Source organism: Schistocerca serialis, chromosome 1 (genome assembly GCF_023864345.2).
Source record: "Schistocerca serialis cubense isolate TAMUIC-IGC-003099 chromosome 1, iqSchSeri2.2, whole genome shotgun sequence".
NCBI classification, from domain to species: domain Eukaryota; kingdom Metazoa; phylum Arthropoda; class Insecta; order Orthoptera; family Acrididae; genus Schistocerca; species Schistocerca serialis.
Window position 1 is genome coordinate 688,660,501 of NC_064638.1, and position 144,179 is coordinate 688,804,679.

Sequence of the window (144,179 nt, forward strand, 5' to 3'; positions counted from 1 at the left end):
CCTCACGGTATGAATCATCGCCAATTCAAAGGATTCCTGAAAGGCATGGAAGCAGAGAATGGGGATATACCTTACCACAGTGCAGTTCTTTGACTGAGTTGGGGAAAATTTCTTGATGTTTTCTTTGCCATTCGTGAGTAAGTATCCCTTTTTCTCGAAATGAAAGAGTAAGAAATGCCTTGTCTGAAAGATATAAAATGGATATCAGACCTGGCGTTCCTAGCTGACATAACTATGCATCTGAATAATTTAAATCTGTCATTGTAGGGTAAAGGGCAGCTAATCGTTGACATGCACGACCAGATCAAAGCGCTCATGGGAAAGTTACGTTATTTTGAGAGGCAGATGAGTAATGGACATTTAACGTTCTTCAGTAGTCTTGCTTCTTTAAAACTACGTGAAGGAATTACTTTTGGCGATTACCAAGCAAAGTTAAAGCAGCTCATCACGTCGTTTGAAACACGATTCCGAGACCTCACTAGTGTGGAAATGGAACTTAAGGTGTTCAGCATTCCTTTTTCAGTTTCCTCCGATGACTTGTCATCGTCAGTTCAATTGGAGATTATTGATTTGAAAAATTCAACTTTGTTGAAATTGAGGTACTACAACACGTTACATTTGTCACGAGGGTATCGTTCATTACAGCAAAAAACTTTTCCCAAGCTACACAACAATGCGGCTCAGATCATGTGCATGTTTGTATCTACGTATTGTTGTGAGCAGCTTTTCTCAGCAATGAAAAGAGTAAAAAGTAAGGAACGATCGTTTCTTCAGGATGCAACAATGAAGGCCATCCTCCGCATCAACGCTGCGAACACTTTGACGACTGATATTTCCGATCTTGTAATGAAAAGAAAATTTCAAACTACAGAGGCCCAATAAATTTAGTATGCAATTTCTTGTAAAACAGCTGTTTCTTATTTATTTCCTGAACATCGTATTTACTTACATAGCATGTAACCACGTCTTAGCAGCTAAGAGTATGAGGTTCTCGATCCTGTAAGACGCAGCTGGCACATCAAAACGCTTGCCTTGCCGCCTCCCTCATCCAGCCGTGCCACGTGCTAGCGTGCTGGCCCACTAGAATGGTAACAGCAAGCGACACGGCTCCCTGGCGCTGAGAGTGCTCCGCGGCTCACAACGGAGCCGACGAGCTGGAACACCCTGATCTAGTTCCATTTAATTTTGTTTTTGTGTTGAAAACCAACTAAGAAAGATAGTAAAATCTTTCAGACTATCTTCATGGATCTGCTCGAAAGTTCTCTCATCTCCGTTAGAGCCCATGTTCAGAACGACGTACACGCTAGCAACACCGGACAATTAAAGCACATAAACAAATAACAATGCAGATTCAAGATGCATACAACAGTCGGTAGGACAACTCGTGAAACTCATGATAGCGCGTGCCTTAGTCACTATGGGGTAGGGCTCTCCTCACCTAGCGTGAGATGAATGCTACCTTCTTTCAAACGGCAACTTCGACCATAAATATCTATGGTCGAATAACGGCAACAACTTTTACAGCAGTGTGTGTCGCGACCTTCGACCAAAGATATCTATGGTCGAAGGTCGCGACTATGGCTTGACTAGCAACTTTGGGCAAAGATTGAGTTTGAATATGAGTAGTGTGTTATGTTATTGTTTTTAATGTTGGGGAATGGGGATAAATATGAAAAGTACTGAAGTATTGTTATGACAGCTAGAGTTACGACTAGTTAACTGTCATACTGTATCTGTTGTATAGTAAAATGTTAAACTGTCGCAGTATTTTAAAACTCGCGCAACAGACTGGTAATTCATTTGAAAATTTGAAATGTTTTGTGTGAGATTTGTGAACTTTGTAACTTTTCTGTGAAACACCACATCTCATTTCAGGGGCACTAGTCCAGCAGAAATTGATATCGTCTGTAACACAGTCGGCATGTGATTTGCCAAATATAAGGCCCTGCAACGTTTTACAGCAGCAAATTAGGCCGGCGACGTTCTTCAATAAATGTAATTATTGGCATGCCCTATTATCTTTTCAGTCACTTTCGTATTAGAACGTAGACAATTAATGACCCTGAATGAATATACTACATTTTGAATTCTTGTTTATGTCTTTTAGTGCCTGCTGAAGAACTGTGGAAAGGTGTAACCAGCGTTAGCAATGCGGGCAAGAAAAGAGGTCGGGGTAAGGGAGTGGGAAAGAAGATAGCGAAGAACTTAAATAAAGGTCAAATTATAGGTGTTGGTGAGTCAGAGGCCAATTTCTATCTTTGTTAGATTATCAATATCTTGCATTAATGTATCTAATGCATCGGTTGTACGGCTGTTAATAATGCATACGTAGTTAACAAATGACAGCAGTTTTATAACATTACATTTAACACATGTGTTTTCCTTTTCATCGCGCGTTCATTGTGACCGTTATGATATACCTGTTGGAGAATGATAGTGCATGCTTTGTACTGTAACAATGCCATTGGATGAACGTAGCAATGTAAAAATAGTAGTCGTTATTGCTTCTTACAGGTTCTGGAATTTGTGTTCGTAACTTCACTTGTGAAACTAAATGAAGGCATATGAATTTTTCAGTATTATTTGGTAATAATGTGTGAATTTAAATTTGTATCGGCTGTTTATCACAGAGCTGACATACTGACAAAACTTCTCACATAACCTAATGCAGATTCTGTTGGCCTATAAACCTCTTTATGTTAGCAGAAACGTACAAATATTTGTCTTTGTCTTTATTTTAGTTTTTCATGTTGCTGAAAATAGTGGTAATCTTTCACCTGTTTATATGGTCTTTTTTTTAGTCAGAAAGTTCAATATTGTGTTGTTGACATTAAATATTTTTATTATACAGGAAAGGCAAACATAGTATGGCCAGGCTTGACTGGTCCAGTTGTTCGAGGGCGAGAGTTAGTGCAACAGCAGCAGCTTCCTGAAGACACAGAACGTGAAGCGCGCCTCATTAAAATGCGCAATGAGATGGGTGTCTTTCGAAGACTGCGCCTAGCTCCTACTGAGCGGGGCTGGTCTGGTGCAAAGATGCCTGGACGCAGCATTGGTCCTCCAGATGACATAGGTGAAGGTATGTGCTCACGAAAAAGCATGCCAGGGCACTCAAAGTGAAGTGATCCAATAAAAACTAAGTTGTTTGCTTGACCATTTTTAAGTATTTCAGTTCTTTTATATGTGATTACCTTGTAGTTGAGAAGTTAAAACAGTTCTTAAAAGATTACCTCGCTCACGTTCAATGAATGGCATCCATTTTTATTTGTAAGTGCATGATGGTTTTCCATTTGAAGACATTAGTGTCAATTTGGGTGATTGGTTTTAGGAAAGTCTCCTCTAGAACATTGTTTATTTCCCAAAATACCCTTAATTCAACAATAACCAGTCAAAGTGATCTCCAAAGTTTGATATTGAAAACTTAGAAAATCCACCTTTTAGACCCAAAAATAACAACGGAGTGATTTATCAGAGTGTATTTTTTTCTCTAGTTAGATATCGTAATGTACTAACCATATATAGAGCAAGAACACTGCCAAATGTTTCTTTAATATTTCATAAATTTTCGAAATTTGCAAGTCTTTACAAAAAATAAATTTTGGGGCTAGTTATCTCTGGTGGAACTGTCTATAAAAAAATTGATTTTTGCACATTTTGTACACTTATATGATAGCAAAGTACTGTAAAAATTTAAACATTGGTATTTGACTCTGAACAAAGATAGGAAATTTTGGAAATGATGAAATAAGTCACATTACGCTGAAATTGATCTGATGACTGTTGCATAATTCATGTGTGATATTGGCTTGATGTAATCAGTTATTGTTGAAGTTGAGGTACTGAATAATATACAAGAACCCAAAAAAATTGCTGAACTCAACATTTATATTGTTGTTGTTGTGGTCTTCAATCCTGAGACTGGTTTGATGCAGCTCTCCATGCTACTCTATCCTGTGCAAGCTGCTTCATCTCCCAGTACTTACTGAAACCTACATCCTTCTGAATCTGCTTATTGTATTCATCTCTTGGTCTCCCTCTATGATTTTTAACCTCCAATACTAAATTAGTGATCCCTTGATGCCTCAGAACATGTCCTACCAACCGATCCCTTCTTCTAGTTAAGTTGTTCCACAAACGCCTCTTCCCCCAATTCTATCCAATACCTCCTCATTAGTTATGCGATCTATCGATCTAATCTTCAGCATTCTTCTGTTGCACCACATTTCGAAAGCTTCACATCTCTTCTTGTCCAAACTATTTATCGTCCATGTTTCACTTCCATACATGGCTACACTCCATACAAATCTACTTCGACCATCGTCAGTTATTTTGCTCCCCAAATAGCAAAACTCCTTTACTGCTTCAAGTGTCTCATTTCCTAATCTAATTCCCTCAGCATCACCCAACTTAATTCGACTACATTTCATTATCCTCGTTTTGCTTTTGTTGATGTTCATCTTATGTCCTCCTTTCAAGACACTGTCCATTCCGTTAAGCTGCTCTTCCAGGTCCTTTGCTGTCTCTGACAGAATTAAACTGTCATTGGCGAACCTCAAAGTTTTTATTTCTTCTCCAGGATTTTAATTCCTACTCCAAATTTTTCTTTAGTTTCCTTTACTGCTTGCTCAATATACAGACTGAATAACATAGGGGAGAGGCTACAACCCTGTCTCACTCCCTTTCCAACCACTGCTTCCCTTTCATGTCTCTCGACTCTTATAAATGCCATCTGGTTTCTGTACAAATTGTAAATAGCCTTTCTCTCCCTGTATTTTCACCTGCCACCTTTAGAATTTGAAAGAGAGTATTCCAGTCAACATTGTCAAAAGCTTTCTCCAAGTCTACAAATGCTAGAAACGTAGGTTTGCCTTTTCTTAATCTGGCTTCTAAGATAAGTCGTAGGGTCAGTATTACCTCACATGTTCCAACATTTCTATGGAATCCAAACTGATCTATCCCAGGGTCGGCTTCTATCAGTTTTTCCATTCGTCTGTAAAGAATTCGCGTTAGTATTTTGCAGCTGTGACTTATCAAACTGATAGTTCGGTAATTTTCACATCTGTCTACACCTGCTTTCTTTGGGATTAGAATTATTTTTCATGAAGTCTGAGGGTATTTTGCCTGTCCCATACACCTTGTTCACCAGATGGTAGAGTTTTGTCAGGACTGGCTCTCCCAAGGCTGTCAGTAGTTCCAATGGAATGTTGGCAACTCCCGGGGCCTTGTTTCGACGTAGGACTTTCAGTATCCTGTCAAACTCTTCACGCAGTATCATATCTCACATTTCATCTTCATCTACATCCTCTTCCATTTGCGTAATATTGTCCTCCAGAGCATCGCTCTTGTATAGACCCTCTATATACTCCTTCCACCTTTCTGCTTTCCCTTCTTTGCTTAGAACTGGGTTTCCATCTGAGCTCTTGTTATTCATACAAGTGGTTGTCTTTTCTCCAAAGGTTTCTTTAATTTTTCTGTAGGCAGTATCTATCTTACACCTAGTGATATGTGCCTCTACATCCTTACATTTGTCCTCTAGCCATCCCTGCTTAGCTATTTTGCACTTCCTGTCGATCTCATTTTTAACCGTTTGTATTCCTCTTTGCCTGCTTCATTTATTGCATTTTTATATTTTCTCATTTCATCAATTAAATTCCGTATCTCTTCTGTTACCCAAGGATTTCTACTAGCCCTTGTCTTTTTACCTACTTGATCTTCTGCTACCTTCACTATTTCATCTCTCAAAGCTACCCATTCTTCTTCTAGACTATTTCTTTCCCCCATTCCTGTCAATTGTTCCCTTATGCTCTCCCTGAAACTCTGTACAACCTCTGGTTCTGTCAGTTTTTCCAGGTCCCATCTCCTTAAATTCCCACCTTTTTGCATGTTCCTTCAGTTTTAATCTACAGTTCATAACCAATAGATTGTGGTCAGAGTCCACATCTGCCACTGGAAATGTCTTACAATTCAAAACCTGGTTCCTAAATCTCTGTCTTACTATTATATAATCTATCTGAGAAATTCCAGTATCGCCAGGCTTCTTCCATGTATTCAACCTTCTTTCGTGATTCTTGAACCAAGTGTTAACTATGACTAAGTTATGCTCTATGCAACATTCTACCAGGCGGTTTCCTCTTTCATTTCTTACCCCCAATCCATATTCACCTATTTCCTTCTCTTCCTTTTCCTACTATCGAGTTCGTCACCCATGATTATTAAATTTTCATCTCCCTTCGCTATCTGAATAATTTTTTTTATTTCATCATACATTTCTTCAATTTCTTCGTCATCTGCAGAGCTAGTTGGCATATACACTTGTGCTACTGTAGTAGGCATGGGCTTCGGGTCTATCTGGGCCACAATAAGGCATTCATTATGCTGTTTGTAGTAGCTTACCCGTACTCCTATTTTTTTTATTCATTATTAAACCTACTCCTGCATTATCCCTATTTGATTTTGTATTTATAACCCGGTATTCACCTGACCAAAAGTCTTGTTCCTCCTGCCACCGAACTTCGCTGATTCCCACTAAATCTAACTTTAACCTATCCATTTCCCTTTTTAAATTTTCTAACCTACCTGCCCAATTAAGGGATCTGACATCCCATGCTCCGATCCGTAGAACGCCAGTTTTCTTTCTCCTGATAATGACGTCCTCTTCAGTAGTCCCCGCCAGTAGATCTGAATGGGGGACTATTTTACTCCAGAATATTTTACCCAGGAAGGCACCATAATCATTTAACCATACAGTAAAGCTGCATGCCCTTTGGAAAAATTACAGCTGTAGTTTCCCTTGGCTTTCAGCCGTTTGCAGTACCAGCACAGCAAGGCCGTTGTGGTTAGTGTTACAAGGCCAGATCAGTCAATCATTCAGACTGTTGCCCCTGCAACTACTGAAAAGGCTGCTTCCCTCTTCAGGAACCACACGTTTGTCTGGCCTCTCAATAGATACCCCTACGTTGTGGTTTCACCTACTGTACGGCTATCTGTATCGCTGAGGCATGCAAGCCTCCCCACCAACGACAAGGTCTATGGTTCATGGGAGGACATTTATATTATCTTGACAAATTTCAAATAAATATTTTCAGTTAACATAATTTCAAGATGCGGTGCATCCTATCCTATCCTAGTAGTGATTGTTAAGAAAACTTATTTCTTCAGACAGATTTAATGATGTAAAATAAGACCCCCTGTTGCTGTGGTAAATTCAAGCACTGAAAGCTTCCTTAAAACATTTTTCATTGGTATCCAAACTATGTCAGTAGTAGATTTCTTGAATGATGTTCTTGGGTGAGCAGGATGGTAAATATGCATGAAAACATCATTGTTTTCCAAATAACCTGTGCAAGCCACCAATGTCTTATCATACGTACATGCCACTATGTCATTCAATGTTAAAGACAGAGGTTTACTGACACAATGACCCTCATAAATTTCAGTATCTGGTGTTAGAAAACATCGAATTAAGTTTTCTCCAGTTCAGAATTTGCAGAATTGCTTTGTTTCTTTTATTGCTACACAGTTTTCAAATCCGGTTTGAAGTGTTGTTTCAATATGAAGAACTTCCTCTTCTTTCTTGAGAAGAAAATAGGCGTTGCCTTTAATATTATTCTTGCAGAAGGCATACATGTCCTCTATTGTAAGAATTTCCTCTGTGGTCTTCCTTTGTAGGCTTTTTTTTTTAACGGAAACGTCAGATTTCACTCGTCTTCTATGACCAATGACATCACCAATATGGCGGAAACGGCCACTCACAACTACTCCCATATGGTGACTATGACGTCATTGCGTAAACATGACAGCAAACACAGAAATAGATCGAAAAACCATTAAACACATATTCCTTCAAAAATATAATGAAACTAACAGGATAAGCAGGGGAAATTGGGGGTTTTTGGGTGGGGACAAACTAAAAATAAACACATACCACTAAACCAAATGACAAAAACGTTAAAATAAAATGACCACAACGTTCAAAAAATCAACTGAAAACAATATCTACTGGAATCAAACACTTCCCTTGACCTCTATAGGTTAACAGAAAGTACCGATACCAAATCATGAAACCCTAAACTACAAGCACATCCACAATCATCACTACCTCAGAAAAACACAAAAAAACCAACAAAATTGGAATCTAACACTTCCCTTGAACTATGTAGGTCAACAGCAACTACCAATACCTCACTATAAATCTCAAAACTTTCACCACCACCTCACTTAATACTACCGTAAAAAAAACCACCTAGAAAATTGGAATTGAACACTTCCCTTGACCTATTATCCTTATGACGTCTCCACATATAGCCGTTCCTGGCCTGAGACGCCGGAACTTTAGTAAGCCTCATTTCTTTACAACACTCTGAAAACTTCATAACTTCACCCAAAAATCCGAGTAGTTGAAGAAATTTTACTAGAGACAACGCCCCCATCATCGCCAACAACCGAAAACTGTTGGCCTTGTCATCATATCCATACCTACCAAAGACATAAACAAAGCATTTTATGAAGATTCACACGCGACGGTTGTGACCCAATGTTTGAACGTAACGTTGTTGGGCATTTCCTCTTCAGATTTGTTAAACAATTCAAGAGCGATTTTCTTACCATGGCATTTATCATAAAAACTCATCATGTAACAATGGAAACAATCAATTTTTGACAAAATGATTTAATTGGATTGATAAAAAACTTACTTTCCAAGCAGCAGAAGAACACACACACAAGAGGGTTGTTATTAGGCAAGCTTTCGGAGCCAGTGGTTTCTTCTTCAGGCAGAAGAGTAGGAGGGAAAGAAAGAGGGGTGAAGGAAAAGGACTAGAGAGGTCTAGGAAAAGGGGTAGATTTTGGAAAGTCACCCATAACTGTGGATTGGGAGAGACTTACCGTACGGGATGAGAAGGAAAGATTGGTTGTTGGACTGTATCAGACGAGATTTGGAAACCTGAGAGCGTAAAGGTGGAAGACAGGGTAATTTGCAAGACCCACAGTTCTGGGTGACTCTCCCGAAATGTACACCTTTTCCTAGACGTCTCCAGTCCTTTTTGTTCACTCCTCTTCCTTTCCCTTCAGCCCTTCTGCCCGAAGAAGGAGCCACTGGCTCCAAAAGCTTGCCTAATTACAATCCTCTTTTGTGTGTGTGATCTGCCGCAACTCGATGAATACGAGGGCAGTTCAATAAGTAATGCAACACTTTTTTTTTCTCGGCCAATTTTGGTTGAAAAAACCGGAAATTTCTTGTGGAATATTTTCAAACATTCCCGTTTCGTCTCGTATAGTTTCATTGACTTCTGACAGGTGGCAGCGCTGTATAGAGCTGTTAAAATGGCGTCTGTAACGGATGTGCGTTGCAAACAACGGGCAGTGATTGAGTTTCTTTTGGCGGAAAACCAGGGCATCTCAGATATTCATAGGCGCTTGCAGAATGTCTACGGTGATCTGGCGGTGGACAAAAGCACGGTGAGTCGTTGGGCAAAGCGTGTGTCATCATCGCCGCAAGGTCAAGCAAGACTGTCTGATCTCCAGCGTGCGGGCCGGCCGTGCACAGCTGTGACTCCTGCAATGGCGGAGCGTGCGAACACACTCGTTCGAGATGATCGACGGATCACCATCAAACAACTCAGTGCTCAACTTGACATCTCTGTTGGTAGTGCTGTCACAATTGTTCACCAGTTCTGTTCCCGCTGGGTCCCTCGTTGTCTAACCGAACACCATAAAGAGCAAAGGAGAACCATCTGTGCGGAATTGCTTGCTCGTCATGTGGCTGAGGGTGACAATTTCTTGTCAAAGATTGTTACAGGCGATGAAACATGGGTTCATCACTTCGAACCTGAAACAAAACGGCAATCAATGGAGTGGCGCCACACCCACTCCCCTACCAAGAAAAAGTTTAAAGCCATACCCTCAGCCGGTAAAGTCATGGTTACAGTCTTCTGGGACGCTGAAGGGGTTATTCTGTTCGATGTCCTTCCCCATGGTCAAACGATCAACTCTGAAGTGTATTGTGCTACTCTTCAGAAATTGAAGAAACGACTTCAGCGTGTTCGTAGGCACAAAAATCTGAACGAACTTCTCCTTCTTCATGACAATGCAAGAGCTCACAAAATTTCAGTGGACTGTTCTTCCTCATGCACCCTACAGCCCCGATCTCGCACCGTCAGATTTCCATATGTTCGGCCCAATGAAGGACGCAATCCGTGGGAGGCACTACGCGGATGATGAAGAAGCTATTGATGCAGTACGATGTTGGCTCCGACATCGACCAGTGGAATGGTATCGTGCAGGCATACAGGCCCTCATTTCAAGGTGGCGTAAGGCCGTAGCATTGAATGGAGATTACGTTGAAAAATAGTGTTGTGTAGCTAAAAGATTGGGGAATAACCTGGTGTATTTCAATGCTGAATAAAACAACCCCTGTTTCAGAAAAAAAATGTGTTGCATTACTTATTGAACTGCCCTCGTAGATTTTTTATCTATCCAATTAAACTCAACATGCAGTCGTATTTGTTAGCGTCACAGATAATTGAATTTAGTAACTCTTTGTAGTTAACACCATTGAGTTTTGCACCCGCAATCATCAGTTTGATATTTTGATGAAGTAAACAAACACATACGGGATGTGTTATTGAGCAGGCGAGCAAAATACACCACTTAGGGTGATGGTCACAAAATTTTGACCCTCCAATTTTGCATTCAGGATGAGCATTTTTAGAAAGCTACATAAAGTTCATTTAAATTTTACAGTGCTGGTCATTTCTGCTTTTTCAACAATTCTTTTGCTATGTTTGCTACTGGGGCACATTCTACATACTGTCTTCATTGATCTTTTCAGTTGTTTCTTCACTTACACCTATTCCTTTCTTCTTTTCTAGAACTGCTAGAATGCCTTGTTCTTTCACTAATTTTTAGGTTAGTCTCACCAAACGATCAGAAATGTTGAAATCGTCAACTATTTTTTCTCTTGACGATGAGTCATGGAGCAAACTTAAAATTTAACTTTTCCTCTTTAAATGTTACTGAATGCTTACTTTTTAATTTCTTAATTAAGCTCAGGTATTCTGTGTTGGATGACTCTGGGGGTAAGTTTTCTTCTTTTTTAGAAATACTATTGGCATTTGCATTATTAAAGAATGATTCTAAGTCTTTTCTAATTTTCTCTGAAATTTGTTGTACCTTGCTTTCAGTAATTGCTTTTCTTTTTATGCTACTCAATTTTCTTATTTTCAGAGCAGGAGATGCCTCCAAATTAGAACAAGCAAAATCCAGTTTGCTAATAGCTTCCTCATTAGGAATATCAATGTAATTAACAATATTACTTAATTCTGGTCTTGGGTTAATGATAAATATCTTTTAGTAACAATTTGGGCACAAGGAATTTCCAGGAATCTCATTACTTTCCCCTCGGGAAACTGTTTTACGTGCACTTAGGAGAACAAATGTTCAAGTTTTATTTAAGAACTGGCTTTTCATGAACTTTGAGTGGTTCAGAGCAATTCCCCTCCACAAATGTGATTGTACTTCTGAATGTATTTTTCCTCACGATACTCGCAAACTAATGATAACGAAGAACACGTTCATAACTTAAACAAAGCTTGTCTATCTTCATCAAAGTCATTAACATTTTTTAAGTTTTTTGAAACTGAACCATAAACTGTTCATGACACCCTTCACATACTATATATATCCAATAGAGCACTATTCATCCATTTTATTGCATTCCAGTTAGTCTTTCAAATTTATTTACTATTAAATTTTAAAATTATTTTAAGTAATCAAAAATTACACTCACAACAAAAGCACAAAATATTCTACACTCTCAATGAAGTATGAGCTTCCACTGTAACAGAGGTTCCTGAACAGACTGACACTACAACAATCGCACATCCAGCAAATGTAGTGTGTGTACACAGTTCATTTACCGGCTTGTCACTGACTACTGTTTATTATTACACTTTTATCATTTTGGACCTGTAATAATTTAGAATAAACCTAGATGTAAAAGGACAATTTTTAACATAGAACTAAAGCAAAGGCTGCTATTGTTTAGTATTTTACTGTTAAAACAAATAATACTAGGATGATAGTGTTAACCAAATATAAGTTGCAATGTCAATTATTTCATCATTTCCAAAAATTCGTATCTTTGTTCATATCAGATATCAGTGGTGAAATTTTAACAGTACTTTGCTATCATATAAGTGTGCAAAATGTGCAAAAATCAAATTTTTTGTAGTCAGTCCCACCAAAGATAAATAGCCCCAAACTTTATTTTTTGTAAAGTTTTTCAAATTTCAAAAATTTATAAAAAATTAAGGAAACATTTGTCATGGTCTTGCTATATATTAGGCTAGTAGTTTACAATATCTAACTAGAGAGAAAAAATATATATACTCTGATAAATTGCTCCGTGGTTGTTTTTTTTTTGGATCTAAAAACTGGATTTTCTAAGTTTTCAATACCAAATTTTATAGTCCTGTCTTCCTCAGTTGCGTGTAATATTACGGTATATTAATAATTTTTACTTATGGACCGTCTGACAGCAACTGAATAAAACACAATTTTAGTGCCATACGCGTTTCGCCTCTATTTTCTGCAAGGCATTATCAGTGGCCTGGAATATGTACGTATGTTAGCTATTTTATTTACATTTTTGTCATTGTGCCTATAGGTTATAAACAGTTCTGGTGGTTGGTATTTCCTATTAAGTAGTAATGTTTTGAACTGTACTTACAGGTTGCGTGGACAATTTCCTACATATACAAGACCAAATATGCGACAGGAGCGTAATTTCCTACATATACAACACCAAAAATGCAACAGGAGCGTAATATGTAGGAAATTGTCCACGCAACCTGTAAGTACAGTTCAAAACATTACTACTTAATAGGAAATACCAACCACCAGAACTGTTTATAACCTATAGGCACAATGACAAAATTGTAAATAAAATAGCTAACATATGTACATATTCCAGGCCACTGATGATGCCTTGCAGAAAATAGAGGCGAAACGCGTATGGCACTAAAATTGTGTTTTATTCAGTTGCTGTCAGACGGTCCATAAGTAAAAGTTATTAATATACCGTAAAATTTCAATACCAAACTTTGGAGATCATTTTGACTGATTGTATTTGAATTTAGGGTATTTTGAGTAATAAACAATCATGTCAATTGCAATGTTGTGACTTAATCCAGTGCAGAGATATTCAAATTAACGCTGATGTGTCCAAACTGAAAATCCATCATACGCTCACAATTAAAAATGGCTGCCATTCAAAACCAACGGTACAAGATTAAACTTCTTAAAAACTGTTCTGAACTTCTGAATTATAGGGCAATCACACACAAAAAGTCAAAATATTTAAAAAGGGCCAAGCAACCCTCACTGGATCACTTCATATGGATTGACCTTGCTTCATAAATTATCTTTCTAATAAGATGTCACTTTAAACTGATCTTTGCCCTTAGTATAAATATGTTGTGACATCTTTTAGTTGTGTTCTTCATGTATTCTCATTGAACCTTCCAGATTCTCAAGTTTGCATATGAAATAATGTCCTTTTTGCCCATTTTTAAACTGCATCCCTAACTGTCTTCTTTGAATGTGTCGTGCCCAGATCATGGTTCCAACCGAGCTAGCCAAGCATTACTCACGACCTGTTCATCCCCTATCTTCTAAACTTCATAGAAGTTCTCCTCTGGAACTTGCGGGACCAGCGTCCTTGGGAGAAAAGATATTGGGGGGACATGGCTTAGCCATAGCCTGGGGGATTTTCCAGAATGAATCTTTCACTCTGCAGTAAAGTGCTGATATGCCCTACAAGTGATGGAGGAGAACTTCTGCGATGTTTGGAAGGTAGAAAATGAGATACTGGCGGAAGTAGATGTAAGGACTGGTTGTGAGTCATGTTTGGGCGGCTCAGTTGACAGATCACTTGCCTGTGAAAGGCTTCGATTCCATGTTCAAGTCTCAGTTCTGCACACAGCTTTAATTTGCCAGGAACTTTAAAAGTTGCACCATCTAACAACCTTACTATCACCTTTCAACTAACCTAGAGTGTGGTCTACTCTATAGATAAGCTGCCAATAACCTCCTTCCTAGTCGCCATGACCTACTATATCCTCACCCATAATTACTTTTCTTTTCAGGGCATTACCTTCAAACACCATCCTATTCCAACCCATTCATGGATCATCTTGAGGAATTCTTCCTAAGATTCCAGAATCCCAAACTTCTCACCTAGTTCAGATTCATTGATAACATCTTTTTTATCTAGATTGATGGTCAGGAGATCCAGTCCACATTCCTCCAGAATCTCAACACCTTCACTCTTATTCACTTCACCTGGTCCTACTTCATCCAACAAGCCACCTTCCTTGATGTTAATCTCCACGTCAAAGATGAATACATCAGCACCTGTGTCCATATCAAACCTACCAACCAGCAGCAATACCTCCACTTAAACAGCTGCCACCCATACTATACTATGAGGTCCCTTCCATAGAGCCTAGCCATCCATGGCCGTCATATCTGTAGTGACTATCCTTCCCACTCCTCCTACAGTGGTCCTCCTGCGGGCCCAAGGTGGGGATTAGGCCTGAGATATTCCTGCCTGTTGTAATAGGTGACTAAAAGGAGTCTCACACCGTTTGGCCTTTATGTGATGGCCACTGTAGGGCTTGACCTCCATTTTTCAAAATTTTCCTGAAGAGCAAGCCAATTGGGGAAGGACGCCTTACATGGTGCATGATGTCCATCATGCATTGAGATCTTTAGCCCAATTTCTCGTCATGGCATTGCAGCCCCACTCATCTTCCATCTCTTGAGCGAGGACACCTTCCTGGATGCGATTTCCTCCCCCCACTAAGCAGTATCGTTTTCTGTGCCGACAGTGACCATGGAATTCTTTGCACCTTATATCCAGCACGGTAGCCAGTCTGTTGTGCTGGGGCCACCATGTAGCCTGTTGGTTGTAGCTCCCTGACTACACAGAGATTGCTCCGCTGATGCCTGCGCCGTTAACTCCCTACATATGCCAAGGAGTAGATGCCTGTCACCGTGGGGGATGGGGACTTCTGCCCTACATATGCCAAGGAGTAGATGCCTGTCACCCTGGGGGATGGGGACTTCTGGCAATGGCCATCCTGCCAGGTGGCCTTTGCTGCGGCTGGGTGGTGGGTGGTGGGGTGGTGCCTGTGAGGGGGGTCCCTGGTCGGGGTGGGTGACATCAGGGTGGATGACGCACGATGAAGCATACCACATCATCACTTGGCAATCTCTAAGCATTCCCATTCCAAGTCTCAGTCTGGCCACACCGTGGGAGGAATGCCAGCCTAAGGACGGCAGCAAACCTTATTCGCCGCAGTACCTCGTATGTACGAGAGCTGATGGGGACTCCTTTGTTTCAATGAAGCCTCAGTTTTTTGTAGAGCATTTAGAGGACAAGAGAGGTGGAGGGCTTGTCAAGGTCACTCTTGATAAAAATGGCATCCCCTTCCCAGTTATGGGCGTTACTCGCTTGTGACAAGCTGGGAGATGTTTCTGTTACCATCAAGTCTCATAAGAGCTTCAATATGATCCAGGGTATTATATTCCACAGGCACCTTCTTTTGCAGTCAGGATAAGCAGGGACTGTGTGCCAACGTAGAGCAACAAGGTGTGTCCATCGGAGTCTGAGGGATAATCAGATTGCCACTGCTGCCTTCATCTTGGCCTCCGAGGGTGACACGTTACCCGAGAAGGTCAAGCTGATAGTCTACCGCTGTGATGTCAAGCCATATATCCCTCCCCCAATGTGGTGCTTTAAGTGCTGGAAATTTGGGCATATGTCTTCCCACTGTAGTTCCAGCATTGCATGTCGAGATTGTGTCTGTCCATCCCATCCCAATACTCCACGTGCTCCGCCTCCCATCTGTGTCAACTGCGGAGAGCATCATTCCCCTTGCTCACCAGACTGCAGAATTTTACAGTGAGAAAGGAAAATCATGGAATACAAGACCCTGGACCAACTGACCTACACCGAGGCCAAGAGGAAATTTGAACGTCTGCATCCTGTGGATATGACCTCCTCTTATGCCGTCGCTACGAGAACAGTTGTAGCCCCATCAGTTCTGCGATTTCTAGTCGGCTCTGAGCTGGAAGACTACACCTGCCCCCTCGATGGGGGGGGCACTTCCCTTCCTGTTGCTCCTGCACCACCTGCCTTGCTAGCACTGTCGCCTAACCATCGGGGACACCAGTCCCAACTTCTCAGCTGGAGAAGGGTACAACGTCTTCTTCGGCTCCTCTCGCTGGGAAGGGGTCCCTTGGGTCTCTCCCTTCCCAGATTTCTGCTAGTGGGAAAGATGACACCGTCAATGGCTGAAGAGCCCAAGAGCAGCTGGTCTAAGGGCTTCATGATCATCCTCAGTCCTGGAGACTGAATCAGTGAAGCCCTCCGAGCCAGAGAAACCCAAGGATCAGCGAGGGAAATCCAGAAAGAAGACTCCCAAGACTAAGGGAATTGCGGTGGCACCACCACTGCCTATAAGCTCTATGTCTGAGGATGAGCTGAAGATTCTGGTGTCTGCTGAGGCCCTAGATTTTGCCAGACCCTCAGATACAATGGATGTAGCCTGTTCAGGAAATAAATCGGTGGCAGCAGGTGACCCTGAGGCGTAGACTGCCTCATTGAGTGTTTCGTGCCTTCCCAGTCTCACACTCACGTCATCCTCCAGTAGAATTGCAGCGTTTTTTTCCACCACCTGGCTGAGCTGTGGCAACTGTTAAGCTTTACACTTGCTTTCTGCATTGCCCTCCAGGGCATTGCGGATCTCTGCCCTTCGCTGCTACAGGGGCTATTACAAGAACCGTAGCAAATATAATAGTGTCAGGTGGAGTTTGCGTTTGTGTCCTGAACTTGGTATGTAGTGAACCTGTGCCCCTTCAAACTCATCTTGAATCTGTGGCTGTCAGGATACGGATGATGAAGGAAATAACTGTCTGCAATGTATATCTCCATCCAGATGGTGTGGTACCCCTGAAAGTATTGGCTGCACTGATTCATTGACTCCCTAAACCTTTCCTACTTCTGGGAGATTTTAACACCCATAACCCCTTGTTGTTTACCACCATGCTTACTGGTCGTCGCAGAGATGTCGAAAATTTACTGTCCCAACTTGACCTTTGCCTCTTAAATACTGGGACCACCTCACATTTCAGTGTGGCTCATGGTAGTTACTTGGCCATTGATTTATCGATTTCAGGACTCCTCCCATCTATCCACTGGAGAGCACATGACGACCTATGTGATAGTGACCACTTCCCCATCTACCTGTCACTCCCCTGGCATCATGCCCATGGACGCCTACCCAGATAGGCTTTAAACAATGCACCGTTGAATCTCCCCCACATAGTGCCATTGATGTTGTGATTGAGCAGATCACTACAACGATAATTGCTGCATCAGAAATTGTGATCCCTCTTTCTATAGGGTGCCCCCTGTGAGAGAGAGTCCCTTGGTGGTTGCTGGAAGTCGCTGAGGCAATTAAAGAACGTCGGCGAGATCTACAGTGACATAAGCGACACCCTTCCCTATAGTACCTAATAGCATATAAGCGGCTCCGTGCCCGTGTTCGCCTGCTTATAAAATGACGGAAGCATGAGTGTTGGGAGAGGTACGTGTCGACCATTGGGTGCCGTGCGTCATCTTCCCAAGTCTGGATGATCACACATCTTTTTAGGTACCGGACCCCAACAGGTGTCCCTGGTGCTAACATCAATAGAGTGCTCTCAACCGATGCAAACGCGATTGCTGAGCACTATTCTCAAGCCTCTGTGTTGGAGAACTACCCCCCAGCCTTTGGCACCCTCAAACGGTGGATGGAAAGGAAAGTCCTCTCATTCCATAAAAACATGGGAGAACTGCCGGATATCAGTAATGTCCTGCCACGATATTTCGGCGCAGAGTCTTCTGGCCATCTTCAGGTGAGTGCCACTGTAGTAGATGAAAGTCCTCTCGTTCACTATACGCCACAGTGAACCCTGTAATGCCCCATTTACAGAGTGGGAGCTCCTCAGCGCCTTTACACGTTGCCCTGACACAGCTCTTGGGCCGGATCGGATCCACAGTCAGATGATTAAACATCTCTCGTCTAACTACAAGCGATATCTTCTCGTCATCTTTAACTGGATCTTGCTTGATGGCATATTTCCATCGCAATGGCAGGAGAGCACTATCATTAAGGTACTAAAACCCTGTAAAAATCCACTTAATGTCGATAGCTATCGGCCCATCAGCTTCACCAATGTTCTCTGTAAGCTGCTGGAACAGATGGTGTGTCAGCGGTGGGGTTGGGTCCTGGAGTCACACGGCTTACTGGGTCCATGTCATGATAATCTTGTGGCCATCGAGTCTGCCATCCGAACAGCCTTTTCCAGACGCCAACACCTGGTTGCCATCTCTTTCGACTTGCGCAAAACATACAACATGACTTGGCAACATCATATCCTTGCCTCATTGTAAGAGTGGGATCTCCGGGGCCCGCTCCCGATTGATTTTTATCCAAAACATCCTGTCGCCCCGTACTTTCCGTGTCCAATTTGGTATCTCCCATAGTTCGCTCCCATATTCAGGAGGATGGCGTTCCGCAGGGTTCCGTATTTAATGTGTGTCTATTTTTAGTGGCCATTAATGGCCTAGCAGCAACTGTAGGGCCATCGGTCTCCCCATCCCTGTATGTGGATGACTTCTGCCTTTTGTATTGCTCTTGAAGTACTGGAGTTGCTGAGTGGCACCTGCAGGGAGCCATTCACAAGGTGCAGTCAGGCTCTAGCCCACGGCTTCCAGTTTTCAGCTGTGGAGTCGTGTGTCATGCACTTTTGTCGGCATCGTACCGTTCATCCGGAACCTGAAATTTATCTTAATGACGATCCACTCACTGTAGTGGAGACGTATCGATTCTTAGGACTGGTTTTCGACGCCCGATTAACTTGGCTACCACACCTTTCTCATCTTAAGCAGGAGTGCTGGCAGCACCTCAATACTCTCCGCTGCCTGAGCAAAATCAACTGGGGTGCACATCGCTTTACACTGCTGCAGCTCTACAAAGCCCTTGTTCAATCCCATCTTGACTATGGGAGTCTGGTTTACAATTCGGTGGCGCCTTCAGCGTTGTTTACTCGACCCAGTGCACCACTGTGGCGTTCGCCTAGCAACGGGAGCTTTTAGAACGAGTCTGGTGACCAGTGTCCTGGTGGAGGCAGGAGTCCCTCCATTGCGGATCCAACATGCACAACTGCTCGCCAGTTATGTTGCACACATTCATAGTTCTCCTGAGCATCCAAATTACTGTCTCCTTGCATCAGTGGCCCAGGTCAGGGCTCACGATTGCGGTTCGTGTGTGATCTCTTCTCTCCGAACTGGAGTCCTTGTCTTTACCACCTGTACTTGAGGTGCATTCACGTACACACCTCCATGGTGTACACCTCGGCCGAAGCTTCGTCTGGACCTTTTGAACGGCCCTAAGGACTTCGTTAATCCCGAAGCTCTCCGCTGTCACTTCCTGTCGATTCTTGACGTGTTCCTGCGCTCTGAAGTTGTTTACACCGACGGCTCGATGGCTGATGGTAATAATGTTGGCTTTGCCTATGTCCACAGAGGCCATATTGAACAGCATTCCTTGCCTGCTGGCTGCAGTGTATTCACTGCAGAGCTTGTGGCCAAATCTCTTGCACTTCAATACATCCATTCCTGTTGTACGTGAGTCATTTTTTCTGTGTTCTGGCTCCTTGAGCAGCTTACAGGCTATCGACCAGTGCTACCCTCGCCATCCTTTGGTAGCAAACGTCCAGGAGGCCATCTCTGCCCTGGAATGGTCCAGTCATTCAGTGGTGTTTGTGTGGACCTCCAGGACACATCAGAATCTCAGGCAACGAACTTGCTGACAGGCTGGCCAAACAGGCTATCCGGAAACTGCTCCTGTAGATAGGCATCTCTGAAACTGTCCTGCGTTCTGTCTTATGCCACAAGGTTTTTTGGCTTTGGGAGACGAAGATGGGATAACAGTATGCACAATAAACTGCATGTGGACTGTGAATGTGTGGAAGTCTTCCCTGTGATAAGCTCGCAGGGAATCAGTTGTCCTTTGCCTGCTCTGCATTGGCCATACATGGCTCACACATGGTTACCTTCTCTGTTGCGAGGACTCGCCTCAGTGTCACCGTGGCTCCCAAATAAGTCTTCCACCTTTTGCTGGACTGCCCGCTTTTAACTTTACCACCATCCTACTTTTGGTGCTGGGTGACAATGCCTCAACAGCAGCTTTAGTTTCATGTTTTATTTGTGAGGGTGGGTTTTATCATTTGATCTGAGTTTTAGCGCATGTCCTTTGTCCCTCTGTGACCTCCACCGTAGAGGTGGAGGTTTTAATGTGTTGCAGAGTGGCTGGCTTCTCCTTTTTTATTCTCATGGTCAACCAGCCATGGTAATCTTGCTTTATTGTTTTTAATATCTTCTCCCTGTTTCTTGTGTTTCTCTGAGATTTTCTTGTCCTGTTTTGTCCATTGTAGTGTTTGTGGTCCTTCTGGTTCTTCCTTTCTCCTGTTATTGTGCCATATGTCTTTGTTTTCTACTTTCCCTTGGGTATTTTTCCTAGTAAAACAGTAATCTACAAGCTAAGCTGCAACCCTGTGCTGCATTGTACGTGGGCTTGACAACCAACAAGCTCTCCATCTGCATGAATGGCTGCCAGCAAGGTGTGGCCAAGAAACAGCTGGACAGCCCTGTTGCGGAGCACACCGCCCAACACAATGTTCATCATTTCAGTGACTGCTTCACAGCCTGTGCCATGTCTATTCTTCCCACCAACACCAGCTTTTCTGAATTGCGCATATGAGAACTCTCCCTGCCAAATACATCCTACATTACCATAACCCTCCTGTCCTCAGCCTTCATTAGTCATTGTCCTTAACCATCTAGCCCCTTCCCTGTTCCCTTTCCATCACTTCACAGCCCTCTATTCCACCGACACACCCAGTCTTTTTACTTCTCTCATTTTCCGCTCCCCACGCTCAGTCTGACCTCATGACTGCACCTAGAGCTGCCTCAACCTCTCTCCAGTTTGTCCCAGCACACTCACAGTAGCAGCACTGTACTGTCCTTCACCCCTACCCTGCCATCCCTCCCCCTCCCCGCCCCCAGCCTTCCCCTTACCGTCACCATGTTGCCTCTCCCTTCATGCCTTGCTGTTGATAGTCTGGCTTTAGACGCCAGAGACTTTGTGTGTGTGTGTGTGTGTGTGTGTGTGTGTGTGTGTGTGTGTGTGTGTGTGTTCGTTCGTGCGTGCGTTTGTTTTTCGTCTTTTTTCGACAAAGGCCGTGTTGACCGAGAGCTCATTTTGTGACAATCTTTTTGTTGTGCCTATCTGCGACTCATCATATCCGCTATCTGTTGAGTAACAACTATCCATTTTCATAATGTTGTTATATTCCATTGTTTGATTTTGTCTGACGGCTTTTCTTCCATAGTTAACCCAGTGCTGTTTTCGTTTGTTACTATTTTGTAAGGATTACTATACTCAGTGTCCATCCTTTTTCCTCTTATTTCCTGTGATTCTCATGCTACCTTGCAAACAGTACTGCACACTCTGCTTACAAGCTACACTGTGTCAACTGTCTTGACTGCTCACAATACACTGCTACAACACCAGCATCTTATGTCCCGAATTACTCCTATACACATTAATCCTTTACTTTCAAATTGGTCACTCTCCCATATTTTTACGTGTCATTTCCCACACCTTTCCTGTGTCACACAATCTTGTATCTCATCCTACCAACCCGTCCCACCCTCCACTCCTTCTCTCTATTCCAGTTTGCAGCTACTAATTTCACCTGATCCATTCACATCTGCCGTTCCCCTTCTTCACAATTCTCCACCCACAGACCTGAAACCCACATTAAAAATGTTTTTATCTATATTTTTTCTTTGATCTCATCGTGCCTTCATGACAATCTCGGTTAGTTTCTGCCTTTCATTTTTGATGTACTGCCTGAAATTTAATCTTTTTCCCCCTTATTTCATCGCTTTTCCCCCCTATTTGTGGGTGTATTTTTGCAAATTTTTTGGTTGTAATTGTAATTTATTTACATTTTTCCACCACCATGGTGTCTTGTTTCTTCCATCTGCATCAACACAGAAAAGTTTCCTTATCTCTAGCCAGAACCCAATCCCACATACTGTATCTGCATTGTAGCTTGGCTCATGGCATCCCCCCCCCCCCCCCCCCCCCCCCCGGCCTCGTCTAATGGCCATACCATAAAATTAATTTTCTCTGGCTGCCACCCTTCCTTCCACAATGACCTCCATTTGTTCAGATGCTGCCAATCCGTAGCCCTTACCAACATTGTCCTTCAAAACCATATCAATTTGGCCCAAACCTCCTTCCAATACCTTCTCTATATCCGTAAAATCCTCCTGCTATGCAATTCCAAATTCCTGGATTCCATAATACCATTTGAAACTCTTGCCCTTCAGCAACTAGAGGAACATGCTTAGTACCACCTCAAAAAACTCTCGAACCCACTCACTTCGTACTCCCACCTTAGGCTACCACTGTCCACCACTTCTACGACAACCTCCTAACATCCCCCACATGCCCTCATAGCTGACAAACCCTGTCTTGCACACCTAGTACATTTACCCCACCCTCCTAAACTCACTCCCACCATTACGCAGAATGCAGAAACCAAACGGACCTGAAACCAGTCATGAACCTACCCTCCAAAGGCCATAGCCCCACAGAAATATCAATCCTTTCCAAAGGCCTTACCTTTTGCCCCACTCCCAAATTATGTCATGCAGGAATGTTAAAGACCTTCTCTCCTGCTCCAGGTCTCTACAGTGGAAACACTTTTCCACCACCAACTGTACCAATCAGATTCAACCAGAGACCAATGTCGAACGCTGCCTGACTCAGTTCGCCCCTCTATCCAACTCTGATCCACCCCCACTGCTCCCAAATCACCCCATGTTAATTTTCCAAAAGTTCTTAACCTCGAACCTTATCTCACCATCATTCCCCAAGTACCTCAACATGCAACCTCACATTACACCTGCAGAAAGAACCGCAATCCACCACCTAAAAACTGATCCCGACCTTATAACCCTACCTTCAGATAAAGGCTCCACCACTGTTGTTTTGAACCGCAAGGATTACATGGCAGAAGGACTCCACCAGCTGTCTGACTCATCCATCTACAAACCCTGCCACAGTGACCCCGTTCCAGAAATCTAGCAGGATCTCCAGTCTCTCCTCAAATCCTTAGGCCCATTGCAGAACCTCTCCCCAGAGTCCATCTCTCTCCTCAAATCCTTAGGCCCATTGCAGAACCTCTCCCCAGAGTCCATCCCTCTCCTCACCCCTACCACTCCTACCTTCTACATGCTTCCTAAAGTCCATAAACCCAGCCACCCAGGATGCCCCATTGTGGTTTCACTGAGAAAAACTCTGCTCCCTTATACCTGAAACACAGTCATGAACCCTCCCTCCAAAAGCCATAGCCCCACAGAAATATCAGTCCTTTCCAAAGGCCTTACCTTTTGCCCCACTGTTAGCCATAACCTATCTTCGTACATAAAAGATACCAACTATTTCCTCCACAAACTCTCCACAGTTCCTTTTTCTTTACCACATAGTGCCCTGCTCATCACTGTTGATGCCATCCCTTTTACACTAACAACACTGATGCCCATGGTCTTACTACTATTGAACACTGTTTCCCAACCCCTGACAGGTTCCAAACCAACAACTGCCTACATAGTCACTATGACCAACTATGTCCTCGCCCAGAGCTACTTTTCCTTTAAAGGCATTACCTGCATGGCACCATCCTATGCCAACCTGTACATGGTCCATCTCGAGGAATCCTACCTAAACATCCAAAATCCCAAACCCCTTTCCCGGTTCAGATCCGTTGGTGATATCTTTGTGATCTAGATTGAGGGTGAGGACATCCTATCCACAATCCTCCAAAATGTCAACACCTTCACCTCATTTGCTTGACCTGGTGTCCGTCACTTCTGTAGTGACAAGTGGTGCCTCTCAAAATATACTGAGTGTCTCACTGAGGTCTTTACAGACTGTAATTACCCTCCCAATCTTGTACAGAAACAGATCTCCCTTGTCTTATCTTTCCAGTCACCCACCACCTCCCAAAGTCCCACTGTCTGTCCACAGAGGAGCATTCCCCTCGTGACTCTGTGTCATCCAGGACTTGAACAGCTGAATTACATTCTCGGTCAGGGTTTCGACTACCTCTTATCATGCCCTGAAATGGGAAATGTCCTACTCACTATCCTCCCCACCCATCCCAAAGTGGTATTCCGCTTTCTACTGAACCTACACAATATCCCTTTCTGTCCCTACACAATCCCTGCTCCCAACTGCTTGCCTCATTGCTCATATCCCTGTAATAGACCTAGATGCAAGACCTGTCCCATACATCCTCCCATCACCACCTACTCCAGTCCGATCACAAACCTCATCTATTGCATCAAAGGTAGAGATACCTGTGAAACCGGTCATGTGATCTACAAGCTAAGCTGCAACCACTGTGCTTCATTCTATATGGGCATGACAACTAACAAGCTGTCTGTCTGCATGAAGGGCCACTAACAAACTGTGACCAAGAAACAACAGGACGACTCTGTTGCTGAGCACGCTGCTGAACATGACATTCTTCATTTCAATGACTACTTCATAGCCTGTGCTATCTGGGTCCTTACCACCAACACCAGCTTTGTGAATTGCAAAGCTGGGAACTCTCCCTGCAGAATATCCTACATTCCTGTAACCCTCGTGGCCTCAACCTTTGTTTGTCATTGTCCTTAGCCATATAGCCCCTTTCCTGTTCCCATTCCAACACTACACAGCCCTCTATTCCACCAACATACTCAGTCTTTTTACTTTTTACTTCTCTCCTTTAACGCTACCCTGTCTCCCCCCCCCCCCCCCCCCCCCCCTCCTCCTCTCCCTTCCATCTGTCAAACCTCCCGACTCCAATTTGCAATGAACATACATATTTTTTTCACATCATCGTAAATCTGATCAACACTCAACCACAGTAATCACCCTTCTACACCATCATTAGAAAATAGTAGTTCAAATTTTGATAATGATTGCAATGTCTGTGGACAATATAAGTCTGCTTCCCTGGGGAGCAATGGTATTCGGCACATTTGCAGATGGTGACAAGGTACATGGCACAGCTCAGTCCTCACAGACATCATATCTTACCAGTTTATTACATGAAAAACAAACAGAACATATTTCTTGTAGTTACAAAAGAAACATATGTATACTTTAAAACGTAATAAATCTTGAAACTTCCTGGCATATTAAAACTGTCTGCCAGACCAAGACTCAAACTTGAGACCTTTGCCTTTCACAGTTTTAATCTGCCAGGAAGTTTCGTATCAGTGCACACTCTGCTGCAGTGTGTAAATCTCACTCTGGAAACATCCCCAAGGCTGTGGCGAAGCCATGTCTTCGCGATATCCTTTCATCCAGGGGGTGCTAATTCTGCAAGGTTCACAGAGGAGCTTCTGTGAAATTTGGAAGGTAGGAGACGAGGTACTGGCAGGAAGGTCCCAGAACTGCTCTCATTAATAAATGGACACAATGCTCATATAGTACTAGGGACAGAAAGTTGGCTGAAACCAGACGTAAACAGTAATGAAATCCTAAACTCAGATTGGAATGTATACTGCAGAGACAGTCTGGGCAGTGAAGGGGGAGGCGTGTTTATAGTGATAAGAAGTGCAATAGTATCGAAGGAAATTGACGGAGATCCGAAATGTGAAATAATTTGGGTGAAGGTCACGGTTAAAGCAGGCTCAGACATGGCAATTGGATGTCTCTATAGGCCCCCTGGCTCAGCAGCTGTTGTGGCTGAGCACCTGAAGGATAATTTGGAAAATATTTTGAGTAGATTTCCCCACCATGTTATAGTTCTGGGTGGAGATTTTAATTTGCTGGATATAGACTGGGAGACTCAAACGTTCACAACGGGTGGCAGGGACAAAGAATCCAGTGAAATTTTTTTTAAGTGCTTTATCTGAAAACTACCTTGAGCAGTTAAACAGAGAACCGACTCATGGTGATAACATATTAGACCTTCTGGTGACCAGCAGATCCGAACTATTTGAAACAGTTAATGCAGAACAGGGAATCAGCGATCATAAAGCGGTTACTGCATCGATGATTTCAGCCATAAATAGAAATATTAAAAAAGGTAGGACGATTTTTCTGTTCAGCAAAAGTGACAAAAAGCAGATTACAGAGTACCTGATGGCTCAACACAAGTTTTGTCTCAAGTACAGATAGTGTTGAGGATCAGTGGACAAAGTTAAAACCATCGTACAATATGCGTTAGATGAGTATGTGCCAAGCAAGATCGTAAGAGATGGAAAAGAGTCACCGTGGTACAACAACCGAGTTAGAAAACTGCTGCGGTAGCAAAGGAAACTTCACAGCAAACCTAAACATAGCCAAAGCCTTGCAGACAAACAAAAATTACGCGAAGCGAAATGTAGTGTGTGGAGGGCTATGCGAGAGGCGTTCAATGAATTCGAAAGTAAAGTTCTATGTATTGACTTGGCAGAAAATCCTAAGAAATTTTGGTCTTATGTCAAAGCAGTAGGTGGATCAAAACAAAATGTTCAGACACTCTGTGACCAAAATGGTACTGAAACAGAGGATGACAGACTAAAGGCCGAAATACTAAATGTCTTTTTCGAAAGCTGTTTCACAGAGGAAGACTGCACTGTAGTTCCTTCTCTAGGTTGTCACACAGGTGACAAAATGGTAGATATCGAAATAGACGACAGAGGGATAGAGAAACAATTAAAATCGCTCAAAAGAGGAAAGGGCGCTGGACCTGATGGGATACCAGTTCGATTTCACACAGAGTACGCGAAGGAACTTGCCCCCTTCTTGCAGTGGTGTACCGTAGGTCTCTAGAAGAGCGTAGCGTTCCAAAGGATTGGAAAAGGGCACAGGTCATCCCCATTTTCAAGAAGGGACGTCGAACAGATGTGCAGAACTATAGACCTATATCTCTAATGTCGATCAGTTGTAGAATTTTGGAACACGTATCATGTTAGAGTATAATGACTTTTCTGGAGACTGGAAATCTACACTGTAGGAATCAGCATGGGTTTTGAAAAAGACGGTCGTGTGAAACACATCTCGCACTATTCGTCCACGAGACTCAGAAGGCCATAGACACGGGTTCCCAGGCAGATGCCATGTTTCTTGACTTCCGCAAGGCGTTCGATACAGTTCCCCCCAGTCGTTTAATGAACAAAGTAAGAGCATATGGACTATCAGACCAATTGTGTGATTGGATTGAAGAGTTGCTAGATAACAGAACGCAGCATGTCATTGTCAATGGAGAGAAGTCTTAAGAAGTAAGAGTGATTTCAGGTGTGCCGCAGGTGAGTGTTGTAGGACCGTTGCTGTTCACAGTATATATAAATGACCTTGTAGATAACATCGGAAGTTCACTGAGGCTTTTTGTGGATGATGCTGTGGTATATCGAGCGGTTGTAACAATGGAAAATTGTACTGAAATGCAGGAGGATCTGCGGCAAATTGACGCATGGTGCATGGAATGGCAATTGAATCTCAATGTAGACAAGTGTAATGTGCTGCGAATACATAGAAAGATAGATCCCATATCATTTAGCTACAAAATAGCAGGTCAGCAACTGGAAGCAGTTAATTCCATAAATTATCTGGGAGTACGCATTAGGCGTGATTTAAAATGGAATGATCATATAAAGTCGATCGTCGGTAAAGCAGATGCCAGACTGAGATTCATTGGAAGAATCCTAAGGAAATGCAGTCCGAAAACAAAGGAAGTAGGTTACAGTACGCTTGTTCGCCCATTGCTTGAATACTGCTCAGCAGTGTGGGATCCGTACCAGATAGGGTTGATAGAAGAAATAGAGAAGATCTAACGGAGAGCAGCGCGCTTCATTACAGGATCATTTAGTAATCACGAAAGCGTTACAGAGATGATAGATAAACTGCAGTGGAAGACTCTGCAGGAGAGACGCTCAGTAGCTCGGTACGGGCTTTTGTTGAAGTTTCGAGAACATACCTTCACCGAAGAGTCAAGCAGTATATTGCTCCCTCCTACGTATATCTCACGAAGAGACCATGAGGATAAAATCAGAAAGATTAGAGCCCACACAGAAGCATACCGACAATCCTTCTTTCCACGAACAATACGAGACTGGAATAGAAGGGAGAACCGATAGGGGTACTCAAGGTACCTTCCGCGACACACCGTCAGGTGGATTGTGGAGTATGGATGTAGATGCAGGTAGATGTAGAATTGAAGCTGTGAGGGCGGGTCGTGAGTCGTGCTTGGGAGCTCAGATGGTAGAGCACTTGCCTGTGAAAGGCAAAGGTCCCGAGTTCGAGTCTCGGTTCGGCACACAGTTTTAATCTGCCAGGGAGTTTCATATCAGCGCACACTTCACTGCTGAGTGAAAATCTCATTCTGGATAATAAATGTGTAGTATATACCCTGGTTGTCTGCTATGGAAATAAGTGTTGTAGATGAGTTTGTGACAGTAAAGCTGCAAATTTTGGTTTTTGGATACAATTTGACACCTTTTGATGAAAAATATTTCTGCATTTTGTACATGCAACCAAACAGAAAAAATGAACAATATACAACCAGACTGCATCTGAATGTTTCACAATGTGTACTGCGTAAGATATTTCATATGCTGTTCTGTTCCGTGTATCATAGGCAACACAGTTTTTGTAAGGCTGCAACAGAAATGTTGTAGCAATGAAAAGGCATAAGTTTGCATAATTGCATTTGGAAGTAGCTGACTCGTGTTATTGCATCTTTTTCTTTATTCAATTAATTTCATTGCTAGTGTGAGTAAATGATGAAAATTCTATATTCCTAGATGTTAAGTTTAAATTCTCTCTCTTTCTTTTTTTCTGCATGAGCTATTTCTGTTACTTCCTTTGAAATAACAACAATGTAAGAAAAGATAGATTGCTACTACCCGTAAAGATTAATGCTAAATTGCAGACAGGCACAATTAAAATACTCATAAAGTTTTCAGCCACAGCCTTCATCAGTAAAAGAGAAACACACACCATTCATTCACACAATCAAGCACACCTCATGCACATATGACCGCCACCTCGCACAGCTCGGGCCAGAATATAACTATCACATGAGATGGAAGCAGTAATCTGGAGGGGACAGGGAAGGGATATTGCGGGAACTAGAATCAGCTTTATCTGCAGCCAGACACACTGCTCCAGAACCTGATGAGATCCATTACACCATGCTTCGTCATCTGTGCCCTGAAGTGAAAGGTCAGCTCCTCTCGTGTTTCGATCAGATTTGGTTTGATGGACAGTACCCCATGGCTTGGAAAGTGGCAATCTTAATTCCATTCTGGAAACCAGGTAAGGACTGTAGCGCCCCTAACAGTTGTTGGAGTGTCGCCCTTACTAGTTGTATGGGTAAGTCTCTTGAACACATGGTCAACTGCCGCCTTGTCTGGCTGCTTGAATCCCGAGGTTACCTGAGCCGCTCCCAGTGTGGATTCAGGCACTACCGTTACATTCTTGACAACTTAATTCTACTGGAGATGGCAATACAGGAGTCCTTCTTACACGGAAACCATTTAGTTTGTGTGTTTTTTGACCACGAAAAAGCATACGACACTACTTGGAGGTACAACATCCTTCGCCAACTTCATGAATGGGAACTACGTGGATGCCTGCCACTTTTGATCCAATCCTTTCTTGAGCAGAGACGTTTTCATTATCGCATTGGCAATGCCATGTCTGATTGCTATGTTCAGGAAAATGGTGTGCCCCAGGGCAGTGTCCTCAGTGTCACATTGTTTGCCATCACTATCAATGGAATTTCCTCTGCAGTCAGGTGCCCTGTCAAATGCTCTTTGTGTGTGGATGACTTTGCAATCTTCTACTGCTCCTCTGATCTTAAGACGACAACGAGGCAGCTACAACTGACCTTTAGGAGGCTGGAAGCCTGGGCCCAGACAACTGGTTTTCGGTTCTCATCTGAGAAGACTGTGTCAATTTTAATCGTGCTCATTGGAGTTTTAACCAACCAGAGCTTACAATGGGGGACCGTATTTTACTTTTTCAAGACATAGTGCACTTTTTGGGTTTATTATTTGCCTCAAAATTAACATGGCTCCCACACCTGAAAGATCTATGAACAAAGGGCTTCCGGTTGTTGAACATTTGAAATGCCTTGGCGGAAAAACTTGGGGAGCTGACAGGTCCTGCCTCCTGCAGTTTTATAGAGCATTTGTTCGATCACGCTTAGACTATGGCAGCATGGTCTATGGATCGGCCCGTCCTTCCTACCTCCGGATGTTAGATGCTGTCCACCATGCGGGCATTTGGATATCGACTGGAGCCTTTCGGACCAGCCCAGTTCAGTGTCTGTGCAGAGGCTGGTGAACCACCACTCTGGATTCAGTGACGTATCCTTCTGGCTCAACAGGCACTGAAAATCTCAGCGTCACCGCAGTCGTTGGCATTTAGTTCAGTGATTCACCCCACCTTCGACCGAGTGTTCAGGAATCGGCACCAAGTGACCTAGCCATTTGGTATGTGTTCTACGGCCTGCCTCAAGGATCTGGATCTCTTGGACACGAAAGTACACACTCAGGGATGGAACGCACTGCCGTCTTGGTGTCTTCAGAGACCCAAAGTGATTTTAAGCTTGACGCAGCACTCGAAAAATTGTACTCCAGATATGGTTTTGACAGCTTTGATTTCGTCTATTTTAAGTATGTACCATAGTTTTATCGTTATTTATACAGATGGATCCCAGCAGGGGAATGCTCTTGGTAGTTCTGTGGTTTTCCCTGATGGGGTTTTTAAAGTGCGTCTTCCAGAACAATTTACAAATTATGATGCGGAGTTATATGGCATTTTAATGCCACTGGAGAGGGTTTACAGACATCACCGTGCGAGTTTTCTGGTCTGTTCCGACTCCCTTAGTGCACTGCAAGCGCTTCACCAAATGTATTCCGTAGACCCGCTGATTCAGCTCATCCATGACTGCTTACAGCGGCTCCAACACCGTGGCAAGGATGTGATCTTTTGCTGCATAACTGGCCACATTGGGATACATGGTAACAACATGGCTGATAAAGCTGCCAGGGAAGCGTATTGGAATGGTGCCGTCCATCAATGTCCCATCCCATTGCACGCCATTATATCATTTTCTGACAGATGCATCATATGTCAGTGGGAGACTGAATGGTTGCAGGTGTCGGACAACAAACTGCGGTTGCTCAAACCAACCACAAAAGCTTCGCAGACTTCGTGTCAGCCTTGCCGCTGGAAGGAGGTTTTGCTTAGCCGACTGCACATTGGGCATATCCCTTTCACTCATGGCTTCCTGCTCTGTGGGGAGGATCCACCTTTCTGTGAAGTTTGTGGCGTGCCGCTTTCAGTTCAGCATATTGTGGCTACGTGTGTCCTGTATACTGATAATAGGGCAGCCCTTGGTCTTGCTGGAGATCTGCCCACCGTCCTCGCAGACGCCGATACCGGTGTTAACAGAGTGTTGAAATTTTGTGAACTATCAGGCCTCATCCCTAAACTGGTGGGGAAGGGCTGCAGACTTTAGCACGCTATAAACTGCTCTGCGTGTGGGGACAGCCTTCGTCCCCACCCATGAGATTTTGTGTTGACTCTACGTCAGGGCGCTGATGAGCATGCTGTCGAGTGCCCCCTCAACCCAACTCATCATCATCAGGGAAGGGATAGCAGTGTATGGCAGGGGCAGGGGGGGGGGGTGTTTGTCTGGGGGAGGAGACTGTCTGGCAAGGTGGGGAAGGACTAGAATGCCAACAGGTACAGTGTCAGGAGGCAGGAGGTTGTAAAGCAGGGAGATAGGCAAAACAGAATGAAAAAGGAGATAAGTGGGGAAAGATGGGCAGATACATTGGCAGAGGGCAGCAACCAGAGGGTGGGAGATAAGAATGGGTAGGATGTCATAGGTCAGGGGGGGAAACTGTTGGGTGGGGAGGGTGTAGGGACAGTATGTTGCGTTCAGCTGTATGTCTTGCCACCAGGTGGTATACTTTGTTCTTGGCCACAGTTTGGCAGTGACCGTTCATCCTTGTGGACAGCTGGTTGGTGGTCATACCAGTCCAGTTCAGGCTTAAGAGACATTGGTTTTCTACAGAGGTGGGTGGCACAATCCGTCACAGATTGGCAGGAGAGTATAATAGAAGTGCTGAAAAGTTTTAACTGGTCCATGATAGACCATGATACAGTCATTTTAGGCAAAGCTGTTACTGATGATGGGAGCTGATGCTTTGCTTGTATCATGAAACAAAATGTCAAATTCCAAATGGAACTGTGCTCACAAAAAAAAAAAGAAGAAATGTGAAGATGATGGCAGTAGCAATAATTTTCTCGCATTTTTCCAGTAGCATGGCATTCTTCACAAAGAATTTGCACCTCTTGGTTGGAAGTAAATGAGGCAATTTGCTGGCAAATTTTAAAATGCTTTTTAGTCCAAGTCCAACAAGTTTGATCATACCTCTTCACCACTTTTGATTTTTTTCCTGTTGAGAAACAATAATAGACAACAATGCACTAATTGTTCCTGGCTGAGGTGAAAATTTTAATGCAGGAATATCCACAATATTTACTAATTTTTTGCACATCTGGTCATTTTTCACTTTCAAAACATTAAAATACACCTGAAGTATGCTAGACTCAACTCAGTTGATTAGGTCCAGTATATCAACTATATTTAAATGTCTTTTGAGAAGTTACTTGTAGCTGTACCTATCTATTAGGGGCTAAGAATCTTGTAGCTAATAGATCCATTTTCTTTACTGAGGGCCTTGAGGAACAGACACTTGTTCGATGCTTTTTGTTTCTGTTATTACATGAATTTATTAAACCTTCATTGTGCTCTCTCTCTCTCTCTCTCTCTCTCTCTCTCTCCCTCTCTCTCTCTCTCTGTGTGTGTGTGTGTGTGTGTGTGTGTGTGTGTGTCAATCCATCTGATTGACTGACACAGTTGTAGGTTGCCCTCCATCTTTCTTCCATTCTTAAATCCAGAACACTGGAAAATTAATTATATCAGTTTCTATGTGGTTTGAGTCATATTCTTTTTTTATTCTGTTTTATGATTTTGTATTAGGAATAAGAGCAGAAAATACTTCAACATTATAATATTTGTGATTTGTTAAAAAAGTTAGTTACATGCTCCATGGATCATATTCATGATAAACAGGCTGTGGAATGCGTAGCAAGAATGAACTTCACATTTTTCCCTTTCTCAGGCCATGTAATGATAGAAATAGAGCAGTATGCTAAATGAATCGTTTACACAGATATATAAACAAACACAGTATTGAGTTTGTAGTGCTCTTTCATAGTTTTATTTATTGGGGACTAATTTTTGTTTGTGTTTCTTTGCAGATACTTTTGAGGGCTTTGACACAAGAGTCTTAGAGGTAAGTTTTAGTAGGATTTCCTACTTGTAAGTTTTCGTTTTGTTCTCTTCATATTTTAATTGTAAAAATTTGAAACATCACTTGTTGTATTAGGGTTGTGTCATAAGATGTAACTCTGTGTGCTTCTGCTATGGATTTGTAAATTTGACTGTAAGATTACCCCTTTTCAGAACATAAAGTTTTCTTTATGGAAAATGCAGTACCTTCAAGGACCTATTCTTTTACTTATTAAATAAGAATATGTTGAGGTGCGAATATCAACATGTTAATGTTTATTTACAACATAGCATACACCACAAAATGTCTTGTAAATTAACAATACTACATTCCAAAAATGGATTGGGACATCAAAACACAATGTGAAACATAAAAAAATATCATAAGTCACAATTGGTGGTGGTGGTGGTGGTGGTGGTGGTGGTGGTAGTAGTGGTAGTAGTGGTGAAAATATCACAAAATTGACTGATGGACATCTAAGTTTTTGATATAATCAGCTGCAGCTGGTGTCATCATCAGAAAATCATATAGTTGTCCCCCCTTATGCAGTCAGATTTTAGTGTTGTGTGATGTTATTCATTATTTGTCTTTAAACAGCTGTGTCATCCCGTGGTGAAGATATTGTTTTCTAGTTGTGACGTGAATCACGAAATTTTTGTGGCTGGCCCTGATCAGATTTAGGGTTGAACATATCTTGCAAGGTAGTTCAGAGCTAGCTGAGGTAGCTGTAATGTACTGTGAACTTCTGGTTGAGGTTCTTTGGTCCATATCTGCGTCTACTCATTTATGGGGTTGAAATCAACAATTTCCAGATTTTCTACTGATCTTAGAGGAAGCATTCTTGAGTATAGCATATTCCTTTACATATATTGATATTTATACATATTAGCAGTTGCAAGCTGAGGTTTTCTTTCAGTGACACCTGGAGAACAGTCATTGATAGAAGATCCCAGCTATAAGTTAATGCCTGCTATTGATGGTAAGTCTTATTCAAACCATCTTGCACACTGATTAAATTTCTATCTTGGTGGATATGGCACTCTAGTCCACAGTAATGAATTGAATACATCCATTTTCTGTAGCTGTTCCCTCAATATGCAGTGGATCTTCATATTGTTGGATGTGGATTATGGCTTGGAGTTCGTAGCCAGTGATGATATTGTTTGGGCAAGATTGATTATTAAGATTATACTTGGACCCTTCTATCGACACTCGAGAACCCGGACTCGCCTCCACATGCTACCAAAAACGTTTGGAAAACCTCAGTTTAATGGTATGGAAGTTCCCCACTCATACTGTCAGCATCAGCGAAGGCTAGTTATTCAACAGTCAGTTCAGATAATTAAATTTTTGCAATTGGTAGGCATCACAAGACATCCTGTGAAACAATACTAAATGCTTTCTGTGGGAACTACTTTTGCCAGATAGTTCGAAGCTGAACATCTGTCAGGTGCATTTTTTTGGATCTTACATTAATACTTTGGTGTCTCACCCAGCTTAAATTATCTGATTGGATGGAGAGTTGCTTAACCAAAAATCGTTATTGTGCTGCCCATACGAATGTCAGCTACTCGAATAACAGCTTCTTATGTGCACTTGTGACACTTTTTGGGGAAGTTTACGGTTATGAGTACTGTGATGCAAAACAAGAAAGTCACAGCCTAGCCTCTTGCAGAACCTTTGAAGTCTCTAGTTGAAGCATTTGACTCAACTGATGACAAGTGGGTCTCAGTTGGTTCTGGAGACAATGCTGCGGATGGGAGCTTCATTTAAATTCCTTGAGAAAGCAAGTTTTCTCAACTTTCTTTGCCAGATGCTTGAATGATCTAATCATGACCTTGAAGCCCAGACAACAGCCAATGTTTATTCCAGTGTGTGTCACAATGTGCAGCCGACTGTCTCCTGTTCTGGCAGTGGCTGCCAGAACAGTCTCTTCAACATTTTAATGAGCCACTCAAGTGTACATGCAGAGTGAAGATGATGATCCTTCTTATCTATGGTTGCCTGTCCCCTAAGTGATACCATTTCTCATCATATGTTCGAAATGATGATGATTAACGGACCCTTTTCCACATGTGGCCGTCTGATACTAGGCATGACAGACTTACCTAACAGTTAAGTGTGACACATTGCCTCAGTTTCAATGTCAGTTGGATACACCACCTAAACTGGTGTGTAAGCTGGGTCAGTGTGGTACCTTCAGTTGTCCCTGGTCCCTGACTCCTATTAACGGCATTCAGAATGAAGCTTTTTGTGACTGGTGCAATGTATTTTTGAACAGCAAACAACTAGAACATTTTTGAAATCATCCTTGCTGATCTCTTTTTTTTTATTTTATTTTTTTTTATATATAAAAAAAGTTTCAGAATCTGTTATCCGATAAGGATTGCAAGTTACATTTAGAACTGAATCTAGAATGTCCAAGAAGGTGCTTTGTTTTATAATGAGAGTGGAATATGGGACAAAATTTCCTGATTTCCTGAAGCTAATCTGAAGTTTGTGTCTGAAACTTTTCTTTTGTAAAGGTTACATTCAATAACACTCACATACAAACACATAAAAATAGTGGAATTTATGACAAACACAGACAACAATCTCAGTATTATGCCACAGTAGGGAATTTCTTATGATTTATGTTTACGTCACTATTGTGAGATTTTGAATCCTTCCTATGAACAAACTAGCGAATGAGTTGAAAGAGGTGAACGTATTACACTAACTACTCAAGTTCTTACTGCAGTTATGGAAAAAATGATATTCCAAATAAGATATTGTTGCTAAAGTTAATAAAATACCATACACAGTTATAGTTTACAGCCGTTAATTTACTGTGAACAAAAGTATAGCTGTAATCATGTTTGTACACAGTGTAATTAAGAACAACAATTGTCTAAGCGAGGACACTACTGAAAAAGACAATTGAATTCCACAAGTGTTGATGTAGTGTGAATTTTACATGGCACTCAAAATTATTTGGGAACACACATTTTGTCACGAGTTACACCAATTTTGTTACAATCAATGAATGGCAGTGGGAGAACAATAAGAAAATATCAGAATATCAAAGTGAATTTATCTGACAGAAAGGGTTCTACTTGTACAGAAAGGGGAATAAAAAATTGGTTGTCTTGTGTAATAAAATGCGTCAGTTGCACAAATTGTGTGTCTTTGTGACAACGTCTATGGGTCCATGCCAAAGATGAACACTGTAGCATCAATTTATCCCACTAAAAACATCAAAAACTGTGGAACACAACAAAGCACGTCTTCCACTTGCAGCGGCTAACATTGCTGACAGGACTATCAAGGCAGAACACCAAAACATGTCAATTGTAGGATCCCCATTAAGTGCCACATAGTTCATATCCAGTACTATTTCTCGTTTCTCATGGAATGTATTTTTTATTTTTTTAAAGACAGGTTTTACTATTCTGTTTGAGATTTCTTCAGTGTGTGTAGTAATTTTTTTAATTTTCTTGTTTGCTACAGAGACTGCAACTGAATTTCCTCCCTGCTCTTTAAACCCATGACCTGATTATAATTCTGTTTAGACTCCTACATTTCTGGTTAACCTTATGTTGCATTGGAGGTTATTTAATTTGTTCTCCAGCTCCTCTAACAATCTTAAGATCATAATATTCTGCACTTTACTGTCCCCAAATAGAAATGGTAGAAGTAGTTGGCTAGCCAAGGTGCATGTTATCGATTTAGTGGAACTTGATGTAACAAGCTATGGGCATAATAGTAACAGGGCATCACCCAAGGGCTGCACCTATTGCCACAGTCCCCCCAGTCCATTACTGCTGACACTTTTCATTCAGGCTGGAATGCTGATGTCTCAGGAACTTGCACTTGGTTGTAAGGTTGCCCCTACCCATGGTAGGATCCAAAGAGTTTGACAAGACCTGGGAACAATGCCAGACTGCAGCATAACTTCCCTCTGGAAAGGCAATGTGTTTACATGAGCACCCACCTACCAGCAGAGCCTTTAAGTCTCCAGTCATCAGCAGTCACTCTGTCTCTATATGATTTATAACAAATTCAGATCTAATCTGCTGGTTACTGACACTCTCGCGCCATACTGCCTGAGAGAGTGTTGGTGAGCAATCCTCCATATTGGCTTCTCGTAGTAAGCTTACATTTATCAGGAGCCATTTTTTTGCAACTTATGAATTTTTTGCATTTTATGAAATGACAATTCAGAACCATGTTTCAATAATAGCTAATGCAAATGTTGAATCACCATCATCAAGGAAATGCTCTATAAGCTCTTTTTATTTCAGATGAAAACTGTAATAAACATGAAAGGCAATTTTGGACGTTATCGAAGAATGAGTGTGATGGTTGTGACTGGTAATGGCAATGGACTGGCGGGTTTTGCTCTTGCTAAAGCTGTGGAGCCAAGGGCTGCTTTGCGCAAGGCCAAGAATAGAGCTGGTCAGCAGGTCATGCATGTTGATCTGTTTGAAGGAAGAACAGGTTGGTTACCCTTTGAGTAATTCCTTAAAATTATTTTGAGTGTTTTTGCAGATATATTCTGTTTTCAGTATGTTTTTGTTTCTCTGTAAGTTTCCTGTTTCGTTAGCTAGTGATATGTACAGAGTGTAAACACTAGCTGCTGGCAACATATAACAGCCATATAACAGGGATGTAGCTGAAGACGAGGAGGAGGAGGAGATTAGTGTTTAACGTACCGTCAACAGTGAGGTCATTAGAGATGGAGCAGAAGCTTGGATTAGGGAAGGATGGGGAAGGAAATCGGTTGTGCCATTTCAAAGGAAACACCACTGGCTGGCTGAAGTGATGTAGGGAACTCACGGAAAATCTATATAAAGACAAGCTGATGCGTGCTTGAACTGTCGTTTTCCCAAATGTGAATCCCGTGTGCTAACCAGTACACGACTTCATGTGCTAAGTGAAATCAGCACCACCAAATTTTTATAGGTCACTTGTCGTCTATCAAGCAATGAAACAGCCTTAAATTGGCCTACAAAAGGCACATAAGCTACAGCGATTTTGGTTAAATCTTACTCGGGCATTAAAAACCCCTTGTTCCTGCATTTTCAAAATGTAAGATTTAAGTTCTTGCAAATTTTACCACAAAATATAGTGAATTTTAACATCAAACAGTTAAATAGTTTTATTTGTCTTGTCTTCTTACTGCAAAACTATTGTGGTTGTAAGGGTTAAGTTTAGATTGAATTGTAAACATAATTAGTTTTTCCAGAAGGAGATTTTTACTCTGCAGCGGAGTGTGCGCTGATATGAAACTTCCTGGCAGACTAAAACTGTGTGCCGCACCGAGACTCGAACACGGGACCATTGCATTTTGCGGGCAAGTGCTCTACCAAGTTCTTCAACCCATCTTTTCTTCTCCAGCTAGTACCCGTGTACTCATACTCTCTTAGATCTTGTAAGTCCATCTCAGCTGGTTTTCTTCCCTACGGTCTGTTGCATCTGACATCTTCCTCCACCACTTACCTGGTGATATTGCATTCTTGACACATGATGTGACCACTTCAGTCTCCTATCTTTAATCACAACTGCAATGTCCAGTGATTTGTACAGCTCCTGCAGTCTGTGGTTTTACCTTTTTCTCTTGTCTCCATGCTGCGCTGGTTCAAAAATCTCTTTCAGAACAGCATTCTCAAATGTCAGCATTTTTCTACCTCCCCCCCCCCCCCCCTCCTCCTCTCTCTCTCTCTCTCTCTCTCTCTCTCTCTCTCTCTCTCTCTCTCTCCGCCACCAGAGTCCAGGTCACTGCTCTGTATAGAATCACAGGTTGTATTACGGTCCTCTAGATTGAAGAAATCTATAGAAGCCATGACTTGAGCAGCTATCAGAGTGGTAACTTTGACCTGTTTCTTGCTGGAATTCTTGCCATTCCTTTCACTGAGTACTGCCCCAAGATATTTGAATTCTTTTACCCTGTCAAGAAGTTTACCACCTCAATTAAAAAGGTTTGTCAGTATTCTCTCTGCTCACTATGAGGTATTTGGTCATATCCATATTCTTCATCAAGCCTGCTTTCATCACATCTTCCGGTAACACTCTTGTCCTCCGAACTACATCTTGCTGATGCTGTGCTATTAAGACTGCTTCATCTGTACAGTCCAGGGTGTTGATCCTTCTACACAGCTGAATTCCTGTCTCTAGGCTTTTCGTTTATCGGAGTTGTATCTAGAACCAGATTAAACAGAAGAAGGAAGAGGCAGTCTCCCTGTTGCACTCCATTCCCCAACTTGAACTTCTCTGACATCTTTCCATTCACTTTCACCATGCATCTTATCTCTTGTAGACATGCTCGTTAGTGTTTTATTTATTTATTTAAGTTTTATTGCAGTTCTGTCATATTGCTTGCCTGTTCACACTAAGTGCTTTTTGGAAGTCCAGAGAAAGACTGTAACCATCTCTGCGAAATTTACAAGTCTTCGATAACACTTGCCTTATTATATGTAGGTGATCTGTGGTTGATTTTCCCTTTCTGAACTCTGCTTGTTGAAATTCAAGTGTCTCCTCAGCTTATGGTGTTAGCCACTTCAGCAACAACATGCTCATGATCTTACAAGTTGTACACGGTAAGTTAATTCCTCTATAGTTGTCACATCTCATTAGATCTCCTTTAAGTTTTGGGCAGATGACAGGCTTTTTCCATTTTGCCAGTACCCTTTCTCTCCTCCAAATTAAACAGATTAGGAGGTACTTCCTCTCTTGTAGGGTATATCATCCCTCTTTCAGCATCTCTGCAGGTATAGCAACTACTTCTTGGGCCTGTTCTTTGAGAATTTGTACCTCTTCCATGCTTGGCAGTTCATTCTCCACTTTGGGTATTTCACACTGTTTTCTTTGTACCATTCAGGAGATTTTCAAAATAATTTTCCATTGCTCCTTAGGTTTTGTTTCATCAGTTATCATATGTCATCTTTGATCGTGTCAATCCATGTGTTATATGCTTTTTTGAAAAACATGACTGTCCTGTAGAGGTCTCTTATATTGTCTACTGTTCATTCATCTTCTGCCAGTATTGCCTTGCTGTTATATACTCTCACTTTTCTGTTCAGAAGACATTTTTAGGTTCTTCAGCTGCTTCCACCTAACCCAACCTTTTTCTTTTATCTTGTTCACTTGTCAACCACAATACTCAAGCCACTTTTCTCTTGTTGATTGCATCTTTTCATCTATCATTAAACCATCCTCAGCTCTTCTCCCTTATCTCCAAAGGTTTCAGCAGCACATTTGCAGTGTGTTTAACTCTGATCTTGAGCTTTGACCATAACTTGTATACATCTTCTCTCTCTCCTTCCAGGGCAAAAAACCTGCTTCGAATTTTAACTGCATATTTGCCATTTATGTGGTCCTCTTTCAGTAGATCTGCATTTATTTTTCAGTCTGCTTCTCTTCTCCTGCAGTTATTGCATCCTATCCTTTCACGAAATGTTGTCAATAGGAGATAGTGGTCTGATCCTATTACTGCACCTCTTTGAAATTTTAAATTCTCAATAATACTTCTGTGTCTACAATCCACTAGAATATAGTCTGTTTGATTCTGAGTGTTTTGGCCAAGTGATTTACAGATTATCTTAACATGTTTTTCTGAGAAAGGTAGATAGTCATAATCCTTAGATTTTTTGGAATTGTGGAACTGACTAGTCTCACTCAGTTGTTTGAGGAATCATGTAGACTATGGGGGCCAGTGTAGGGTCTCAGAAAAACCTCTCTTCCTATTGTGACAGTTGCATCACCAAGGACCACTTTTACGTCATTCGATAGCGCATCTTCATATACTGGTTCTATATTTTCTCACTAAATGCTGTGTGTGTGGCTAGCTATTGTGACCAAAGTTCAAATATTACTTCTGCAAAACAGTTAGTTGCTGTCAAGGACTCATAGGATGTGGGTCAGTGATTTCATACATACATCTGGTTGTGTACACTCATTAATACGAGCCTCTCTAGGGAGTGAGAGATGGACATCTATTGAAGAGTAGCATTTTAAGGCAGAGGGGAAAAGTGTCATGGCGTGCTGTAAAGGGAAAAAACTCTTTAACAGTCTGAACAGTTTTTAGAGCTTGGGAAAAGCAACAGTTTGTGCATGGGTGCTAGGATATTTTAGTAACTTCATAGTTACCAATGCGTTGCTACAACCATTGTCTCCTTGGACAATTCCAGTGGTTCTGGTCCTGTAACATTACAAAGTCATCACAATTTGATTAGCAATTCAGTGCCTCAGTGTCAGTGGTGAGTAGGTTTTATCTGCGTTTTATGTTTTATCAACTTTCCTGCTGCAGCCAAGTGCTAGGCTGCACAAGCGTAGGTGGCATAGCCAGTCAGATTTGCCAATGTACAGGGGCTCGCTGAAATCGTGGTGTATGCATGATTAGTTTTAAGCTTGCCAGTCATGTTTCCACCTATGATTAAAAGACCATAGCTGCCTGATTGAGAGTGAAGAGGTTATTTGAATGTTTGTTTCTTGAATACCTCAGCTAGGGTGTTCAGGTGGAATTCATTGTGCATGTTCGTAGTGTGAGTGTTTTGTGGAAAATTACTTATGCACAACCTTGTTCTCTATGACCTGCAGGCTGCTTAGATGTGTTGGAGCTGTCTGTGTTGATTGTAGTCCAATGAAAATCATATTCTTGGACTGACACCCTCCTATTAGTGCACTTTACATGTTAAGAATCTGGTAGAGTTACTTAATTCTTGTGTATGCTTGGTTACTGACATGTGCGGTTCCCCTATGTCAGTTTGTGGTCCAGCCAGGCACTGTGGCAGCTTGACTGTATCAGAGAATTGTATTGGTTGTGTATGTAACGTGTTTTGTCTTCAGTATTCTTGTTTATGAGTTGATACTGTGAACAGAAGAACCACCCACTTGTCAACATTTACTGTAAGATGCCATTTCTCCAGTCAAGGCTCAACAGTTGTTAGTTCAGTCTGTAGTTGTTAGGTTATGTTTCATGGCTTCCAACCCAGTGTCAGGATACCTGTCATAACCATGGTTGGCTACAATTGTTATTTGTTGCTGGAATGTTGCTTATGTCGGCTTCGCGTATGTCCATGGAGGACATATTGAACAGCATTCCTTGCCTGAAGCTGCAGTTTTTTCACTGCCGAGATGGTGGCTATATCTCGTGCTCTTGAGCACATCCATTCATGCACTGGGGAGTCGTTTCTTCTGTGTACTGACTCCTTGAGCAGCCTACAAGCTATCAATCAGTGCTACCCCCGTCATCCTTTGGTAGCGACCATCCAGGAGTCCATCTATGCCCTGGAACGGTCCAGTTGTTCAGTGGTGTTTGTCTGGACCCCATGTCACATCGGAATCCCAGGCAACGAACTTGCCAACAGGCTTTCCAAACAGGCCACGTGGAAACCGCTTATGAGATTGGCTTCTCTGCAACTGACCTGTGTTCAGTACTTCGTCACAAGGTTTTGCGGCTTTGGAAGACGGAATGGCATTACCTCAGTATGCACAACAAACTGCGTGCCATTAAGGAAACTACAAATATGTGGAAGACCTCCACATGAGTGTCTTGCAGGGACTTTGTGGTTCTCTGTCAGCTGCGGATTGGCCATGCTTGGGTGACATATGGCTACCTCCTGCGCCGTGATGACCCTCCTCAGTGTCGGTGCGGCACCGAGCTGACAGTGGCCCATATCTTGGTGAGCTGTCATTCTTTGGCTACCCTGTAACGGACTCTTCAGTTACTGGACTTGTTGCCAATAATTTTAGCTGACAATGCGTCATTGGCTAATTTAGTTTTATGTTTTGTACGTGACGGTGGATTTTGTCATTCTATATAAGTTTTCGCGCATCTCCCTTTGTGTTCTGAACTGTAATGCTTTTAGGCTGGATGTTTTAATGTGTCGCGGAGTGGCTGGCTTTTCCTTTTCATTCTTGTGGTCAGCCAGCGACAGTCATCTGCTCTCTTGTTTTTATTCCTTCTACCTGCTTCTTGCTTCTCTCTGTGGTTTTCTTTTCCTGTTTAGTCCACAGTAGTGTTGGTTGTCCTCCTGTTGTTCTTCTAGTTCTTCCATTCTCCTGTTATTGTGCTGTACGTCTCCTTTTTCTTCTTTCCCTTGTGTAATTATTTTACCAGGAGCAAGGGGTCGATGACCTCGCAGTTTGGTCCCTTCCCTCCATCCTTTAAACCAACCAACCACATGGTTGTCTACGGGCACCGTGAGCCACGAGGGCAACGCTGAGCAACTGTGAGGGCACATAATGCGGGTAGCAGAGCTGTGTGATGTGGCTGGCAAATTGGGTATGCACACTGCACCAGGGGGGCAACCGTGCCACTGTGAGAGCACTTTGCGCGCACGGCTGAGTGTGAACAAGCTAATGTATGTAGCGCAGGTGGAACACACATATGTCCAAAGTTGTTTCACACGTATGCGGCGTTCGTGAACACAGCAGTGGTACCCTGTTATCAGGAGGCCAGTCACAAGTGGCTCCCTGCCGCCGTTGGATAAGCAGCTGCCAGCAGAAAATCGTATACTCTTAGCTCATTTATTTGTTACATAGTTTAATTCTTAATTTCTTTGCGTGTTTTTGGTACTTGCATTGTTTAATTCATAAATTTCGGGCGTATTATAGTATTTGAGAGTTGTAGCATCGCGTTTTAGTACCTGAATAGTGTAAATTCGCGTAGTCGTCTGTCTTCTGTTTTTGTTTTGAATGGCCAGTGTCGGTTGATCACAGCCAGTGTGCTCCCTGCCGCCGTTGGATAAGCAGCTGCCAGCAGAAAGTCGTATATTCCTAGCTCACTTATTTGTTACATAGTTTAATTCTTAATTTCTTTGCGTGTTTTTGGTACTTGTATTGTTTAATTCATAAATTTTGGGCATATTATAGTATTTGAGAGTTGTAGCATCACGTTTTAGTACCTGAATAGTGTAAAATCGTGTAGTCTCCTTCCGCCGCCGAGCAGTGTGTCAGCAGTGCGCAAGTAGCAGCATTACTGCATTTACTAGGCAATCTTGTATTTTAATAACCGTTTAAATTTTGTGTCTATTTGTTTGTGCTCTCTGTAGATTAGTTCAGACGTTCTTTGCACAACAGTTTTTAGCATGGGTAGGGACTGCAACTGCTGTGTTCGGATGCAGGCTGAGTTGGCATCCCTTCGCTCGCAGCTTCAGGCAATGTTGGCTTCGGTCACACAGCTTGAGGCTGTTGCCAATGGGCATCACTGTGGGGGTCTGGATGGGGGTTTGTCAGGGTCGGCCAGCTCGTCCCACGCATCCCCCGATCGGACTACGACTGTGGCTGCCCGGGATACTGCCCACATTGAGGCTGATCCCTCACCTGTGGTAGAGTGGGAGGTCGTCTCGAGGTGTGGCAGGGGGCGAAAGACATTCCGGAGGGCTGAACGGAAGGGCTCTCCAGTTTGTGTGACGAACCGGTATCAGGCTCTGTCTCAGGCTGATACTGATCTTCGGCCGGACATGGCTGCTTGTCCTGTTCCAGAGGTTGCCCCTCAGTCTGCAAGATCCGGGCGGTCGCAGAGGGTGGGCTTACTGGTAGTTGGGAGCTCCAACGTCAGGTGCGTAATGGGGCCCCTTAGGAATATGGCAGCAAGAGAGGGGAAGAAAACCAATGTGCACTCCGTGTGCATACCGGGGGGAGTCATTCCAGATGTGGAAAGCGTCCTTCCGGATCCCATGAAGGGTACAGGGTGCACCCATCTGCAGGTGGTCGCTCATGTCGGCACCAATGATGTGTGTCGCTATGGATTGGAGGAAATCCTCTCTGGCTTCCGGCGGCTATCTGCAGGATGAAAGCAGAGCTCACCATCTGCAGCATCGTCGACAGGACTGACTGCGGACCTTTGGTACAGAGCCGAGGGGAGGGTCTGAATCAGAGGCCGAGATGGTTCTGCGACTGTGTGGGCTGCAGATTCCTCGACTTGCGCCATAGGGTGGTGGGGTTTCGGGTTCCGCTGGATAGGTCAGGAGTCCACTACACGCAACAAGCGGCTACACGGGTAGCAGGGGTTGTGTTGCATGGACTGGGCGGTTTTTAGGTTAGATGGCCTCGGGCAAATACAGAAAGGGCAACAGCCTCAAAGGGTGCGGGGCAAAGTCAGGACATGCGGGGACCAAGCAGCAATCGGTATTGTAATTGTAAGCTGCATTGTAAGCTGCATTGGTAAAGTACCGGAACTTCAAGCGCTGATAGAAAGCACCGAAGCTGAAATCGTTATAGGTACAGAAAGCTGGTCGAAGCCAGAGATAAATTCTACTGAAATTTTTACAAAGGCACAGACGGTGTTTAGAAAGGATAGATTGCATGCAACTGGTGGTGGCGTGTTTGTCGCTGTTAGTAGTAGTTTATCCTGTAGTGAAGTAGAAGTGGATAGTTCCTGTGAATTATTATGGGTGGAGGTTACACTCAACAACCAAGCTAGGTTAATAATTGGCTCCTTTTACCGACCTCCCGACTCAGCAGCATTAGTGGCAGAACAACTGAGAGAAAATTTGGAATACATTTCACATAAATTTTCTCAGCATGTTATAGTCTTAGGTGGAGATTTCAATTTACCAGGTATAGACTGGGACACTCAGGTGTTTAGGACGGGTGGTAGGGACAGAGCATCGAGTGACATTATACTGAGTGCACTGTCCGAAAATTACCTCGAGCAATTAAACAGAGAACCAACTCGTGGAGGTAACATCTTGGACCTACTGATAACAAACAGACCCGAACTTTTCAGCTCTGTAAGTGCAGAACAGGGAATCGGTGATCATAAGGCCGTTGCAGCATCCCTGAATATGGAAGTTTATAGGAATGTAAAAAAAAGGGAGGAAGGATTATCTGTTTAGCAAGAGTAATAGAAGGCAGATTTCAGACTACCTAACAGATCAAAACGAAAGTTTCTGTTCCGACACTGACAATGTTGAGTGTTTATGGAAAAAGTTCAAGGCAATCGTAAAATGCGTTTTAGACAGGTACGTGCCAAGTAAAACTGTGAGGGACGGGAAAAACCCACCGTGGTTCAACAACAAAGTTAGGAAACCACTGCGAAAGCAGAGAGAGTTTCACTGCAAGTTTAAATGCAGCCAAAACCTCTCAGACAAACAGAAGCTAAACGATGTCAAAGTTAGCGTAAGGAGGGCCATGCGTGAAGCGTTCAGTGAATTCGAAAGTAAAATTGTATGTACCGACTTGACAGAAAATCCTAGGAAGTTCTGGTCTTACGTTAAATCAGTAAGTGGCTCGAAACAGCATATCCAGACACTCCGGGATGATGATTGCATTGAAACAGAGGATGACACGCGTAAAGCTGAAATACTAAACACCTTTTTCCAAAGCTGTTCCACAGAGGAAGACCGCACTGCAGTTCCTTCTCTAAATCCTCGCACAAACGAAAAAATGGCTGACATCGAAATAAATGTTCAAGGAATAGAAAAGCAACTGGAATCATTCAACAGAGGAAAGTCCACTGGACCTGACGGGATACCAGTTCGTTTCTACCCAGAGTACGCGAAAGAACTTGCCCCCTTCTAACAGCCGTGTACCGCAAGTCTCTAGAGAAACGGAAGGTTCCAAATGATTGGAAAAGAGCACAGGTACTCCCAGTCTTCAAGAAGGGCCGTCGAGCAGATGCGCAAAACTATAGACCTATATCTCTGACGTCGATCTGTTGTAGAATTTTAGAACATGTTTTTTGCTCGAGTATCATGTCATTTTTGGAAACCCAGAATCTACTCTGTAGGAATCAACATGGATTCCGGAAACAGCAATCGTGTGAGACCCAACTCACTTTATTTGTTCATGAGACCCAGAAAATATTAGATACAGGCTCCCAGGTAGATGCTATTTTCCTTGACTTCCGGAAGGCGTTCGATACAGTTCCACACTGTCGCCTGATAAACAAAGTAAGAGCCTATGGAATATCAGACCAGCTGTGTGGCTGGATTGAAGAGTTTTTAGCAAACAGAACACAGCATGTTCTTATCAATGGAGAGACGTCTACAGACGTTAAAGTAACCTCTGGCATACCACAGGGGAGTCTTATGGGACCATTGCTTTTCACAATATATATGAATGACCTAGTAGATAGTGTCGGAAGTTCCATGCCGCTTTTCGCGGATGATGCTGTAGTATACAGAGAAGTTGCAGCATTAGAAAATTGTAGCGAAATGCAGGAAGATCTGCAGCGGATAGGCACTAGGTGCAGGGAGTGGCAACTGACCCTTAACATAGACAAATGTAATGTATTGCGAATACATAGAAAGAAGGATCCTTTATTGTATGATTATATGATAGCGGAACAAACACTGGTAGCAGTTACTTCTGTAAAATATCTGGGAGTATGCGTGCGGAACGATTTGAAGTGGAATGATCATATAAAATTAATTGTTGGTAAGGCGGGTACCAGGTTGAGATTCATTGAGAGAGTCCTTAGAAAATGTAGTCCATCAACAAAGGAGGTGGCTTACAAAACACTCGTTCGACCTACACTTGAGTATTGCTCATCAGTGTGGGACCCATACCAGATCGGGTTGACGGAGGAGATAGAGAAGATCCAAAGAAGAGCGGCGCGTTTCGTCACAGGGTTATTTGGTAACCATGATAGTGTTACGGAGATGTTTAGCAAACTCAAGTGGCAGACTCTGCAAGAGAGGCGCTCTGCATCGTGGTGTAGCTTGCTCGCCAGGTTTCGAGAGGGTGCGTTTCTGGATGAGGTATCGAATATATTGCTTCCCCCTACTTATACCTCCCGAGGAGATCACGAATGTAAAATGAGAGAGATTAGAGCACGCACGGAGGTTTTCAGACAGTCGTTCTTCCCGCGAACCATACGCGACTGGAACAGAAAAGGGAGGTAATGACAGTGGCACGTAAAGTGCTCTCCGCCACACACCATTGGGTGGCTTGCGGAGTATAAATGTAGATGTAGATGTAGATGTAGAACATGCGTGTGTGGGATGTAAGTGTAAAACGTGCTTGCCTGAAGTTTCTGTATCCTGTGCCGTGCAACGGTTGGCCATGTAAGGATAAAACGCAGTTTTGAACCATTGTAACACATTTTACTTTCATGGCCACAAATAGTATACCGACATAAAGGAGTATGAAATGAACGTACATCTTAAGTTATATGTACACAGAAGTGTGTAGTTCAGAGGAGGGATACTACATACGAATAGGACATAGACATTAATTTACATCATTCTGGATGTTTTTACAACGATTTTGAACTAGCGTCTCGATATTTGGTGTGAAATTACTGGTCATTAGGTGCACTGCACCAGTCAGATAAACATCAGTAAAACTACTCCTAAGCTTCGATTTTGTCTGTTTCATTATGAAGAAAATGCTTTTTCACGAGTATCTTGCTCCAAAAAAACTATACACACAAGCAGCTACGAGGATTGACTGGAAAGTAATACCTCCACCTTCGTAACTCTTCAACAGTTGGCAGCATTGGTATGCGGCAGGTACTGGCTTGTTCTGTGGTATCTTCTCTACAGCCCCTTTTGGTGGGAAGTCTTAGCATTGAATGGTTTTGTTGTTACAATGTGAAGTATGGAACCCTGCACAGTCAGTCAGTCAATGCGATTTAAGCGACGTGCAGTCCTTGAATTCTTGACATCAGAAGATGTCAACTCAAAGGAAATTCATCAGAGAAAGAAAGCAGTTTATGGTGATTGTGTTGATGTGAGTACTGTGCATCATTGGGTGAGTAAGTTTAAAGATATTGAGGTGGGAACATCTGACCCGCGCGACAAACAGTGTGTTGGACATCCTGTGACAGCAACCACAAAGTTTCACAAGCAAAATGTTGACAGATTGATTCAGGACGATTGTCATATCACTCAGAGAGTAACTGCAAGCATTATCGGCATTTCATAAAAATGTGTGGGTCACATGTGCTTGGCTATCGGAAGATCTGTGCACGATGGGTACTCCCGATGCTGACTCCTTAAATGGAAGTGCACAGACTTGAAATTTGCCAGCAACTCCTCCCGAATTACGAGAATGTAGGTGACGCCTTTCTCCATTCAGTTGTGATAGGAGACGAAACGTTGGTACGCCATTACGACCGAGAGACGAAACGTCGGTCTATGGAATATCGACACAAGGACTCGCTCCAGAAAAAGAAATTCAAGACGCAGCCCTCAGCTGGAAAAATCATGGCCACAGTGTTCTGGGACACAGATGGTGTTATCCATGTTGATTTCCTTGATCGTGGAACATCAATAAATTGAGAGCGCTATATCACAACGTGGCGAACTCTGAACGGGCGGCTAACAAGGGTCCGAAAGGAAAAGCGAAATGTTTTCCTGCTGCACAACAGTGCCAAACCACACACTTTCCATGCCACCACAGCAGAACTTCAGAGGCTGAATCTCACCATCGTACGGCATCCTCCATGCAGTCCATATTTAGCACCGTCTGCATTCCGTCTGTTTCCGATAATGAAAGATGATCTGCGGGGACATCATTATGCTTCTGATGAAGATGTTGAGAGAACTGTGAGACTGTGGTTGCGGAAACAGAGTGTCGACTTATTCCATGATGGCTTCAGAAAACATGTTCATCGTTGGTAGAAATGAATCCAATTGGCTCGTGATTATGTGGAAAAGTGAATATTGGTAATTAAAGATCACATTCTAAGGATTATTTCTGCGTTTGATTTATTAAAATATTCCCATACAAAACCTGTTAACGAAGGTGAAGGCATTACTTTTCATTCAACCCTTGTATTTTAAATAACAATGGAAACTGTCATGTGGGAAATATTTTTAGAAGCTTTCCAAGGTTTCTGCAGTGTGAAACTTCTCCTTCAACACACGATTGCATTGAAAGTCAATGAGTTCAACTGAATTTCAGAAGGCACATTTTCAACGTTAAATGCAAAAGGAGTCACAAAAAGGTTGACATCGTATTCCAGTTGAGTTAAATCCTCAAATCTACTATCAAAAATGCCTTCAAGGGACTGTAGCACCATTACAAACCCATCAAAATGTTCTTTGAGCCTCTCCTGTTCCAAATTGTTTTCACTAACAACTAATGCAATGGTCAGGAAGTGTACACTTGGCATTTTTGACAGTTGCTTTGCCCACAAAAGCAGTTTTCTCTTGAATGCCAATACAGTGTCAAACACTTCACTAATTACCTTATTTCTACCTTGCAAAGCTACATTCAAGCTATTCAGATGCTTGGTTACATCAGTTAAAAACGAAAGGTCTAAAATCCACTATGGTTCGTCCAATTCTTTCATCGATTTTCCTTTTGCATCCATGAATAAAGATATATCTTTACGTAAATTTAAAAAAAAAAAAAAAACTACTCAACCAACGTACTTCACAAAAATATGGAACATCGCTGTATTCACACTCAAGATTTGCCAGGAACGATTTGAATTGTCTGTATCCGAAACCGTGTGATCTGAGAATTTTAACTGTTTTTGTAACTATGTACATGACACCAACTACTATGGCACATTTTGCTAGCAAATTTATATGGTGAAGCATGCAATGTATTGCTGGCAGTTCCTGCTGGACACCAACGGCTTTCAACTCTTTTCGTATCAAAGCAATGACACCAGAACAATCATTGCAGAATCCCCATCTGTTGCAATTGATGAAAGTTTTGCCCAACATAGCTCGTATTTCTCTATTATATCTTCTACACATGAAAATATATCATTGGCCGTTGTTGTATAATGCATTGGCACTAAATCGAGGAGTTCCTCAATCACATCAAACTGAGCATCAACTCTTCGCAAAAAGACTGCAAGTTGAACATCATCACATATATCTGTGCTTTCATCCAATGTTCATGAAAAGAAAACCAAATCTTTGATCCTGATCTCAATTGAGCTTCAACATTGTGTGCCATTTCTTCAGTGCGCCTGCAAACCGTTCCCCATGAAACTGGAATGGTTTCAAATACAGAAAGACTTGCTGGGCACAAAATTGTTGCAGCAGCAACAAAACAGTCTTTCACAAATTCTCCAGTGCTGAAGGGCGTGCTGTTTCAGCTATTTTAAGAGCTGCATGATAGCTTACTGTCATTGCTGCTTCGTTGTGGATGATGAGGTTTTTGTCCTGTAAATACATACAGGAGAAGGTAAAAGTGACGGAAAATGCACGTAACATATTATTGATAACAGTAATAATGTGAATCAATGTCATAATTATCTACACATATATGTACATTTTTCTCCTTTTTCTGCTTCAGTTCAATAAGTTTGGCTTTTCTATCTTCATTATTCAAAACGTCTGTATCCTTCTCATGAAGCAGTTGGTAGTGTCACTTCACATTGTACTTCTTCTGTGAAGACAATGTTACATTTAAAATCAAATACTGAGGTCTGCTTTACGTTCCAACAAAAAAATACTCTTCTTCCCACTGTGGATTAACAAATATGGGTTCAAAGGACTGTAGTTTCAATGATTTTAACTCCTCCTCAGCCATTTTCCACCCAATTGTTCTGTTTCATCACAAACACCGAACACGATGTCTACACAGACAATATAAACCACGAGAAGTAAACAGACCGAGTGCCTCCGCACGATGCAGTGACGTGAATGGCTAGGCGAGTAGATGGTGGGGGTACTGCTGGCTGGCAGAGTGGGGGAGAGCTGCGGGCAGGCCTTGCGGGCATCTGTGAGCACCCGTGCTTGCGAAACAATATTTTCCCATCCCTGCAGTAGAGACTCCATGATGCTATCTTTGGATCCTTCGTTCTTCAGATGTTTTGACTGCTCTAAAAGTCAGCTTTAAAAGTTATAATTGTGAGAAATGATTGTATGATACATAGAAGCATGTCAGAGAAACTAGCATTTCTCAGCTTGTGGATGAGTTCATTGTGGCCGGGTTTTGTGGGAGAGAATTGTTTGGTGCTGGCAGCATAGCAATCCTGGAAATACTGTACACTGTAGTTGTATTAAGCTTGATAAGGGCTCTCTGTTTCTGCTTATGTTAACTGTTGTTCCCTAGCTACCTACATTTGGAACCTTGGTGGATACTTCAAACAAAAACACTCACTGCAAGTTTGGTGAGTTATTGAAAAGTGCTATCACCTGACTTAACAATATAACATGAAATCAGTTCTCTTGAATGCACCCCAGATTAAGTCAGAATAGAATATTATAACAGGACACGTGTTAATGGTTGGAACCTGCATGTAATTGTCAGAAAAGAAGAAAGGACTTTTTCAAAAGTTTCACCTATCTTTTTTCATAAAGTCTGATACAGTAAACCTCGAACACCTACAGCTGTGACTACCCCCCCCCCCCCCCCCCTCCCGCTTGTCAAACACTCTGTTTAGGACAGGGCATCATGTAGTCTTCTTTATCTTGTTGAAAGATAACCTCATGGAGATCTCAAAGATAGGGTACAGCCACTAGTCCTGACACATCAGAATTGCAACAGTTGCTGTCCAGATTATTGATAAAGAAAATCATAGATGATTGTACTCAATGGCACTCAATGTCACTCAATGTCTTTACACCAGCTGCTGGACACTTATGACATTGACGAATGCAATTCAGCAACAGTTATTCTCCACAGAGCCTCCATATATGGATACATCCACTGTGATGATGTACACAGAACTGGGACTAATATGAAAGTGTGAAGTACCATCCGCAGCTCGTGGTCGTACGGTAGCGTTCTCGCTTCCCACGCCCGGGTTCCCGGGTTCGATTCCCAGCGGGGTCAGGGATTTTCTCTGCCTCGTGATGACTGGGTGTTGTGTGCTGTCCTTAAGTTAGTTAGGTTTAAGTAGTTCTAAGTTCTAGGGGACTGATGACCATAGATGTTAAGTCCCATAGTGCTCAGAGCCATTTGAACCATTTTTTTGTGAAGTACCACTCCAGTGCCTAGTGTTGTTGTCAGGCACACCATTGTTGCCATATGTCTCTCTGCTGCCATGTCAAGGGAATTTTCAACAATGGTGACTGTGCAAATAATCTGTGGTGCTCCAGACTTTATTGCACCGTCTGTGTTGAGACTTGTCTTGCTTTAAAAAAGCCAATGATGTGGTTGTACAAGTCTGCACAGCTGAGTGAACAGTATGCCTGTCCTCCAACACCCTAGTCATGTGGGGCCTTCGAGGTACTTCATGGTATTGAATACAGGGCTATTACAAATGATTGAAGCGATTTCATAAATTCACTGTAGCTCCATTCATTGACATATGGTCACGACACACTACAGATACGTAGAAAAACTCATAAAGTTTTGTTCGGCTGAAGCCGCACTTCAGGTTTCTGCCACCAGAGCGCTCGAGAGTGCAGTGAGACAAAATGGCGACAGGAGCCGAGAAAGCGTATGTCGTGCTTGAAATGCACTCACATCAGTCAGTCATAACAGTGCAACGACACTTCGGGACGAAGTTCAACAAAGATCCACCAACTGCTAACTCCATTCGGCGATGGTATGCCCAGTTTAAAGCTTCAGGATCAGTTTAAAGCTTCAGGATGCCTCTGTAAGGGGAAATCAACAAAGATCCACCAACTGCTAACTCCATTCGGCGATGGTATGCCCAGTTTAAAGCTTCAGGATGCCTCTGTAAGGGGAAATCAACGGGTCGGCCTGCAGTGAGCGAAGAAACGGTTGAACGCGTGCGGGCAAGTTTCATGCGTAGCCCGCGGAAGTCGACGAATAAAGCAAGCAGGGAGCTAAACGTACCACAGCCGACGGTTTGGAAAATCTTTCGGAAAAGGTTAAAGCAGAAGCCTTACCATTTACAATTGCTACAAGCCCTGACACCCGATGACAAAGTCAAACGCTTTGAATTTTCGGCGCAGTTGCAATAGCTCATGGAAGAAAATGCGTTCAGTGCGAAACTTGTTTTCAGTGATGAAGCAACATTTTTTCTTAATGGTGAAGTGAACAGACACAATGTGCGAATCTGGGCGGTAGCGAATCTGGGCGGCAGAGAATCCTCACGCATTCGTGCAGCAAATTCGCAATTCACCAAAAGTTAACGTGTTTTGTGCAATCTCATGGTTTAAAGTTTACGGCCCCTTTTTATTCTGCGATAAAAATGTTACAGGACACGTGTATCTAGACATGCTGGAAAATTGGCTCATGCCACAACTGGAGACCGACAGCGCCGACTTCATCTTTCAACAGGATGGTGCTCCACCGCACTTCCATCATGATGTTCGGCATTTCTTAAACAGGAGATTGGAAAACCGATGGATCGGTCGTGGTGGAGATCATGATCAGCAATTCATGTTATGGCCTCCACGCTCTCCCGACTTAACCCCATGCGATTTCTTTCTGTGGGGTTATGTGAAAGATTCAGTGTTTAATCCTCCTCTACCAAGAAACGTGCCAGAACGGCGAGCTCGCATCAACGATGCTTTCGAACTCATTGACGGGGACATGCTGCGCTGAGTATGGGAGGAACTTGATTATCGGCTTGATGTCTGCCGAATCACTAAAGGGGCACATATCGAACATTTGTGAATGCCTAAAAAAACTTTTAGAGTTTTTGTATGTGTGTGCAAAGCATTGTGAAAATATCTCAAATAATAAAGTTATTGTAGAGCTGTGAAATCGCTTCAATCATTTGTAATAACCCTGTATTGTTCTCCTGAAGCCACCTATTGCGTGTTCACAGGACACTCATGGGATCCTGACACACACAGGCTGCGATATTGCAGAACAGTAAACTGCAGTTTTGGTAGTTCGTGATCATGCCACTGTCAAATTCTGAGAATTAGTGGTAGACATTTCTCCTTACTACATTAGGCTAACTTCATCTCCCCACAAACAAACAACTTATAAATGCATTTTCTGAATCGGAAACATGCTGCCTAGTCATTCTTTGTATACAGAATGTGGATTGCATGATTGCCATCTGGTTTGCACAGGTGGACTAAAATGCTAATCATTTGTACATCCTCCAGGGTGTATACGACTTGGGACATCTGGGAAAAACCCGGGAATTTTTTCAAGTGGGAGAAAACCGGGAATTTTTTAGAATTCCGGGAATTGTTCATTGTTTTTGTTTTCAGTTAAATTTTTGTAATGTTGACTGGTAAGAACCGATACTCTAACAAAGGATATTATTGTATCCCACTACTGCAGAATAGTACTGCAGCTATAAAACATGAATGAGAGAAAAAACAAAAATAAAACTTAAATTGAAAAAGAACTGTGCCATATACAGCAACAAAACACAGTGCTCATACAAGCGTTTGCCAACAGCAAAATGTGTCAAAGTCTTTAGGAAGATTATGCAATGCTTCGTAACAACAAATTGTCTGATGAGCACCCAAGCTGCCAGATGCATGCATTCGCAACAGGCCCCAATCTGGAGGGGGAGGGCGACAAATTCATATTCTTGAGGGGAAAAAACCTAGTTTCAGAAAGCACCTAGCATCCAGCGCACATTAGTCTCTCGATTATTCATATGACTTTGAAACGCATCCCTGTCAGTTTTTGAACACATTCTAAGTTGATTTCTGAATGAATCATAAGCTGATTTGTGAATACGTGCATAGTGTACATGATGTCTCTGTCAGGGGAATCCTCGTCACATGTAGAAACAAACTTCCCTACAGACAAAAGGAGCTATACGAACTGAGCAGAGTTAAGGCCGAATGGATGAATGCCAACCGCTGTCTGATTGTGTGGTTGATTAGGTTTGTGAATGATGAGCGTTGTTATAATTACTAGCGAAATCCATAGATTCAGACTACAGGAGTGGAAATAAATGAATAACAGGTAAGAAAGATTATGTATTACTTTCTCAGTGTATCCAAGAAAATGAAATTTTAACAGAAAATTTTTGATCAGATAGCTATACTAGTAAGGGCCAGTTGTACAGTCCCCAGCTAGCAGCCACTTTAAGTTCTATTCTGGAAGAAGCACGGAAAATGCGTTGTACGAACTTGTAACAACACTTAACCAGAGAATAATCGCAGGATAACTAAACCGGTGATTCTGGCACAGTTAGTGAAGTTAATCTGTTAAATAGCTACTGAATTGGGCGGCCGGAGTAGCCGAGCAGTTCTAGGCACTACAGTCTGGAACCGCGCAACCGCTATGGTCGCAGGTTCGAATCCTGTCTCGGGCATGGATGTGTGTGGCGCCCTTAGGTTAGTTAGGTTTAAGTAGCTGTAAGTTTTAGGGGACTGATGACCTCAGATGTTCAAGTCCCATAGTGCTCAGAGCCATTTGAACCATTTTTGAGTTACAGAATTAGTGATAACAAAACTGTTTGTTAGAATGAGGAAGGAGAAGAAATGGGGACATAACACAAATTATGGAACAATATGACGATTCCAAGTTTGTATAAAAATTTCATACTACTACTTTTCGATCTCATGCTTGAGAAACTGGAGCATATGAATGAAGTGTGAAACTATTTCCTAGTGCAAAACTTTTTGCTTGTAGCAGGCCTAATAGGCATTTGATATTGGTACTTTGGGAATTACATTCTGTCGTTACAAAAAAGTCCGTTTGTGCCAAAACAGTCTTGTTTATTTGATGTGTGTTACAATTGTTGTATTAGAAAGGCCTATTTTGCTTTATCTAGCAGACAGTAACAAAATAGACATAATCATATCTGGAAACCACACCAGTCTTGGATCCTATTTGTATTAGCAGCTTTCTCAATATTAGACAACGACATTTCGATTTTTCATATAGCAAAACGTTTGATGAACCTTGATGTAATAGATTCTTTCGCAGAAAGGAAAGCATACTATATAAATCTGTAGCAAGATTAGAGAGAAAAATTCTAGGAGCTAAGGATTGAAGAAATGCGTATTGTCTTGCTTGTCTCATGTCTTTACTGGGTTTATGTATGCTTTAATTAATTTTATGTCACACAAAGCAGCAAGTTGTTAGCTGACAGGGAATAAAGAATGCAAATTTTCTGAAGAGTTCCTTTTTTTTTAAAGGGGGGGGGGGGGGACCAGGATGTCAAACCAGCTGACTGTAAGCAGGAGAGGCACCACAGGACATTTTAATTTCCACATTCCTGAATATGGTTTGATGGCATCCATTAAAAAATGCTGTGTGAGGAGGCGAGGCACTGCACTTTGGCACACTTACGACCAAATAGCGTCTTACATTTCCGTGAACACATATGTTTCATGCATCAGACTCTTCAGAAAGATGTGCACTACAAAATGAACAAATTTTTGAAAATTCGATTTTTAAAATTTTTGAAGACCTATCTCAAATGCTCGAGGGAGTGGCGGGGTATTGCCCCGATTCGGAAATATCGTAGATCCGCAGCTGATGCGCAGAGCAGTCTGAGTTATAGTGAGGAAGTGGGTAGTCACCAAGTGACCCGTGTTTACACTTAGTGATATTGCCATTTCCTCTTCGTTTACTATTGTTGTTGTTGTGGTCTTCAGTCCTGAGACTGGTTTGATGCAGCTCTCCATGCTACTCTATCCTGTGCAAGCTTCTTCATCTCCCAGATGAAGAAGCTACTGCAACCTACATCCTTCTGAATCTGCTTAGTGTATTGATCTCTTGGTCTCCCTCTACGATTTTTACCCTCCACGCTGCCCTCCAATGCTAAATTTGTGATCCCTTGATGCCTCAAAACATGTCCTACCAACCGATCCCTTCTTCTAGTCAAGTTGTGCCACAAACTTCTCTTCTCCCCAATCCTATTCAATACCTCCCCATTAGTTACGTGATCTACCCACCTTATCTACAGCATTCTTCTGTAGCACCACATTTCGAAAGCTTCTATTCTCTTCTTGTCCAAACTGGTTATCGTCCATGTTTCACTTCCATACATGGCTACACTCCATACAAATACTTCAGAAACGACTTCCTGACACTTAAATCTATACTCGATGTTAACAAATTTCTCTTCTTCAGAAACGATTTCCTTGCCATTGCCAGTCTACATTTTATATCCTCTCTACTTCGACCATCATCAGTTATTTTACTCCCTAAATAGCAAAACTCCTTTACTACTTTAAGTTTCTCATTTCCTAATCTAATCCCCTCAGCATCACCCGATTTAATTTGACTACATTCCATTATCCTCGTTTTGCTTTTGTTGATGTTCATCTTATATCCTCCTTTCAACACAGTGTCCATTTCGTTCAACTGCTCTTCCAAGTCCTTTGCTGTCTCTGACAGAATTACAATGTCATCGGCAAACCTCAAAGTTTTTACTTCTTCTCTATGAATTTTAATACCTACTCCGAATTTTTCTTTTGTTTCCTTTACTGCTTGCTCAATATACAGATTGAATAACATCGGGGAGAGGCTACAACCCTGTCTCACTCCTTTCCCAACCACTGCTTCCCTTTCATGCCCCTCGACTCTTATAACTGCCATCTGGTTTCTGTACAAATTGTAAATAGCCTTTCGCTCCCTGCATTTTACCCCTGCCACCTTCAGAATTTGAAAGAGAGTATTCCAGCTAACGTTGTCAAAAGCTTTTTCTAAGTCTACAAATGCTAGAAACGTAGGTTTGCCTTTTCTTAATCTTTCTTCTAAGATAAGTCGTAAGGTTAGTATTGCCTCACGTGTTCCAACATTTCTATGGAATCCAAACTGATCCTCGCCGAGGTCCGCTTCTACCAGTTTTTCCATTCGTCTGTAAAGAATTCGCATTAGTATTTTGCAGCTGTGACTTATTAAACTGATAGTTCTGTAATTTTCACATCTGTCAACACCTGCTTTCTTTGGGATTGGAATTATTATATTCTTCTTGAAGTCTGTGGGTATTTCGCCTGTCTCATACATCTTGCTCACCAGATGGTAGAGTTTTGTCATGACTGGCTCTCCCAAGGCCCTCAGTAGTTCTAATGGAATGTTATCTACTCCCGGGGCCTTGTTTCGACTCAGGTCTTTCAATGCTCTGTCAAACTCTTCACGCAGTATCTTATCTCCCATTTCATCTTCATCTACATCCTCTTCCATTTCCATAATATTGTCCTCAAGTACATCGCCCTTGTATAAACCCTCTATATACTCCTTCCACCTTTCTGCCTTCCTTTCTTTGCTTAGAACTGGGTTGCCATCTGAGGTCTTGATATTCATACAAGTGGTTCTCTTCTCTCCAAAGGCCTCTTTAATTTTCCTGTAGGCAGTATCTATCTTACCCCTAGTGAGACAAGCCTCTACATCCTTACATTTGTACTCTAGCTATCCCTGCTTAGCCATTTTGCACTTCCTGTCAATCTCATTTTTGAGACGTTTGTATTCCTTTTTGCCTGCTTCATTTACTGCATTTTTATATTTTCTCCTTTCATCAATTAAATTCAATATTTCTTCTGTTTACTACTACTGCTGTACTACTCTCATGTCAAATGAAAACAAAACAGATTTCTTTGGCCGGGTGCTGTCAAGTGAATTAAAATACATTCACATAATTACAGAAGGCTAAAATGTGTTATTAGTTGCAGAACAAAGAACTTATTTTTGTCGGTTTGCTAAAGAAATTTTCTTTTATTAATCTTTTCCACTGAGGCAGACAATATATTTGAAAAAAGTGTTTTAATTCCACACACTGTTCGCTGCATTTCAAGTGCACGTTTTCAACTTCTAGCACTTATGGTATTATGCCATAATAAAGAACCAAGCATGAGATAACACAGTACTGGTACTCCAAGAAAATTTACATCCCGAAAACCACATTGAAAAGCTTAATATCAGGTTGTGGCCTACTTCGCTTGGTATCTGGACATACGAATGTGCACGTCCTTCGTATGGGTCATGAAATTCTGATGCTCTTGGAGTATCTTCTGATGTCTTGTTTCTTTTATGACATAATGTAAGATCCTTTAACGTTTTACACGTAGTAACATACCGGCTCCCTACGACATCGTAGCTATGCAAGCGCGGTGATGACTGTCATCTGGCGCTCTCTAGCAACTGCAGAAATGAACCTGTTTCTAACAGGTCATGGGAAAATATTCCGAATGTTCGTTTGAAAAGTGTTCTTCCACTACTTTATGTGCGGTCTCAAGTGTGGATCGCACCTTATCGTCAATCTCTATGGTCTTAAGCTCTATCCACTAAGAGAGATCTTCTTCGAACTTTTTGCTTTGACCTAATAGGTACTTATTTATCTTCTTAGCTGAGTTAGTTTCTATTTCACTTAAATGATCTGTAATATTACAAGCGTTTCCGTCAAAGTAAATTTCCTTTTATGCAAGTTGAACTATGTGCGAGAATGTACGATGAATTTCTTAAATCACAGAGCGTTTGACTCTCATTTAAAAATCAACTCTTTGATGACAAGCCGTTTAGTGAATTTTGATCCCAGAAGATCAGACATTTATGTCGTTATTAAAAATTTTTCTGGCACATTTATGTGATATATCTTAAATTTTAACACATGCACAAAAAACCAGTGTTTTATGTGAAAACTTAGCTTCTCTTGCAGCGTATTAATCTTATAGACCAAAATTATTTGTGAAAGCTTTGTGTATGTAACAACAGTATTTATATTAATTTAAACCATAAACTGTTTCTGTTTGTGTGTTCGCGCTACTTAACAGTGATGTTGCTATTGGCTGGCTACATCACGTGTCCTAAGCTCTTAATACCCGCCGTCATCGGCTGGCGAGATCATGCTATAATTGGCTTACAAAAGCGTATCGCAATCTTGATTTCAATGCTTCGGAAAGTAACATGCGGTGTTTGGTGGAATTCGAATTTATACTTTTGTAATACGAAAATATGCAACGTACATGTTGCTGAACAGCGAAGATTTTTCCAAAACGTGGTTTTCTCTCTGTGTTTCATTTTCTAAAGCACCGGGAAATTCTATGCTTGCGTATAAAACCATAATCATTCAAAGGACTGATAAGTTACACAGTTCTGAGATCTGAGAGAAAATATACTGTCAGTTAACAGGGAAAAAGTATGTTTTCACCCGGGAGAAAGTGTATTTTTAACTGGGAAATCCGGGAGAAATCCAGGAATTTTTTTTCCTTGTCTGCGTGTACACCCTGTCCTCCTCAATCCTTTTGTAGCACACATGCTACATCCAAAATTTCTTTTCTAGCTCAGGTAATATCTCAACTTACTGTGCATAATTGCAGCACATACTGCACACCATGAACTTGTCTTCATTTCTGCATGATCGCAGTGGGTGGCAGTGTCTGGTTAAAGGGAGCTGTTTACCAGAATGTCTTTGAGAAATAGAGGAAATTTCTATTTGTTTTTCATAATTTTGGACAAGAATGTGTTTAGCACGTGCTATAATATGCTAGTACACCGTACACTATTAAAGTGATTTCATGACAACAGTACGACAATATATTTCTTTTCACTGGTGCATTGGGACTACAATTGGCAACAACTTGTATTTTCATATTCAGTTATCATTGTTAGCATAGTGTCTGGGTGTTTAATGCTGAATTTTCTGAGTGTTGGACATATTTCAGTTATAAGATGCGATCAAAAAGTTTCTGTTCAAAGACTGCACTAGACCATTGCGTACAACTCGATGTCTATATATCTGCATTGGAGTCGCACTGGGTTGAATATACACTGCAGCAGTGCTCTCATACAAAAACTTTTTGATCATCCACCCCCCCCCCCTCCCCTATATTTTCTAACATGGGAAGTATTTACTTTGAACATGTTCTAAAATTTTGGTGAATTTCTCCAATTTTTTAAATTTAGTGTTTTACCCTTATTTTGTCCCAGCTGCAAGTGCATTTATAAATAGCTATGTTGCAGAAGGTGGCACCTTTTGTTTGCAAGGAACAAATTTTACACACTCTGATTTCCCTGTGTGAAGTTTTTATTGCCTTCTCAGAAAGGATGTGTCCAAGGCTGAAAGTATCAAATCTTAAATGTGGGTTCACTGTCTTCACCAATAAAAGATACCATTCCTTGAGTCTTGTGTTCATTACTGATTTGAGTAGTTTCTGTAATGAAATGTAATGAAATGTAATGAAATGAAATGAAATGAAATGTCGTGTGACAAGGGCCTCCCGTCGGATAGACCGTTCGCCTGGTGTAATTTGACTATGCTACTGTTTTAGCATGGTAGCAATACTCTACTTTTATCTGCACCCTAATAGAACAGCAAACAGAAAAGGTGACTCAATTTTATTTCACAGTTCTAGCAATCATTTTTCCTCCCAGGATATTTCAGTGTATCAAGTATACTGCCTTAGTGATTAAATTGATGAGCGGCTCATACTGTCAGAGGATACATGACATCTGGATGCCCAGTAAAACGTGTGGTTCAGCACAGTTGTCATATCATCCTACACCGTTGATTTTCCATTATACTCTCCTGCCCTCAGCAGAAATGCTCAAAGATTTGTTCTCCAATGATTGCCTCCAGTCTTGGATACACCTATAAAACAGAACTAGACTACTAAATGATGCAAACACAATGGGTGAGGACTTACTCTAATACAGAAACTAATTAAGGAATCTGAATTTTTTTTAAAGCAGGCAGCGTTACTCAAACAATTTACTCATGAATGGGATTTATGATTTATAAGGTACTTACTAAACATGTGTAAATGCCCAACTAGATTTGTGTGAATGCATGATAAGTACAGTACTGTCACATGCATTTTGCGGATTATATGAGAAGGAAAGGATAACATCAGCAAGATGAAGGTTTGAATTGTTTTAATTAACTTGTAGCTATAAAAAGTAGTGTAATTCCAAAGAAGAGAAAGGAAGTTGGAAACAGCTCATTGGTTAGATATGTAATGGGTGTATATCACAAATGTGATTAGCTTAATCAAATAAAATATCAAGTTGTGTGATTTTTAGGGCCCTGTCATCTTGACATGCCACCATGAAACATAAAGTAAAGTAGTTACTTGCTACTCTTACTGCTTACTGTTATTCCATATCCCAGTGCTTCAAGTACATGGTAATTTTTAAAAAATCCATTGTGCATAATTGTCATCTGTTACAGTAGAGTCTTTCATTTCTAGCATGATGTGTGTAACTTTCCATATTATTAAACAATGGAAAATCTAGGATGGAATGTAACAATATTATGAGAAGGAAAATTGCTACTCAACAAAGCAGCGGAGATGCTGAGTGGCAGATACGCACAACAAAAAGACTGTCACAAATTAGCTTTCAGCCAGCATTGCCTTCATCAAGACTGTAGTCGTGTGTGTGTGTGTGTGTGTGTGTGTGTGTGTGTGTGTGTGTTTATTTTTGAGGAATGTCATGCTGGGCGAAAGCTAATCTGTGACAGTCTTTTTATTGTAACTATCTGCGGCCCAGCATTTCCATATTATTGTTGTTGTTATAATAATAATAATAATAATAAATAGGTAGCTAGATGTGTATATTTTGTGCCATAGTATTTTGTGATTAATCTGAGTCCCCAACTTAAAAAAAAAAAAAACATAAATAACACTACACCTTTGTATGCCTTAGAATTAAATGGAATTATTTTATTTATGATTTGTTTTATCTTTCTACAGTGTTCCATGATTTTTTTAGTCAGTTTGGGAAAACAAAACTCTTTGTTAGCAAGAGACCTGAAGGGTATGGCCTTGTATGTCATCGAGGCATACGTACAATATGTCAAGTTCTGGGCATTAGAGACCTTTATGCTAAAGTTGAAGGCTCTACAAATCTTAGCCATATTGTAAAGGCATTTTTCATAGGACTAATGCAGCAGGTAAGAAAATATTTATGAATCAGTTCTTATCTAATATATGTATAAAATTTTGTCAGTGCTTGGGCAGTGTCAGATTTGAGTTGAAACTTGAGCTTTTACCGCATGATTAATATACGTACAAGATATGTGAGATGATGTCTTCACCTTGCTTACGCATTCTCGGTCACACATTCCTAGCTCAGGTCACTCCACATTTATTAAAAGATAAGCAAGCAGAGAGTAATAATGAGATACCTGTGTTTATCGTCTGCATCAGTACAGAGGTTGATTAGAAAAGCTTGGGGCTATGGCTGTAGTCATGGACATCGGCAAGAGGGGGGGGGGCTTGCCATTCCTATGGAATCTGCAGTACAGTGTTTTGTTCACATATATTGACAGAGTAACCATCATTTCTGTCGGGTACCACCTACAAAATTGAGTTTTTATGGTATGACATCATGTCTCGAAACTGGCCAACCCATCTATATAAAAACTGCTAGTTTTAGAACCTTGCCACCCCCCCCCCCCCCCCCCAACTTCCGTTAAAATATCTGCAGACTCCCATGGCCATAACTGTATGTGTGTTAATGTGAATGATAGCAGATATGTACTGTTCATTCATATTATTTTGTTTGTAGTGATCACCTGTTCATACTACATGACTCCACAATCCATCCATCCTGATCCCTTCCCAAGGAGAGTGTTTTAGACAATTGTGTCATGAGTGCGGTTATCAGTATTTCGTAGCCCATTGTTATAACTGAGCAGTGAAGAAATCGTAACAGTTTTCCAAGAAGTGTATCAGGTATCAGTGATCATTACTATCACCAAAAGTTAGCATTTGATGTCTGGATACAGAACTGATGCAGATAGTAGAACTTATTCAGATATTGTCTGTAGTTTACACGTATGTGAAGCCAATATGGCTGATTCTTAATATTGGAGTAACTGTTTCCAACTATGAAGGAAACACAAGATGATGATGATGATTTAAAACGCAATTACATGTAGAATTTTCAGCAACTGAAAACATATGCAGAAGAGGATAGGCAAAGTAGGCAGTAAAGCAACTAAATGTAAAATGAGCTTGACCTCTTCTTTGATCCCTAAAGTTCATATTTTCTTCAGCAGACCATTTTGTGCTGTTTGTGTTGTTGTTTTTAACGAATTGGGGAAGCAACAATTTTAGGAACCTGGAACAAGTGTGGAAAAATAACTGTGGCAAAAACTCCAAATTCGTGATGAGAAACTTACATTTGTTACTTGTGATGCCACATATTGACAAGCCGAAACATATGATGAAATTTAGCAGTACCTTACACAGCACTAAGAGTGAGAAAACACTTTAAAAAATTGATAGGGAACAACAGCATCCAAATCTTGTACCAAGAATTTAACAAACTTTTGTAAACCATATTGAGCAAATCGAGCCACACACACTTAAACTCAGTGAAAAGGACACAATAAAGCTAAGTTGTTTGAAGCTAGACAAGGGGCACTAAGTTTGAATGAACTGCATGGGGAACGTGGCCATATAGTTAGCTTGGCCTGTTACAAGACATTTTGAAGCCATACAGATAGCTGCTCGCTTGGTAGAACTAAGGATAATTCAGATTATTCCCAAGCTAGAGTACTGCACTTTTGAAGCTTACATGAGAGTTAGCTGTCAGAGCATGCACCAAAGTGTTTCACATGTGGATTGGAAGGACATGTTACATGGGATTACAAAAACAGAAGCATGAAACTTAAGAGTAGAAATCCTCACAGAGTTCATTATGAGAGGTATTCATAATATTTATTCAGTTATGTCAAGGCAAGATATATCATCATAAATTACAATAAAGTATGGGTGGAAATGAAACATGTAAAACTGATGATTCTTGGGTATTCATCTGTATCAGACCTTGAATATAAATCACATTTTATAGATCTTCTAAAAAGTTTCATTTCAACATCATTTGCTGTTAGTATAATTGCTGATTTTGATGATAAATTTTCTGGGTCCCTTCTAACATAGGCACAAAATATTCATTACACTTTCAAACATGCTCTTGGACAAGGTGACACAGTGTTATGACACTACATTTAGGAGGACAACAGTTCAAATCCCTGTCCAGCTATCAAGATATAGGTTGTCTATGATTTTACTAAATTGCTTAAGGCGAATGCTGCGATGACTCTTTCCCAGTGTGAGCTTGTTGTGCACCATCTGTAGTGACCTCATTGTCAAAGGAAAATCAAACCCGAATCTTCCTTCCTTCCTTCAAACTTTATCTATTAAGCTCATCCATGAAATATTTTGTGTGTGTGTGTGTGTGTGTGTGTGTGTGTGTGTGTGTGCGCGCGCGCGCGCGCGCGCGCGCGCGTGTGTGTGTTCATCCTTTAGCTATTTAGGTTTTACCACAACAGAAGCAAACAGCACAGTATCATCAGCGAAACAAGTATGATTTATATATGTCCCATTAACAGGTATCTCCTTTTATGTTTCCTGGTTTAGGGCTCTCAAGAGTTCCTCTAGACCTACTGAGAATAGATTGAGTGATACTGAATCTTGTCGTGTGACTCATCTTTCATGAATTTGCCGCTATCCTAATGCAGTCTGATAGAAGCTGTAGCATTGGTGTGCATGTTTATCACTGTAGTAACATAATAGAATCAATACTTTGTTTCTGAAGAGCACTTAGTTAAGATATTGTGAGCCACTATCTTTCTCAAGATTTGTGAATCCCAACAGAGGGATAATTCAGATTTATTACTCTTTCTATAACTTTGTTGTGACTTGCAAGTAGCTTATTTGTGCTGTATGTGCCTCTTAAGGCAGCTCGTTCCACTGCTTGATTAAAAACCAATGTTTTTTCGAAGTGATTGGTGGTAATCTTGGTGAATATCTGGTACATTAGAGAGAGGAAGCTGAGGAGTCTACAGTTTCTTTTGTGTCTCGTCTCTCTGTTTTTCTGTGAAGTAGAAGACTTGTAGCATCGTTCCAGTTTCTTAAAAATTTGATACTGTCACAGACAGGCCTTATCACTGTCATTTCCTGGCATCTGTCCTTTTTTACGCCTCTGAAGGATTTACACACCTTATTTGGCATCATTTCCATAAGTCATTATTTCCACTATTAACTACCTTCATGTTTTAATCTTTACAGTACTATGCAAAGATCAAAAGGGTTCCTCAAATGCATGTATTTTGGTTTATTTTTTTCACACACATTATTTTCAGTAGTTTCTCTAGTTAACTTTTTTGTATCTTCTAATTTCCTTTCAAAGGCATTTATAAATAGCTTCCTGTAATTCAATCATTACTTGTGTTATTGTTTGTTGGAGACTCACACCTTCACTTTAAAAGTTCTTCTTCATTGCTCCTTTCTAGGTTTTTGGGTTGTGAATCGGGGATCTCTGTCTGTCTCTCCACTGCTTGTCTCCTTTTTTAAGTACATCTATTGGGTTTTTCTCCCACTTGCTCTGTGATCTCCCTCACTGTAACTGCCAGTCTGTTTCTGGGTTTTCTTTGTGATCTATTTCATGTTAACTTTTCAGAAAATATGTTCTTTGACACTTTCTCATCTCTCATTCTTATCATATACCCATATGGGTTGCTTTTTTGTTTCAATTTGGTCCTAAAGTTGCAACATTCTCCTCCTTTTTGTTGTCTTTCATCATTCTAGCCTTTCTGCCTCTTGCATTCAGCACCTCATAAATATTTCACCTTTGCTGCTAGCATTTTTCTCTCTTCCCTTTTTTTTTTCGTAGTCCATATACCAACTGCATATTTCATAATAAGTTGATTATGGAACTTTTTTACATACCTTTTGGATGTCTCAGTTCCACAGAACACCTCTTTCACTTTGGAGAAGCACTTTGCATGTTGTATTCTTTTCCCAATCAGGAAAAAAGTGTGATATTTTGTCTGAAGAAAAGCAAGAGAAGGAATACTAAAATAGATATTGAAGGATAATGCAGGTAGGATGATGTAGGAAAGGGAGAAAATGTTTAACAGAAAAGGAAAAGGATTGGGAGGGGGGCCCCTTCAGTCGAACTGACTTAGCACATGGTCACTCTCAAATGGAGATGGGAAGTTTATGTAACAAAATGTTCCATAATGTGTCATATTGGTATGTGTAGGACATTGTAACTCTGCATACTGGTACATAATGTGTAATTTGCATTACAGAAGAGTCACCATGAACTTGCAGAAGAAAAAGGATTACATCTAGTGGAAATGAGGGAGGAAAATGCTTCCTTTCCACGTGTTGTTGCTTCACCAACTGTGTGCCGTTCTTCTAGTGATATTCCATCAGATGAAATCCGTGATTTGACACAGGTTTGTATTTCTGATACAGAATTGTTACTGCATAAACTTTGCCACATAATTAGTTCTTGATTAAGAAAAAAATCCATAAGTCTTCTATTACCTTTTCTACTAGTTTTAATACCCACCCCCATAGCCTGGGTCTCTAACACACACCTGTGTCAAGCCACTCACTTGGAGGTAGATGGTTTGAAACGTAATGGTGAAAGATACTTTTGCCATCAATATTTGATCAGTAAGGGATTGGAGGTGCTGGCAAAAGTTCTTGGACTTTGCACCATTGTTGTGGATTAAATTTGAAAATCCCTGCATTGTGTAGTACAGTGGAGGCCAGTGATGCTGTTGATAGCACTCTGTCCCTCAAAATACCCAATTGGTGCTTTATGGAGGTGAAGGTTAGGTGCCAGCACCAGATTTCATCCTGATCCTTCTCTCATAATCACCAGCTATGCATGCTCTACACTATATACAGACTTGTTACAGTAACCTACACAAGACAGTTAAAACTCTCATACTTTGTTAAAGATAAGTACCATTGTGTATGAAAGATGAAGAACTTTTCCAACTGGGAAGCTGAACCTAGTCACGTCAACCAACCACCAGTGGCAAGTGATTTTAGTTTCTAATGACTTTCATAGACACCAAGTCATACTGAGCACTGTAATTTAGGATATGGAATATAATTCCTGTTAATTTCACTAAGTAGTTGTTGTTGTCAAGCAGACCCTACTGAGTAAAGAATTTATGGAAGCCGTGACTTACGTGAAAACTCAGGTGTAGCAAAACAGTGTTCTACAACTCTTAAATCATCTTTTGTCATCGCAGCCCTGTGTGTTTGTAATTATACAGTTCTCAGTGTTTCACAATAAATGTCACTTCAGTAAACATTTTCACTACAGTTCTTCATACAGTGTGTGTATTTATTTTCATGTCAGTATAATAAAATTACTTAACATGTTGCCTACTTTCTTTCATAAACTAAACTTTAAATATTGACAAATGGGATAGGGAAGGCGATTCATTGTTGGCAAATTTTTTTTCCCTTTTTGCCCTTGCTAAGCACACATCCTACAGCACTTCAACATTTTTCATGATATTGACCAAACGATGGACGACACTTAGCATATTTCTTACATGCACTTTATCCCACGAGACATTTAAATATTGCTCATTGATGACTGATACATCCAATACACCCCGTCTGCACAGTCTTGATGAATGAGGGATCTTCTCTTATGTTATGTTCCACAGTTTCATGTCTTGCAGAGCACTTTAAGTTTCACAGGCTGTGTGTGGGCGAGTATTGTCATGTTGGAACAAGATATCACCTTTGAGTTGCAAAAATGGCAAAAGAGTGGATTTAACAACATCTTGCACATACTGAGCACTGGTTAGCATCCCCTCTAGAAACACCAAAGGTGTAAGGGAGCTGTAGCTCATCACACCCCAAACCATAAGACCTGGATTGGGGCAGTGCATCGTGGATGAATGCACTCTATGAGACAGTGTTCACCAGGTCAATGTCGTATGCACAACAGTTGCATGCAGGCAGAAACTGCTTTCATCACTGAAGACCATGGCACACCGTTCCATCTTCCAGGTGATCCTCTGACAGCACCAGTCAAGCCAAGCAAGTCGGTGCTGTGGCATGAGAGGAAGACGGGCTAGAGATGTGCATGCCCATAGTCCCAGTGCTGATAACCGGTTCACAACAGTTCTTATTGACACTCTTGGCTTACAAGCCCTCTTATCTGTGCTGCGGTAGCTGTACGGTCAGCACACATTTCACAATATTGGCTGACCGTTGTTGTGTGTACTTTGATTGGTTGTGTAGTAACATCTATACTGTAGTGAGCCCACCTGTGCCACATTAATTTTAAAGTGTTAATGTCTGTACAGTGTACTGTACATATGTAACTGTGTGTTTCTTAATGTTGTAATTCCAGCATTACAATGAGAATAAGAAAAAAAATTGTTCTTTGAATGTGAAACTTGAGGGCTTGAAAAGACTAGACAAAGGAGAAACATTTAAAAAATATTTCTGCTGAGTATGGAGTCGGTGAAGTGACAGTTGAAACAAGTGTTCTCTTTTTGTCATTTGAATGGAAGTCAGTGAAGAAATCTGAGTATGAAAAGCTTTGTTTGTTTGGCTTCCTTGACAAGGACAAAAAGTAAATCAAACAATGGAAAATCCAGGATGAAATGTAACAGTAGTTTGACAGGATAGTCACTACTCACCATACAACGGAGATACTGAATCGCAGACAGGCACAACAAAAAGACTGTCACAAAATAAGCTTTCGGCCAACAAGGTCTTTGTCAAAAGCCCACACACACACACACACACACACACACACACACACACACACACACACACACACAGTCCATAAACTGAAGCTGCTGGTAATAGGGAAGTCTCCTACGCCTAGAGCTTGAAGAAATATCACTGCTTTTGCACTGCCTGTTACATATGTCCACCAAAAATCTGCTTGGATGAACAAAAATATTTTTAAGGATTGTTTTTTTTTGAAGATTTTGTTTCAGAGACCAAAGATTACTAAAGAAAAAGTGCTTGCCTTCCAAAGCAATCTTAATGCTTGACAACACTGTTTCACACCCTGATGAGAAAGAATTATAATGTGACAGTATTTTACAATGCTTGAAAAAAAGGGAAAAAGGTATTGTCGTCGTTTGCTTCAGACACTTCTGGAAACAGAAGATGAGGGAACCATTGAAGAATTTCTAAAAAAAGAGAAAAAAACTAAAATAAAAGACATAGTTTACTGGATAGCCAAATCATGGCCCGAAATAAAGGTGGAGAAACTAAAAAAGTCTTGTAACCAGATTTTATGGAATGAAATGGATACCTCCAGTACAGATGAAGATGAACTACACCATTGGCAGAACTGATGGAAAAAACTTGCTGGATATGAAATTGTGAATGCGAGTGATGTTTCAGAATGGCTGGACAGTTTGAAGTGACTGATCTTGCAGATGTTGAAACGGTTACTGAACCTGCTGAAGACAGTGATGATAAGGAGTTGCCTGAAGAAATTGTACCTGTGGTCACACACTCAGAGGGTTTGGTAGCACTAGATGTGGCATTGCGTTATATCGAGCAGCAGGCAGAAACTACTCCAGCTGACACCATGCTTCTTAGATGATGGTGTGAGCTTCCTGCTAAAAATAATGAGGCCCTACTGTAAAACAAAGGACTATGCACAACTTCTTTAAAATATAACTTATATTTTTGCCACTTGGAAATGTGTGCCCATATATGCACAGGGTGATTATAATTAAAGTTAAACTTTCAAAATGCTGTAGAAATAACACCACTGGTCAGAATGACGTCAAATTGCAACAGAATATTATCGAAGAAGGGGGTAAACGTATGGCAGAAGAAAAAAAAAGTGTGAAAATTGATTAATAGATGGCGCTGCATATGTCAGAATACGTAAATGAAAACACCTTTCATGCGCATGACCCATTGAAGTTGGTATATAAAAACGCCGGGTACACGGCTTTTACTCCTTTCGCACCTGCGATGTCTCAATGCAGGGTCACACTGTGCTTGTAAAGCTGTATTACAGGAATGATGACTGTGGACACGTCAGTCTGCAGAAGTTCCGGACACTGAGGGGTTTGAAAAAAGGTATTGGTCCAATGACTGCCATGGGTCTGGAGAAAATGATTCAGAAATTCAAAAAGATGAGTTCTTTTGATGCGCAACCTAGTAGAGGTAGGAAACGAATTGATTCAAAGTCAGTGGAAGCGGTGGCCAGAGCACTGCAGGAGGAGATGAGTGGTGGTTTGTAAATGTGTAGTGCACAGAGAATTGCTTGAACATTGGACACACCCACGGTGCTTAAAACCCTATGAAACATCCTTCTTTGTATCCATTCAAAATTACCCATGTGCACTAGTCGCTTCCTGTTGATCTGCCAGCAAGAGAGACCTTTGCTTTAAAATTTCTTGCTTGCATGGTTGCATGGAAGCGGCCAATGATTGGCAGTGGAAGATTTTGTGGACAGACGAAGCCCACTTCCATCTGACAGGATATTTCAATACACAGAATTGTTGAATATGGGGAACAGAAAATCGACTTGCAAATCAACCAGTGCCACTTCATCCTGAAAAGGTCACTGTGTGGTGTGGGTTTATGGCATCATTTATCATAGGGCCATATTTTTTCAAAGAGACAGGTGCTTCCAGTCCTGTTACCTGTACCGTCACTGGTAAGCGCTATGAGTGGCTTTTGCACAACCATGTCATTCCAGCTGTCCAACAGCGTGGATGTGTGGCTGAAATCATTTTTAAGGAAGATGACACACCTCCGCACATGGCAAATGCAGTTAAGCAGTTGCTGAAGCGCCATTTCAGAAATGCTACAATTATCAGCCACCATTTCCGTACAGCCTGGCTCTCCTGATCTCCTGATCTTAATCCATATGACTTCTGGCTGTGGGGCTATCTGAAATATGTTGTGTTCAGTGCTCCTATTGCAAACTTAGCTGCATTAAAGGCACGCATTGTGCAACACGTTCTGAACTTGACCCAGGAAACACTTAGATCAGCTGTGGAACATGCTGTTTCTCGATTTCAGCTTGTTGCAGAGGACAGTGGATAGCGTATTGAACATGTTTTGTGCCAGTCACACAGAAATTAACAATCCGATTTGATTTTGATTGATGCTTTTTATGCAGTTTTTGACCTCAGGATAATTAAAAACTGATGTGAGTAATGCTTGTTATGTGGTTTTTGGCCTCAGGACAATTAGAAACTGATTTTTCTCATCCGATATGATATGACCTTACCATGGTGGTTGGGCTTACGTAACTAACAGTATCACACCTGTACATCCATGCACATAGAGTAGTATAATTTTTTTAATGTCAAATGTCACCATTAAAGTATGATGCTTGCAGTGCCATCTATTGCTACATTTTGTAACTATTTATTTTTCTTCTGCCATATGCTTTCCTCTTCTCCGATGTAATTCGCAGCCCCAGGTTGACAGGTAGGTTTCGCACGTACCCCCTGGTACAGGTCAGGCCCAGTCAGGGGTGATTGCCTGAGCTGCAACCTTCCCAAATCACCGATTGGCCCCTCTGTCAGGTGTTTGGGAGGTGTGAACAATCACCTAAGGCGAGTGTGACCCCTTGTGAAGGGGCCCCCAGTTGGAAGGAGCACACCATCGGAGACGCTGACAATCATGGGTGATTTTCCCGCAATGAACCAATAATCTTCACTATCAGTGTCTACAAAACGTAAATATAATGAGGCTAATGATTCAAAGACCCTTCCCACTGCACCACAGTTCCTCGTGGTCTCATGTACTGAAGATGGTCAGTCCTTTGCCACGATAAATCCATTTATTATCCAGAAAGGTGTTGATGCAATTGCCAGCCCAGTGAAATCCTGCTCTTGTTTATTGAATGGCACTTTGCTTTGGAGACTACTTCTGATTCTCAAGCACAACTGCTTGCCGCCTCGCTTCTCCACAGCCACCCTGTTCGTGTCGAGGCCCATAGAACTCTGAATTCTTCACAAGGTGTTACTTACACTAGGCTGCTCTATGGTCTAACTGAGGCCGAAATTCAATCTCTCTGATCAGGGTGTCATCACCGTCCATCGTGTAATGAAAAAGGTCGATTCGTCCTTAGTGCCAACCCACATTCTTTTTCTCACCTTTGATAGAGTGGTGCTTCCGTCAAAGATCAAAGCAGGCTCTGAAATTACCACAGTCTGGCTTTACATTCTGAACCTAATGCACTGCTACAAGTGTCATCATTTCAACCACACTAGAATGCCTTGTTGAAACCTAGCCAAATGTGTAACCTGTGGTAGGGTTGCGCACAAGAGTGATTGTCTGCCTCCTCCTCCCTGCTGTATTAACTGCAATGGCGGCCATGCCGCTACCTTCGGGATTGTCTCGTGTATCTTGATGAGTGGGCTGTCCAAGAGTTCTGGAAAAAGGAAAAAGTGCATTACCAGTCACTCGAAAGTTACTGGCTAGTGTTTCCGCATCTGGCACCTATAGTTCTGTTCTTGTTACCCCTCGTTCCACGGAGGACATGGCCACACAGACATGCAACATCCCATTCTGCTCTGAGGTTGTGAAACCACTCAGTGTCAAGGTAGCATGGCCATCTCCCCCCCCCCTCCCTCCCCCCCATCCAGCTGTGTAACAAGTTGTCAAACTCTTGCCTCAAGGGGCGAAGCCACCAGCTACATAACCAGTAGGCTGTAAAGGACAGGAGTAGTACTCCCATTAAGATTTCCTCCGTCCCTCCAGCCAAACAACCCAAGAGTCTTATTGATTGGCGACTCCATAGTGTCCTGTGCACTACGACCAGATAATGGGTATACTTGGAAGGAGAGACAGCATTGGTCGTATATTTTTGTTTATTATCGCAAAATCGATTTTCGGTCACTTAGTGACCATCTTCAGTGCTGTAATTATAACTTAAATTAGTAAGCACGGGTGTCAATAAGCTTACGGCAATCACATAGACTCACATAGAGTCTATGTGATCGCCGTAAGCTTATTGACACCAGTGCTTACTAATTTAAGTTACAATTACAGCACTGAAGATGGTCACTAAGTGACCGAAAATCGATTTTGCGATAATAAACAAAAATATATGACCAATGCTGTCTCTCCTTCCAAGTAAACCCAAGAGTCTTCCCCTACCCGGAAAGGCTCCAAGAAGTCCACTAAAGGCAAACAGTCTTCTCCTTTGCCAAATCAAAGATCCTCTTTGACAGTGCCGCTACGTGATACTTTAGCCCAGCCGGCCTTCATTTCGCCGGTGCGCACCACCAACAGTTTCTCAGCATTGGACTCCACAGACCAACCGCACAAGTATGCCGAAGCTTCTGTGGAGCCCATTGAGCAGGAGACTTCTGCTTCTGTGCCCTGTTGTAGCGACTCTTCACAGGCTGTCACTTGGCAGCCGCCGAGGTAACACCCCTACATCTCTTCCTCATAATGACTCTCCTCCAATGGAACATTCATGGTTTTCGGTCCCACAAAGAGGATTTATGACTGCTTTTAGCATCGCAGTGTCCCCTGCATTCAGGAAACAAAATTGCGCCTCATGACCATTTTGAGCGTTCACATTTCTTCCGAATTTGTTTTGACCTTCCCCCTGAGGTCGGCATTCCATCACATGGGGATGTCATGCTGCTCATACTGGATGACATTAACCCATCTCCTTGACTAACCATCTTCAAGCTGTTGCAGTCTGCCTTTTCCTTCCCCACCTGACTTTTTCCCTCTGTACCGCTTGTGTGCCTCCGTCATTCAATGTCACCAGGGCAGAGTTTCTTCAGCTTCCATTTTTGCTACTCGGTGACCTTAATGTGCATCATCCCCTTTGGGGTTCTCCCAGGACCTGTCAGAGAGGTACCCTCTTGGCTGACCACCTTAACCAATTTAACCTCTTCTGCCTTCACATAGGGGAACCTACTTTCCTTTCCGACTCCTCGCAAACCTATTCCCATTTGGACCTATCCTTCTGCACTGCCCAGCTTGCCCATTGTCTTGAGTGGTCCATTCTTTCTGATACGTACTCGAGCAATGATTTCCCATTTGCAATCAGTTTGCTGACTCCTACCCCATTCACGTGACTGCCCAAATGGCAGCTTACTAAGGCTGACTGGCAGCTTTGCTCCTCCCTGGCAACCTTCAAAAAACAATATCTCCCCAGTTGTGATGACCAGGTGGAATATCTCACAAATATTATCCTTACTGCTGCAGAACGTTCCATTCCTCGCACTTCATCTTTTCCACATCATGTCCTAGTCCCTTGGTGGACTGAGGCATCCCGTGAGGCAATTTGCAAATGTGGATGTGCTCTCCACGTTTTTAACTGTCATCCCACGATGGCAAGCTGCATTCATTATAAACAGATGTGTGCAAAGTGTCATCGCGTTCTTCGGGTTAGCAAGAGAGCTAGCTGGATTTCGTTCACTAGTTCTTCTAACAGTTCCACACTTTTCTCTCTTGTGTCCGCCAACCTCTGACGGCTCTCTGGGACTAAGATCCATTCCCCAATTTCCGGCCTGACACTATCAGATGATGTCATCGTGGACCCTATTGTTATCTCCAACACCTTGTGCCACCATTTTGTGGAGGTTTCGAGCTCTTCCCTCTATTACCCTGCCTTTCTCCATCGGAAACGAGTGGAGGAGGGCTTACGTGGCTGCCTGCCCTGTTTCCTTCAGGCATTATTAAAAAACTGAGTTTTCAAGGTGCGTGTGGGTTATGCCTAGTTGGACACATTTATCCAGGAAAACGGTGCCCCTCAGGGGTCCATCCTGAGCGTCGTCTGCTTTCCTATCATCATTAACCCTATAATGCCCTGTTTCCCGCCGGGCATCTCCAGCGCCCTTTTTGTTGACGATTTTGCCATCTATTGCAGTTCTTGATGGACCTGTCTCACTGAGCCGTGTCTTCAGCTATATCCCGATTGTCTTTACTCCTGGAGTATCGACAATGGCTTTTGCTTTTCCACCAGCAAAACCGACTACGAATTTCTGTCGACCCAGTTGGTTTCTCCCACCATCTTTACATCTTGGACCTGTTGCCCTTCCATTCGTTGAAACTTCAAAATTCCTGGGGCTCGTGCTCGATAGGAAACACTCTTGGTCCTCCCATGTGTCTTACCTAACAGCCCGCAGTATGTGGTTCCTCAATGTCCTATGTGCGCTCAATGGTACTTCCTGGAGATGCCGATCGAACCACCCTCCTCCCTTTGTATCAGTGCCTTGTCCGTTCGGAACTCGACTATGGGTTCTTTGTTTATGTGTCTGCATGTCCATCCCTCTTAAGCCTTCTCAATGCGATCCACCGCCGTGGCATCCGTTTGGCCACGGGCACCTTTTACATTAGCCCGCTTGAGAGACTGTATGCTGAAGCTGCTGAACTACCACTGACCTACCGCTGTGACTTTCTCCTCAGCAGGTATGCATGCCATTTGTCTGCCATGCGCAGCCACCAATTCTATGCCTGCTCCTTTGATGATTACTTCAATCGCCAGTGTGGGGTGTGTCCCTCTTCCCTGTTACCTCCTGGAGTCCGCTTTCAGCACTTGCTATGGTGGCTAAACTTCACACTACCTGCAGCTTTCCCAGTGAGTGTTAACCTTGGCTTTCATTCGCTTCCTAAAAACACTACTCCAGCCTTGTTCTATTGCCTACAGTTTCATGACGTTCGCATGGAACTTCTCCATAGTACCTTTCTATACACTGATGGCTCTCGGACTGACCGTGGGGTCAGGTGTGCCTTTATCATTGACACCGGTGTCTTTCGATTTTGGCCTACAGCACACCGCTCAGTATTTATAGCCAAGCTCTTCGCCCTGTATCAGGCCACAGAGTGCAATTGGCGACACAGCCTTTTCAATTGTGTCCTCTGCTCAGTCTCACTCAGTGGCCTTCAAAATCTGTGTGTGGTGTACACCACCCATCCCTTAATTCAGCGGGTCCAGGAAAACTGTTACTCGCTCACTCGTGGTGGAGCCAGTGTGATATTTCTGTGGGCACCTGTCATGTCAGTCTGCCAGGAAACGAGCCTGCTGATGCTGCTGGCAAGGCTGCAGTCGTCGTAACTCAGCCCCCTAGTTCATATATTCCCTCTGATGATCTCTGTGTTGCTGTCTGTCAGGAGGTGGTGTCCCTTTGGCATTGCCAATGGTCCTCTCTTCACAGGAATAAGCTCTGGCTTATGAAGCCTCTCCCAGCAGCTTGGACGACCTCCTCTCTGCCCTCCCACGGGCACTGCCTTTTTTAGCCATCATCATATGATAAGTGGCGCTACCCCACCACTTTGTACACATTGCACCCAGGTTTTAACTGTCCGCCACTTCCTGATGGAATGCCTATTTTTTAACCATTTACATTCCCACTTAGGTTTGCCGTCTGAGCTATCAACTGTTTTAGCAAATAATGTGTGGGCTGTCGATTGCGTTTTACTTTTTATCCACCAAAGCAGTATGGTGAAAGCCATTTAATATTTAGTTTTATACCTTTGTTTCTGTATGGTGTCCTTTTTAGCCCTTTTCCCATGTGTCTGTTTTTAGCCGTCTTCTATTATGTCAATTGGGATTGACGTATAATCATTTTTTAACTCCTCTCTGTCTTCGTATTCTTTAGATTTGACTTGGGCACATATAACCCCACTTGTTTTTCAGCCCTAAGGCAAAACAAAACCAGACCCTTCTCTGATAATATTCCTTGTAATTTCACATCATTCTGACCAGTGGTGTTATTTCTACTGTGGTTTGAAAGTTTAACTGTAATTATAATCACCCTCTACATAGAACACAGGTATGTACCGTAGTGTTTTTATTTGTTTTTTATCGTTATTGTGCTCATTAAACATTTATTTATGATTTACCCACTGAATTATTGATATTTCTGTATTATCAGAGTTTTTTTATAATTCGAGATTGAATTACTGGGGCTCTACTGAAAATATATTGTGCAGATAAGAGAGAGTTTAAAATACAAGAAAATTTATTAATCTACAATGAAAAAAGGAGTAGTAATTAGTCCATTGTCACTAATGTTGCATTAGACTTACGAAAATAAGAGTTAACACAAATCAGAGAGGTTTTTAAAATACTAAATATAATTTTCTAAGATAGAAGAAAGCAGAGATTAATAAAACAGGCAAAGGTGGCAGACTGGATGGGTCTTCTGTATAGTTTGCACTTATGGCAGATGCCAACAGAAAACATGTTGGAATTATAGTAATTCTTAATAATTACGGTATTGCATCTACTTAAAAAAATAGAGAGTAATTTACTTGAATTGTAACCTAACCATAATTTTTCATTCATATCATTACATTTGGCAAAGCATTGAATAATAAAAGATATTTTTTAAAAATTGTCCAAAATTTCAATTTCTTATATTTTTATTGTTTATTTCAGTATAATAATGTAATCTGTTTTTGTTGAAGACAGCTAAATTCTTTTCACTATAAATTTTCAACAGTTTATTTTTATAAATTTTTGTAATGAATTATTACAGTACGCTCTTGGTGGCAGAGTTGTTTTACACAAGAAAAAATGGCCTCCATTTTACACCAATCTACCCTTCTGGGATACAGTTATGAAGAAAATGGAGAAAGTTCGAAACCATGACAAGGTAGGGCATATACACAGAGTTATATAATTTGCATCTGGTCCATTGTTAAACTTTGTTTGTAATTAACATGAAAGAAAATTACATTATGAATATTGTATGCATTTGCATGAAAAAGACTGGTACCCATTACATGGATATAGGTAGCAAATTGTTGCTATTAATACTCTGACTTGAAAGAAATAAAACTTCCTGGTGGATTAAAACTGTGTGCCAGACTGAGGCTCGAACTCAGGACTGCTGCCTTCCATGTGCAAGTGCTCTACTGACTGCGCTTGCCAAGCACAACTCATGACCCGTCCTCACAGCTTCAATTCTGCCAGTAGCTTGTCTCCTATCTTCCAAGCTACGAAGATGCAGACCTTGCAGAACTAGAACTCCTGGAAGAAAAGATATTGCGGAGACATGTCTTAGCCACAGCCTTGTGTATGGTTCCACAATTACGTTTTCACTCTGGAGTGAAGTGAAAATGTCATTCTGGAAAATCCCCCAGACTGTGGCTTAGCTATGTCTCTGCAATATCCTTTCTTTCAGGAGTGCTAGTTCTGCAGGAGAGTTTCTGTGAAGTTTGGAAGATATGAGACAAGCTACTGGCAGAATTGAAGCTGGGAAGACGAGTGGTGAGTCATGCTTGGGTAGCTCAGTTGGTAGAGCACTTGCCCATGAAAGGCAAAGGTCCTGAGTCTTGATCTGGTACACAGTTTGAATCTGCCAGGAAGTTACATATCAGTGCGCACTCTGCTGCAAAGAGAAAATGTAGTTCTTGAAAGAAATAGTTTTGTCTGCAATATTAAAGTGACTAGGTCAGCTGTTAAAATTTATAGTGTTTTGTTTAATGTAGTAATTTGTCCCTAATTTTACAATATAGTGTCACTGCATTAACTGTGAAAACATAGTTTGTCTTCATGATTTTTTGTAAAGTGAGTTGATTACCAAGTTTTTATGACTCTATGACCATTATTTTTTCTACAGTAAAATAACACATTGGCACCCCACACAGTTAAATGATCCCTCGATTTGCTTATCATTCAACTTGCTTTCAGATCAAGGCTTGTGTACGTCATTATTGTTTTGTCTTTGATGTCTGTATGCTCCAGTATTGCAGTATATTTGTTGCAGTTTTAGGAGACACACGTTATTTCACAATAATTCTGCAAATCTGCTATCATGTGCAATATCGACAACTGCAGGAACTACTATTGGCTTCTGTTAGTGTTCGATACGCCCTCTCACAAGATTTTATGCACGAGTTTTGTAGATTTATAAAAACGCACCATTCTTAGTACGATTTATTATAATTATTGTTGTAATGAAATGTCACACAATGATTTTTTGTATAAGAGTGCTCTCTCTGAAGTGAGTTGTTTTTGTCAATAATTTAAAAATTAAGCATGAAACATGCTTGTATTATAAATTGCAGTATGCCGTTTCAAGATGACCATTCAATGAACATTTATCACAAAAATGTCACCAAATGTCAGTTAATAATGCATCAATGATAAAAGCCTTCAAGAGATACTGTGATAACCAAGACAGGAAATTAAAACCACAGGACATAGTGCAGGCGTAATGGATAGTGTCATGGTTTATGGGGTTGAAGGATGTAAGTTCACGTCCTGCTGCATACATGTGTTTATTTTCATCTTAGTGTTGTTAACACTTTCTGGGGTATTCTGCAACGTTTGATGTTATTTACGTTTCTATCTAATTAGAGAACAAAGGATGAAATAAATATTTGGCAATTTTAGAGTCTTTGGGTAGGCACAAAACTGAGAGTACAGTTTTAATTCCTGTGACTGAAACGAGCAGAAATTAACTTCATATTCTTTCTTCTCAGAAACATTTGGCTCCTTATTACTGAATATGTGGTGTAGTTATCCAGGAACCTAAGAGGACAGCTTAAATTGCTGCAAGTGAGAAAGAGAGCAGTGACATTCATATTCTTCCTTGTCACAAAGTCAGTAGCAGTACTGCTGTTGTTGATATTGCGCATGACATCAGAATGTTGTCACTTTTGCAGAAAGTGTTTTAAAATGAATGTGACCCCACATGGAACTTAATCTATGAGTAAACAATGTAAGAAAGTCTTAGATGTCAGTTTGTCTTTTTTCGAAATAGCACTTCAAGTTAAGTAATTGTTGCAGTTTAGAAAGAGTGACTATGACAGTTTTGAGTGAATTGTGCATATATTATCTATAATTATGCCCTACTAACAATGGAAGAAATGAAAGTTTGCTAGGAATTGTTTACTAAAGGAAATACAACCCAAGATAGATCTGGAGTTGCTCTTGATGATGAGTGTGTGTCTAGGAATAATGTATTCTAATTTTCTGTTGCAGTCTCATAATTCATGTGAACGAGGTACTGATGGGTTTATACTGATTGATATTGGTTTTTTCTGGTGCAAAAGTAACTCAGTTTTACAATGTAGTGAACGTGGTGTGGGTGGCAAAGTGTAAATTATAGAAAATGTAAGTAAGACATGTGAAAATGTAAGTAATTTGCATTTACATGGCAATAATTGTGATGGAGGAGATTCATTTTATACATAAAAAGCATGCACTGGGATCTATTAGATAAATCTAAGATTTGGTTATGTTTTGAGATAGTTAAGTGGTGAGCAGCTGGTTCTGTGCTGGCAGGTACACTGAACATGCCTCCCCCTGTACTGCAATTTGATGACACAATTACAAAACTGTGTACAGGCCTTGAAGCTGCATGTACTCAAAGTACTTAAAGCATATGAAAGCCTGCCCTGGAAGCTGTTCAGTGTAATGAATGAAGCACAAATCTTACGCTGTCAGTAGATGATTATTCTTACATGAAGAGAGGACACACTACTCTTAATGATATTGCATCTGTAATCAGTGTTGAGAATAAGACCGTGCTGGATGTGTTACGTATGTTAAAATATTGCCACCTTAGAAGGTAAAACATTAGAAGAAGCATGGCAGCAAAGTCACAAAGAATGATGCAACAAGAATTACAGTGGAACAAGTGGAGGCATGGAAGTTCAAGCTACAGTAAAAATGTGTGAGAGATCTCTCATGAAACACAGTGTAAAGTGTACCTATTATTTTGGGGCTGGCAATAGTAAAGCTTTCAGAGCAGCGTGTAACACAATCACATATGATAGACTGTAAGATAACGGAACTGGAGTATAATGTGGAACACACACAAGTTTAAGCAGTAGATTAAGAAAACTGATAACAAGGAAAAAAGGGGCAAAAACTAAAAGGCTTAAAGGTGTTGGGAGCGAAACAGACACTCTGCAAGTTTATTTTGGAAAAGCAGTCCTAGAAAACACAAGTGTACATTCTATGAAAAGACCAGTTTGGGCCACATTTCTCCCATAAGATAGCTATCAGTGAGCATCCACAACATATATTTTGTCCCAAAGGCAGTCACATCTGGTGCAGTTACTGAAATGTAGAGAGGCTGGTGAAACATACAACCATAAAAATAGGTTACCTTCTGTAATTTTAAATAAAATAAAGCCTGTGTACAGATATGTATGATTTTAAAAAATATTTACATGGAGGCACACAAGTGTGATGAAAGACTGAACAGTCAAATGTGGCTATAATGTCCCAAAACTACATTATTTATTTATTTATTTATATGTCTAGTTCCGTAGGACCAAATTGAGGAGCAAATCTCCAAGGTCATGGAATGTGTCAGTACATGAACTTACAACATAAGAGTAATAACACACAAAAATAAATGTTCATGAACCTGAAAAAAGGTCTGTCCATAAGTTTAAGTAAACGCTATCAGCATTACAAAAGAATCAGCTTAATTTTTCAAGGAACTCCTCGACAGAATAGATGGAGTGACCCATGAGGAAACTCTTCAGTTTCAATTTGAAAGCGCGTGGATTACTGCTAAGATTTTTGAATTTGAGTGGCAGCCTATTGAAAGTGGATGCAGCAGTATACTGCACATCTTTTTGCACTAGAGTTAAGGAAGTCCGATCCAAATGGAGGTTTGGTTCCTGCCGAGTATTAACCAAGTGAAAGCTGCTTATTCTTGGGAATAAACTAATATTGGTAACAAGAAATGACACTAAGGAATATACATATTGAGAGGCAAATGTCAAAATACCCAGACTCGTGAACAGGTGTCAACAAGAGGTTCGTGAACTCTCACCACTTATTGCCCGAACCGACCGTTTCTGAGCCAGAAATATCGTTCTAGAATGGGAAGAGTTACCCCAAAACATAATACCATACAACATAAGTGAATGAAAATAAGCAAAGTAGACTAATTTACGTGTCAAAGTATCACTCACTTTTGATACTGTTCGAATAGTAAAAATGGCAGTATTAAGTCTTTGAACAAGATCCTGAACGTGCGCTTTCCACGACAGCTTACTAACTATCTGAACACCTAGAAATTTGAACTGTTCAGTTTCACTAATCATATGCCAGTTCTGGGAGATTAAAACGTCAGGTTTTGTTGAATTGTGTGTTAGAAACTGTAAAAACTGAGTCTTACTGTGATTTAACGTTAGTTTATTTTCTACAAGCCATGAACTGAGGTCATATACTGCACTATTTGAAACAGAGTCAATGTTGCACACAACATCCTTTACTAACAAGCTAGTGTCATCAGCAAACAGAAATATTTTAGAGTTACCCATAATACTCGAGGGCATATCATTTATATAAATAAGGGACAGGAGCGGCCCCAACACTGATCCCTGGGGCACCCCCCACTTGACAGTGCCCCACTCAGATCCCACATCACAGCCGTTATCAACATTGTGAATAATGACCTTTTGCTGCCTGTTCCTAAAGTAAGAGGTGAACCAATTGTGAGCTACTCCCCTTATTCCATAATGGTCCAACTTCTGGAGCAATATTGTGAGATCAACACAGTCAGATGCCTTAGTTAAATCAAAGAATACGCCAAGCGTTCGAAACTTTTTGTTTAGGCCATCCAGTACCTCACAGAGAAAAGAGAATATAGCATTTTCAGTTGTTAAGCGACTTCTAAAGCCGAACTGTACATTTGATAGCAAATCATGTGACATAAAATGATCAATTAACCTTACATATACAGCCTTTTCGATAACTTTTGCAAACACTGATGGCATAGAAACAGGTCTAAAATTATCTACATTATCCTTTTCTCCCTTTTTATAAAGCAGCTTTACTATTGAGAACTTTAATTGCTCAGGAAACTGACCATTCCTAAAGGAAAAATTACAAATATGGCTAAATACAGGTCTAACATGTGCAGCACAGTACTTTAATATTCTGCTAGACACTCCATCATAACCATGAGAGTCCTCAGTCTTCAGTGATTTAATTATTGACTCAATCTCCCTCTTGTCTGTATCACAGAGGAGTATTTCAGACGTCAATCTCGGAAAGGCAATTGCTAAGAAATTTATATGATTTCCTGTAGAAACTAAATTTTTATTTAATTCACCAGCAATGCTCAGAAAATGATTGTTAAATATTGTACATATATCTGATTTATCAGTAACAGAAATATTATTACTGCGAACTGACTTTATATCATCGACCTTGTGCTGGATGGTGCTTTGTGGTGCTAAAATGATTTAGATGGTAACATATGACGATGCTGTTCTGTATTGTAATGATGGGAATGAAGGAAAAGTGAAGGTATTAGAACTTTTAGAGATGAATCATTACAAAAGCTTGAGAGTCCTGGACAAGAAACAGATTGATTGGACTATGCACATTGATAAAAACATCAAAAATTTACAGGCAGTTGACAGAATCATGGGAGAGAGGAAGATAAGGTGAGGAAGAACTGATTATAGTGCAGGAAGGTTTTTAACATTCATAAAGTTTATGTTTTTCAAAGAAAAGTTGTAAAATTTAACAAAAATAAATCTTAAACCTTTTTTTCACAAATTTAATTTTTTAGGTTTTAGGAACATATAGCTCCATGATGATTCAAGCTAGAACCTTCGATTTTCTCAGCTTGTTTACATAGATAACCTGCTTAAAATGGAGTACAAAGAAGTAGATAGGGGATTGTATTAAAGTGTGTTACTGTTCAAACTGAACAAAGCCCCAGGGCCCAGTGGAATACCTCTCAGATTGTATACTGAATTTGTGATTGACATAGTCCCTCTTCTAAGTGTAATCTAGTGTAGATCCCTTGAACAAAATACCTCGCCCAATTCTTGGAAAAAAGCACAGGTCACACTCATCTACAAGAAGGGTAGTAGAAGTGATCCACAAAACTGCTGTCCAATATCCTTGACATCAGTTTGTTGTAGAATCTTAAAACATATTTGGAACTCAAGCATAATGAGTTCTCTGGAACAGAATGGCCTCAATGCCAGCCAGACACTGAAAACAGCAATTGTGTGAAACTCAACTCTCACTTTTCTCACGTGACATACTGAAAGCTTTGGATCAAGGCAATCAGATAAATGCAGTATTTCTTGATTTACAAAAAGCATTAGACTGAGTATCATGCCTACACTTATTGTCAAAAGTATGATCATATGGGGTATCAAGTGAAATTTGTGATTGGATTGAGGACTTTTGGCAGGGTGGATGCAGAATGTTATCTAGGATGGAGAGTCATCATCAGGCGTAGAAATAACTTCAGGTGTTCTCCAGGGAAGTGTATCAGGACACTTGCTGTTCATGTTGTATATTAATGACCTTGCAGACAATACTAATAGTAACACCAGGCTTTTTGCTGATGATGCGTTTATCTATAATGGAGTACTATCTGAAAGAAGCTGCATAAATATTCAGTCAGATCTTTCAGAGTGGTGCAAAGATTGGCAACTTGCTCTAAATGATCAGAAATGTAAAACTGTGCACTTCATAAAATGGAAAAAAAGTAGTATCCTATGATTATAATATCAATGAGTCACTGTTGATATTGGCCAGCTCATACAAATGCCTGGGTGTCACACTTTGTAGGGATATGAAATGGAATAATCACATAAGCTGTCATCGGTAAAGCAGGTGGTAGACTTCGGTTTATTGGTAGAGTACTGGGGAAATCTAATCAGTCTACAAAGGAGATTGTTTACAAATCACTTGTGTGACCCATCCTAGAGTGTTTGCTCAGGCGTGTGGGACTTGCACAGAGAAGGGCAGCGGAAATGATCACAGATTTGTTTAATCTGTGGGAGAGTGTTAAAGAGATACTGAAGGAACTGGACTGAAAGACTCTTGAAGATAGATGTAAACTATCTCAAGAAACTCTGTTAAGAGTTCCAAGAAATGGGTTTAAATGATGATTCTAGGAATATACTACAGTCCTCTACATATCGCTCACATAGTAGTCGTGAGGAGAAGATTTGAATAATTACTGCATGCACACAGGCATTCAGTCAGTCATTATTCCCATGATTCATATGTGAATGGAATGGGACCAAACCCTAATAACTGGTACAATGGGATGTACCCTCTGCAATGCACCTCACGGTGGTTTGCAGGATATAGATGTAGGTGTAAGATGAAACACTTGAAAAAATTGCACTCAAAAACTATCCAAGTTGTATATTGAACCATTGAGATTGTTTTAGCCGTTTCATCGTAGTGCATTTCTTGATTGAAAAATCGTGAGTTCCTAAATTGTTTTATATATAATAGAGGGAAACATTCCACGTAGGAAATATATATCTAAAAACAAAGATGATTTGACTTACCGAATGAAAGTGCTGGCAGGTCGACAGACACACAAATAACCACAAACATACACACAAAATTCAAGCTTTCGCAACAAACTGTTGCGTTATCAGGAAAGAGGGAAGGAGAGGGAAAGACGAAAGGAAGTGGGTTTTAAGGGAGAGGGTAAGGAGTCATTCCAAACCCGGGAGCGTAAAGACTTACCTTAGGGCGAAAAAAGGACGGGTATACACTCGCGCGCGCACACACACACACACACACACACACACACACACACACACACACATCCATCCACACATATACAGACACAAGCAGACATATTTGAAGACAAAGAGTTTGGGCAGAGATGTCAGCCGAGGCGGAAGTGCAGAGGCAAAGATGATGTTGAATGACAGGTGAGGTATGAGTGGCGCCAACTTGAAATTAGCGGAGATTGAGGCCTGGTGGGTAACGGGAAGAGAGGATATATTGAAGAGCAAGTTCCCATCTCCGGAGTTCGGATAGGTTGGTGTTAGTGGGAAGTATCCAGATAACCCGGACGGTGTAACACTGTGCCAAGATGTGCTGGCCGTGCACCAAGGCATGTTTAGCCACAGGGTGATCCTCATTACCAACAAACACGGTCTGCCTGTGTCCATTCATGCGAATGGACAGTTTGTTGCTGGTCATTTCCACATAGAAAGCTTCACAGTGTAGGCAGGATGACCAGCAACAAACTGTCCATTCGCATGAATGGACACAGGCAGACAGTGTTTGTTGGTAATGAGGATCACACTGTGGCTAAACATGCCTTGGTGCACGGCCAGCACATCTTGGCACAGTGTTACACCGTCCGGGTTATCTGGATACTTCCCACTAACACCAACCTGTCAGAACTCCGGAGATGGGAACTTGCCCTTCAGTATATCCTCTCTTCTCGTTATCCGCCAGGCCTCAACCTCCGCTAATTTCAAGTTGCCGCCACTCATACCTCGCCTGTCATTCAACAACATCTTTGCCTCTGTACTTCCGCCTCAACTGACATCTCTGCCCAAACTCTTTGCCTTTACAAATGTCTGCTTGTGTCTGTGTATGTGCGGATGGATATGTGTGTGTGTGCGCGAGTGTATACCTGTCCTTTTTTCCCCGTAAGGTAAATCTTTCCGCTTCCGGGATTGGAATGACTCATTACCCTCTCCCTTAAAACCCACATCCTTTCGTCTTTCCCTCTCCTTCCCTCTTTCCTGATGAAGCAACCGTTTGTTGTGAAAGCTTGAATTTTGTGTGTATGTTTGTGTGTGTATCGACCTGCCAGCAAAAACAAAGATGATGGGACTTACCAAACGAAAGCGCTGGCAGGTTGATACACACACAAAATTCAGGCTTTCGCAACCAACGGTTGCTTCTTCATCAGGAAAGAGGGAAAGACGAAAGGATGTGGGTTTTAAGGGAGAGGGTAAGGAGTCATTCCAATCCCGGGAGCGGAAAGACTTACCTTAGGGGGGAAAAAGGACAGGTATACATTTGCGCGCGCGTGCACACACACACACATCCATCTGCACACATATGGACACAGGCAGACATTTCTCCCTCTATTATATTCATATATAATGTTAATATTCAGTGCTTAACTTCTTTTCATAAAAAACTGTAGACTAACTACTTTCACATTGGTGTGCCAGGTCGCACTTAAATGTTTTAACATTTGGCATATATTTTTGATTGACTTAAATATTGCTGCAGTTTCGCCATCAACCCACACTTCAAGTGCATATAATTTAACTAAATATACATACATATATTTTAAAAGTAAAATAAACTACGGTGTGATGCACATACAGGATTTTGTTTTCATAAACCGCCCCCCCCCTCCTCTCTGTGTCTCCTGTGTGTGTGTGTGTGTGTGTGTGTGTGTGTGTGTGTGTGTGTGTGTGTGTGTGTGTGCGTGCGTGCGTGCGCGCTCTTTTATGGAAGAAGCATGCCGTAAAATCAAAATATATTTTTTCAGTACTTTCTCAGTTTTTCATATTTATGTCTTGCAGGTTGATGACCTGCTAATTCAGTAGTTGATTCTCCTGTGGGCCACTTTTGGTTTTCATTTCAAAAACCTTTGGCAGCTGTGGAACTACAATAAAAATATAAACAGAAATTCAGTGGTCACCTGATAATTCAGACAGTTAGGCATCAAAACACATATACTTTTAAAAAATAGAAACTAGCCCAGATCAAAGTTTCAGTTCAGTCTGACATGGTCGGTGTTTGACGCAACATGAATGCTATTGTTTATGGTGCTGTTGATGTTTAAGTTAGCAGGGGGCAGAGGTAACAGTTGGTAGGCCAATCTTATGTTCTGGAGCAGAAGTACAGGGCATGACAAAAATTAGAAGCAAATCAAAGTGTTATAAATCCCACAGTTTGAACTTAAATCAAATGGAAATAGAAAAATTTCTCTTCTTTCTTAAGAAAAAAGTTACTTTTACAAATAATTTTATTTCATTGATGACTGGTGCCAGTGACACAGTTTCAACTGGTGTATTATTTAGCAAACACACACGTTTCCATATCCATTGATGAGCCAAAACATTATGATTAGGTGTTTAACAATGAGATGGAAATGGAAATGAGCGTTTGGCATCATTGGCCGGGAGGCCCCTTGCAGGGCAGGTCCGGCCGCCGTGGTGCAGGTCTTATTACATTCGACGCCACATTGGGTGACCTGCGTGCCGGATGGGGATAAAATGATGATGAAGACAACACAACACCCAGTCCCTGAGCGGAGAAAATCTCTGACCCAGCCAGGAATCGAACCTGTGCCTGTAGGATGGCAGTCAGTCACACTGACCACTCAGCTATCGGGGCGTACATGGTCCACCTTTTGTGTCCAGTACAATGATGATTGTGCATGGCATCAGTTCAACACCACAGGTCCACATATGTGTTGTGGTGCATGTTTTGAGCAGCCATTTGCCAGTATGACAGTGGATACGTACACAACCATCTACCTGATGTGATTCACCTGACCAGGTGACACACTTCCATTGATCCATAGTCCAATCTCGATCATCCCATGTCCACTGCAATTGTAATTGATGACGACATTGGTCAGTGTGGAAACATGTAAGGATCATGTGCTCTAGAGCCCCATTTTTAAAATGTGAGCTGAATGATGTGCTTTGAACTAATTGTGCCTGCACCAGCATTGTATTGTGTCAACAGATTGCTGCCTATCCTGTTTTACATAGTAGGTAAATCTCTGACACCCATGCTGTTGGATGAGGTGGTGTAGGTCCAACACCTTTTTGCCTCTAACCACTTTCAGTAGATGCTCACAACAGCAGCAAGCAAGAAACTGACCAGCTTTGCCATTTCTGGAATGCTTGTTCTCAGGCGCTGAGCTGTAACAGTCTGCCCTTTGTCAAAGTTGTCTGTGTCAGAGGATTTTCCCAAACCCATATCATTGCTAGAATGATTCCCCATTCACCTCTGCTCTGCTCACATACTCCCTTACCTCATTCCCCCCTCCCCCAGTGCTAACAGGTGGCACTGAATTTCACAGTGATAACAGATTGCCATCAATCCTTTGGCAAAAGTGGCTTTGTAAAATCGCAAAACTTATTGTGTAAGGTGGCAAGTGAATGCCATGAACTTCATTAATGGCCATGTAACTGATTTATTCGCAATAACTAGGGACCTGAAAAATTAGCATTTGTGATAAATGCTAATGTAGATGTGACTTATGCGTCAAATAATGAGGTTACCTAGTAAATGCTATTTCATAGCGAATTGTATCCAATGAACTATTTTAACAGAGATAGTTTAAAATAGCTTTATATTCTGAATTAATTGTCAACAATGTAACCAATTTTTGGTTACTGGTATTGCACATCACCTGACGGAGGCCAATTTGGAAACATTACAGTGTGTGTAAAAATATGTACATAAATTAAATAATGCAGGAACACAGTGACCACAGTGACAGATCAATGCCCTTAGTGTTGTAATGCCACACCAGTTGTGAGTGAGTGAATGGTCTAATAAAAGGTTCATGCTGCTCAATGCTACGTAGGACTCAGCTGTGGGACCTAACATTTTATAACAAAGAAGTGCGTTAAGTTCCTCTGCAAGATAAAGTGCAAAATTTGGTGTCGCATGGATATTTGAACTATTGCTGCATCTCATACTGGTAGAGGTAATTCCTGAACTATCTTGTTTAACACTGCCACCCTCAGCATGCAGTTGGACAGTAGCCGTTACCAAATGCTTTGTGTTGTTTGTTGCTCATATTTTTATTTTCTTATTTTGAAATGAGGGTGGCCCATCACAGATTTCAATTACAACCCTCACAACACCAAAAGGGATTGACAATCCCAGTGACCATGTGTCAGTTATGCTTTCGCAGAAACACGAAACAGATTTGTATGCTGGCTGACCTCTGATAGGGAGATGGTGCTTGTTACCCGACACTGTATCCCTCCCCCTCTGGTGGTCATTAAAATTAGCTTACACATGCAGCGAACTGCCACTTTGTAGAGTCCATGTTTTTGCACTACAGTGACCAGAAAACGAAATCCGTCAACTATTTCAGCCATGCCATAGGTCTTCCACTACGATGCGAATAGAACTATCGTGGATTCTACATGCTGCACGTCTTGTCGGTTCTATGAATACCCATGAAAGGCTGAAATCAATATTCTGCAGATTTTGTAATTGAATTGGGGAACTGAGTGTGTAAAGACAAATAATATCAAGAAACACATTAAATCGTAGAAACATTCTCTTAACTGGGGAAATGAGGGAGTGGTTCTGCTGCTTCTCATCAGAAATGATTTGTTGAAAACTTAAACAGTCAGGAGAACGAAACAAGAAAAGACAATTTCAGAAAATACTATTAAAGCTTTTGCAAAAACATACATTCCACTCGAAAGCTCCACCACCCTACTTTTTTGCTAATCATTTTCAAAGCACTTGAGTTTTGTCTGTACGGAAATGAATGTGACATTCTTTAAAATTTGTATGTCTAATTATTTAAAAAATAAGATGCATAATTATTACTCATAGACAATAATAATAATAATAATAATAATAATAATAATAATAATGAAACTTTCTGTAACTTGGATTCCACATTGCAATTTGACACTACATAACTAAATTGCTTTTTGAGAACTGAAGATGGCCTGATTCTGGACTGAAATCAATTGTCTTCAGTTAACATAAGGCAGTGCATGTGCGCATTGAGAAAGAAACTCTTTGACTGTTTACACATAATGTATTACACCTGTGGGTAGCATTGACTCCGGACTAGGTGCAAAACGTATTTTATTGGCCTTTGGATTGCAAACACATCTTATGTTTACTCTTCATTTTTTATGTTTGACAGTTTCATGTGTACTCAACTTCTTGAAAAGTCTCATTTATCTAACTGTGTAAAATGAAATAGTTAATGCAAATATTGGTGATTCATTGACTCAGTATTATTGAATAATGGAATACAAATTGGTGATTCCTGGAATTCTGAAGAGCTCTCAGAAAACATGCAGAAAACAGTGACTCCATATCAAAAAACCAGATGCTGCTGTTACAGCTGCAAGAAGATCTACAAAGGCAAATAAATGACTTTCAAACTCAAATCGAAACACGAAAAACATAGTTATTGCCACAAATAGCAAGATGGGCTGAAAATACAATGAGCATCTTAATCAACGAGTCTAATACAGTTTCTCACACAAAAATGAAAGTGGAGATTCCTCAGTTTCTTCTGCAAAAAACCAGAGTTGTGGTAAGTGATGGTGGACTTGACATCTATGCAAAAGAACATCATCAGCGACCGCTTGAAGTTTATTGCAGCAGACAACAGTGTAGATGCCCAGGTAATAGCAGTGTCCTCGGATATTATATTGAAGCCACCCTTAGATCAACAGTATACAAGATTTGGCTGTAAAATAACAGGACTGGAGCTGTCACAGAGGAAGTACACATGCATCAAAGACGAACGACCAATAGCTGTGACGCTTGAAGCCTTCTCAGTTGAATGTGGCATCTGTGGTATCAGAAAAATGACAAGTGTAATTGTCTTGAAGTTTCACCTGAAATTCGGAATAACAGCAGCTGAAACCTACCTTTTGCCGAAAGAAGTGTATGGTGAAGATTGTTTATCACATATGCAAGTTTTTGAGTGGTTGAAGCATTTCCCGGACGGCCGAGAAGAAACTGAAGGTGACTCACATCCAGGGTGCCCTTCAACATCAAAAGAGGATGAAAATATTGAAAAATAGGTGACTTGATTGGATCAACCTGCAGTTGAATATTCAGTTAATTGATGAACCTTAGGAATTGACATAGAATGTGTAAGAAAAATTTTACACATCTAATTTAATCTGAGAAAAATGTGTGTGAAACTGGTGGCGAAAATTCTCATGATCAAACCGAAAAAAGCTCGTGGAAGCATTTGTACTGACAATTTGTGTAATATTGAAAATGATCCTAATTTCTTGGAAAGAGTGGTAACATATGACGAATCTTTGTTTTTCGCTTATGATCCAGGAATTGAGTGCCTGTCCATGCATTAGAGGGGCCCAACTTCACCAAGAGCAAAAAAAGCTTGAATGAGCAAATCAAAGCAATGATGATTTTTCCCCCCTCTCTAGGGAACTGTGTATCTTCACTGGATTCCTGAATTTCAGACTGTTAATAAATATTATTACCTTGTGATTCTTGCTCAACTCCATGATAAAATAAGAAAAATATGCCCAAACCATGGACAAATAATTCAAGGGTTCTGCATCAAGACAACATACCAGCTCATATCGCATTGCCTCATAAGATGTTTCTGGTGAAGTATAGCATCCCGGTGTTGACCACCCTCCTTATTCGCCTGACCTATTCCCCAAGGTATAATCTGCTTTAAAAGGAACAAGATTTCAGTCCATTGAAGCAGTGAAAGTAAAAGCAGCACGTGTCATCAAGGAGTTCACACAGGAAGATATAGAGCGCTGTTTCCTTTAATATAAAATTCACAAGGCACGTTGTAGGGATAGAGGAGGAGAGTACATTGACAGTGACAATAACTAAATATGTGTGTTTTTGAAATGAAATCTTTTACATCAGTACAATCCCATTATTTTATAGCAACATCTCATCTCCATTTGAGGAAAATGCCAGTCAACCGAATACGCAAATCATTAGAGAAACGCATGCAGCAAGTATTACAGAGTGAGCATATCGGTGAGAGAAAGTCATTGGAGTTTTGACATCATGTGAGGAGCATCATTGGAGAAGACACAATATCTAACATGACATTACGTCATGTACGGGTGAGACAGATACCATTACCAGTGAAAACAACCATGGTGGCATATCCGAGACGCAACATCACCTATGTACTTGCATTGGCAGACAAAGTGTATGCCTTGATAGGTCAAGCAATCTCTTCAGTAGTGACGTGGGTAGCCAAGACATCAACTTAAAGAAGGCATTTGCCATTGTAGGATGTAAGGTCCAGCAGTTATGCAAAACACCATTTTTTCCAAGTTGCCAAACATGTTTTAGCACCACTGTGCCATAATCAGTGCGTTTCCATTTATTTAATCTGTAATGTGAACATTTTTACTAAATGATTACAAAATTATGTGAGTATTTAGTTCAAACAATAGTTCATTTCTTTTTCTTAATAACTTTATACTTGGTGTGGATGATTTTTCAGGACCACTTGTGTATTATTTATTACAGGTAGCTTGTCAACTGCAACCAAACAATGTTGATGAGAAATTTTGTTGGGAGTTAACCTACCATCTAAACGTAATTTAGTTTGTCACAATATTTTGTGCCTATATACATTTTTACTTAAGTTTTCGTGTGGCAAGTCCTTTTATTCTCAGCATCATGTTGAGGTGTCACGATGCACACACAAATATAACACCTATTTTCACAAATAAGGTTGTAATAGCACTTTGCCCCTCACCAAAACACAGTGTAATTGTGGTTGTTGTGTATCCCACCTCACTCAGTGTTCATTTGTTCAACAGTGAGTTTGGCACCAAGAATTTGTTTAGATTTTATCTTTGTGTGTGTGTGTGTGTGTGTGTGTGTGTGTGTGTGTGTGTGTGTAGACTTTATCTGTTTGTGTTGTCTTTTTTGTAAGATTCCTTTAAGGTGATAAATAGTGTGCCCTTGCAGAGTGTAGCATATTCAGTTATGACCTGTTTTCCTTCTGCTATTGCCTTCTGTATGTGGAAGTTTTCCTCAATGGTCAGTTTGCTGTATAGGCTGACGCTGGATTTTAGTATTCTTAAGTCTGTTTCTATTGTAGTTGGGTGGTGATTGTAGGCTATAAGATGGTCAGCAAATATGCTATGGGAGCTGTTGCTTTTTAAAGCTCTGAGATGTTCTGAATATCTGGTTTTGAAGTTTCTGCATGTTTGTCCTGTGTACACTGACTGGCAAGTGTTGCATGTGAGTTCATATATTCCTGATCTGTTAAATTTATCCGTGGGTGTTTCTTGTGTTCTGCTTTTTTTCAGTTAGTTGACTAAAACGAAACACTTAAAATGAGAATTGGATTGTATGGCATCAACATACAAGTCTTATTAATAACACTTATCTATAATCTATCAATAATGTGGGCAAAATGAAACAATAGAAAGTCTAGGATAGCATAACAATAATATATTAATACCCACCATAAAGAAGAGTCAGTGAGTTGCAGACGGGCACAGTGAAGACACTAATAAATATTTAATCTTTTGGACAAGAAGCCATCCTCCTTGACAAAGAACAGAATGCGTGCACGCGCGCCCACACACACACACACACACACGCGCACACACACAAACACACACACACGAACACACACACACACGACCATATGTGTGTGAATATGTGCGTGGGAGGTGGTTTCTGACATTCCAAAGAAAAACTCAACCACACAGTTTGAATTTTCACTTGAATTTTAATGAACTTTTGAAATTTTCTGACTAAAACACAGACACAAGTTGGTCAAAAACCAGCCAAACTGGCGCCATGTGCCCAGTTATTTGTACAGGGTGACTCAGCTGCCCCTACTACCGTCATGTTATGCAGCCTACAATGTGATAGCTGACCTTAATAAACTACATGCAAGATTTTCATGTTCTCTCGCCTGCTATGCACAAACTGCTATTCCTACAGAAAAAGTGAACAGGATCATTTTGAAGATAATCTAATGTTGTTAAATTTTGTACTTGGATATGCTTTCACTAGAGGCTGTAGTTTTCGAGTTATTCAAGAAAAAACATACAAAAGTAACCTTCAAATGCATCCCCACTCCCACACTCAGCCCCTGCTGGTCAGGATTTCTAGTATGTTGTTTATGGCACTCTCTCCTACTGTTGTACAAATTTTTGGGACTGCACGAATTATTTCCCACATTTTAACTTTTTTAATCTTCATTGACTGGTCTTATTACACCAATTGCTTAGTCGAGCACTTAAAAATTGTAAAATTGATGATTTTGGTAAATTTCACCTAACAGCTTTGTATACTTTTAACTGCATAAAATAAACGATTACATCATTTTATTCATCAGGCCTGCTGACTGTGCATGTGCTGCTACTGTGCTTGTAAGGATTAATTTTGGATTGAATAGTCAATGTAATTAGTTTTAGCGTAACATGTACAAAAGTCATTTTTCGTTCATTACTCTCATGAGGACATTTGAATTGGTAATGTTAACGAAGTATCCAAATATACTGTGGCATAATAGTCCAATCAATAGAGCCAAAGGGGGGTCAAATATCAGGAATAGTCCATATAGTCGAAAAATTTTCTACAGTGTTAAGTAGTAGTCCCACAAAGAATGTACTAGAAATCCTGACCGGTGAGGGGTGTGTGAGGTGGAGATGCATTTGAAGGTCACTTGTACATTTTTCTTGAATAACTTAAAAACTATTGTCTCTAGCAGCACAAAATTTAACCACATTAAATTTCCTATAAAAAAAAAGTCCTGTTCATTTCTTCTGTAGGATTAGTGATTTGTGCATAGCGAGTGAGAGAATATGAAAATTATGCTTGTGATATATGAAGGCCAGTTATAACATAACAGGTTGCATAAAATTTCAGTGGTAGGGACAGCTGAATACATCTCTATATTCCAACAATCACCATTTTTAGAAATATTGTTGCATTTGCAATATTTTAAAAAGGTGCAATAACAGAATTTTACTTATTAAAGTTACACTGCAATATGGCGAACTAAGTGAACAATATACATAAACCGATTATTCATAAAAATAAAATATATGGTATTTACGTTTAAGAATAAAAATATTCACGACTTAAACACTACTCTGATATTATTTCTTAATTATTCGCGTAATTCCTGGTGTCCAATTTTGGTAATATTTGCTTTACATTTTATCATTAAGTAGTGATGATTAGTGTAAAAGACATCGTCACAAATTGTGTGTGAAACAGTAAACACTAGCATTATAAGGAAAAGATAGAATTACCATAAAGATGACCCCTTGAGTTGCAGACAGCAACAATGAAAGGACAGTAACATATTAGCTTTCAGCTAAAGCTGTCTGTAGAAAAGGAAAGACACACACATTCATTCACACAAGCAAGCACACCTCACGCACACATGACTGCCGTTTCTAGCAGCTCAGGCCAGAATACCATTCCTGCCAAGCTACTGAAAATAACACTCACATATATGTGAGGTGAGCTTACTTATGTGAATGAATCTCTCTCTGTCTGTCTGTCTCTCTGTGTGTGTGTGTGTGTGTGTGTGTGTGTCCTTTTCTGAAGAAGGCTGTGGCCGAAGCTAATATGTAACTGTCCTTTCATTGAGCCTGTTTGCAACTCAGCGTGCTATCTTTACAATGGGTAGCAGTCTATCTTTTCCTTATATTGTTGGTATTCTGACCTCGAGTTTCCATTGTTTAACTTCACATTCAACTTTAATTTTTACATATTTGATGAAAAATTACATAAACTGCAACCAGTAACGACATTTTTTCAAATCACTAATGTATTTAATAAAACAAATATATAAACTCCCATAGTTTCGACCAGAGCAAAGTGTGGACCATGTAGCATCTTAATTACTGTGTCTCGGTCTGCTACATTACATGGTGCTTGTGTGGATCTGGCAGGAAAATTACCCACTGACCCAGCACACAAAGTGCCATGTGATAGCTCAGTTGTGTTATCAACACATATGTTAAGCACCTGAAGCTGGGCCTTTGGGTCTCAAAATGCATTAAGCATTTAAACAAAAACTAAAATACTGAAAGTCGATGCTTTTGATTGTATCTAATGAATGTTAATCAGTCATTGCTCCAACAGTAAGCGCTAGGATAAAATTAAGCAAAATTGAAATGCTAGGTCTTCTGATTTGACTTGGGGCCCTCTTACTTGCATAGTTATAATAGTTTGCAGAGCTGGAAGTTAAATTTTCTCCATGTAGCCTACTAGGGACACTATTTTTGTATACAAATTGCACCATTCTTGGTTTGAATTTTCTTCTCATGTTGGAAACAAGATCAAAAACTTTTATTTACAGTGTCACTCAGCATTGCAATTTGCATGAAAGAACCAGGAAAAAAATTTAAGATCTTTTCATCGCAGTGTAATGGGTTCAAGGCCCCCTCAATACCCTTGTAGAGGAACAGCGATGTTTGTAATACATGTGAGTGACTTTACTAATGTTAACATTTGCTTTGAGGATAATGTTGTACAATGTATTCCATTTTACTTGAAGGCTCAGTGCAGAACATAAGAAGAGGATTAGGCGGATGTGTGATTTCCAGCCTCTTGGAAGAGGCTGATGAGCTCCTTCATTACATCGGCTGGAATAATTTGGATGAAATTTGACAGAGAGATAGCTCTTACCCTGAATTAACACATAGGCTACTTTCAAAAGTGTGTAGTACAAAATATTTATTTATTTGATGGATATAATGTGAAATATGGAATAATACTTGAACTCTAAGCAACACGCATGAAAAAGTCACAGGAGGAAGGCCAATCAAAAAATGCACTGCATAAACACTAATTTCCAGATTGGAAACTGTGTTATGACAGTTTTGCATTTCAAGGCAACAGGGCATTGAAGATATATCACAAACCCCACATTCTTGGTACAATTAGCTGTAGTTAAATGTCAGTTAAAGGCATATTGGCTGTAACAGCCTTAATAGGCTACTAATGCATCAGATGAAATAGCAGCATGAGAATGTTTCTCATAGTTAGACACATCCCGTTACCAAACTGAATTCCTATTTGAAGTTGATATCGTTACAACATTACTTCCCACTAAAATTTCCTTTCTTACAGTTATGTCCTTTTACAAGTTGCTAACACCTTGTGTTACCAACATCAGAAAGCCGACAAGTTCCTTAAGTCCTGGTCATCTATGGAATCACCTTGAAGACTCACAATGGTGTTATTTAAATGTTGCATGATAGAGACGTCCTTTACATGTAGAACTTCATAGGATTTTATTGAGGCTGGATTATGATATGCAAGCTTATCTGCTGGTAAAAGGCCCGCGCATGAGGGCAGATGATATTGCCTTATATGCAAGTGTTATGTAATTTGCAATGCATTGAACCACAAATTGCTTATTTTCCTTTGAGTTAGTAGGCTTATTACCCATTCACACTGAAGTGGCTGGATGGATTTAGATGAACTTTGGAATGTAAACAGCCTAAACCCTGAATTACCACACAGGCTGCCTTTTGTTCCAAAAGAAATAACTGTTCCTGTGGGAAGCCAACATACTACTGTTCCCATAGGCTGGGTGACATGACTAAATAGCCATACATGAAAGTAAACTATCAATTGGCTGCATTACGTTTAGCTAGAGGTTACTGTTTAACTGTTTCAAGAAATGAAGTAAGTATGTGCATAAATCTATGAAAACAGAAATATTACTGTAGGATACAGCCTTGAAATTACACATACAAATAAAAAAATGAAAAATTTGTGGGATACAATGTTGTAAGTCACCGAATTGCAGTAACTATTTCAGTTTAAGGTAAGAAACTCTCAGAATCTTTTACAAATGTGAAGGAAAAAAATTGTCTACAGTATATCGCCAGTTACCTTCATACATAATTCACCTTCATAAGCTGATGTTTCTAACCGTGCGGCTACGCAGAAAATACAATAATAGGCATTTCAGGTATTGTATTAGTAGCTCGTTATGGCTATTACTGTCAGTATGGCTTAAACTGACATTTAATTACACCAAATCGTACCAAGGATGTTGAATTTGTGATGAATCTTCAATGAGCTTTTGCCTTGAAACATCATTCAATATAATTATAAATGCAAAAATGTGTGTGTGTGTGTGTGTGTGTGTGTGTGTGTGTGTGTGTGTTACTCCTTCATGCAGAAATAGCTGGACGGATTTGGAATGGAATTAGCTTACACTCTGAATTAACAAGTAAACTACTTTTAAAAATATGCAGTACAAGATATTTTTTGATTTGAAAAATATAATGCAAAATGTGGAACAATAATTACTCTTAGAAAAACTATTTACTCCTTGACTTTTGAAATGTACCGTATTTTTGAAAATTCTTTCATTGTTTAATATGTCCGATGTAACATGATTCAACATAATGAATACAGTGCTTATACAACCCCAAACGTTTAAACCATACTTCCAAACCACCCCCATTGCATTTTAGCTGCTGAGTATTATACCTTATAGCTTCCGAGAAGGTTAAGACTGCTGACAATGTTGTCATTTAAATGCTGTACAACAGAGAGAGACATCACCCCTTTACATGTGAAATGTGTTAGGCTTTTAGTGAAGCTGGATTTGATTATGGCATGCGAGTATCTGCTGGTAACAGGTGCACATATGGGGACAGATGACATTGTTGCACGTGCAACCATTATAAAAGCACCGATCTAGAAATTGCTTATTTTCTTTCTTTGTTGAGTTAGTATGTTTGTTGCTCCTTCACACTGAAGTGACTGGACAGATTTCGATGAATTTTGGAATGGAGGTCAATTACACCGTGTGTTAACTCATTGGTTATTGTTCATTCAGGGGGGAAAAAATCACTATTTCTGTGAGATGGTCAATATAACTACTGTCTTGTGGGAAGGGTGATGTGACTAAAAAGTTATCCATGAAAGTTAACTATCATCCCAACAAATTTGTCTTTCTAGTTGAAGAACTTGCAGTTCCCTTTGAAAGTGGCCTTCTCGATCGCCGTAAATAAGCATCAAGGGCAAACGTTACTGTACCAGGTATTCATCTGGGCGGCCACCATGTTTTTCACATGAATAGCTCTAAGTTGGCCACTTGTATGTATCAAGTGCCAGAAATCTCTATACATATGCAGAGTAGTAGCCTCGAAATGTTGTTTACAGTGACTTATTACAGTAGATTTCTGGCTCTCCAAACACACAAAGACAATTGTGATCTTTTCCACTAGGTATGTTGCAGACAGTTGTGAAATTATTTACTCCTTTTTCTGGCACATTTTTTAATTCTTTACTCGATCACGAAAAAGTTTTTTCCTTAAGTAAGCGAGTGAGTTGTCACACATGGTTTTCCGGGCCACAAGTGCCTTGTGCCTCAGTACCTCCAAGAGAGAAATTTTGTGATGTTGCATGTGCATGGATGGCAAGTTTCAGCAGTAACATTTTGTTATAAATAACTGTTTAACCACAGGCTATAAAAGCAAAAGTAAGTTGTGTGTTTGTTTGTGTGTGTGTGTGTGTGTGTGTGTGTGTGTGTGTGTGTGTGTGTGTTAGTTTGTTACTTTTTCACGCTTAAACATCTAGACAGAGATGTGGATGAGATTTGGCAAGGAGATAGCTTATGCCCTTTATTAACACAGAGCCTACCTTATATAGATCTACCTATTGAAGGAGTGACGAAAACGAACTGTAGCACACAACACACAAATAACCATATTTTATTCATCTTGTATTTGAGAATGAGAGCACACACTGACTTGCAACAAACTGTACACATAATATCAAACCTTTATGAAACTTTTTCTTACTGACAACCTCCACAGAATGATGAAAGGAAAAGAAGTTTAATCACTGTTCACGCAGTATAACTGTCACATAAAGCATAATGTTTTAATTTATTACTTCTTTACTATTAACTGTATTCATCACACATGTTGCAGACAGTATTCACATACACCACTGAATGTACCAGCAAAATTATATCATTGTATGACACACAATTTAGGAGGTACGTCATAAACACTGGGTACATGAAAAACTGCCACATCATGCATAAAGTTTTATTTTATTACATGGCACATAGTTCAGGAGATTTGACATAAATATTGAGCGGGATGGAAATGAAACTGCAGGGTAAAATTAACTATAGATACAAGGGAAATATATGTACATATATGTGTGAAATACATTAAATATGCGTGTACACAGGCAAAACAATGGGTAAAAAGCTCATCCTAAACCCCCCTAGAATGATTTTACCCAAACCTGGTACACATGTTAGTATCTACCTGGGGGGGGGGGGGAAACCATAGGGTTAAGAACCACCAACGACCTATTGGCATGAGCATGATAATGTGGAAAAAATGGGGTGGAGGAGATTGACAGATAGAGAGGGGCGGGGGAGGTGGACTAGTAGAAGATTGCAATAAATACATACCTGGGCATCTTCTATAAATAACTGTTTGACCGTGGGTAACACCATACATTGGAGTTGGTACAGAATATAAAAAAAAGCTCTTGTTCCCTGATAATTCATCATTGCATGTCCTGCCCCCACCCCTCAAAAAGGAATAATTTTTTTATAATCTTTTGCTAACAACTAGACCAGTTTAGAATCATACACAGCTGCCTTTTCGAAAAGACTACATAATCTCCATGGAAAGCTCAGGGTTATTATGAATCTGATATATTTTAAGAGGTAAACATTCTGAATGTATTTTCTCAACTATTATTTTACACTGTTTGAGATAAGTGCCATGTTATGGATCACAGTAACAGGTTCAAACTGTAGGGCACCATTAACTATTATGTTGTTTTCCGTAGCTATGTTCTCAGGATTTGCCCACTGGAAGTATTTACAGTGGCTGCAGAGTTATATGCAGTGCTGCTAATAAATAAAAACACAGGTTTTCAAATAGTAAGTATATGTTTACATTTTGGGAGCTTGAAAGTATAAGTCAGTGACCACCTGTTTACACCTAATTATTGTAGATAATTCAATATAGATGGAAACCTGAAGAGCATATGAAATAAGTTCTATCTAATTTGATTATGGATAACACAAATGCTTCTTCAGAGTACCAAAGAGATGAAAACCACTGAGGTTCAGAGGGAGAAAGTCACCTCCTACCTAAACCAACACAGCAATGTGCTCCAAAATCCTAGCAGTTTCATTATTCAGTAGTCGGGATGAGGTCACTAGTTCCACTTTTGGGAGTGAATACCTGTGTACCTGCAAGATAGGCAGTTGTGATTGACGGGATGATTTGTGGGCAACAGATTCTAAGATAACTGAAAACAATGTAATTTGCTGTGACACTTTTTAAGCACTGATGATAATGCCACTGGCTTGCATAATGGACATATCTTTTCTGAAGTCAGTAGTTATCAACTAAGTTTTTTCCCAGATTGTGTGTGCTGTCTCTCTTAAATTTTTATAATGTGCACATCTGTAATTGATTTTTTTCACTGTTGCTACAACTATTGTCATTAGCACTTATATCAGTGCTGAGTGTAATTGATGGGACTGTTGCAGGTGAGATTGGAAATGCTGAGTGAGTATGGGGAAGTACGCAGCTTTTTGACAGAGAAGTATCCTGAATGTAAACCAATAAGATTCAGCAAATCAGATAAAAATGCAGAAAGAGACAACTAATAAACTAATAAATTATTTTACTATGTAATTGTAAAGAAAATATTAAAGCTAAATACTCAATATACATTGTTTTGATAATTACCTTCCAGTTACAGAAGTGACACATCTGCAACTTGGTTATCTCTAAATAATGCAAAACATCTGTCTGTCTTCAAGTACCACAGCATAATTTGTGAAAATTGTAATACTGAGAAGATCTGTGACACTGAAATGAACATTACAGCATAGTTTAGACTCTTGTCAGTGCATATGTGATTAGGATTACAGAAATGTACGTGAAACAGTTTTGAGAATTCAGTATTGTATAATGCCCACACAGACTGCAATCTGAGCCTCTAAACCACAGACAGGCAAGAATCTGGCTTGTGACCTATGCCCTGGTACGAGTGCCATAGCTCTCTGCCTGACTGCACATTTCGCCCACAGGCACAGTATGCTGTCTGTGTGAGGAAGGGGCAGAGGGGAAACTGCAAACATTCCACATTTAAATAGCAATGCAGTTGGACTGCGTACAAGTGGGTATTAAGTTTCACGTTTCTCAATAACATAGAGCAGAAGCAAAACAAATTTTCGGTATTATTTAATTATTTTTGTTGCACTGAAGATATAATATAATTTTTATCTGGTACAAACTGTCAGTATACAGACAGGCGGTGACAATTTCACAGTTCCATAATAATAAAAAAAAAGATTTTTAACACACACATGACGATTGAAATATTGTAGCACTTTTGCTACTTCATTATGGAGACATGAGGAAAACAGTGTAGATGTCCTGGACAGTTTTACCATAAAAAAATTGTCTTTAAAATGGGAATTACTGTACAGATCAGTTAGTTACATCTACCCATGCACAAGGGCACTTTCAGCTGAAACAGCAAACAGTCTTGAAAACATATGTAAGATTGGCAGTGCTCATATTTTTAAATGCATCTTCATCAAATCAGAAATAAATTGTTTCACACCTTGCAATGTCTTAGTGTGGGCAGTGGGCAGTGTGCAGTCAAGATGAGGTGCAACAGATAGCTTTGGCTTAGAATGATTTCATACTTTACCCTTCCCATCCAATGATTGATGTCCACGACTTTTAAAAAGGAATTTTCTTTTTTAGTTTATTAGATACTTGTGACCAGCCTTCTGTGTGGAATTTTTATTTTGTTTTGTACCTGTAGCATGTGCTGGGGTGAATGCAGCGTATCTGTGAAACGAGGCAGTGAGCGACAGTATTATGACGCATTGCAGCATTTGTTGCAGTGAGTGATTAGCCCTTCGACTTATGTCCTGCCAAGGAGGTACACTCTGATCCACAGAACGTCCAGGAGTGGAAGACTTGGCTGTTGACATCTCTATATGGTGACAGTCAGTCTCACAGCTGTCATCATGGAATCAGCTGATTGCTTACAAGTGTCAATTGAGTTCGCGTGGTAGCGGCTAATGCCACTGACAGACATCTTGTTATTCTTTGCTGCAGTGCATGCACATTCCATGGATTTTTAGTGTTATATAATATTATTATTCCATTGTTGGCTACTTACTAAACTTCTGCTCATAGCTTCAGTCAACAAATTGTTTTCCTCCTGTGTATTAATTCTATTCTCTCGTGTTTCTTGTGATTCCTGTAATAATTTGAAAGCACTCTAGTTATGAAAACTGTAGGAGCTGCCTAAACACAATTTTTGCAGAATAAGAACATGAAATTAAGCTACAAACCTCGCATGCAGTGATACTTGTGACAGTGGTGGCCCCGCCATGATTTATGGTCAAGGATACGATTTACAAGGCTCAAGAACATAGCATTCAATAACAGTCGCGTGTCGGAGGCAGATGCATCCGCAATCTCGAGATGGCAGTACTGCTACCAACGTTCTGGCTCCTCATCTCCACATTACAGTTTGAGGCAAGTTTCCTTTGTGCCAGTGTGATGTCTGATTCCATCAAGTTTGCTGTTGTAATTAGTCAGTTGGATCATCAGTATGCTGCCAAAGTGCAAGATATTATAACTTCACCACCTGACACAGGAGATGATCTGAAACTCAAGATGGAATTAATACGGTGACTATCAGCATCACAAGAAGAAGAAAGAGTGTGACAAGTGCTAACACAGGACGATATTGGGGACAAGAAACTGACACAATACCTCCATTAGTTGAGGAGTAAAGTTGATGCATGCACAGTTCCAGGCGCACCAGTTCATATCTTGTGGGGTAATAGATTGGCGGCTCATGTGAAAGCTATCATGACCTCACAAATGTATATCTCACTTGACATTGTAGCTGATTTGGCTGTCTGTATTCAAGATCCAATTGTGCTAATTTCCTGTTCTAACCCTACAGTGGTGTGTAACAGCGCTTAGATGGGAACCAGACCTGACTACGACTGTCTGTTGAATAAAGTTTTGGCACTGAACAAACAGATGAATGATAGCATCTGGAGCTATGTCAACACCTTCTGAGTGAGCTGCTCACTGGACAGAATGTTAGAGGACAGTTCCAATGGAGATTGCAGAGTCGCTTTTCATCAAATGCACACTCCGCCAGGAACTTACAGCCAGCGAGCATATGTTGGTATCACCAGCAGTTTGGAGACCAGGCACACAAAGGTAATGTGCTGTGCATGTGCAGCCATAAACTTCAGAAGTACATGCACCAAGTCGTCATTCTTTATGCCTATTTGTAATGGACCACAAGTGGGGCAAAAGCATGCCTCAGTCCCAGGTCCAATTCCAAATGCTGCAAGCTGCACATCCAGACAGCAGAGCTGTTAGTGGCCAACAGTCGAAATGTTGTATCCAGGATAGGTACAGGATCTGGTCTCAGCATTCTAGCTTGGGATAAGCTACACAAGTATCATCTGGCCACAACATTTCAACTGTCGGCCACTAAAGCTCTGCTGTCTGGATGTACAGCTTGCAGCATTTGGAATTGGACCTGGGACTGAGGCATGCTTTGGTATGGAACTTCGTAATTGGAGATGTGGCAGAGCCTATCATCAGCACTCACCCCTCGGAGCATTACCATCTGATCCCCAATGTCGCCAACACTCGGCTTCTGGACACTGTCACCAGGCTGACCACCACTGGGTTTTGGCATCATGCTGCCGCATTAGATACTGAGGTGACCCAGGCTACAGGAAATGGGTACATCAAGCTGTCTGTTTTCGTGAGGCCTCTGGGAGCTCTGCAACAGGTACTTCATGATACCATACACTACATTAGTACAGCAGTAGGCCATCCAATTACACGCAGGCCCATACGATTAGCTACTGACTACTACGCAATCAGTAAGTCAGAGTTGTACACTACGCTAACCGAGGCCATCATGTGCCCTCTAAATGGCCATGGTCATCACCTTTGCATTTGTTCACAAAAAAGAATGGTGTCTGGTAGCCAGGTGGCAACTACTGCACTTTATCCCAGACCGTTTTCCGGGGCCTCTGCTACGAGACTATACCCATGCACTGAGTGGTAAATGTATAGCATGTTAGATTGTGCCAAAGCACAGACACGAATCCCAGTAGCTGAGGAAGACATTTCAAAGACAGCCTTTATAATGGCTATTGGTTTGTTCAGAAACCTGCTCATGACTTTGGGCCTGAGAAATGCTGCGCAGACATGGCAATGATTCATTGATTCCGTGTTACAAAGAATACCATGTTGTTTTGACTACCTGGTTGACATGCTCATATTCTCAGCAACACCAAGAACAAGAGCGGCATGTCACAGGAGTTTCTGAGCACCTTGATGTGTACGGCATTGTTTTGAGCTTCTCTCTAAGTGTGTGTTTGGGCAACTGGAGATAATGTTTCTGGGTACCTTATTTTGTCAGCAGGATTACACCCTCTGCCAGAGAAAATGAAACCATTTTGAATATTCCCCATCTAGAGACAGCCAAAGAATTGTTTCATAAAATATTATTTTGGCTGAATACCATCCAGCCATCTTCAGAGTGGTCCGAAGTGACAGTCTTTGCGCCATGAAAACATGAAGATGCACATCAGCCAAATAATTACCCAGATTTCTAGAAGTGATCAATTTCTACTACTGCCATCTGCCTTGTTCAGCAAAATTTCAAAACCCACTTGCACCATATGGAAACAAAGGGCAGGGCACCTGTGCTGTGGTCGTATTCAATGACAGGTGCATTCGAGGCCACCAAAAAGACTATAGAAGTGGCCACTATGCTAGGCAGGTAGCCATCATCACAGCATTACAACTTATGTCAAAGAGGCCTAGCATCCCCTCGCTTTTCCGTGAAAATACTTCCGTCCACAGCTGGAGACAAAAGTATTCAGACCCTTTGACCCTCACTTTCCACCAGAACAACAACAAATACTCTCTGAGATAATTTCATCAGCTGGAATTTATTGTCCAATTTTACACTGATATTAAAGATACCTCACGATTGAACAGTATGATGGCAGACTGTTTATCATGTGTCAACACCATCTGGAAGGCAATTGATTTTGCACACCTCAATCAGACCAAGAACTGCAAGAGTGCCTAAACAATACTACAAAAAGCCTGCAGCTCATGCTCACTGACATACCAGAGGTGAACACTAAGTCGCATTGTGACATCAACATAAACACTCGCCCATTCGTTCAGACAGAACTGCGCAAACAAATATTTCATAGCCTCCATGATTTATGTCATCCCAGAGTAATGGTGACAGTGAAGCTTGTATCTAATCATCACATCTGGCTTGGGATACAAAAGTATTGCCATCCATGGTCTTGTGCGTACATGAATTGTCAACATAGCAAAGTTTCACATCATGTTCACAGGCTATAGGCAAATACCTGGACTTAATCGAGAGGTTCACCCACAGACATATGGATGTCAGTGGACTGTTACCATTGTCAGAAGGTCAACAGTACTTGTTTACCGTAATTGATAGATTCATGCGCTGGCCGGAAGCTGTTCCTATATATATCATCTTCGTTGAGATGCTACCTGCTGCATTTGTGTCCAACTGTGTTGCTCACTTTGTACATCCACTGCATATAACAACTCCGATGTGTTTATACAACTGAGCAAGTTTTGCAGCGCATCACATTATACAGGGTGAGTCACCTAACGTAAACCACATCAAATACTGACGAATCGATTCCACAGACCGAACGTGAGGAGAGGGGCTAGTGTAATTGTTTAATACAAACCATACAAAAATGCACGGAAGTATGTTTTTTTTAAACACAAACCTACGTTTTTTTTTAAAATGGAACCACATTAGCACATCTGAACATATAAACAAATACGTAATCAGTGCCGTTTGTTGCATTGTAAAATGTTAATTACATCCGGAGATATTGTAACCTAAAGTTGATGCTTGAAACCTCCGACGTTCAGTTGCGTGTTGTAACAAACACGGGCCACGGTCGGCGAGCAGCATCTGCAGGGACATGTTTACGATGACGACCGTGTTTACGAGTGTGGCTGTAGTGCACTGTTGTGGTTTGGTCTAGCTGTCGCAGTGTCCGCATGTAGCGCTTGCTGCTATTGTTATTCTGCATTTGTCTCCACACGCAGACCAACTGAAGTTCACCGTGTTACCAGAAGTCTGTGGTAGTGTAGTGTTGTAGGAACTGTGACCATGGTGTATTCGAACTCTGAAAAGGCGGAGATGATACTCATCTATGGCGAGTGTCGACAAAATGCAGCTGAAGCCTGCAGGGTGTATGCAGAACGGTACCCGGACAGAGAGCATCCAACGTGCCGCACATTGCAAAACATCTACTGCCAACTGTATGCAACAGGTATGGTCGTAGCACGCAAACAGGTCCGTAACAGGCCCGTCACAGGAGAAGCGGGTGCAGTTGGGGTGTTAGCTGCTGTTGCCATGAACCCACACATGAGTACACAGGACATTGCGAGAGCCGGTGGACTGAGTCAACGTAGTGTCATGCGCATACTGCATCGTCACTGCTTTCACCCGTTTCATGTGTTGCTGCATCAGCAATTACATGGTGATGACTTTAATCATCGAGTGCAATTCTGTCAATGGGCATTAACAGAGAATGCGTTGCAGTTCTACCTGTTTACCGATGAAGCGGGTTTCACAAACTACGGGTCAGTGACTCTACGGAACATGCATTACTGGTCCGTGGACAATCCTCGCTGGCTCAGACAGGTAGAGCGACAGCGACCGTGGACTGTAAATGTATGGTGCGGAATCATTGGCGACCACCTCATTGGTCCTCACTTCATTGCAGGAGCCCAAACAGCTGCAACATACATCGCGTTTCTACAGAATGATCTGCCAACGTTGCTCGAAAATGTCCCACTGGAAACGTGTCGACGTATGTGGTATCAACATGATGGTGCACCTGCACATTCCGCAATTAACACTAGGCTGACCTTTGACAGGATGTTTGATGGGCGTTTCATAGGATGTGGAGGACGCATAAATTGGCCAGCCCGTTCTCCTGATCTTACACCTCTGGACTTCTTTCTGTGGGGTACGTTAAAGGAGAATGTGTACCGTGATGTGCCTACAACCCCAGAGGATATGAAACAACGTATTGTGGCAGCCTGCGGCGACATTACACCAGATGTACTGCGGCGTGTACGACATTCATTACACCAGAGATTGCAATTGTGTGCAGCCAATGATGGCCACCACATTGAACATCTATTGGCCTGACATGTCGGGACACACTCTATTCCACTCTGTAATTGAAAACGGAAACCACGTGTGTACGTGTACCTCACCCCTCATGGTAATGTACATGTGCGTCAGTGAAAAAGACCAATAAAAAAGTGTTAGCATGTGGACGTAATGTGCTGTTCCAGTCTCTTCTGTACCTAAGGTCCATCACTGTTCCCTTTGGATCCGTACGTAATTCGGTGCTCTCCGATACACACGATCGAACAGCGGAGGAGTGGTACTCAAGTGTCAACTTTAGGTTACAATATCTCCGGATGTTATTAACATTTTACAATGCAACAAACGCCACTGATTACGTATTTGTTTATATGTTCAGATGTGCTAACAAAACTAACGGGGTTCCATTTAAAAAAACGTAGGTTTGTGTTAAAAAACATACATTCGTGCATTTTTTATGGTTTGTATTAACCAATTACACTAGCCCCTCTCCTCACGTTTGGTCTGTGGAATCGATTCGTCAGTATTTGATGTGGTTTACGAAATATATCCAGCGGTAATGTTAGGTGACTCACCCTGTATAATGAGTTGTTATCCAACCAGCAATGGCGTGGTCAAGTGGCGACACCGGTCGCTAAAAGCCACTCTCATGTGTCCTGAATTGATGTCTACGACAGCCCTACTTGTAGTTCTGCTTGGCCTCCGCATCATAAGCAAGCCTGACCTTGATGCATCCCCTGCTGAATTGGGCTATGGGGAAATGCAACGGCTTCCAGGTGGGCTTGTTGATCTGGGTGCCTTGACAGAGGACATACCACAATCATTGCAGTTCTTAGCGCATTTGAGAGATCAGATCTCGCACATACAACTGCAACCAATGTCACTAACTGGCATGCAGAAAATGTTTATCCATAAAGAGTTGAAGTGTTGCACTCAAGTCATGCTACAAAAAGACAGCATCAAGCGCACACTTGCACCACCATATGATGGATCGCACTGTATGGTAACAAGACAAGATAAGATGATGGACATTTTGGTTAGTGGCAATGTGTCAGTTGGCTGAGTTAAGCAGGCATTTGTCTTGGAGGAATCTTTAGATGATCACTTTCCCCTACACTGATCAACATCATTGTCCAACAGCAGCCAGCCACCTCCCACAACCCCAGCGATTCAGATGCAGTCCTGATGCCAGTTACAGTTCCCCAGCAAGATTAAAGGATTGCGCCTGAGGCAACTAACAAAAATGACACTCTGCTTACCCACGGGGGAGGGGGAGGGGAGGGGGGGGGGGGGCGGTGGCGGCTGTGTGGCGACAGGCAGTCATGTAGCTATCATCGCACGATCAGCTGATTGCTTAAGAGTGTCTACTGAGCTCGCATATTGGCCATTCGGAGAACTGGCTGACGTGTGGTTACACCTTGCCATGGTACATAGATGTTCCGCAGTTTTTGAGTGTTATATTTTAGATTACTCCACTGTTGACTACTTGCTAAACTCTTGCTCTTAGCTTCATTCAACAAATTGTTTTCCTCCTGTGTGCTAATTCTATTGTCATGTTCCTTGTGATTCCTAAAATTTGGAAGCACTCTAATTACGAAAATAATGTACATTGAATGTAGTAGCCGCCTGAATGAAATTCTTCCACAACAGGAATATAAAACTTGGCTACAAGCCTCATGCACAGAGACAGGAAGATAAGCCAGCTGCCGCTGGTTGATTGCTAGGATACACTAGATGTTGTACAAGGATAATATTGTATAACTTGGAGTGTAACCAACTATAGAAATGTAATATACTCATTGTAATGGAAAGTGAATACGTATATTGCAAAGAAGAAGAGTCTGAAAGCATCCAATACCTGGTCTCTAAAGTAACATTCCAGGCTGACACAGGCATCACAGTGGAAGAAAAGGAATCTGACACTAAGATATCTGGGTCACAGTACTTCTGCAACTAATTCAAAGTGCATGAAGATAAAGTTTGTAATCTACAGCAACCATAAAATATACACACAATCAGTCTCTTACAGACACATGATACATAGCATATCTAGCACCCGCACAGGGATGATCGGACATGTCTGTGTCAGCAAGTATGATTGAGAAAAAGTATAAATTAAAAGGAAATTGTTGTTCTCCATAGCAACTGGCCAACAACTTCCATTACTTGATATTTGATAAGGAGGTTTAGGTACTTGAGTTATATTACTAGAATTGCAGTTAAAAGGAAAATTCGTGAGAAGTCAAACGGTTGAAGAGTATAGATTGAATCCAGTGGCAATATCCAAGAACCAGAATAGAATATTAAGTCTACAATTGGGAAGATGGGCACTTCCGTGTCAGCAATTCCATGTTGACATATGGCAGCTAGTTACGGTCTGGTTGGCCATTCACTGAGCAACAACCTGGCAGCAACAGCAATGCTGCAGTTCACCCACTGCGTCGCATTAGCATCTCGTCGATGGTGCTGTGTTGCAAGATCACCATGAACCTTCAGTGAGGGGTGTTTGACTCAAATTGATTTTTTGGTCTAATTGTAGTTTCGTGGTGTGTGGGTGAGATAATTGGCAATGCAACTGTCTGATAAAGTTTGTTAGTTTTGTGCAGTGTAAGATCAATGCTGAAACAGTTGGATGCAGGAACAATTAAGCATACAGGCAAAGTCACACTGGCCATCATGTCACATGAAAACTTTCCACAGTGCATTTCGAATGGTGGCATTCACAAAGGCCGCTTACGGACTGTGATGTCATGTCGAGATTTCGTGGGAAGTTAAGCTAGCTGCACTCACTTGTATTCCAGTAGTGGATTGGATGCTTTTTGCATCTTCTCGGTCTTTATTTCGTTATTGAGTTTTGTTTTAGTGGTAAATTGCAAATGTTCCATGACAACTTAGATGTTTTCCCGTTAAGTGTTCTTTCACAAGTGAGATCAGATATCTAAAAATGAAAAATTATAAGGATTTTACAATAAAAGAATAGAGATGCCACCAACACTTTATACACACCATCAAAATAAGTTTTGCATCACCTCAGTTCCGAGAGTTCTGGAACCTGTACAGAAAACTGGAATAGAAATCAACATAAACATCATTTCCGACCTTTTTTATTGCTCAAGAAAACCACACATCGCATGTTGTACCACCAGACCTTCAGAGGTCCAGATTGCTGTACACACTGGTACCTCTAATACCCAGTAGCACATCCTCTTGCATTGATGCATTCCTGTATTCGTCATCCATACTATCCACAAGTTCATCAAGACACTGTTGGTCCAGATTGTCCCACTCCTCAACGGTGATGCAGTGTAGATCCCTCAGAGCGGTTGGTTGGTCACGTCGCCCATAAAGAGCCCTTTTCAATGTTTCCCAGGCATGTTCGATAGGGTTCATGTCTGGAGTACATGATGGCCACTCTAGTTGAGCAATGTCATTATCTTGAAGGAAGTAATTCACAAGATGTGCACCATGGGGGTGCGAATTGTTGTCCATGAAGGCGACTGCCTCGCCAATATGGTGCCGATATGGTTGCACTATCGGTCGGAGGATGGAATTCACATATCATACAGTCATTATGGCGCCTTCCATGACCACCAGCGGCTTATGTTGGTGCCACATGATGCCATCCCAAAACATCAGGTAACCTCCACCTTGCTGCACAGTGTGTCTAAGGCATTTAGCCTGACTGGGTTGCATACAAATATGTCTCCAACGATTGTCTGGTTGAAGGCATATGCAACACTCATCAGTGAAGATAACGTGATGCCAATCCTGAGCGGTTCATTCAGCATGTTTTTGGGCCATCTGTACTGTGCTGCATGGTTCTGTGGTTGCAAATATAGACCTCACCAAGGACTATTGTGCATGATTTGAGTCATAACATGATGTCCTGTGGCTGCACAGAAAGCATTATTCAACATGGCGGCATTGCTGTCAGGGTTCCTCCGAGCCATAATCCATAGGTAGTGATCATTCACTGCAGTGCAGTAGCAGCGGTTGAGCGGCCTGGGTGAGGCATGTCATCGACAGTTCCTGTCTCTCTGTATCTCCCCCGTGTCCAAACAACTCACTTTGGTCCACTCCGAGACGCCTGGACGCTTCCCTTGTTGAGAGCCCTTTCTGGCACAAAGAAACAATGCGGACGCGATCAAACCGCAAGTATTAACCGTCTAGACATGGTTGAACTAAAGACAACACAATCCGTGTACCTCCTTCATGGTGGAATGACTGGAACTGATCAGCTGTCGGATCCCTCCGTCTAACAGGCAATGCTCGTGCGTCGTCCTTTACATCTTAGGGCTGGTTTAGTGTCATCTCTGAACAGTCACAGGGACTGTGTCTGTGATACAATATTCACAGTCAACTTCTATCTTCAGGAGTTCCGAGAATTGGGCTGATGCAAAACTTTTTTTTATGTGTGTATAAATAATAAAGTAGATGAAACAATTTTCATTAAATAACATTTTAAATAAGAAAGGTAGTTCTGATGAAGGAGAAAAATGCAATTTTTGATGATTTTATTGATTATGTAAGAAAAAAATTAAGGAATAAGGTTATCAGGATCTATATATTCCCTTATAAAAATTGTTCACTGTGTTTGTATGTTTATATTTTTGCAAGCAAATAAATGTAGATTTTTGTAATATTGTTTCATTTCTCAACACAAAACTGATGAAGAACCATGTAGACAAAAAAAAGAAGGGAATTGTTACTACATCACAAACTTTAAGCCGACATTTGCCATCTTACATAACCCCCTTACTTTAAATAGCATATGGTGCTTTGATAATGAGGATACATAGTTGTTTCATCAAAAATTCTAGCTTGCATTGTTTATGGTGTACCAAGTCCGACAGCAATCTAAAGTTTAAAAGAATCACATTTCATTCACAAGTGGAGCCATTCAAACACTAATTTACTTTCATATGTACACGAATTATGGCTACGCTGTTTACTTTTAGTCTTTCTTGTGTTTTTGATTGCCTTCCATACCACAAATGCTCTGGCATCTGAGCCACACTGTATCAACGGTCTTGTCTCCGCACAACATATGGCTACGTGACTGCACTGTTCATTGGTGCAGCATTTCATGCCCTAAATTCCTCCTGCCGATAATAAATCATTGTTCACATTTCTTCCGCCTTCAAAATGGCTTCAGGCTATAACAGCCGGAGACAGTAGTCGTGTGTGTGTGTGTGTGTGTGTGTGTGTGTGTGTGTGTGTGTGTGTGCATACTGTTTATTGGTGCAGTATTTCATGCCCTAAATTCTTTTTGCCGATAACCAAGCATTGTTCACATTTCTTCCGCCCTCAAAAAGGCTTCAGGATATAACTTAGTGAGTAAAATGTCGCAGACGGTCAACATACATTCCAATTGTGATTTTGCTTATTCCTGAGAAACTGATAGTTACTGCCGTGAAATATTCTGGGCAAATAGGCTACCGATGGAAAGTTAGGGAATCATTACTATAAATATGACGGAAAACATGTGAAAAAATATCATTTTTACAGGGTCTAATCACGTTAAAAGTATTGCATAATGCTGGTACATGTTAAAAAATTATATCCTTTTTTACCCTGTAAATTGTTATTTTTCGTCACACACTGAATAACGCCATTATAGGTAATATTTCAAAGAGAGAAGATACGTAAACTACAGTGACATCCAACAAAACATGAACTCTTATTCTGCTTGGAGGTACACCTCTATGCATTTCTACTTCTTTGATATTTCAATAATCCTTCACTTTGTTGACATGCACTAGGTACTATAGCATACCTTGCTTCTTTTCTCATTGCTCATGTTTATGAGATAGCAAAGTCCATATGGAAGTTTTTTGCAAATGTGAACATTAAAAATGTGCATGAGAGTTGAATGCTGGAAATGTAATGAACAAGACGCAGTACAAGTAAGAAACAAGCGCTGATTTCGGGCTTCCAGCTTCATTTGCTATCAATAAAATAACACTGGATTAAGGACGCATGCATTTCACACATTGAGGTAGAATAAGGGGAGATGGCGCTACAGACTTATGCTGTACGTTGTTTTAAGGAGGATGCTAAAGGCCCGTCCACACGCAACGATCTGTCTGCGCAAATGTCTGCGCACATCACATCTGCGCAGACAGATCGTTGCGTGTGAACAGAAGATTTGCACCAAACTGAGGTGTGTGCAAACCTGGAAGTTGGAGTTGGAGGTTTGAGCGAAACCTCTCAAATTTGTCGGTTCAAACCACATCTGCGCAGACAAGTTGGAGCGTGTGGACAGGAGATCGTCGCAAATCTGGCGCGAAACAACTGTTTGCTCAGTCTAGTGTTTGTATTTGTGTGCACAGGGCATTAAAATGGCTGATACTCGTCAGTGTTCTCGAGAGTTTGTAAGTGAATTCATTGAAATATACAGAAACCACCCATGTTTGTGGAAGATTAAAGGTAAAGAATATAGTGACCGAGACAAAAAGACAGCAGCATACAATGCTCTAATTGAAAAATTGCGGGCAGTTGGCGCCTCGGCAAACAGAGAAACGGTAATAAAAAAATAATTTCGTTGCGAACTGGCGAAATTATTTGCGGATGGATGTCGAAACTTATAATTATCTCTTAAAGCATGTAACCCCTCATATTGTGAGAAAAATACTTGTACGAGAAGGGAAATTTCTCCTCATGAACGCCTGGCAATAACATTAAGATTCCTAGCAACAGGAAGGAGCTACAATGATTTGGAATTTTCATCTGCAATATCGAAACAAGCATTGAGTGAAATAATACCCAACACATGTGAAGCTATTTACGCTTTCCTGAAAGATGAGTTCATGAAGGCAAGTCTAGTAAATAAGTCTGTCAGCGAACTGTTTACCGAAAAGAGTTATCCAAAGTTCAGAAATCTAGAAGATCTGGTGTAGGAGTAGATCAAGTATACCAGCCAACGTTATGGTATTTTGATCTACTTGGCTTTCTTAGTGATCAAGAAACGCCAAGACCAAGCAGGAGTACAATTGAAGATGAAATTGGAGTGCCAATGTGCAAGGAAATGGAACACGAGGTTATGTAAAACAAAACAGGTTCGCCCTGCAACTCTCGCAGTAAATTTACGTGACAAAACTGCTTTCGCTTTAGCAGCCACTGTCTGCACCATTTTGACCGCTTTCTCTGTTTCCTGCGGTTGGTCTGAATGTTTTTTGCAACACAAGTTGCGAACACAGACCACAACAGAGCTTCCTCCATTTCTATTTTTCAAAATAACTGAATTAAATTTTGACGTTTTCGGGGAGCGTAGTCGCTTGCCACTGATATTTCTTTTCTACACCGACAGATGGCGGGCGAGTAGTAGATTGGGGTTTGTGTCGTGTGAACACACCACATTTGCAGCGATCTTTTGCATGTACAGACATCTGCGCCGATGTCTGCGCAGACAGATCGTTGCGTGTGGACCGGGCTTAAGTTCACCGGGCTTGGATACGATGTGACGTCATTATGACGTATACACGCTACATCGAAAACGATAGAAAGTCTAGTGATGGGCTAAACTGCGATTTTCCGATATCAGTGATTTCTGTGAATGCTACTTTTCAGTATCTGTTATTCTTAACTGTGATTTGTCGCAATTAAGAGTCGCAGTTAAGGAACCTAAGTCGCATATCCCTCCGCCACTGCTACTTCTGCTACTTCCGCGATTTCTGCGACTTCTGCGATTTCTGCTACTTCTGCGATTTCTGTGACTTCTGCTACTTCTGCGATTTCTGTGACTCCTGCGATTGCTGCGACGTACCACCGTATGAAAAAGTTACATCTGTCCACACAGAAAATTGCATCTCAACAAACCTGTCATTGGTAAGTATGTTTTACGTTTATTCTTCCGTTGGCTTTAATTTTGTATTAAAGAAACAACTGTGAAAATATTAATAGTGTAATTAATATGTAAGTAGCCGCACAGTACCGTAATAGTTCGTGTTTAGAAAATGAATTCTAACATATTGTTATGTTCATAGGTACCTGAACTACCCTTTCAGTCACTCAGTAAAGTGATAATTCAAAATATCATTGTCAACAGATCTGAAGAAATTGCCAGTCTTTAGACCGTTTTCGTCAGACGACAGGTTAGTTTCTAAGCGTTTTGATGGACTTAATTACTTCAGTGAGATCGTTCTTGCGAATGTGATATAGCAAATATTAGCAAATGTGATATAGCAAATATTAGCAATCTACTCTGTCAATTATATTGCTAGTAATTAGTGGCAGCAAAAATTGTTTAATAGTCCTTGTGTTTTTGCAGACGCAGTTCTGACTGATTACTGGTTGCTGTACATATCTATCCACATCAAGGCTGTTGAGAGAGACTCGTGAAGATTCAAGACAGCTCTTAGAGGATTTGCAGTTTAAAAGTGAAATAATTATGAAATAAGTGTGTGACTGATTAAAGTGTTTTATTGAAGTTGTTGTGCGATTTTAAAGGAATAATAAATGTTAAATACATTGAGTGAATAATAAAAATCTCATTTTCCACATGTTAAGCCGTCCTATACCCGTAATTTTCCGCCACATATTTATTGGTAAACACTTGTTGGAGAGTGACATGTCGCCCCCCCCCCCCCCCTCTTTCTCCACAATCTTGGTGTGACACTGACCTGTAACATATCCCGAAGTCTACAATATGCGTTTTGAGGCTGTTGATATGAAAGTGGGAAGTATAGATCTTCCAGTTAAATCAGGAATAGCTTAAGTGCATTACGTGAAAGTGACACAGGAAAAGCTTACTTATGTAGGTGGTGGTAGTAGTGTCGGCAAAAAGTTCTTGTGTGTGAAGTTGCCATGTAGAACACCAGGTGTAAAACTTTTCTCCCGAGTCTTGAACTGTGTCGGAACAAAAGTGAGGCATTCATATGACTGTTTTCATTTCTGTACATTTATACAGATGTCTGAGTTCTGCTGTGTTAACATTGCAAAGTCCTGTAGGCATGTGGAGTATTAACCAAAACTGTCATATTGGAAGCAGAATCAAACTCATTTGTTACGTTACTTGATATTTTCAGGAGAAAAAGGCAATGTTGCTTCTTATTAATATAATACATTCAGAGTCACAGCTGTGATTGACCAACCATAACTGACGCTGAATGTGCATGTCGTCATATAATATGAAGGGCTTATTTCAATAGTGGTACAAGTCCATTACCTACACTTTTCTGTCTATAATGCTTCTGAAATTAGTGATCCAAACAAACATAAATAAAGGTTCATCTCTAGCAAGAAGCCATATGCTTGAATATTTCTGGTATCTCAACTGCAGATTTTTCAGCACCCATTTAACTTTACGACTCTATATCTCAAAATTAACAAAAATGGACTTGTACCACTATTGAAATAAGCCCTTCATATGCACACACAGCACATCGATCTCGTGAGGCACAAGGCTCTCATAACGAAGTACGTAGGTCGGTCAACAGATGACACTAGGAAAAGTATGTTAACTGCGCTTTTTAGTTGCTACTTGCGACTCTTTGTTGCGATTTGTCACAGAAATCGCAGTTTGACTCGGTAGCGAATAGCGTAGTATGTACTTTGCTCAACAGATGGCAGTGCTAACTGCGCTTTTTACTTGCTACTTGCGACTCTTAGTTGCGACTTGTCACGGAAATCGCAGTTAGACTCCATAGCGTACCGCGGAGATGGGCGTAGTACGAACTTTGACCCACAGATGGCACTGTTAACCGCGCTTTCTAGTTGCTACTTGCGACTCTTAGTTGCGACTTGTCACGGAAATCGCAGTTAGACTCCATAGCGTACCGCAGAGATGGACGTAGTACGAACTTTGGCCAACAGATGCCACTGTTAACCGCGCTTTTTAGTTGCTACTTGCGACTCTTAGTTGCGACTTGTCAGGGAAATCGCAGTTAGACTCCATAGCGTACCGCAGAGATGGACGTAGTACGAACTTCGGCCAACAGATGCCACTGTTAACCGCGCTTTTTAGTTGCTACTTGCGATTCTTAGTTGCGACTTGTCACTGAAATCGCAGAAAGCAGTGCTAAATTCGACCAATAGATGGCTCACGTCTTAACTGTGACTGAAATCGCAGTTAGATTCTGTAAAGTTGCTACTGTGATATCTGTGACTTCTCAGTCACTGCGATTTCTAACCGATACGCGATTTCCTGCCCACCACTAATAGAAACCGTATTTCGACTTTTGTGAGCTTTCGAGAGGTTGTGACTGGGTAGCGCTGTGCTCTGCACCATTCGTTGAAATGTGTTTTGCGTTCCTTGCGTTTAAATCGTGTATTGTACTGTGTTTATGTCCTGTGCGTTGTTTTTCGTTTGCTCGTCTCTAATTATGTGTTCAGCATTCGAGAGACTAACGAGAGAAAATCTGAAAGAGTTCAGCATCGATGACGACGGGCAATTGCGTGGTTATTGTGAATCTCAAGCAAAAATTGATGTACTTCTGACCCAGCTGAAGTGCGTCGGTTATTTGTACTCGGTGAGAAGAAGCACTCAGCAGCCAAAATCTTTAGATGCGTCAAGACACTAACCTTTCGTTAAGATTACATTGAGAAATCCACTTCCCCTCGTATTTCATCTCCGGTCGACGATTTTTCTTCAACAATGCCTCATATTTTTCTTTTTAAGTTCGAAATTCTATACAACAGTCATTACTGGACACTAAGGTACCTGTCTCTGCGGTCCGAGTGTAAAATTACTTGGAATTATGGTTGATAAAAGACTATCTTGGGATGGACATATAAATTACTTAGCTAACAAACTTGCACGAGTTCTCTTTCAGCTATATAAATTAAGAAAAAAAAGTCAGCAAGAGTATGCTGCTACAATCTAATATGTACTGACAAGACCAATTGTATGAAACCATACTAAAATATTGATAATAAATAAATATTATTTTCGGCGTAAGCGTTCAATACAACAATCACACAATCTAATCTGGTCAGGACACAAGAAGACTTCACTTTTTTACGAAACGTGTTGTCCGTGGTGTTTTCAAGGCCACGGTCAGGAATATTTCTATTAATATCCAGCTCTTTTATTTTGGCGAAATACATATACGCTGCCACACTGAGCTGTTATCAGAATCGCACGTGTCAAAACAAACCACTAGCTGACGGTAGTTTAGAATCTCGAACGTTCGTAAAAGTCGATAGGTGTGTTAATCGACTAAAGCGTGTTACGTCATAATAACGTCACATCATATCCAGGTTGGGTGAACTTAGCATCCTCCTTGTTTTAAAGCCAGTGGGCGGGGCCTGCCACCATCTTGGATCCCCCAAAACATTAGCAGACGAGTGTTTACAATTTCTTCTTGTTCGTTATTTCTGTCATGTACACGCGATATTTGATTTATGCAGTTAATGTTACACTGTTTTAGTGAACAACACAGCATAAGGAACGCAACTTAAAAACGTATTCGATACAGTAATACGACACGAAAATATGACGCTTCTGGCCTCACCACTGTAATTACTTTTTGTTTATACACTTCGAATAACGGAGAAGAGAAGTATGTGCTATGAAAAGCGTGCTTTTTATACACTTCGAATAACCGAGAAGAGAAGTATGTGCTATGAAAAGCGTGCTTTTGTAGTCCATTTCTATTCATTTTCATCGTGTTTGTGTCGATAATTGATAAACCCAGAACTCCAAAAGAAATGATTTATAGTTACAGGCACCGATTTGTATTCGTTGCATTTTCAAGTCAAATGCAAATTTTAAATCTTCAAGTTTGCAAAAACTTACCTTTTTTCCTTTGGTGTCTCATAGATGTATGCAGGGATGATATAAACAAGCCAGCTGTCTTCTCAACATAGTGAAAGATTCGTTAAATCACGAAGGAAAAGAATTGAATTTAAAATTGTCAGGCCCACTGTAGTTTACACATCTGCTTTGTTTTTAAATTGTACCTACCAAGTGACATTCAGTGTGGCAAATAACAGCAATTTACAGGGTAACACGACAGCACAGTGGTCAATGTAATGATCTAAATTGCCTGGACTTAGATAGGGAACTTTGCTTTAACAAGTACGTAACCCTTTAAATACTTATAATTCAACCACTGTAACAAGTGTTCCACACATTTTACTGGAGATTTAATTAACTACATGTATCTACATTACTTTTATATTAAATTATTGTTGCTGTTGTGGTCTTCAGTCCTGAGACTGGTTTGATGAATCTGCTTAGTGTATTCATCTCTTGGTCTCCCTCTACGATTTTTACCCTCCACACTGCCCTCCAATGCTAAATTTGTGATCCCTTGATGCCTCAGAACATGCCCCACCAACCGGTCCCTTCTTCTTGTCAAGTTGTGCCACAAACTCCTCTTCTCCCCTATTCTATTCAATACCTCCTCATTAGTTACGCGATCTACTTCTTGCATTTTAAAACATGAGTCCCCATTTCCATGATATTTCTTGCCAGGACTTTTCAGTTCCTTGGGAATAACCAAACAATGAAAACCAAGTGTATTGCTCACCTCCAGAGAGATCTCCACGTTGGATTGATAGGAAATCTAAAGTCAAATTGCAGAAATAAAACCATACTCTATAACTTTGCAGTGCATCAGAATTTCAAGTATATATAAGAAAATAGAGCTTAAATAAGTCCACTTACGAATGAAATGTGATTTGTTTAAACTTTGTGTACGATTAGTACACTCGTTAGTGACGCAAGCCGGTATTTTTTATCAAAACACTTCATGACTACACGGAATCAAACCACCAGAAGCGAATGTTTTGGGGTAGCTAACATGGCGGATCTTCACTTGAGTCAGCTTCAAGTTTGTGAGTTCATGAGAACTCCTCTTATTTTTACCTCCATGATTTCACATCACTTCATTTTCTTCTTTGATTTTCCAAATATATCAACAAAAAATAAGTTACATTGACGAGGCCAAATGTGCAGTATAGAGCAAATACGCATTCCAGAACAGAAAAACCGTTATACGCGTAAGCACTGGGACAGTTGTTGTGTGCACGCGACAGAAATAATGAACAAGAAACAACTGTAAACAGTTGTCTGCTAATGTTTTGGGCTTTTTAAGATGGGGACAGGCCCTACCAGTGAAATCAATACTAAACTGGAGACTTACGTCTCGAGATCCGCTGCTCGCGATGCTCATTGCGTGAACTTGAAGGTTAGATTCTCAGCCAATCAGCTTCGCAATCAGCGCGACGCGAGAGGCAAGTAACTGGAGAGGCTACTTCACGTACACGAAAGAAAGCCATGAAGCTAGACGTCAGTATCGCCACGTTAAACTGAGGCAGGGTGTCAAATTATTCTACTACATAGAGAATAAACAATTACTATTTATGTAAACTATATGTCATTGTGTGTTTCAGTTTATTCTTCCTGTTACGTATTGCCTTGTACCTTCTAACATTTCCATGCAAGATCAATTTCGCAATAATTCTGCTGAATTTATATCCATAATTTCCATACTGCCGGTAAGGCTGCAGACAAATTATGCTTCTTAAAAAATCGTACATCTGCACAACAGATTTTTAGCTTTCGCATTTCGCATTTTATTTCCTGAATGACGAATCTATATAGCGGTACAAAATGACTTAAACACTAACGTGAAAAAATTCTTAATGTAGTTAGCTCAGCAGATATGTGGCGTACATTCTCACAATGACACATTAAATGCAAGGTGCATTTCTCTTTAATCCTAAAGAGAAAAGTTCTGTACACATCATTACGCAACAAAACTGTGAAATCATTGCTTTGTTGCTAATTCCAGCTGCTAAGAGCGGAAAAATCTTTAATGTTACTCTGAATCGTTTTACAGGTTTTTATGATAACAATTTACAGGTAAGGACTTTGAGAAACGAAGTAAATTAGTAACATGTAAACATCAAATTTTAATTTTTATTTATTGTTTTGCTTCATTCAATACATATTCATATGCCATACATTGGCGAATGTAATTAGCTTTCCCAACCTCTGCCTCATGCCATAATAGTTACCCTGTGCAACAGCTGTTGCTTTTTTTTGTGTGTGTGTCTTTAATCTAATCTGACGGTACACAGTTGCAATATGTCTTACGAATTGTGACTCAAGCATGCCTTCACAGTCAGTGGCAGAGATTAGCATATACACTTTGCCAAATACATTGGCTTGTTCACTAAGGAAACAACAAACATAATTAATAGGCCTGTCATAAAAAAGGTTGGAGCTTAAAGTAAAGCTCACTAGAGCAGAACGAAAGCATATTTCTGTATGATGCACAATTTTAAACATACTTACAGATGGTTGAAGCATACCACATCTGTCAACATTCATAGTCAAGGCAGCTGGGATTTACCACTGGAGTCTTGCAGTAGGCGTGATCATTTGGTCATCTGTGGGGAACACTAATAAGATCTTTTCAGTCAGCACATCTGCAAAATATTTCTTGCAATATATCCTGATGCACTCCGTCTCCAGACCACAAATGGCCTATCAGGACCATCCAACTGTTCTGTCCTCAGCTGAGGATACGGATAGGAGGGGCATGTGGTCAGCACACAACGGTGGCATTGCCTTTGTCCGCAGGTAAAATAACAATATCAGGATCAACTTTGAGAGAGCGTAAAGCAGCCCTCTCTGCTGCTGTTACATTACTCTTGGGTGGACGAGCAATGCCACCATTGTTTTAAATAAACATGATTATGTACAAAAGATGCAACGTTTACTATCTGATTCAGCATATCACAGAATCGATGCTGACCCCACAATAACTGTTGGGAGAAAGACCAACAACCTCCTGAAGAAAGGTGGTCTGTCGCAGGACACTATCAAAAGTCTTAGCACCTATAGTGCTGTTCCCCCTAGGTTATATGGCCTTCCGAAGGTTCACAAGGAAGGGGTTCCTTTCCGTCCTATAGTGAGTAACATCGGCGCTCTGACATATTGTGTAGCCAAGCATCTTGCTTCTCTGCTGAGTCCCCAAGTAGGTCGGTGTGAACATCATATCAGGAACTCAGCTGATTTTTTACGTCGTTTGGAGGGACTATGGCTGAATGACTCTGATATTTTAGTGAGTTTCGATGTGGTCTCTCTCTTCACTCGTGTTCCTCTGTCTGAGTCATTGCGGTTAATTGAAGCCAGGTTTGGTGCTGAATTAACTAATCTCTTTCGGCATGTGTTGACATTCACTTACTTTTTATTTAATGACCAGTATTACGAGCAGACAGATGGAGTTGCGATGGGTAGTCCGTTGTCTCCTGTGATCGCAAATTTGTTTATGGAAGACTTAGAGGAACGTGCACTGGAGTCTGCGCCTTTGAAACCCGCCTGTTTCTTTAGATACGTTGACGATACCTTCGTTGTTTGGCCTCATGGTAGGGAGAATTTGAATGTCTTTCTTGAACATCCGAACTCGATCCATCCGAACATTGGTTTTATGGCGGAGGTGGAAGAGGATGGTTGCCTTCCCTTTCTTGACATGTTGGTTAGGAGGAAGGATGATGGATCATTGGTTCATGCAGTCTACAGGAAATGTACTCACACCAACTTGTCCTTACAGGATAATAGTTGTCACCATCCGGCTCAGCGTGAAGGGGTACTTCGTACCTTGGTACACAGGGCACATGTCGTTTCTGACGCTGAGACTTTGCCAGCTGAGCTGTCCCATCTTGAAGTTACATTTCGTCAAAATGGTTATAGTGATAGACAGATTGAACGTGCATTGTGCTATCGACCAACTGTACATCGGGTGATGGACGATAATTCTGAGTCATCACCTAAGTCTACTGCCTTTTTGTCTTACGTAGGAAACACATCCAACAAGATCGGTCGTATTTTACGGAAATACGATGTGAAATGTGTTTTCCGACCTCCATCTAAAATTAGAGCACTTTTGAGTTCCGTTAAGGATGATCTTGGACTGCATAAGGCGTGTGTATATCGTATTCCTTGTAGCTGCGGCATGGCATATATTGGTCAAATTATCATGACCATGGAGGACCGATGTCATGAGCATAAACGGCACACACGATTACAGCAGCCAAGTAGATCTGCTATTGCTGAACATTGCTTGGATACTGGTCACCCCATGTTATATAACAACACCGAGATATTGGCATGCACGTCTAGCTATTGGGACAGTGTTATTAGGGAGGCTGTTGAGATTAAATTAGCGAGCAACCTCGTTAACAGGGATGGAGGTTTCTGTTTAAACTCTGTCTGGAATCCGGGTCTCTCTGTCGTCAAAAAACAGAGGGACAGAGTCAATGCTACCTCACCTGCGAATTCATAGTCTCACTATCGACAGCTCTGACTTAAATTTGCATGTACACCGCCTGTCCATTGCAGTTTGCCTTGAAAATGGCGGGGTGTTCTCCCGCCGAAATATCGTCGGTCGCTGAAAGTGTTACCTGGCTGAATTCCCGGAGGTTATTTAAGACATTACTCTTGTCACTATAAGCAACATTATTCTTAGAGCAGACTAGAACTGTAATATAATGGGATTATTGTTCCATCCAAACCTAGATCCGATGTACGAAAAAAAAGAAAAAAGGGTTCTAGATGAACCTGCCAGAGTATGTTAAAAATGCATTAGAGGCTCAGTATCCCGAAACAGAAAGTCTTGAGGGAGGTTTCTAACTCCGTTTATGCACGTCAAAAATCCCAGCATTAATGTTCTTCATGGCTGTACTAACACACACACACCATCAGTCCTTAGTGTTCGAAAGAAGTTTTCTGTGCGACAAAGAAATCAGTCCAGTAATTTCATGGATGTACTAACACACACACACACACACACACACACACCATCAGTCCTTAGTGTTCAAAAGAAGTTTTCTGTGCGACAAAGAAATCAGTCCAGTAATTTACATATCCAGTTCTCAATGGTTGTTTAAAGCCCTTGGAATGGGCATTCCTAGAGTTCTACACATCAGACAGTTTATTAATAATTCTGATAAATTCTACAGTGACAGAGGCATCCTGATCTGGATGCTGGGCACAAGCTAGATATTCAGTGACATCAGCCGCACTGGAGCTAACTGTCTGGGCTACTAAAGAGATATTCATTTTCTTATTATAGAAATTCACATGTGAACCAGTGAGTGAATTGGCAAATTTTAAAGATTCGTATTCTTGCAGGTAATGTAACTTCAAAATAAAGTCTCACTTCACATTTCTAGCTTCACAGTTAATAATTATCTTTTCAGCTAATGTATTATGAACAAATTTCAGCATATGGCGTGGATCAAGAATTGTATAAACATTACTGTCATTGGAAGGATGCTTGAAGTAAGGTGACAAATTTTCCAGATTCAATGAGCATCCAAGATATTTCAGTGTCTGGATGTTGAGAGCAGGACCATTACATGTTACTGACCTCTCAATATCACCCATATAAAATAGTTTCAGTATACAAACTCCCACAATTTCATTCACTACATCTGATGATGGTTTACTTCTCTGATTGATTTTCACTTACAAATGGTCAGAAAACTGAATAAACTTGGTACAGTGTCATCCTTCAGTAGCTGTCTATCAGCTCCTGATCAAAACATGTAGCTGTCTTTTGTGGAATGGTTTCGATGAAGTCCAGTATTCCATTCCTACAGCGTGCACCCATTTCCTTCAAAGTTCTGAACGAGAGTGACGAAAACTGAAAAGCTTTTAGATTATCTTTGTACAGTATGTGAATTTCTCGGGCACTATTTCCTTTACCATACATTAAAGCATATGTTACTTACAAGTGGAATTGAATACCATTTCCTGTTGTACATCGATTACTGTATCCGTATGCAATACAACTCATCATATTTGTTAAAAAAGTAACAATCACTTAAAAGTCACATGCAGAAGAACAAGAAGTATTATTGCCCTGTTACAATATGGCGATTCCACCACAGAGCTACACGGTTTTCCAAGCAAAGACGCCTTTGAGTAGTCGCTACAGTTAAGTATTGGGCTCACTGGGCCCTGCACAAAAAATGGTTCAAATGGCTCTGAGCGCTATGGGACTTAACTTCTGAGGTCATCACTCCCCAAGAACTTAGAACTACTTAACCCTAACTAACCTAAGGACATCACACACATCTATGCCAGAAGCAGGATTCGAACCTGTGACAGTAGTGGTCGCGTGGCTCCAGACTGTAGTGCCTAGAACCGTTTGGCCAACCCACCCAGCTGGCCCTGCACACTCTGGCTTCAAAACAACATGGAGCGTCAGCATGGAAGTAAAAAAATAAGGGGTTGTCATTTCGTCACTTTAAGTTGACGTGCGCCATCTCATGTAGCCCAAGAAAAGAAAGTTTAACTGCGTTTATACTGGCATGGTTCACTGTGGTGATACTTCCCTGTGACGTCACTCTGACCCAGTTTCGACCATAAGGAATAACTATCAACTTTCGTTGTCATATCCAAAATAACATCTGGTGATTTGATTGTGTGGAGATGTAGTTGTTTCATTAAAAATTGACATTTCAAAAACTTTCAGTTTGTCGACATGTACAATATATATTAGAATGCCTTACTTTTTTCCTCATTGCATAGGTTTATGGGCTAACAAAGAACTTGCAGGTATGTTTCATGCAAACATTAGGATGACAAGTATTGGTTTCTGAGTTGCAGTTTCATCTGCTATTGGAGCAAATACCGTAAAGTGGAATTACATGGGTTAAGAAAGCATACTTTTCACGCCACATGCTTCTCTTCTCGGTTATTCGAAGTAAATCAACAAAAAACCAGCTACAGCAATGAGGCCAAATGTGTTGTATTACTAGCGCAAATGTACATTCAGGAACAGAAAAACGTTCGAAACTGCCTTGCTGACAATACGATATTCATGTAAGCACTAATTTTTAGTATTTAAACAAGTTGTTACATACAATCAACAGAAATAATTAACAAGAAACAACTGTAAGTAGTAGTCTGATAATGTTTTGTGCTATTTAATATGGAGGCAGGCTCTGCCCACTCTAGCTTCAAAACAACGTACAGCATAAGTCTATAGTCCCATTTCCCTTCTTTTTTTACCTCCATGGTCACAAACTTGAAGCTGATGTCCGCCATCCTATGTACCTGAAAACATTAGGTTCATCACATTTATACCTCCATGGTTTACTGTGGTGATACTTCCTTACGATTCACTTTGATGCACCTGAGCCCAGTTTCGACTGTTGGGAACATCTGTCGACTTATGTGGTTTTATCTCGAATAGCATGTGATACCATGACTATGTGAAGACTTGATTGTTTCACCAAAAATTCCAGCTTGAGTTGTTTACGGTGTACTGAGCGATATGATCGTAATTTAAAGCTTAAAGGAATCACATTTAATTCGTAAGTGGAGCTGCAGCAGCAATATTTTCTTTTGTATACACGAATTATGGTTGCAGTATTTACTTTTCTTCGTTCTTGGCTTTTCATTGCCTTTCAAACGGCAAAAAAAAACAGCACCATCATCCAAGTCACTATGTATGAATGGTCTCGTTCCCACATAACACATGGCCATGTGACTGCCCTTATTGTTGGTGTGGCATCCCATACTCTAAATTCCTCCACCTGATAATTATACATTGTTCACATTTCCTGCCTCCATAAAAAAATTCTGGCCACAAACAGGGGTCATTTGTGTGTGACATCTGTGTGCATGATTATTGGAATGTGTGTGTGTGTGTGTGTGTGTGTGTGTGTGTGTGTGTGTGTGTGTGTGCGTATTTGTGCTTTGCTTGCTTTCTAAAGAAAGCGTTGACCAAAAACGTATGTGAATACTCATTCCATCATGCTTTCCTGCTGCTTGGCGTGTATACTTCACAGTATATTTATTCCCTCACGAGGTTTGTTGCAGGTAATCAACTGTGCTTCAATATGAACAATGATGAACATAATTGGAATACCAGAAGAAATGACATTTATTGTGCCATATTAAGGTTGTCTGTAGCACAAACAGGGATTCACAATGCTGCAAGCAAAAGTTTTGATCACATATCCAACCAAAAGTTTTGATCACTTCCACAATGATGTAAAATGCCTGAAAAACAGCAATGTAAAATTTGAAACACAAGTGAAAAAAATTATCTTTGGCAACTCCTCCTGTTTCACACAAGACTGTCTGTTATTGTTATATGTAAGTGGTGGTGGGTAGGTATTACTGACTAACATATGTATGTCTTTAATTAAAAAAACAAAAATCTAAAAAATGATCAGGAATATTTACAAAAAATATATTTGAATTGAAACACGTATGTAACGCAGCAGCGATGGCGAGGCATTGTAGCATCTGTGACCAGAGAGTATGCGCTTGACCGCGCGAGTGTTGCGAGCGGTTCTCAGTCAGTAGTAGTCTTTGCGAGTTAGTTGTCGCTATGCAGAGTAGCAGTCAGTTAGTCGTTGCGAGTCTGTAGCTCTGTCTAGTTGAGAGCAGTACTCAGTCTGTAGTCGTCATGCAGAGCGGTCGGTCAGTAGTAGCAGCCCAGTGCGGTTGTGTGATGTAGGCGGTCGGCAACAATGGTCAAGTTGAGGAATAAGGTATACTGTTAATTAATATAATCATTAGATAATGAAAAATTTTATTTATTGTAATTATTCTCCAACAAGTCTCCCAATAATAATTTTTTATTTCAAAAGCATTTTTTTAAAAGTTTAATTTTTTGAACTAAAGATCTCATTGCACTTCCCATTTCATTCCACTTCTTTTTGAAGAAAAATTTCATTAGAATTACAAAAAAAATGGAGCATATTATTATTTGCAATGTAGTTCCTCCAAGTGGTGCGCAACAGCAAGAGCAGATATGTGACATCCATTTATTCTGAGGTAAGACTTTAATTCTGATTGTTTTTACACAGGGCCAAAAACCGATATTTCGGTTTAATTGAATTTTCTTGTCACTGAATGGACTTTAATTTTTTGAAGGATTTATAATTGAGTCAGATTGCGAATTTCACATTTGTTGCCATTGTCAGTACATTTGATTGTGGGCAGGTTACGCATAGAGCCATGTCCATCAGCATTTCTAATTAGCATCGTCCTTTCTTTTAAAATTACGGTGGGGAGGTTACACTTGGCCCCCATTTCTATTAAGTATTGTCCATTTTCTTTCTTTTAAAATTACGGTGGGGAGGTTACACTTGGCGACACCCAGTCCAGGATCGTATTTCGTTGAGAGTCTTTTGAGCGACAGTCAGATATCTGCTCTTATTTACTTAGATAATTAGAATTTGGCGCAACGCTTTTAATAATATTGTGACTTTCTTTCTACAGGTCAACGGCAATTTGCTGCTTTGTTGTATTTGTGTGTTGCTTTTGCATTGTGCTTATTTGTTTTGTGAAAAATTTTGACTATTGTAAAAATGCCGCGAAAGACTGTGAATAGTGTATCGCGAAGTATTGTGAATGAAATTACCGACTTAAACAACGTGACCGATAGTAATTGTGATACGCAACGTAATGATGACAATCCTGCGTTCACTAACAATCAGTGCATTCCAACCACTAATGATGACTTTCACCTTAATGATGAACAAACGAACTCAATTGTCTCGTCTGTTAACTTGACGACAATTGATGACGCAGAATGCTCTATGGTAATGAGCGCTGCAGAGCTTAACACACCCGATTTAGAAAATCCAAGTAATGTACAGACAAATTTGTCTAATGAATATGAACAGATCACACAAAGTAGGACGGATTTATTTAATTCCGAAATAGTGAGTGACAGTGTAGGTCCGACTGATAATCCTTTTTGTAAGTTACGGAATGACCAAATGGTCACACAGAACGGGACAATTGCATGTACTCCATCACAGAGCACTGAGAATGCAACTGCTACTTGTGATGTGAATCAATTTATGGCAATAATGCTACAGTTTAAGAACGACCTTACTGCACATTCCAATCAACAATTTAGTGAACAGGATAAAAAATTTAATAAAATTAATGAAAAACTTGACAATAATGACGAAAATTTCAAACAACTTAGTGAACAAATTACAGCCGTTGCCGCGCAGTGCCATGACACTAAGGAACAGTTGCGCGTGGAAATTGAGGCTTGTTCTCAAAAAAATAGCGAAGAAATTAAGTCTGTTGCGCAAGAATTAAGAGAAATGCAAACAGCCGCAACAGAAACACTCAGAGACGAAATTAGCGGAGTCGCTAAACAATGCTCTGAAAAAGCTGCACAATTGCGGGACGAGTTTAAAGCAATGACGGTAGAACTTTCGCGCACTATGGACGCAAAGATAGACGCGAAATTCGAACAGCAGAACACTCAGATTAACGAGCGCTTTAGTCAGCACATACAGAACAGTAATACGCGTTTCCGCAGATTTATTCAAGATCAAAACAAAGTAAAACGACAAGTCATGGAAACAATCACTGCACAGAGACAAGAGGACAAACGTAAAATATTCGCAAAAGCGAAGACGTATGTAGACAATAATATTACTACAGTGTCCGACAAAATTAATACCATAGAACAATTGAACGCGGAATTACGGGATGAAATTTCTGATCTTAAAGCAAAAACGGATACACACACAGTAAATATTCAAACAGTGACAGATAGATTCGAACAACTAGATCTAACACAGGATTGCGATGTCATCAAAGCTGATGTTAAAAAACTGAGCAAAACTACGCGCAAGTTGCAAAAACAGATTAATGCGTCTGATTCTAAAACCGATGATCAGGTTAAAATACTGACTGAAAAATGTGATGAATTGGCCAGTCGTATTGATGTTATCGAAAATACTAATGACAATAAATCAGACGATACTGCACCGGTTTCTTTTATCCAAACACCTGAATTTCAAAATTTACAGCTGACAATTAATGAAATCGATTCATCTAACAACACGTTACGTCGGAAGTTATCAAATTTACAACAAGAAGTAACAGAGATGAAAAACATGTCAGTTAATAACATACCACAACAGACGCCACTTTATGAACATGTGTCAGACTCACGCAGCGCGTATAATTTGGGTAGTCTACAGAGAGTACGGGACTTAGATTCCGATCAACCGCAGTTCAATAGATTCTCTTACGATCCTGAACCTGTTTCATTACACAGAGATGATAATTTCGACTATAAACATTTTCTGTCAGTAAGAAAGTTCAAAATATTTAAAAACGATAGAACGCAGATTCACCCACTGGATTGGATTCAACAGTTTAGCTTTGCTCTTCCACCGACTTGGCCTGTAACACATAAACTTGAATTTATTTGCAGTTTTTTGGAAGGCGAACCGGCAACTCGTATGAGACCGATCGCGAGACAGTGTTACTCGGTAGAGGAATTTCAGAATGCTTTTCTGTCAGCGTACTGGTCGAAGACGACACAGCGCGGAATTAAAGATCAACTAATTAGTTTGCCAAACTATGAAAACTCAAATTTTCCCAGTGTAACACAATTTTTTGAGCACATGGTACAACAAAACCAGTACCTAAGTGAACCGTACAGTGAATCCGCACTTATACAACTATGCATCTCTAAATTACCACGGTCATTACGAGTGTCACTTCTAACGGGCCAGCAAAAAGAAAACATTTCAGCATTCAGAGATCTTTTACAGCTCTTGGAAGTACAGCAATCCGATTATTCTTTTGTAAACAAAAACTTTTCGAGTAACAACCAAGGTCAACAACAGTACTGCAATTATGATCAGGGACGTGATTTCAATCGGAAAGATAACAGACGCTTTAGGAACGATAACTACCAGAAATTTAATAACAGGCAAAATTCTAATTATCAATACCGTCAAAATTTTCAGCAACAGGAACAACACTTTAGTAACAATAGAGGTGTTTCACAACAACAACATCAAAACCAGCCGATTAGGATACCTAACCAACAATGGAATACACAAGGTCAACCAGGCTTTAATGTTTCGCCGCGTGGACGCATAGTCCCTGGTCCAACAAATAGTAACGTACGTCAGCAAGGAAACAACTACGTACAAAGAAGACAGTATTTCAATTCCTATCGTAATGCACCGTATAGGAATGACTATTACGACAGACGTAAAAATAATGAAGACAATTTTCAGCGAACGTCTAACAACAGTCGGTCATACCAACAGCAAAATCATACGCAAGAACATATTCTCATGAATGAACCCGACAGTAGGTACCATCCAGAGCGTAACACGCCTGGAAGAAGTAATAGGACAGTTCAAATAGTCGAAATGCCACAGAATCCTCCTAATAATAATAACACGTCAGATAGAATCTGACTAGATAATGTACAGGACGCATCTTGCAATAATACAAGCACTACCTTAGACACGCAAAATGTTGTTCACGAAAATGTAATTACTTTTGACGACATCAGAGACACTCTTTTACAGGAAAGACCAGTTATTCAGAAAACCATTTCACATCCTGTTATCGAAATTAAAATTGGTTCATCGAAATTCTCAGCAGTAATTGATTCCGGATCACCTATATCAGTAATAAATGAGGAGACTTTTAATGAGTGCAACAAAGAGAATACTTATCCGACATTACCTTTAGGCAAAACAAAAGTGAAAGGAGCAGTATCGAGTAAAGGAGTAGACGTTAAATTACAGACACATTTATCATTTTGTATCGCAGGTCACACGTTTCACTCTAATTTTTGGATTGTTCCTTTATTGACAACAGACGTTATTTTAGGCACGAATTTTCTGGTACAACACGAAGCAGTCATTGATTTTCAGAATTCTTATTTAATGTTAAAGGATGAAAATGTACAACTTGCTTTAGAATTTCAGCACTCATTATCTGCGGAAGAACAAACAATTAACCGCACAGAGGTCATTTCCGCAACACGTGACATAGACTGTAATCCCACATTGTTAACGGATACGTACGTACACAACTATAATACTCCAGACGAAATGGACTACGACGTAATACAAATGATTTCCGATAAAGTTAAAGAGAGTAGTGCAATTACAGACGACGAACGAACGCAATTACACAAAATTCTTTTACAGCAAGCTCCAGTTTTTGACAACATTCCTGGTACTATGTCCGGCTTTATGTATGAATTTCAAGTCAAACCGCACGACACATTTAAAGCAAAGCATTATCCCATTCCATATATTCACAGAGAACAGGTTAAAAAAGAGCTGCAAGATATGCTTGATCAGGGAATTATTGAACCAGCAGTTAGTCCGTACATAAACCCGCTACATATTGTTAAGAAAAAAGATGGCTCACTTCGCCTTGTACTTGATTCACGTCACATTAATGACATTATTATTAATGAAACAGATCGACCACAGACACTAGAGGAACTTTTACAGAAATTTCATGGTACAGCTATTTATTCTACATTAGATTTGAAATCGGGATTTTGGCAAATTCAACTTCATCCGAATTGTAGAAAATATACAGCTTTTCTCTGTTTCGGCGACTGTTATCAATTTTGCAAACTACCGTTCGGCTTAACTATTTCTTCTGCAGCTTTTATTCGCGGTTTGAACACAATACTTCCGACAGAACTTAAAGACAGAATTACGACGTATGTAGACGATATTCTTATCGCAGAAGCTAACTGGTCTGAACACAATATGATTCTTGAACAACTGTTACAAACTTTTCATGCACAAGGACTCACAGTTAACCTCAGTAAATCGCACTTTGGCAAAACTTCTATAAAATTTCTTGGACACGTAATTTCAGCAGAAGGCATTGCACCTGATCCGGAAAAACTTCAAGCTCTACGTGACATTACTGTTCCTACGACGAAGAAGCAATTACGCAGTTTTTTGGGCTTAATTAACTTTTTTCGTAAATTTATTCATCATTCTGCTTTAGACACGCCTAGACTATGCCAATTAACGGGTAAAAACACTATTTGGTCTTGGGATAAGCAAGCACATTTTGAATTCATGAACCTGAAACATGCTCTGTTGAATGCTCCACTGTTATCGCACCCCGATCTTACTAGAAATTTTTCCATTGCTACCGACAGTTCCAACACCGCCTTAGGCGTACACATTTTCCAGGAAATAGAAGAAGATGGTTCTACAGTAATTAAAAACATCGCATTTGCAAGTCGCATTTTATCACCTGCTGAACGAAATTATTCCGTCACAGAACTTGAAACATTATGTGTTGTATGGGCTTTCACGAGATTTAGGCACTTTCTTTACGGCAGACATACCACCGTCTACACGGACCATAGAGCGATACAATTTTTACTTTCAGCTAAATTCACTCACGACAGGTTAAGCAGATGGAAACTATATTTACAGGAATTTAATTTTACAATAGTTCACATTCCCGGCACACAAAATGTTATAGCAGACGCACTATCGCGTTCTCTCGGCAACAATCAGCAAGACATCGCAACCAACTTCTGCAAAGCAAATTTCAGTGTCATGTACATTCAGCAGGTTGCATTTGAAAATTTTATTTCATCGTCATTACAGGACATAGCACAAGAACAAAATAAGGACAATGTGTGGAAAGAAATTAAACACCTTTGGCAAGATAGGAAAAATGTTACGATTAGGAACCACTACACTGTACGCAATGACATTCTGTTTCGCCGCTCTCATCCTGACAGCAACATTTGGTTATTATGCATTCCTGACGAACTGGTTAACAAACTAATTTGGTACACTCATTTAAGTTACGCACATTACGGAGCACGAAAATGTTTTCTTATACTGAGACAGAACTGTTATTTTACCAACATGGAAAAACGTATACGACGAGTTTTAGCGTCTTGTAAAATTTGCCAGAAAGCTAAATCAGACACCACTTCACATATTCCTCCTTTATATCCCATTATACCTGTGAAATTAAGACACATGGCCGCAGTAGATATTTTTGGTCCGATTCCGAGAACTAACAGAGGTTTTTGCTACATTTTTGTCGCTGTTGAGCTCACTTCAAAATTTGTTACTTTCACTCCGTTACGCAAAGCTACTGCTAAAACTGTTTCGAAAGCATTTGTAAAACATTTTCTATTTCATGTAGGGCATGTAATGAAAGTAATTTCTGATAATGGATCTCAATTTCGTAGTAGTGTATGGACACGCATGTTACGAGCTAGAAACATTTCTCCGATCTATATATCCAAGTACCACGCTTCTTCGAACCCTTGTGAAAGATTAATGAAGGAAATTGGTAAGCTGTGCAGAATATACTGCCACAAAAGACATATTGATTGGGATACACACATACTCTCATTCCAAGATGTAATTAATTCCATTCCAAATGAATCCACTATGCTATCTCCGACTGTTATACTGAAAAACGTTGAACCACCGAACAAAATTAAAGAATTAATAGAATTCCCCAAAAATCGTCGCCTACGACACCACGAAATAATTGACATTGCGCTGAACAACATCAAACGTGCCGCAGAGCGCCGGAGAAGACAGCAAAAACAGGTTTGTACACGCCGCGACTTTCACGTTGGACAGAAGATATTAGTACGTACACACTATTTATCCAGCAAATTAAAAGGTAAGTGCAGTAAATTTGAACTTCTATACGCAGGTCCGTATCGGATTCGCAGCATCCCTCACCCCAATGTTGTACACGTCGAAACTTTGAGAACCAGAAAATCGAAAGGCAATCACCATATCTCAAACATTAAACCGTTTATTGAGTGAAACCACTGTATGATTCAACACACTATGATGCCATTTACTAATGCAATTAATTCACCTGACTAATTATTGATGATTATCGTATTTTTTTCTTGGCAAGTGCCCGGCAAGGTAAGGTTAGCAGGTCGCTTTTCTTGTCGTTACACATCAGACCGTGCACATTTTCCATTTTTTTGTGTATATGACTGTACTCCAGTTTTGTTTGTATGCACTATGAAATAGTTAAGATATAACACACACCAGTCGACTTTGACATTTTTTTTTTTTGCCTTATGACATCTCAACATCGTGACTGTTTCACATTTTTTTGCTACTGCATTGTATTATTCTGTGTACATTTTTTCGCATCCGAACACTGTCAATGTCTTGGACATATTACGTTTTCTGTCATGTTATGCTGTATGGTTAATTGTGTCATCATAAACCAGTCATTATTTAGTGGGTATAGGATTTAAATGCAAGACATTAATCTTTGTTCATCAATTTCAGAAAGGAATGATGATTCTAAGAAATAAATTTAACATAAATGGGAATTTCACCTACGGAATAAACGAAAGGAGATGCAATAACTTTATGAGGAAGAGTAAATGGATCAGGATTAACAAACATTAACAAGAATATACTATACTCATCGAAGAATAGCAGTCTTAACTAATTTTTTCTTTCAGAATACAAGGTGATTGATGCAGGCTGTCAGAGAGAACTACACATCTTAGTTTTAGTGATGAAATATGCTAGAGATAAGGAATAGTTAGGTAATGAGTAATGAAGTGATTTTTTGCAGATGATAGTGAATACTGATGAATAATGATGAAGGAAATGGTATTATGAATAATGAAGTTTTTCTTTACAGGTGATGATAGTGGTGAAGTTATGATGATATGGATAATGAAGTTTTTTTTTCTTTATGCCACGTAGTTATTTAAGTATTTGTTGCGGTTTGCTTTGACAGCAGGTGTTACATTGCATAGTAGGATGACGGAAAGTTTTGGAAAGGACAGCTATGGAACACATTTTATACACATTTCACTACTTGTTAATTCGAAGTTCACTACTTTTCAGCATAGTGTGCGTTTCTTCTTTCAGGTCAATAATCCGTTTTTGTATTTTTTCCAGGAGAAGTTTTTCATGACACTTACTAAACCTGTTACTTATTATACCTGTTCTAGTACTTGCATTTTTATATTTTTTACCCATTTGTGTTTATCATTTATAAATGTGATCACATGTACTGCCTTGTTACATAATCTTGCTACAGCTGACTCATGACGAATGACGTTACCTATCCTCATTTGCAGCAATAGGTCAAAAGCAAAAAGTATTATGCCTCAGCAATTAATTATCGATCCCAACGCAATGCATTGCTACCAAAAAAATGTATTACCAGTCCCACATAATGTCACTAGTTTATGATAATTCTGAATAATACTGATCAACTCTGAATAGCATGTCACTCGAGTAATGACCTCTTAATGAGACTATATTCAAAATAATGCTTTGTCACTAGCTAATAACTGCCACTGTTTATTGTAATGCCTGTGATTACTAATGATTTGACTGTAATTAACTGATTTTTAATAATGACTTTGTAATGATCTGAATAATACTGAATGATGAACTATGTTTTATTCTATTCAATACTTGATGGCCACTGAGTGCCAATAATTAATGTCAATCAACGAAATTGTTATTAATTATGCCATTAATTAACTCTTGTTTTCAATGTTCATACTTTGTAATTGGAAATAAATGTGACTGTTTCATAATGCTTTGTAATTAGGAAAAGACTAATGATTCTTAATAGATTGGAATGACACATAATTAATTAACTATGGTACTGTTTAATAATGCTTTGTAATTAATTAAGGCTACAAATGATTAATTAATTAACTGTAATTAGACAAATGATTAATTAACGACAAATGATTAATTAACTGTAATTATACAAATGATTAATTAACTGTAATTAGACAAATGATTAATTAATGACAAATGATTAATTAACTGTAATTAGAAAAAGGTTAATGATTCTTAATTATACTCTGTAACGGAAAAGAATGCGATTATTTCATAATATTTTGTAACCAGGAAAAGAAGGCTACTGATTCTATGTAAAACAATTAATGAACATTTTTCTGTAATACTACATACTTGGTACAGAAATGTTCAATAACTGGGCTATGAATGCCACGAACTATCAATGAAGACTGTAATTGTCAATATTATGTGACTTGATGTCCTTCACCTCATAAGCTGACTACCCTGAATTACTGCAATGTCCATTTGTCCTGTTTATCCCAGTGATCATGGAGCACTATATTTGGTTTTGCACTAATTCTACGTTGGTGTGCCTTGTAAGAGTGTGGTGTTGACACGACATGCTGTCCACCACCATGAGCGATGAAGACATTATTATGGTCCCACTGTTTGGTGTACCTAATGTACTGCCAAAATGAAAACATGGAACATTACTACGACAGTTCAGTGTCTTGGCTACACTGATAAATTCTGATGGGAAAAGAACTTCAAGTTGTGTCACTTGGTGTTGTACTACTGTGGAAAGATATGGACTTTCAGAGCAGCTGTGTGCAATCTAAAGTGCTACAACCATGATGCAATCCTTCCCTTTCCTATCCTGATTCTTGTCACATAAAGAAAAAATTTTTTTTTGGTAACATCATTTATGTTCATAGGTTATACATTTTTCGATTCGCTAAACTCCAGTGTGAGTACACTTATGTCACTGGTCGACATGATGTTTGCCATTATGTTTATTTGTTGTGAAAATACTAAAGACATTTTTCAGTGCATGTGCACTTTGGACATGAATTTTTTTTGCCATTATGTTTATTTGTTGTGAAAATACTAAAGACATTTTTCAGTGCAGGTGCACTTTGGACATGAATTTTTTTTTGCCATTATGTTTATTTGTTGTGAAAATACTAAAGACATTTTTCAGTGCATGTGCACTTTGGACATGAATTTTTTTTTTTTGCCATTATGTTTATTTGTTGTGAAAATGCTAAAGACATTTTTCAGTGCATGTACACTTGTCAACATAATATTTTTTGCCAGTCTGTTTATTTGTTCTGAATATGCTAAAGAATTTTTTTCAGTGCCTGTGCACTTTGTTATCTGTCAAATAATTTGTATATACTTTTCTGATTTGCTACTATGTTTTGTACTCACATTTTGTCTTTGTCTGATATATTTTGTACTTAGTGCGTGTGCACAACATTTACTTTATGTACTACATCTAATTATTCTTGCCAGTCTGTTTATTTGTTCTGCATATGCTAAAGAATTTTTTCAGTGCCTGTGCACTTTATCTGTCAAAAAGTTTGTATATACTTTTTCTGATTTGCTACTATGTTTAGTATTCACATTTTGTCCTTGTCTGATATATTTTGTACTTAGTGCGTGTGCACAACATTTAAATATTCTGTAAGTTGTAGGATTTTATTAATTAAAGAAAAATTTTGCCGCGCTTGGCAAGTCCAAATGACTCACCATCGCTGCCAAATTTTTGCCCCCCGAGTGGAGGGTTATGAAACACGTATGTAACGCAGCAGCGATGGCGAGGCATTGTAGCATCTGTGACCAGAGAGTATGCGCTTGACCGCGCGAGTGTTGCGAGCGGTTCTCAGTCAGTAGTAGTCTTTGCGAGTTAGTTGTCGCTATGCAGAGTAGCAGTCAGTTAGTCGTTGCGAGTCTGTAGCTCTGTCTAGTTGAGAGCAGTACTCAGTCTGTAGTCGTCATGCAGAGCGGTCGGTCAGTAGTAGCAGCCCAGTGCGGTTGTGTGATGTAGGCGGTCGGCAACAATGGTCAAGTTGAGGAATAAGGTATACTGTTAATTAATATAATCATTAGATAATGAAAAATTTTATTTATTGTAATTATTCTCCAACAAGTCTCCCAATAATAATTTTTTATTTCAAAAGCATTTTTTCAAAAGTTTAATTTTTTGAACTAAAGATCTCATTGCACTTCCCATTTCATTCCACTTCTTTTTGAAGAAAAATTTCATTAGAATTACAAAAAAAATGGAGCATATTATTATTTGCAATGTAGTTCCTCCAAGTGGTGCGCAACAGCAAGAGCAGATATGTGACATCCATTTATTCTGAGGTAAGACTTTAATTCTGATTGTTTTTACACAGGGCCAAAAACCGATATTTCGGTTTAATTGAATTTTCTTGTCACTGAATGGACTTTAATTTTTTGAAGGATTTATAATTGAGTCAGATTGCGAATTTCACATTTGTTGCCATTGTCAGTACATTTGATTGTGGGCAGGTTACGCATAGAGCCATGTCCATCAGCATTTCTAATTAGCATCGTCCTTTCTTTTAAAATTACGGTGGGGAGGTTACACTTGGCCCCCATTTCTATTAAGTATTGTCCATTTTCTTTCTTTTAAAATTACGGTGGGGAGGTTACAGAATATAAAACGATTCATTCCACATCATTATGATATATCTTGCAAATGGTACAGGGACATAAAATTAACAAACTGTAGATATATCACAAAGAATTGCATAGAACTATATGCTTTGAAATCCCAGAATGAAAGTCAAAGGTAAACTGAAGCAGATGAACAAAGTAAATGTACATTCAAACTGTGATAAGTTTGGCGAGAAATACTCTGGGAAAGTAAACAAAAACTTCTGGAAAGGTATACATATATGTTACACAGGTTAGGCTATCATTATTAAAAAACCACTTACATAAATGTGAAAGTAAAATATCCATTTAACAGGGTCTAAGTGTTTCAAACCATTCCCTTAGTCACATTTATAGTGTTGCACAATGTTGAAACATGTTTAAAAAAATATCCTTTTTTACCATGTAAAATGCTATTACTGGTTACACACTGAATGGCACATCATCAGTAAGATTTCAAAATGAGAATGTGTGTATATGTCAGTGAAACTAATGCACTGACAACGCAATAAAAGAAGTACTCAGTTGTGCAAGTAGGTGCACTATTAAGCTGTTCTGTTCCTTTGACATTTCAACAACCATTCACCTTGCTGATATGCATAAGATACAATAGCATCCCTTGTGTCTTCATCACTGTACACAACGTGTAGGCAGGGTTTTCACAAATGTGAACACTAAAAATGCTGTGCATACAAGCTGTAGGCTGAAAATGTAACGAACAAGAAGCAGTGCCAGTAAGCAAGTAAGTACTGGTTTGGAATTCCTACTTCACTTGCTATCGCTAAGAATGCAGTAATAGTGAAATTAAGTGGATGTGGCATGTTACAAAAAGGTATGGCCAAACTTTCAGGAAACATTCCTCACACACAAATAAAGAAATGATGTTATGTGGACTTGTGTCCGGAAACGCTTAATTTCCATGTTAGAGCTCATTTTAGTTTCGTCAGTATGTACTGTACTTCTTCGATTCACCGCCAGTTGGCCCAATTGAAGGAAGGTAATGTTGACTTCGGTGCTTGTGTTCTCATGCGACTCATTACCCTACAGTACTAGCATCAAGCACATCAGTACGTAGCATCAACAGGTTAGTGTTCATCACGATCGTGGTTTTGCAGTCAGTGCAATGTTTACAAATACGCAGTTGGCAGATGCTCATTTGATGTATGGATTAGCACGGGGCAATAGCCGTGGCGCCTTACATTTGTATCGAGACAGATTTCCAGAACGAAGGTGTCCCGACAGGAAGAAGTTCGAAGCAATTTATCGGCGTCTTAGGGAGCACAGAACATACCAGCCTATAACTCGCGACTGGGGAAAACCTAGAACGACGAGGACACCTGCAATGGACGAGGCAATTCTTCGTGCAGTTGACGATAACCCTAATGTCAGCGTCAGAGAAGTTGCTGCTGTACAAGGTAACGTTGACCACGTCACTGTATGGAGAGTGCTACGGGAGAACCAGTTGTTTCCGTACCATGTACAGCGTGTGCAGGCACTATCAGCAGGTGATTGGCCTCCACGGGTACACTTCTGCGAATGGTTCATCCAACAACGTGTC

General features: G+C 40.6%; 1 protein-coding gene and 1 long non-coding RNA gene across 3 annotated transcripts; one reads left to right on the forward strand and one right to left on the reverse strand.

Annotated features, from left to right (window-relative positions):
• The first annotated feature begins 1,605 nt into the window (after nucleotides 1-1,605).
• On the forward strand, nucleotides 1,606-104,089 carry LOC126480541 (28S ribosomal protein S5, mitochondrial). 2 transcript variants are annotated; one of them, XM_050103875.1, is made up of 11 exons: nucleotides 1,606-1,791; nucleotides 1,876-1,995; nucleotides 2,108-2,233; nucleotides 2,852-3,079; nucleotides 33,507-33,541; nucleotides 37,822-38,017; nucleotides 63,913-64,112; nucleotides 68,265-68,414; nucleotides 79,443-79,559; nucleotides 81,896-82,027; nucleotides 103,908-104,089. In XM_050103875.1, exons 1-10 carry the CDS (start codon nucleotides 1,749-1,751, stop codon nucleotides 82,013-82,015), a joined length of 1,335 nt encoding a protein of 444 aa, XP_049959832.1. In that variant the 5' UTR covers nucleotides 1,606-1,748; the 3' UTR covers nucleotides 82,016-82,027; nucleotides 103,908-104,089. The 2 variants fall into 2 exon arrangements, with proteins under 2 accessions (XP_049959832.1, XP_049959831.1); XM_050103874.1 differs by lacking the exon at nucleotides 81,896-82,027 and having other exon boundaries at nucleotides 1,607-1,791.
• On the reverse strand, nucleotides 62,651-106,019 carry LOC126480567 (uncharacterized). Its single transcript, XR_007587446.1, has 3 exons — nucleotides 105,738-106,019; nucleotides 105,563-105,643; nucleotides 62,651-62,810 (listed from the first exon to the last, which is right to left on the reverse strand). It is a non-coding gene; the product is annotated as an uncharacterized LOC126480567 (long non-coding RNA).
• Nucleotides 106,020-144,179: the final 38,160 nt, after the last annotated feature.

Excerpts from the sequence above, each read along its gene's own strand:
- LOC126480541 (XM_050103875.1), top strand. The coding sequence starts at position 1,749 with ATGTTAAACTGTCGCAGTATTTTAAAACTCGCGCAACAGACTG. Across the intron at positions 1,792-1,875 it reads AAAACTCGCGCAACAGACTG|GGGCACTAGTCCAGCAGAAA; the intron begins GTAATTCATTTG and ends ATCTCATTTCAG. Across the intron at positions 33,542-37,821 it reads TTGACACAAGAGTCTTAGAG|ATGAAAACTGTAATAAACAT; the intron begins GTAAGTTTTAGT and ends TTTTTATTTCAG.